Below are 143,825 nucleotides of genomic sequence, written 5' to 3' on the forward strand. Positions count from 1 at the left end.
GCATTCCAGCCTGAGTGACAGAGCAAGACTCTCTCAAAACAAACAAACAAGTTTATTCTCTCACAATTTTGGAGGCCAGAAGTCCAAAACAAGGTGTTGACAGGGTTGGTTTCTTCTGAGGTTCTGAAGGAGAATCCACTCCATGTTTTTCTCTTAGTTTCTGGTGGCTGCAAGCAATTCTTAGTGTTCCTTGCCTTATAGATATATCACTCCACATTGCCTTCTCATTTATGTCTATGTCTCCAATCTCCCTCTGTTTTTAAGGATACACTGATCATTAGATCTAGGATCCACCTTAAATCTAGGATGATCTTATCTCAAGATCTTTAATTTAATTATATCTGCAAAGACCCTCTTCCAAATAAGGTCACATTCAGAGCTTCCAGAGCTTAGGAGTTGGATATATCTTTTTTCGGTATCACTATTCAGCTCATTAAAGTAGTATTAGTGGTAATTTTTTTCCCCATGTCTGTGCTTGGCCAGGAAAAAAAAATGGTGGGGGTTGGGGTAGGTCAAAGAGAGTCATCTATTAGAGTTAAGATTTCAGAGAGGGGACAGGGTACGTGGTGGCTCATGCTTGTAATCCCAGCACATGGGAGGCTGAGGCAGGAGGATAGCTTGAGGCCAGGAGTTTCAGACCAGCCTGGGCAACATAGGGAGACCCTGTCTCTACAAAAAATAGAAGCAAAAAATTAGCCAGGTAGGGTGGTGTGCACCTGTGGTCCCAGCTACTCAGGATTCTGAGGCAGGAGGATTGCTTGAACCCAGGAAGTCAGGGCTGCAGTGGGCCATGATCACACCAGTGCATTCCAGCTTGGGTGACAGAGTGAGACACCGTTCCTCTCACCCCTCAAAAAAATTTCAGATGGGAAGTAGTTCATAGGTATGACCGATTTGTCTGGTTCTTGTTTGCAGGGTCCTGGGAAACTCAGCAGAAACGCTAACCACATGCCCCTGTGTCAGGGTAGGATACTGAGCTAGATTCCTCCATCGTCTTGGAAAAGAAGATATGATCCAAGTGGTATGTGTGAGTTGTATTTAGGGAACAAAGTCAGAAGTCAATGCTGCAAGAACCGAATCACGGAGGACTGTGAGGTTAATACTCAGCAGTTGAGGATGCCAGGAAGAAGCTGAGAAAGAGTGTAAGGCTGTTGAAGAGGAAAGACGAGGAGGTTAGATACTCTCTTGTCCTGATCTTACAGTCTCAGGGAGAGTTAGTCAGTTTAGAAGCACATGGGTAAGGCTGGACACAGTGGCATATGCCTGTAATCCCAGCAATTTGGTAGGCCGAGGTGGGTGAATCCCCTGAGGTCAGGAGTTCAAGACCAGCCTGGCCAACATGGTGAAACCCCGTCTCTACTAAAAATAGAAAAAATCAGCCGGGGGTGGTGGTGGGCACCTGTAATCCTAGCTTCTCAAGAGGCTGAGGCAGGAGAATTGCATGAACCAGGGAGGCAGAGGTTCCAGTGAGCCGAGATCATGCCATTGCACTCCAGCCTGGGCAGCAGGAGTGAAACTCTGTCTCAAAAAAAAGAAGCACATGGGTCAGCAAAACTGTTCTCATAAGTCTCCCTTAGTAGATGGCGGGTTCATAAAGGCAGAAATAGTGTCTTACTGAGTACTCAGCAAAAGATCTGACCCATGGGGCGGACTCAGTTGAATTAAACTGAAAGACCTTGTCATTTTGAGCTGTTCTTCCTGTTTACCATTAACATCTAATTAATCTACTTTAGGCACAATAATCATATTGCATATTTGGTATATGTGATGACCAATTATATTTTTTGTTTATTTGAAAATATATTGCTTTTGAACATATATCTCATGACATAATTTAGAATTTCACACACTGACATCAAAAGGGGAGAAATAAGGTCCCGAATGAAGTTTGGAGAATAGTAGTGATCTTCACTGAATGTCTCCTTTCCAAGAAGTGTAAGATGAGCAGAGTTGAAGGTAGTCTCTACCCCTGGAAGAAAATCACTGTAATTGTATCATTTTCAATCAAATGCTCAAAGCTGAGGACGCAAACGATCATGTTCATGCCTTCTACGTTCCATGTTTGTACTTTCTTACCCAAGTGGTGATCTTTAAACCCTAGAAGTCACACCATTTTCCCAGATTTCAAGAATGATGCCCCTGCAGAAGTGTTTGGGGAGGCTGCAGGACTTTGTTTTTGAGACAAGGTCTCACTCTGTGCCCAGGCTGGAAGCAGTGGCGCAATCTTGGCTCATTGCAGCCTTGACTTCCCGGGCTAAAGCGATCCTCTGGCCTCAGCCTCCCGAGTAGCTGGGACTACAGGAGCACACCACCATACCTAGCTGATTTTTAAATTTTTTTGTAGAGATGGGGATCTCCAGCTATTGTTCAGGCTGGTCTTGAACGGCTGAGCTCAAGCGATCCTCCTGCCTCAGCCTCCCAAAGTGTTAGGATTACGAGCGTGAGCCACCATGCCTGGTCTTTTAATCTTTTTAAACCCAAATTGTCCAATACGGGAACTGGATTGATACTGTCCTCTAACAATGAAATGTAAAAATAGTTTTTAGATTTGAGACCTGTGGAATTACAGGGCAATTATTGGACATTCCAGAAAGAAGGCATAAACTACAAGTTGCTCAAAAGTATTGAAATAATGACCACAGGAAGTGAGCATGCTTTAAAGCCCTATATGGTGTTATATTTCAGAAAAAAGCTGAGCTGGAAAATGAAACCAGTTTCTCTTCTAGCTGATGCATTTTCCTGAATTTCCTACAAACTGTTTGGAATTTTGCAAACAATTCACAGCTGATAAAATAAAAGGGCAGCGGAACTCAGTGTCTGTGGTGAGGACCCTAGGGGAAGCCAGCGGGAGGGAAAGGTCATTGTCTGCCCCTCTTGGTTCCTGTAGCCAAAAAACTGTACAAGTTTTTGGTTTTCTTTTTGTCCTTTTAAATAAACGGAAGTCAGCTGAAGACCTACAGAAAGGATTACTAGGATATTTTGAACTTAGACTCCCCAGGGCCTTCTTGGAGAGTTTACTTGCACTTTTGCCTATTCGCTTGAGGAATATTCATTGGCTACCTACTGTGTGCCAGGCCTTGGGCTGGGCATTGATGGTTAAAGGACCATGAGGAACCACTGTTGTCCAACATGAGGAACTCTAAGGAGTGATAGGAGAGAGAGGGAGACCTGGAAGCAAACACTTTGAACATGGTGTGCCAAGGGCTGCGCAGAGGCCAGCACAGGGGGCTGTGTGAGCACAATGTGTAAGATCAGATGCAGAGAAGTAGGAGTTTGCCACTTTTTAGTGGAATCAGCTTTCAACAAAGCTTTTTCAGGCTTAGAGTTAATCATGTGAATTGCAAAAACTTAGAAGGACCACACATTTAAAGCAGGTGCATGCAAGTTTGGAGCAGCCAAATGTTACCTCTTCCAGGAAGCTTCTACTCACCTGCACATGGTTAGAGATCATCACTGTCTTTGGGGCTCCCCCAACACTTTATCAAATTCTTGATTATAGCGCTTATCGTGCCTTTATTTATTCCTTTGTTGGTCCCTCCTCTATGAATTCTAGACTCAATGTAGGGACTCAGTCTTACTCACTTTTGTATCCTCAGTGTTTGGAAGCATCAACAAACATTTGCTAAGTGAACGAATGGGAGAGAAAGGCTGTGTGGTGCAGTGGGAAAGGCAATGAACTGGTAGTCAGGACATGGGGCTCTAATCCTGCCTCTGCTACTAGTGGCTGAATGACTTTGAACAAATCCCCTCATTGCTCTGGGTCTCAATTTCCTCATCTGTAAAATGAGAATAAAAATACAGCCTTCCACCCCAGGGTTATGGAGATTAAATGAGGTAACAGAGCTTCACCAGCTGCCTGCCCTGTTTGTGCCCTGTCCTCCTGAAACAGCCTGGACTATTGTTCCTGCCATTTGGATCTAATTTGTGCTCTCTCCCCTGGTGAGAACTGAGCTGAAATCTGTTGCCTTGTTGGAGGGGAAGTTTGCAGCAATGGCATACATATCATCCAGTTGGCCCTGTGTTACTAGAAGGGCAGACATCAAAAGTGAGGAGGATGTCAAGCTAGAGAGATTTGCTTTTTTTGTGACCCCTAAACCTAACAGAGGACCCAAAGCGGGAAGAGTGAGACAGAGCAGATCTACATCACATGCTGAGGTGTATAATTGAGGCCTCAAACATTGTCCCCAAAGCCCTGGAATTTAGCAGCATCTAGGGGAATGCCACTTTAATGAAGTCTACTCATTCATATAATGTCATAATTTCTCAGTGCCTTGGGTTAAATGATTAACTCTATCATGGGTATTCAAGTGCTAAGAAAGATGAGGAGAAGTAAAAAATTGCAAATGCCAAATACGACGAATAACATTTGGAAAAAATGGAAAATCACGATTTTAGACACAGATGTCTCAAGAGATGACTATCAATTTCCAGGTGAGATGTCTTTGTACATTATAGAGGCAAACTTTTCCATCAAAACTTGATATATCTTCTACTTACAAGTCATGTGTCTTGTAAATCTGTTGTGTCTGGGGAGGCCCTAAAATCTGCAACTGATAATTTGTAGTGCTTTCTGGGAGTCACATTTGTTAAGCGAGTTTCTTTAATTGCATGGACTGGGCCTTATCGCAAGACAACTGGTCAAAGGAAGATGGTGAGAGAAGAAAAAGAAGGTATTGAGGCCAGTAGAATCTCTACCCAAAGGCTAAAGTCAGTTCTGGTGCTAATGCTAGTGACCTTAAAAAAAAAAAAAAAAAGGTACATTTCCATTTTGCAAGGCTTTTTTCTTTGTTTGTTGTTGAGACTGAGTCTTGCCCTGTCGCCCAGGCTGGAGTGCAATGGTGCGATCTCGGCTCACTGCAACCTCTGCCTCCCGTGTTCAAACGATCGTCCTGCCTCAGCCTCCCGAGTAGCTGGGATTACAAGCGCCTGCCAACACGCCCAGCTAATTTTTGTATTTTTACTAAAGACAGAGTTTCACCATGTTGGCCAGGCTGGTCTCGAACTCCTGACCTCATGATCTGCCCACCTCAGCCTCCCAAACTGCTGGGATTACAGGCGTGAGCCACAGTGCCCGGCCCCATTTTGCAAGGCTTTTAAAAAAATATTGTGTGCTCAGATGGCACCTTTAATCATGAAGAACTTTTGGCTGAGTTCCAGACTGATTCTGCTGGCACAGAGAACTCTGAGATCATACCCTATATTCAGAGCACAGAAGAAATATTTCATCCATCTCTGAAATAAAGAGGAAGAAACGAAGCATATTTGAACAGTTGCAGAACAAAACCATACCAGGGTGAAAAGTGAAGGGCATCCTAGACATTTGGAGTTACAGAAAAGTACTATTAATTCTAAATACTTAAGTGGCATATTTTTTCATTCTAAGTGTTTCACTATAAACTAAGCAGCTTGCATAAATCTATTTCATAGACACATAAATGAAGGCAGATTTCATGTTTTACCTAAGACTACTTTAAGGGAGAGGGCAAAGGAAAACAAGCAGCTCCCAAAGTAGCAGGTTGTGACCCAGGAGTTTGAGTGCTTAGAGCTGAATTTAATCCACACCCAGGCCAAATATAATTCTCCAACTTGGAAGCGGTCCAGGACACCCGAGCTAACATTTTTTACCTTTGCCAAAGAGCCTGGGGCAGTTTGGTGACAAGCAATCACAACCTCACTTCTATTTCTCAACTGAAAGAAAGACCAGAATCATCTGACAGGTGCTTTCCCCATGGCAGGGCACTGGTTTAAGCTCAAGAACTAAGAAAGTTTGCTTCCCCTTGATTCATCATTGCCTCTTGCATCACTTATTCTCTGGAGATCTATTCACAGGTCTATTTAAATTGGAGAGTTGGGTCATACAATTTTGGGTGGCAAGACTGAATCACAGCTTTACTCCATGTGTCAGTCTTGACCACTTGATTATATATTGTGCTTCGACTTCACTCCATCACTGAAAGCTTTAGCTATGGGAAAAGCCTGGGTGATTGCTCTGTGTATTAGAAACTGAAACCCCACCATTAAATGCTAAAAAGTGGTCCAAGCAAAAGGTGCTGTGGAAATCTGAAAGCCATTATCTTTTCTACACTTCCTCTCTCTTCACCCTCATTTTGTTTGGGAATGCATATGAACACCTGTGAACAAAAATAAACTAACCCACCCTTGACAGATTGTTCTGTCTTTTGAGTTATCAAACTTGAGCACTTCTGGCTCCCACATATACTGAAGTAAAGACTGCTGGGAAGGCAGCCACAAATTAGAGTTGATCTTCCAGCATCTTTTACCTGTAAGGAATGGTTCAGGAAATTATAATTAATTAGTCCTGCCCCAAAGTTGAAATCATATTTGGATTTCAGAAATAATAAGAAAGCATATAACAATCCTGGTGTGTTTTCTTAGCTCAACCATGTCCATCCATATTTTCTGGCCCTTTTTAACAAGTTACTCTATACCCAGTCCATATACATTTTGACTGTCTGCCCTCAGGAACTGTCTCAACTCAGGGTACTTTTAAGGAAGGCAGAACCACCTTAGGAGGTAGAGGGTGAAACGTGGCAACTCTTCCACAGGCCAATCAATATAGCAGACATGCTCAGGGTAGGAGGTTTTGCTAGGACTTAAATCAGGTTGTCAACTCAAACACAATGGGCTTTGTTATTTCTGTATAAAAAGGAAATGGAGCAGTTTTTGGCCTCCTCAGACTGTATTGTACGGTATACAGGATGGCAAATCCAGGCACAATATTCAGGAGACACAAATCTGCTTTTAGCTATTCAGTGTTCCCCAGCAAGTTAATTAGCTGTTTCTGAAATGCATGGAAATATTCAGCATTTTCATAGTGAAGCCAATCTCCCAGATTTAAGCTTTGGGGGTGGGAATGAGTAGGTGAGGAAGGGGGTCTGTCAGGGAAACAGAATAGAGCCCTTTTGGTGAGAGATCCCAACACCTGTGATTTATCTTAGAAATTACGCATGCACTGTAATTCCAATACTTTTTTAATTTTTTTTTTTTTTTTTTGCTTTGAGCACTCCAGCTGGAGGACTTGCTGACACCTCTCACTATTTTAGGCATGGGGAGTTGCCCCTGGGTTCAAAAGTCCTTGGGTGGCAAGCACAGAGGAACTGCGAAATGCCTCCCTCAGAAATGCCCAACTGCTTAAGGGGAGCAGCAGAGAGTGGGCTCAGGTAGCAGCCAGGAAGGTTGCAGGAGCCAGGGGCACATCCTATCACTGAGCGGTAAGGTTCCTGCAAGTGGGGTTTGGGGACCATTGCTGACAACTTGTCAAGGGTTCGGGGAGGGCTGTCCCAGCAAGGTGAAGGGGTCTGTAGGGAAGGTGTCTGCCCGGAGACCTCCTAAAGACCAGAAGAGCGCGCACCCCGCCAACTGACAGTACGCGCCCCTTCTGTGTCCGCTCCCCTCCCCCGCGGCCAGTCTCCGGGCAGAGGCGTCTCACGCCAGCAGGTCCTCCCTGGCTCCTCTCCTCACTAGTGCGAGCGGACCGAGCCTCAGCGGGAGCCCCGCCTGTCTCCAGGCAGCTTGAGGCCCCGAACGCTCGCCCAGCCTGTCAGTAACCGCCGTTTGCGTTTTCTTCCTTTCTTTCTTTCTTTTTTTTCTCTTCTTTTCTTTTCCCCTTCTGCCTTTGTCCCGCTTAGTAACTGGGCTCTGACCAATCGCCGCCTTACCGGCCGGCGCCGGCTCTGTCCTGATTGGCCCGCTTGGGGCGCGCAGCCGTCTCCCGCTCCTTCGCAGGAGCAAGGCAGACAAAGGACGCAGGCTCCAGGCTCCGGCAACCGGCCTCAGCCAATCACCACCCACCTTGCCTCTCTTCCCTCGCCCTGCTCCCTCCCCGCCTGGCTCGCGTGCTCCCGGCACTGACTCCTGGAGTGCGGCCAGCGCCCGGGCCGTACCATTCTGATTGAGGTTGGGGGAGAGCGCGGATGGCTGATTGGGGAGCCGAAGCCTAGAGAGCGGTGGGGAGACGTGAAAGTCGAGATGGAGGGCAGCTTTTTGAACGTGTTCTCAGGCACCTGACAGAATCGCGGTACTTCGAGGCGGGACAGCGTGGAAGGGGCGGTAGTGATGCCTGCTTTCCCCCCTCCCGGCGCGGTTGGGTGGCGCCTCAGCGGGTGGGCAGCGTGGGGCGGGGAGGGTGTCCCCTCCGCGCCGTTAAAATAAAACTCTAGTGGCTAGAGTCGGGGGAAAGCGTGAGGGCAGTCGGTGCAGGCGGGTTGCTTCTTATACCCCGGCGGGAGCGCCCAGAGAAGCCGAGCTGACTGGACTTTTCTGGCCGGCCCCATTCCCGAGGCTGGGGCAGCTTCGGTTCCGAGCCCGACCGGAGAGGAGCCCGAGTCCCGGCCCCTGGGGGATTCGCTCTCTGCAGACCAGTGGGACCCCGAAACTTGAACGCAATCTTCAGCCCCCTTTTTTGCCTTCCTTTGTCACTTTCCCGGCTTTCTCCCAACGTGTTCTTTTTTTCCTCTTCATTCTCCTCCCAAAGGACACAAAAGTGGCTTCCGCGGAAAGATTTGGAGGCGGTGAGAGCTTTTCTCTCCGGAGAGCGACTGTGTAGAAAGGATTTTTGGGAAGCCGGTTTTTAACACCTCTGCCCTCCGTCCCCAAAGCCTCTGTGTAACCCTCTGAGGAGAAAAGCCCAAAGCTTGAAAGTTCGGGGGCATTTTGTTGGGTTCTATAGGAGAGAGGGGGAGGACCCTGTTCTGGTAGTTTGGCTGAACTAGTCCTGGCCGTTGAAAACCCCGAAGTACATTTCCGTGTGGAACTTTTGCAGATATATATTTTTAGATTTTTAAATACCAGATAAAAAATATATGCCTTCTATATATCTCCTGACGACCTGCCCCTGACAGCGCGATGTACAATACAGTGTGGAGTATGGACCGCGATGACGCAGACTGGAGGGAGGTGATGATGCCCTATTCGACAGAACTGATATTTTATATTGAAATGGATCCTCCAGGTACTTGGGAGAAAAAAAAAAAAATCTCGTGATGGGTCTGATTTGTATTTACCAAGAGCTTGGTGATGTTTTCAGGGCAGAAGTATTGCTGGATGCGCTAGGTTCGAGATGAGGGGAAGATTTGCAGTTACAGCTGCGGTAAAACTGCTTCTGGTTTACACGTTTAAAGTTTGCAGTTAGGACCCTGAACCTATTGTCCTGCGAAGGTGGGGGTGGGGGCTGGAAGTAGGGGTGGGAGGAGAGACTCCTTTTTAAAATGATCATTATTTTTTTTACTTTGCCTTTTCGTGTCGTTCAGGTTTTTCTTGTGCCCGCCACTTTATTTTATTTTTTTCTTTTTCAATTAAAGACTCTTCTACCTGCAAAGGATGTTTTATATCCCGGGATTAAAACCAGTCTTTCACTTTGGGCGAATTCTTGAAAGCTTGTCCTTTCATACATTTGTCTAATTTGGTTCGTTGTGTTTTACCCCGGTTAACTTCTGAAACTGAGTTATGTGATTATTCACTGTAAGACTCCCTTTTTCTCTTGCAGAAACAAATGCTGGTTAGTGATTTTTTTTAGGGATTGGGCGTTCATATTCAGCCATGGTCTTAGTCTGAGGTTTTCCTTCTCAGAAGATAGTCGCTTAGAGAGATCTACGTGCAATAGTTTATTACTCTTTAATTTCATGATGATTTAATTTATGGGATAGGGTTTAATGTAACTTGAATTCCTAGAGTAAAAACAAAACAGAAAAAACCATAAACGAGGGAACCTTTCTCTTTCCTGTGAATATGTGACATGTACATATGTGTTCCTATACATGTAATGTAAAGTATACATATATAGTACTAAATTTTTATTTTAAAGCTCTGTCTGACTCTATTACAGACATTTTGTGTATTTGATAGGAAAGGAAAAGGAAGGCAAAATGGAAAAGTTGATTTTTTCTTTTAAAGTCTACCCCATTTTATGATAATTAGCTGTCAGATTTTATCAAACCCTGTTTGCAATTACAGATGGTGCTTTATGTAGTGATTCTGAATAAGTAGAGAGCCTTTGTGACTCCTTGTTTCTGTCGAGGATGAATTCTTTATGTATTTTAAAACGTGTAATGGCTAAGCCTACAGAATAAATGTGTGTCATTGGGGAACCTCGCTTATTATAATACTGTATTTTTGGAAACGTTTGAAAGGATTTGAGCCATGCAAGTGTGAAGAAGTGTAACTGTCTTATAGAAGGTATGTAGAAATTGTTTCCTGTGTCCTTGCAAACGGTGAATTATCCTGTTTTTTTTTTTTTTCAATTAGTCAGAGTGTTAAATGGTGCTGTAGTAAAAACTAATATTGAAATAAACCTTTTTCACTCTTGATGATCACTTAGGATTTTTTTCTCTTCCTTCATTTCAGAGCCTTCTTTATTTGCTTTTGTAATTGTGACTGCAATCCAGATGCAGCTTTTCAGTGTTTTGTAAAGTTTGTAAGATTTGCCACCCATCTATTGTGTCTTTTCCCCTTTGTTTCCCCCTAATGGTAAAGCATATTAGATACATTTGTCATACATATGAATAGAAATTTAGTACATCACTGGTACTTTTATTGTAAAAACTAAGGTTAATAATTCTAGATTCCTGTTGTAAGAATTATATATTCAAACTGCCTTAGAATTATACTGCATTACATAGTATCTTGCCTTGCAGACATACAAAGGGAATTTGTTGGGTGGGAGGTGAGTAGGGAGGAGGGGACAAAATGAATACATTTATGGTTGAAATATATTAGCCTAGTAGAAAACTACTGGCCAAGTTGAGTTGAGTTGTCCAAAAATAATTTTAAGAAAAGTTGACTATTATAACTATATGGAGACGTGGGTCTTACAAGGTTGTATAGAAATTTATGATCCAAACTTTATTTTCCATGGAAATAAACTTTTGAGCTTAAAATGTTCATCCTTGAATGAAATTGTGCATACTGAGATTCTTTTGAGAATACTGAAAGGATACATATGCTATTCTTTATTACCCCTTTTGTAGCTTTAATGTAGAATATGGTTAGTTATTCCTAACAGCTTTTTAAAAAGGAAGCACCCTTGAGTATGATGAAACATTGCCTATGAAGTGAATGGTTTTTCATGGAAATAGTGTGAATGTCAACCTTGTTTTATGTGATAAATTAAGTTTTCAAAATATTTAAAACTGTATCATTAGTGAAGCGGTTGTAGCATGTTTTGTAGGTTTTTCCTAGCTCCCATCCCACGTCAAGCTCTTAATTATTTGCTTCCTGGACTGCTGCCATAGTGTACTAACTGCTCTCCCATTTCTATCCTGTTCAAGCCACAGTAATGTTAAGAGAATCATCTGATGACTTATCTTACAATGATAAATCTTCCAATGGGTTTAAAAACTTCCCACTGGCTTCCCTTTGCCTACAAAAAAACAAAACAAAACGAAACAAAAAAACCAATAAAAAAAAAAAAAATCCCCAGATTGCTTACCCTGTCATATAAGTCCCTCTAATTTTTGCTTCCAACATAATTTTCTAGTTAATTCTCCTCCTGGAGTGCATCATAAATTCTATAGAAGCAATTTTGTGTTTGCTGTTCCTTGAATGTATGCTTTTTTCCCTCTTCCTGGGATGCCTTTCACTCGCAATAGTCACACGTTGAAATCTCATATGTATGTGTTTTTAGGACCCAGGTCAGACGCCTTCAGTGTCAGAATATGTTCTCTAAACCCTTCTGTTAAAAGTTATCCCTGCTTCCTCTTGCCTCCCTCTTCTAGCACTTCTTCTTCTTCTTCTTCTTCTTTTTTTTTTTTTTTCTGAGGCAGAGTCTCACTCTGTTGCCCAGGCTGGAGTGCAGTGGCACGATCTTGGCTTACTGCAACTTCTGCCTCCTGAGTTGAAGCGATTCTCCTGCCTCAGCCTCCCAAGTAGCTGGGATTATAGGCATGTACCACGACACCAGCTAATTTTTGTATTTTTAGTAGAGACAGGGTTTCACCAGGCTGGTCTCAAACTCCTGACCTCAAGTGATCTGCCTGCCTCAGCCTCCCAAGGTGCTGGGATTACAGGCGTGAGACACCGCGCCCGGCCTACTCTTCTAGCACTTCTCAGATGAAATTTTTTCCATTCTGTCTAGAGAAGCTACTGTACTATTTATGTGTACTTCTCCCTATGAAATTGGCTTCCCACCTCGTCATGAGCTTCTTAGCTTGCTCACGGTCTTGCAAGTAGTAGACAATTTAGTCAGTATATGTTGAATTAATAAATAAGGAGCATTGTTTCCTTCTAGTCTTTAGGTGCATTTCTACTTAAGGTCCTTGCCCAATTCATTGCTTGGCTATTGTAGTAGCCTAGGGCTAAATAACTTTAGAATTAGACATTTGTTGACTTAGGGCCCTTAACTGTAATGGTGCCAATATTTTTATATGTTTTTTTCATCTTTATTTTATTTTCAAGACAGAGTCTCGCTGTGTCGCTCAGTTTGGAGTGCAGTGGCGCCATCTCGGCTCACTGCAACCTCCGCATCCCGGGTTCAAAGGATTCTTGTGCCTTAGCTTACCGAGTAGCTGGGACTACACAGGCACATGCTACCATGCCTGGCTAATTTTTGTATTTTTAGTAGAAATGGGGTTTTCCGTGTTGGCCAGGCTAGTCCTGAACTCCTTGCCTCAAGTGATCTGCCCACCTCGGACTCCCAATGTGCTGGGATTATAGACGTGAGCCACCACGCCTAGCCTTTCATCTTAATTTTAGACTGAGCCATAAATGCAAAATTTTATCTATTATTGCTTCTAGTGGCCTCAAAAACTATTTTTCAAAGATGTTTCCCTCTAGCCTATCTTTTCAATAACTAACGTTATTATGCATCCTGAAGGTTCCTAATAACTGCGTGGATTGGTGTATCTACAGTCACAGTAATGTAAAAGTTGAATCCAAATGGGAGTTTAGTATCTTAATGTTTGTGTATTTCCTGGCAGCAGTAGATATACTGAACTGTTCAGATGAAACATAAAACTTTTTATTGTTGGCTAGGTGTGGTGGCTCATGCCTGTCGATCCCAGTGTGCTTTGGAAACCCAAAGCAGGAGGATCGTTTGAGGCCAGGAGGTCTAGATCAGAATAGCTTTGCAAAGATGCCATTTCTACAAAACAACAACAAAACTTTTGTGTAGAAATGTTAAGATTGTAGAACAGAGAATCGCCTGTAAGCATCCTGGTTAGTCTTGCTATGAATTCGGGAATTGGGATTATTCTGTAGCAAAGCTGGATAGAGGCCTCTCAAAGAGCCTCACCTTTGGTCTTTTGAGGATTTCCTATACACAACTGATTATAACTCACACACAAAGGTTGTAGCTAGTGGTCTGTTAGCTCAGCACTTTAATTTTGACATTGTTATTGTTTTCATTTTAGGAAAATGTAATAACTTCCTTTTTAAATTAATAGACAATTTTTAAAAAATTGTTGGCTTTTCTTTTTGTTCTTATCAAGACAAACTTCTGAAATTATCTTTTTTTTTTTTTTTTTTTTGGAAGACAGGGTCTCAGCTTTGTTGCTCAGGCTAGAGTACAGTGGTATGATCATGGCTCACTGCAGCCTCGACCTCCTGAGCTCAAATGATCCTTCCACCTCAGCCTCCCTAGTAGATGGGACTACAGGTGCTTGCCACCACACCCAGCTAAAGATTTAAAAATTATTTTTTGGTAGAGACAGGGTTTTGCCATGTTGCCTAGGCTGGCCTTGAACTCCTGGGCTCAAGTAATCTGTCTGCCTCAGCCTCCCGAAATGCTGGGATTACAGGCATAAGCCACCACGCCCAGCCTGAAATTATCTTTAGGGCAGCAACATCTCTTCCATAGATAATTAGAAAATGAAAAGTTTTGTATGGCAAAACATGAATATAGGAAAGTCTAGAAAAGTGGTTTTTAATTTTTTTTGGTCTCAGTACCCCTTTTAGACTTAAAAAATTAGAAGACCTCAAAAGCCTTCTCTTTAAGTGGATTATATCTATTGATATTTGTAGTATTAGAATAAAACTGAGAAATTAAAATATATTTAATTCATTAAAAAATAATAAAGCATTATACATGTGGCTTTTTTTTTTTTTTTTTTTTTTTGAGACAGGGTCTTGCTTTGTTGTTCAGGCTGGTCTTGAACTCCTGGGCTCAAGTGATCCTTCTGCCCCAGCATCCCTCTGCGCCACCATGCCTGGCAAACATATTTTAGCATAACTTTTCTTTTTTTTTTTTTTGAGACGGAGTCTCGCTCTGTCACCCAGGCTGAAGTGCTGTGGCCGGATCTCAGCTCACTGCAAGCTCCGCCTCCCGGGTTCACGCCATTCTCCTGCCTCAGCCTCCCGGGTAGCTGGGACTACAGGCACCGCCACCTCGCCCGGCTAGTTTTTTGTAGTTTTTAGTAGAGACGGGGTTTCACCGTGTTAGCCAGGATGGTCTCGATCTCCTGACCTCGTGATCCGCCCGTCTCGGCCTCCCAAAGTGCTGGGATTACAGGCTTGAGCCACCGCGCCCGGCCAGCATAACTTTTCTAAATGAAAAAATAACTATATTTTCTAAAAGCAAAAAGAATTAGTGGGAAGAATGGCATTGACATCTTTACTATCCAGCTTCATAGAAGACTTTTTTGGGTTTGTTTTTTTGAGACAGGGTCCTCACTCTTTGGCCCAGATTGGAGTGCAGTGGCGTGATCTCAGCTCACCGCAACCTCCATCTCCCAGGCTCACACAATTCTCCTGCCTCAGCCTCCTGAGTAGCTGGGATTATAGGCGCCCACCACCACGCCCAGCTAATTTTTGTATTTTTAGTAGAGACAGGGTTTTATCATGTTAGCCAGGCTGGTCTTGGAACTCCTGACCTCAAATGATCCACCTCCCAAAGTGCTGGGATTACAGGTGTGAGCCACCATGCCTGGCCAATAGAAGACATTTAAATTCCCATGTCTGCTCCTGCATTGAGTCTATTGAGATATTACAGGTTATAACCTCTGGAAAACTCCACTGTACAGTTGTAAGAGAATGAGAATGAAAATGGCAAATAATGTCTTAGTGATGCTATGAAAATAGTTCTGACCTCTTGGACCCTCTGAAGGGTCTTGGAAACTCTGGATCACATTTTGAGACCTACTAGTCTAGAAGTTAGACTACATAGTTTGGTGGACAACCTGGTGAAGTATCTTCTGACTTTGAAGCCAGACACAAAGGTTGTTTTGAAGAAGCTTATTTGCTTACCCTGACATACTTGGTATTTTCAACCTGGCACAATTTAGATTAAGTAACATTTTGGTGGAAAACTAGTACACTAGCCCTATGGTTGGGGAACATACCTGCTGAGAGCTACATTGAAGAAATAGGTCATCTGCCACTTCATGATCCTTACTATTAACAGGTTAAGCAGCCTTCTGTGGTTGAATTTTTATTTTTAACCCTGCACATTTGGATTCATCTTATATAAAGACTTCTTCTGTGTGTAGTAATATGTTTCTTTTATGATCTAGGTGTTAGTTTTTAATGATATTGTCGTTTGGGACAAATGCTTATATAATCAAATGATGTAAAAGCTATGCCAGTTTTTTGTCTTACTGAAAAGGATTAGTCATTGCTTTCATTTAATATAATGTATAGTGTATCCAACTATGTTTCATTAGAAGTATGGTGATTCTCTCATTTGATAATGCTTTTAAAATTTATTCTCGTTTTGATGCTGAATGCTTTTTTTTTTTTTTTGAGACGAAGTCTCGCTATTGTCCCCCATTCTGGAGTGCAATGATGCGATATCTGCTCACTGCAACCTCTGACTCCCAGGTTCAAGCAATTCTCTTGCCTCAGCCTCCCGAGTAGCTGGGATTACAGGTGCTTACCACCACGCCCAGCTAATTTTTTGTACTTTAAGTAGAGATGGGGTTTCACCATGTTGGCCAGGCTGGTCTCGAACTCCTGACCTCAGGTGATCCACCCATCTTGGCCTCCCAGAGTGCTGGGATTACAGGTGTGAGCCACTGTGCCCGGCTTTTTTTTTTTGAGACGAAGTTTCACCCTTGTTGTCCAGGCTGGAGTGCAATGGCGTGATCTCGGCTCACCACAACCTCTGCCTCCTGGGTTCCAGCGATTCTCTTGACTCAGGCTCCCGAGTAGCTGGGATTACAGGCACGTGCCACCACACCCAACTAATTTTGTATTTTTAGTAGAGATGGGGTTTCTCCATGTTGGTCAAGCTGGTCTCGAACTCCCGACCTCAGGTTTTCCGCGTGGGCCTTCCAAAGTGCTGGAATTACAGGTGTGAGCCACTGTGTCCAGCTGATGCTGAATACTTTTATATTTTTCTTAGAATGTACAAAAGATAGGACATGTTTATGATTGCCTTATTTAACAAGGTAGGTAGAAAAATATAAATGTATCTATGTGATATGATATAATTTTTTATTGGTATTAAAGAGGGAGACATCCTGAGTATAGTAGAAAGAAAACAGGCTTTGGAAATAGATGACATAGATTACAAAACCAGCCTTGCTTCTTATCCTGCCCAGTGTTATATGGGTACTACTTTAACCTCTCTGTGCAGCTATTTTCTGTAAAATTGAACTAATACCTACCTTTGCAGACTTGTGGGGATTAAATGTACCATATCAATATTTGGTACAGTATTTGACATATAGTGTGTGCCCAATAAGTGTAGTTTGTATTTAGAGCTTCTTATTGATAACATGTAATTATCCCATATCTACCTCTTTGGGTACTCTTGCAGTCAAAACCTTTGAGCTATTTTGCCCCATTCTTTTCTTCCTTCCCAGTGTTTACTGGGGCCACATTTTATCCATTTTGTTTTTTGGAAGTGTTCTCTAGGGTCTTTTCTGGTTATAACATTTCACGAGTCTATGGAAATATCAACCCAAGTCATCTTTTCCTTTTAGTTTCTATTGCCTCTTGTCCAGTTCCTCAATACCTCACCTTAGAAATGATTTGTAATGAAGGTAATAGTTGCTAACATTTGTTGAACAATTATTATAGTACAAGTACTATGTTAAATGATTTTATATGTATTCTTTTAGCCACACAACAACCTTATAAAATTGGCGCTATTATTATCCCACTCTACAGACAGGAAACTGAGACTTAGGTTTAGTAACTTACCAAGTAGCAGAGCAGGTCTGTCTGCCTAACTAAAGCCCGGGTTCTTAACCAGTACACCCTAACTGGTTGCTCTGTTTCTGATTTCTTCTTCCCCTCACTGTAAGTTTGTCCTGAATTCTTCAGCCAGGTTAGTTCTACTGAAATGTTATTTTCATTGTTTTACTGTTCTTCTCAAAAATAATCAGCAGCTCTTAATTTCTTTTAAGGAGAGATCATATTCTTAAACTTTAGTAATATGGCACCAACTTATATATTTATAACTTATTACTAATTTTCTATTCATACTTACAGTCGAGTTCCTTCTAACCCTATACCCTGATTGCTCATTCCTATCTCAAGCTTTTGCTTAACCTGCTTCCTATGTAGAATATGCCCCTCCCACCCCCATCTTTAAATCAAGATCCTGTCTGAGTCCCCCTTTCTTCTTAAAACTTTCTCCAAAAATTCTAGCACTGTACCCCTTTATATGTAGGGCTATCTCTGTTATTTTGACATGGAATCATGTGTTATATTATGATACTTAATTATTTCATAAATATAATTCACCTCCCTAACCAGATAAATTTCTTGAGGCCAGGCCGTTGTATTTCCATCATATCTTTTTTTCTTTTCTTTTTTTTTTTTTGAGACAGAGTCTCATTTTGTCACTGAGGGGTGCAGTGGCGCACTGCAGCCTAAACTCTTGGGCACAGGTGATCCTCCCACCTCAGCCTCCTGATTAACTGGGACTACAGGCATGTGCCATCATACCCAGCTTGTATCTTCTTTCCCTAAACATCCAGTGCCCAAGTATTTTGTTAAATTTTAGGCCCATGGATCCAACTAGCTTTATTTTGTGACTTAAGCTTTAAAATGTTAATATTATTTATTATCAGTATGTGACCTCTAAACTTATGAAGATAATTGGCTGGGCACTTAGTGTAAAAAAGGGAATAATGAAAAAAAATGCAATAGTTAATGTTATTAGCAAGATTTATATGGTTTTGAGTAAAAGTTGTTTTTGAAACTTTGAACAATTAGAAATGAACAGGCAGGACACGGTGGTCCACACCTGTAATCCCAGCACATTGAGGTGCTGAGGCGGGTGGATCACTTGAGGTCAGGAGTTCGAGGCCAGCCTGGCCAACATGGTGAAACCCGATCTCTACTAAAAAGAAAAAAATTAGCCAGGTGTGGTGGCGTGCGCCTGTAGTCCCAGCTACTCAGGAGGCTGAGGCAGGAGAATCACTGGAACCCTGGAGGCAGAGGTAGCAAGCTGAGATCGTGCCATTGCACTCCAGCCTGGGCGTCAGAGCGAGACTCTATCTCAAAAAAGAAATGAGTAATAAGTTTTTCACAGTGTGTTAGGTTAGTTTTACATAGCACAGGGCCAAATGGAGAGTTTTAAGTTATCCAGTGTGTTGTTATACCAATTAATTTTACCCTGTGTAAGACTTGACTTTTTTTTTTTTTTTGAGACGGAGTCTTGCTCTGTCACCCAGGCTGGAGTGCAGTGACCGGATCTCAGCTCACTGCAAGCTCTGCCTCCTGGGTTCACGCCATTCTCCTGCCTCAGCCTCCTGAGTAGCTGGGACTACAGGCACCCGCCACCACGCCCGGCTAGTTTTTTGTATTTTTTAGTAGAGATGGGGTTTCACCGTGTTAGCCAGGATGGTCTCGATCTCCTGACCTCATGATCCGCCCGTCTCGGCCTCCCAAAGTGCTGGGATTACAGGCTTGAGCCACCGCGCCCGGCCAAGACTTGACTTTTAACAAGGTAAAGTGAGCCATCAAGCCTTATTAAAGATCAGTTTCCACATTGCTTGCCCATATATGTTGTATGTATTGTTCCTTGTGCATATTTGTAAATTCACATAAAGTAAAAGGGTTATCTCATTGTTTTCTTTCTTTTTTTTTTTTTTTTTTTTGAGACAGGGTCTTGCTCTGTTGCCTAGGCTGGAGTGCAATGGCATGATGACAGCTTACAGCAGCCTTCCCACCTCAGCCTCCCAAGTATATGGGGCTACAGGCATGTACCACCACACCTGGCTGATAAAAGTTCATTATTTTAATAAAAGAGACAGTAGACTATGTCCAGCCTGCCAAATCATACCATTTTGCATGTCCCATATCAGTATGAAAACTGCCCTATGACTTGGTATTGATGAACCAACACAAAGCCAAAGTTAATACCATCTACCCTTATCCATACTTGGACTTCCTGTCTCATGTTCTGTTTGTGGGCCAGATTACCTGTCCTTACCTGAGGATATGCAACAACAGATCCAGCGCATGCAGCTGTGTAATCTTAAATATTGTGATAGTTTTTATTTATTAACTATTTATTTTTAAATATTTATTATTTTTTTAAATAGAGATAGAGTTTTTCCAGGTTGCCCAGGCTGGTTTTGAACTCCTGGGCTCAAGCAATCCTTCCACCTCAGCCTCCCAAAATGCTGGGATTACAGGTGTGAGCCACTGTGCCCAGCCAGTTTTTGTTTTTAAACTTAAGAAAAATTCAGTTATGAATCAAAATTAAAAATCTGAATGAAAATTGCTTTGAAAAAGGTCTTGCTGAAAGGAATTGTTGTGCTGGAAATATATTGCTTTAGATTCTGTTCTTTTTTTTTTTTTTTTGAGATGGAGTCTCGCTCTACTGCCCAGGCTGGAGTGCTGTGGCCGGATCTCAGCTCACTGCAAGCTCCGCCTCCTGGGTTCACGACATTCTCCTGCCTCAGCCTTCCGAGTAGCTGGGACTACAGGCGACCGCCACCTCGCCCGGCTAGTTTTTTTTTTTTTGTATTTTTTAGTAGAAACGGGATTTCACAGTGTTAGCCAGGATGGTCTCGATCTCCTGACGTCGTGATCCGCCCGTCTCGGCCTCCCAAAGTGCTGGGATTACAGGCTTGAGCCACCGCGCCCGGCCAGATTCTGTTCTTACATATGTATTAGGCTTTTCTTTTCCATGGAGGATAGAGTGACCTTTCTACAACAGGGTCACTCAATATGGTCTAATTTATGTTGAATTTCTAATAGACATTTATAGAATTAGCCACAACCTTTTTTCCTGATGTTCTGGGACGTATTTTATAAAATATTTAATTCATATTTTTTCAGCTGTAAACAACAGAACTAATTCAAAATGGCTTTAAAAATAATAAATTTTATCTTCTCATTTAATAGAGTTAGTTGATTTCAGGAGTTTAACAGTGTCAGTAAAAACACCATATTTTGCTTAGCCATATATTGCCCAATTCTGCCATCCCTGGGACTGGCTTCATCCTCAGGCTAGTAGCAAAATGGTTGCAGTGATTCCAGGCATCATATCCATAAACAACAACTTCTAAAAGAAGAGGAAAAATATCTCTTCCCGTGCCACTGTTTTGGATAGAGGAAACTTTCTTCGAAAACCTCTAGCAAACTTCTTTCCCATTTTTTTGGCCAGAATTGGGTCATAGGCTAGTTCCTGAACCAGTCACCAGTAAATACCCTTAGGTTAATCACGTTTCTCAATCTGGAATGGTGTTGGCTTCTACTGAGGTATATAGTTGTATTGGGGAGAGATTCTGTTAAAGAGGAAGAGGGAGAGAATTAATGCTAGGAAATTAATTTGGAAAACCATAACTCTCTTCAATGTTACTGTCTTTGTCAATAAACAGTATTAGCAAGTTATTTTTTACTTTTTCAGAGTTAAAATCTAGCTGTGGGAAATGCATTTTCGTTTTCTGTTTTTTTTGAGATGGAGTCTTGCTCTGTCACCAGGCTGGAATGCAGTGGCGCGATCTCAGCTCACTGCAACCTCCACCTTCCTGGTTCGAGCAATTCTCTTGCCTCAGCCTCCTGATTAGCTGGGATTACAGGCACCCACCACCATGCCTGGCTAATTTTTTTATTTTTAGTAGAGACGCGGTTTCACCATGTTGGTCAGGATGGTCTTGATCTCTTGACGTTGTAATCCACCCACCTTGACCTCCCAAAGTGCTGGGATTACAGGCGTGAACCACTGTGCCTAGCCACATTTTCATTTTCTAAGTTGGACTTCATATTAACTTCATTGAGTTAACATAAGGTAGACCTTTTTCTGTCTTGTTGGTTGCTTACTAGAAGATAAGGAAGCTAACATTTGTGGTTGACAGTTAACTAATTTGAGGAATATAGGCATTGGAATAGAGTGTTAGTATAGCAAGTAAATGGGTGTAAGAGAACATTTTGCAAAACTATACATTTAAAATTCTAAAGTTCAGTAAATTAAGTAAACCTGGGACCTATGGAATGATTTATGATAGAAAGCTAACCTGAAAAATTAGGAGCCGTCAAGCGTGGGTAGTAACATGGAGAAACCCCGTCTTTACAAAAAATACAAAAATTAACTGTGCATGGTAGTGCACTCTTAATAGTCCCAGCTACTTGGGAGGTTGAGGTAGGAGGATCACTTGAGCCCTGGAGGTCGAGGCTGCACTGAGCTGTGATTATACCACTGCCCTCCAGCCTGGGTGACAGGGCAAGACCCTGTCTCAAAAAAAAAAAAAAAAAAAAAAGGCCGGGCGCGGTGGCTCAAGCCTGTAATCCCAGCACTTTAGGAGGCCGAGACAGGCAGATCACGAGGTCAGGAGATCGAGACCATCCTGGCTAACACGGTGAAACCCCGTCTCTACTAAAAAAATACAAAAAACTAGCCGGGCGAGGTGGCGGGCGCCTGTAGTCCCAGCTACTCGGGAGGCTGAGGCAGGAGAATGGCGTAAACCCGGGAGACGGAGCTTGCAGTGAGCTGAGATCCGGCCACTGCACTCCAGCCTGGGCGACAGAGCGAGACTCCGTCTCAACAACAACAACAAAAATTAGGAGTTGGGTACAGTGGCATGTACCTATAGTCTCAGCTACTTGCAAGGCCAAGATGGGAGTTTTGCTTGAAACCGAGAGTTGAAGATCAACCTGGGCAACAGAGTGAGATTATCTCAAAAAACAAAACAAAAAAGCTTGGAATACGACTTTAAAGTAATCTATCGATTTTATCTTTCAATTAAAATGTATGGTGTGCCTAAGTATTGATTTTTCTCAGTTTGTTGGAAATCTAGAGGCAGTATAGTAGAGTAAAAAGAGAGGAGTCTCTGGAATCAGAATGCCTGAGTTCAGATTGTGCCTCTGCCACTTCTTAACATGTGTCCTTTGGCAATTTACTTATCTTTTCTGTGTTGTGGTTTCCTCACCCAAAAAGTAGGGTGATAATGATCATTCAATAGGGTTATGAGGATTTAGGAGATTAATAACTGTCAAGTACTTAGTGTGGTACTTGGAACATAGTAAACACCTGTAAATTTTTTTGTTTGTGTGTTAATTCATGTTTTTCAACAAATATTTGACTGCCAGGCACTATTCTAAGTGTAGTAGCGAACAAAACAGCAAAAATGCTTCATGGACTCTACATTTCTAAGGGAGTGAAGAGAGCAGAGAATAAACAAATTCATAAATAAAATACATAGTGATGGTGATAAATGCTGTGGAGAAAGAAACAGAGGATAAAAATAGAGTACAGGATGAGAGATCTGCTATTTTATTTTATTTTATTTTATTTTTTTGAGACAGAGTCTTGCTCTGCCGCCCAGGCTGGAGTGCAGTGGCCGGATCTCAGCCCACTGCAAGCTCCGCCTCCTGGGTTCACGCCATTCTCCTGCCTCAAGTCTCCAGCCTCCCAAGTAGCTGGGACTACAGGCGCTCGCTACCTTGCCCGGTTAGTTTTTTTGTATTTTTTTAGTAGAGACGGGGTTTCACCGTGTTAGCCAGGATGGTCTCGATCTCCTGACCTTGTGATCCGCCCGTCTCAGCCTCCCAAAGTGCTGGGATTACAGGCTTGAGCCACTGCGCCCGGCCGAGATCTGCTATTTTAAATAGGAGGCCAGGGAGGGCCTGACCTAAAGGGATGAGGGAGCAGGTCATACGGAAATAGCAGGTGTGAGGATGGGGGTTCCAGGTAGGGGATATCAGATGACCTACCCTGAGGCAGGAGCATCTCTGTGATATATTCAGGGATCATCTAGGAGGCCAGTGTGACTAGAATGGAATGAGGGGAAAGTAGTAAAAAAAGACAAGTGGCCAGGCTTGGTGGCTAATGCCTGTAATCCCGGCACTTTGAGAAGTTGAGGTGGGCAGATCACCTGAGGTCAGGAGTTTGAGACCAGCCTGGCCAACGTGACAAAACCCTGTATCTACTAATAATATAAAAATTAGCTGGGTGTGGTGGTGGGCACCCATAATCTCAGGTACTTGGGAGGCTGAGACAGGGAACCCGGGAGGCAGAGGTTGCAGTGAGCCGAGATTGTGCCACTGCATTCCAGCCTGGGTGGCAGAGCGAGACTCCATCTCAAAAAAAAAAAGTAATGGTGCCGGGAGCGGTGGCTCAAGCCTGTAATCCCAGCACTTTGGGAGGCCGAGACGGGCGGATCATGAGGTCAGGAGATCGAGACCATCCTGGCTAACACGGTGAAACCCCGTCTCTACTAAAAAATACAAAAAACTAGCCGGGTGACGTGGCGGGCGCCTGTAGTCCCAGCTACTCGGGAGGCTGAGGCAGGAGAATGGCGTGAACCTGGGAGGCGGAGCTTGCAGTGAGCTGAGATCCGGCCACTGCACTCCAGTCCGGGCGACAGAGCGAGACTCCGCCTCAAAAAAAAAAAAAAAAAAAAAAAAAGTAATGGTATGGGTGGTGAGGCTTTGCCACCATGTATGCCATTGTAAGCCATTGTAAGAATTTTGGCTTTTAAAACTTGTATGAGTTGAGAAGCCATCAAAGTATATTGAACAGTGATGTACTATGATTCTTGGCTTAAAGAATCATTCTGGCTGCTGGTGGAAAGAGGGAAAGGTGGAATTAGAGAAACTGGTTAGGAGGCTATTGCAACAATCAAGCTGAGGGATGATGGTAGCTTGGACAAGGGTAGAAGCTGTGAGGTTGTAAAAAGTGGCTTTGTTCCGAATGTTACTAGTTATATAGCTTGTCATTTCCAAACTGACTTAGTCACTTTATTTTCTAATTTCTTAGCTTCGTATTTCTCCATATGCTATATATGCTTTAATAATTAATAAGTTTAACTTTTAAAATAATGCCAAAGCTATTTATATATATTTTGATGTATATTTCTGTGTGGATTTTTTTTTATTTTTTATTTTTTGTGACTGGGTCTTGCTCTGTTGCCCAGGCTGGAGTGCAGTGGCACCAATAGCTAACTGTAGCCTTGACCTCCTGGGCTCAAGTGGCCTTCCCACCTTAGCCTTCTGAGTAGCTGGGACTGACTACAGGCGTGCACTACCACACCTGGCTAACTAAAACAAATATTTTTTTTGTAGAGACAGGATCTTGCTGTGTTGTCCAGACTGGCCTTGAACTCCTGGCCTCAGGCACTTCCCTTACTCTGGCCTCACAAGTCCTGGGGTTACAGGTCTGAGCCATTAAGCCTGGCCTATTTCTCTCTCTTTTTTTCTTTCTTTCTTTCTTTTCTTTCTTTCTTCTTCTCTTTCTCTCTGTCTCTCTCTCTCTCTCTATGTCTGTCTCTCTCTTTCTCTCCTTTCTTTTCTTTCTTTCTTCTTTCTCAGGTTTCGCTCTGTTGCCCAGGCTGGAGTGCAGTGGCATGATCTTGGTTCACTGCAGCCTCAACCTCCCAAGCTCAAGCAATCCTCCTACCTCAGCCTCCCGAGTAGCTGGGACTACAAGTGTGTGCCACCATGCCCAGCTAATTTTTCTCTTGAAGTGTTAAGTGATTCAGATCTCTGACATCCAGTTGCCAAGCAACAGTGTATGTGGCCTTGGTTGTTTGATGAAAACTTGCTCATGAGTTACTTTTTAAGTAAACAGTTGATAAATTTAGATAGTACTATAATTTACTTTTTTTTTTTGGAGACAGGATCTTGCTGTCACCTAGACTGGAGTGCAGTGGCACAAACATGACTCACTGTAGCCTTGACCTCCTGGGCTCAAGTGATCCTCCTACCCCAGCCTCCTGAGTAGCTAGGACTATAGGTGCGTGCCACCATACCTGGCTAATTTTTTCACTTTTTTGTTGGGATGAGGTCTTACTGTGTTGCCCATGCTGGTCTTGAACTCCTGAGCTCAAATGGTCCTCCTGCCTTGGCCTCCTGAAATGCTGGGATTATAGATGTGAGCCACCACACCCAGCCAATTTACTTTCAGAAGTAACTTTGGAAAAGAAAATTTCCTGATGTTCTTAGTTTTTTTTTTTTGAGACGAAGTCTCGCTCTGTCGCCCAGGCTGGAGTGGAGTGGCCGGATCTCGGCTCACTGCAAGCTCCGACTCCCGGGTTTACGCCATTCTCCTGCCTCAGCCTTCCAAGTAGCTGGGAATACAGGCGCCTGCCACCTCACCCGGCTAGTTTTTTGTATTTTTTAGTAGAGACGGGGTTTCACCGAGTTAGCCAGGATGGTCTCGATCTCCTGACCTCGTGATCCGCCCGTCTTGGCCTCCCAAAGTGCTGGGATTACAGGCTTGAGCCATCGAGCCCGGCCTGTTCTTAGTTTTTTTTGGTGCACTGTGAAGGGGAGAAGAAACTAAAGAGAACGAAGCCATGCCATACATGTTTCATTTTACTTTATGTGCTGAAGTTCTTGCTTTCTGAGAATAATTAATACAGATGTATGTTATTTTCTTTTTGGTGTAATGTTTAAGTGCTTGAGTATAGATAGATATTGATATAAAATCGGTAAAGTATCTGTGTTTAAGAGCTCCCGACTCAGGTTGTTGGGATTTCCTATTCTAGCCCTGCCTATTTCTAGTTTGTGACCTTGGACAGTTTTCTAATCTGTATAGCATAGAAAAGAATATTAATCCTACTGTAGGATTATTGTGAGAACTATATGAAATACTACACATAAGACACTTAGGGCAGGTATCTATTGTTCTTGTTATTTTATTTATTTAAAACAAAAATTGTTTTTTATTTTGAGGTGGAGCCTCGCTCTGTCACCCAGGCTGGAGTGCAGTGGTGTGATCTCTGCTCACTGCAACCTCTGCCTCCCGGGTTCAAGTGATTCTTCTGCGTCACCCTCCCCAGTAGCTGGGACTGCAAAAACATATTTTTAAAAAAGAGATAAGGTCTCCCAGGCTGGCATGCAGTGCCCTGATCATAGCTCACTGCAACCTTGAGCTGGGTTCAAGGAATCCTCCTCCCTCAGCCTCCCAAGTAGCTAAGACTACAAGTATGCACTACCACATCTGGCTACTGTTTTTTATTTTTAATTTTTGTAGAGACGGCATCTCACTATGTTTCCCCAGGATGGTCTCAAACTCCTGTCCTCAAGTGATCCTCCTGCCTCAGGCTCCCAAAGCAGTGGGATTATAGGCATGAGCCACTGTGCTTGGCCTGTTTTCATTATTATTAATAAAACTGGGATGCTTTGTGGCCCATCTCTGTAGTGTCCCATTCAGAGGAAGAACCAGCCTAACATTCAAATTAAATTGAAAAGTAATTTAAGTATTTATTCCATCTTCTCAAAAATGCCAAAGGGGTTTACATTCATAAAGCTGCAGTACTACTTAAAATCCTGTTTCTTCATGTTTGGGATGGTTAATCCCAAACTTTTCTTCTCTCTTAAAACTTACCAACTCATAACAACTTGAATGGTCTCATTTTTGTGTTTCTTTTGTAACCCTTCTCAAACCTATTAAGTTTTTATTCCATGGGTACCTGCCTCCTGTTAAACTCTCTCCTTTGCCTGTGGTGTTATTCTGATCTGTACAGTAAGGGCCAGAAACCAAGAGAGCAAACAAAAGAAGCTGTGAATACTCAAATATAGCAACATTTTCGTTTCTGTCACACTTACCTTTGTTAGAGGATATAACATGCTTTGGCTTTTGGAAAAAAGTCTGTTTAGTTTTAGAAGGACAATGAGGTGATTCAGACCTGTTGCAGGATATTAATTCGGGACTTGGAATTTAGTTTTTCTCCAGATAATCATAAACTATATAAGAGCTGCTATCATATCTGTCTAACTGGGACTGGTTCCTAGTGTTCAGCCCTTGAAATTTAGTATTGCCAGATAAAATATATGCAGTATGGACCATGCAGTATTATTCATTGTTTATTTGAAATTCAAATTTAACTGGGTGTCCTATATTTTTATTTGCTAAATCTAGCAACCTTAATTTAGAGAGAGGGTGCTGACTAGGCTGTATTTTCTGGTACATTCTCTATGGTGTTTAAGAATACATGTGTAACTTGATGTAGTGGATATGAGGATACTTTCAGTTTTGGTAACAGAAAATCCAACTCAAATTAGTTAAAACAAAGGGAATTTGAATTTGAATTACATAGGCTTATGTAATTGAAAAGACCAAAGGGAGTGAGGGCCCCTGGCATGGTTTGATCAAGGATACAGGCTTTGGCCCTGTTTTTCTATAATTCTCTTGGCTTTACCCTGTGTTAGCTTTTTTTTCTCATACGGGCTTCCCCAGTAGTACAAGATGGCTGCCTTTGTATGTTTCCTCATTCCTGGGAGAGAAAGAAGATGTTTCCTACAAATACAGTGCAAAAATCCTAAGCTTGAAACTAATTGAACCATCTCGTGCTCCAAAGGATCACTGTCTTAAAATCTGGGTAGCTTTCTGTGTCTAGACCAGTGGCTTTTAAACTTGAGTGTGCATTAGAACTACCTGGAGGACTTGTGAAATTACAGATTGCAGCCAGGCACTGTGGCTCATGCCAGTAATCCCAGCACTGTTGGAGGCCAACGCGGGAGGATTACGTGAGTCCAGGAATTCAAGATCAGCCTGGGCAACATGGTGAAACTCTGTCTCTACTCAAAAAAAAAAAAAAAAAAAAAAATTAATGAGGCCTAGTGGTGTATGCCTGTAGTCTGAGCTACTTGGGAGTCTGAGATGGGAGGATTGCTTGAGTCTGGGAGGTCAAGGCTACACTGAGCTGTGATTGTGCCGCTGCACTCCAGCCTGGATGACAGAGAAGATGCTATCTCAAAAAACAAAAACACAACACACAAATTGCTAGGTCCTACCCCTAAAATGTCTAGTTGAGTAGGTTAAGTAGACTTGGTTCCAAGAAGTTGTATTTGTAACATGTTCCCAGATGTTACTGATTTTGCTGGTCACAAACCACACTTTAAGAACCACTGTTATGTCAAATCAGGGCCTACTCCTGGAGCTGAGGAAGGGGTCAATCCCACTTAAACTTTTTACCAGTGAGGGGAGGGGGTAAGATGTTTGGAAGATAACAACAATGTCCACTGAAGAGAGGACTGCTGGTTTTTTTTGCATATCTAGTTTCTCTTCCCTCTTACTTAGGTAAGAACTTCCTGATTTTTCTCTTGGAACCACTCCTCCTTCATTTGGAATGATGTGGCTTGGGTGGTTGGCTTAACCCACTGGTTTAAGGGTGGGCATATGATCTAGGCCTGGTCAATGAGAGCACTTGTATAGTCACAGTGATCAGCCCAGGAGTGAATAGGGCAGTGATCTTTGTAGTTTAGTCAGTGTATGTTAGTATATGTTGCTATTTACTGTCCTGGCTAGGGATATGAAGATTACATAATCCCTGTCCTCAAGAAGCTCAGACTGTAGTTATGAAAGATGTACCTGTAAATATACCATGCAGCACTCCTCTTTATAATTCCCTCTCTTTCTCCTGGCTGTCATCTAAAATATATTTTTATTATATACTGTACTACCACCTTTATAATCTTTAACCATACTTATAATTGTTTAGTGTCTTTAGTCTTCATTAAATTATAAATTCCATCAGGATAAGGACTGAGTCCATAATTAGTTGCTGGATCTTCAATACCTAGCCCTGTCTCTGGCACATAGAAAGTACTCAGTAAATACTGATTGAATGAATGTTGAAGTATAGTAGTAGAAGAATATATAAATGAAATAGGGAATCATTGGTTTACTGGTGGGGTAGGAGAAGTAACAGCCTGAATAAATGCATAAAATTATTAAAACACCTTAAGTTTTGTTGAAGACAATGTATGAGATAGGACGTGGCCTGTGCATGGTGGCTCATGCCTGTAATTCTGGCGTTTTTGGAGGCTGTGGTGGGAAGATCACTTGAGCTCAGGAGTTCAATACCAGCCTGGGCAACATAGTGAGACCCCCATCTCTTTAAAAAAAATCTGGCTGGGTGTGGTGGCATATGACTGTAGTCCCAGCTACTCAGGAGGCTGAGGTGGGAGGATTCCTTGGGCCCAGGAGGCTGCAGCGAACTATGATTGGGCCCCTGCACTCCAGCTTGGGCAACAGAGCATAACCTTGTCTCAAAAAAAAAAAAAAAAAAAAAAAAAAAAATTGAGAGATAGGAAGTTGTATTACATGAATCTGTACATCTAGGTGGTGGGGTCCAGATCGTGAAAGTCCCTGAAGGCTACATTTAGGGGTTGAATTTTTTCCTGCTGACATTTGGGAAGCCATTGACTGATTGGTTTTAAGTAGGGAAGAGAGTACGTTGGCTATAAGGTGAAAAATAGATTGGAGGAGAATAAGATTAAAGAAGGAAAACTGGTTAGGAGACTATTTCAGTACAGAAGAAAGATGTTATGAAATCCTAAGGCTAAGATTGTAGCAGTGAGAATGAATAGTAGAGTTGTTTAAAAAGTAGGATTGGTGGGCCTTAGAGGCTATTCTGAGGAAAATGAAGTAATCTAGAATGACTTTTAGTTTTCTAGCTTGGTAGTTGGTGGTAGTATAAACCAAGAGAAGCAAGTTGAGGAAGAAGGACAGATTTGGATTATATGGCCTCTTACGTAAAAATGAGGGAATGGTGAAATGGCCCAGGTTTTCTCCTTTTGGTGGGATTCTTTTTCTCTTAGGTTTCACTTGGGCAGGAGAGGAGAGTGGCTTCTACTACTTCTAGGCATGTTTTGGGTCTCTGAGAATCTTTGTGTACATGCTGCCTTGAGAGGAAAAAGTATTGTTAGAAGACTGGTTTGAATTTGGTCTGCTTACCAACTATGTGACATTGAATGGTTGTCATATAGAATGGAAGTAATAATACTTAATTCACAGGGTTTTTAAATAAAAATTATAATTATGTACCCTTGTATATATATTCACATATATATGTAAAGAAGCAGATGATAGTAAATCAGATATTACTGAGTTCATAGGGTGGAGGAGAGATTATAGTGAGAACTGAATGCTTCCAGGTTTTAGTTGCTAAAGTAATTTTTAGTTTTCAGATATTTAAGCTGCCTCATCTTTTTTGAAAGCAAGTGTATAAATTATAAGAAAATCAACTCTTAAGATTCATGAATTAGCTTCACTATTGGTGGAGATGTGAATTGCTGCAGCTGTTTTGGAAAGTTTGTCAGTATATAGTAAAATAGCTCTTCTGGGAATCTGTTCTGTAGAAATAAAAGTGTCAACATATAAAGGTATATGTATGGATATTTTTATAATGTTTCCAATATTTGCTACTAAAAACAGCCTGAATATCCATCAGTAGTAGGTATGGAAGTGTAAATTGTCATGTACCTATGTTGTGGAATATTTTGCAACTCAGAGAATGTGTTATAAGTCTGTATGTATTTACTTGGAGGGATGTCTGTGATAGATTGTAGAGTAAGACAAACAAGTTATAAAGAAATGTGTTTAATAAGATCCCATTTTTATAAAAAATCAAAAACAATGTTTCACATTCTTTTTTAGGATTATAGGAACCTGAAGAAAGGTGTAAAGGTGTATTTCATTTCAGGTCCTCTTTCCATGTCTTATCGCAGTGAACAAAAGAAAGTCCTTATTTTATGTAGGAGGACATGTGACAATAAATAAGAAGTGAATATATAGTATGTTAGGTGGAGATAAATATTATAGAGAAAACAACTACTGGCTTAAGGGGAATGGAGGACAGAGATGGAATTGCTATTTTATTTTGGGTAGTCAGAGGAGGCCTCACTGATATGGTGACTTAACTTTCTTTTTGTGAAATACAATACTAAAAGGTGTAGGAAACATAAACATACAGTTTGTTGGCTTCATGTAAATTGAACAGCTACTTAACAACCACCTAGGTAAAGATTTTATAGATAGCCAGCTTCTCAGAGACCCAAAACATGCCCCCACCCTTTTTTTTTTTTTTTTGAGACAGAGTCTCGCTCTGTCACCCAGGCTGGAATGCAGTGGTGTGATCTCAGCTCACTGCAATTTCTGCCTCTGGGTTCAAGCAGTTCTCATGCCTCAGCCTCCTGAATAGCGGGGATTACAGGCATGCACAGCTACATGCGGCTAATTTTTGTATTTTTAGTAGAGATGGGGTTACAGCTACACGCGGCTAATTTTTGTATTTTTAGTAGAGATGGGGTTTTATCATGTTGGCCAGGCTGGTCTTGAATTCCTAGCCTCGAGTGATCTGCCCGCCTCAGTCTCCCAAAGTGCTGGAATTACAGGTGTGAGCACTGCACAGAGCCTAAAACATGCTCTTTTCTAATTATATTCCCTTTCTTACTACCAGAGGTAAGAAGGCGGTGGTGGGGCATGTTTTGGGTCTCTGAGAATCTTTGTGTACATGCTGCCTTGAGAGGAAAAAATATTGTTAGAAGACTGGTTTGAATTTGGTCTGCTTACCAACTATGTGACATTGAATGGTTGTCATATAGAATGGAAGTAATAATACTTAATTCACAGGGTTTTTAAATAAAAATTATAATTATGTACCCTTGTATATATATTCACATATATATGTAAAGAAATAACACCTAGTATCTGGCATATAGCAGGTACTCTACACATCTTTCGTGAAGGTCAGTGTTTTTGTGATATGGTAATAGGGAAATGTGTAGAGCTTGTGCTAGAGATTTTGTTAGAGGCAGCTACATATCTTACTTGCTAGAGGCTACTTTGGCTCTAAGATCAGGATGGGTAAAATCTTGGGATAAGAGAAGCAATGTAGCAAGTGTGAGTGACCATGTTTCTTTTCTTATGGGTCATTTTAACTTTTTCTATGGGAAAATTAAAAAAAAAAAAAACCTTTTTCTGTTCCCAGGCTGACCCTCCCCCCCTGCTTTTTTTCATTTTCTGTCTCAGTAAAATTCCGCTGCTGTTCAGCATAATTACTTCTTGGATCTTCACTTCCTCTCTATGGTAAGCCTAAATGCTGACCATCTCAAGCAGTAATTCAACAAATACTATTGATAATGGCTTCTATGTGTGAAACACTTGGCACTGGAGATACAAAGATAGGTAAGAAAATATGTGCCCTAAAGGAGCTCATAGTCTTTGAATACAGAGATAGGGTTCAATAACTAAACTGTCATCACTAAACTTTTTATTAGAAGGTTGAGAAGAGCTCTATAGAATCAAAGAAGAGGTATTACTTAATAAGGCCTGAGAATATGAGGGAAAGTTTCATGGGAAAAACATGCATAGTTTGAGTCTTAAAAAAAAAAAGTAGCTGGGCTGAGCGTGGTGGCTCAGGCTGAGCCCAGGGGCTCATGCCTGTAATCTCAGCACTTTGGGAGGCAAAGGTGGGCAGATCACTTGAGGTCAGGAGTTCAAGACCAGCCTGGCCAACATGGTGAAACCTCAACTCTACTAAAAAAAAAAAAAAAAAAAAAGCCAAGCATGGTGACACGTGCCTGTAGTCTCAGCTACTCGGGAGGCTGAGCCAGGAGAATCACCTGAACCTGTGAGGTAGAAGTTTCAGTGAGCTGAGATCGTGCCATTGCACTCCAGCTTGGGCAACAGAGTGAGAACCCATCTGAAAAAGAAAAAAAAAAAAAAAGTGGGTGAGGCAGTGTGGTAAAAGAGAGAGGGGATACAGGAATAGGGATGGGCATTTTATGAGATACAGGGTATGTGCAAAGGCATGAGAAAGAGTTGTGTGTTTGGATGAGCTGCAGGTATTGGCACATCTAGGGTGGAAAGGTGCCTGTGGGAAGTAATAGGAAAACGGTCTTGGAAGAGTAAGCAGAGACTGGACCATGTAGGGCCTTCTGTGCCATGCTGAAGAGTTTGAACTTTATCCTGTATGTGGTGTGGAACTCCTGAAACATAGTGTGCTAAACCATTATGGTTAGATTTGAAACTCAAAAGAAGCAGAGAAGGGTGGAAAAGAACCAGGAGATTGGTCGGGCATGGTAGCCTAGCTCACGCCTGTAATCCCAGAACTTTGGGAGGCTGAGGTGGGCAGATCACAGCGTCAGGAGTTCGAGACCAGTCTGGCCAGTATGGGGAAATCCCATCTCTACTAAAAATACAAAAAAACTAGGCGAGGGTGTTGGCAGGTGCCTGTAATCGCAACTACTAGGGAGGCTGAGGCAGGAGAATCACTTGAACCCAGGAGGTGGAGGTTGCAGTGAGCCAAGATTGCACCACTGCACTTCAGCCTGGGCAACGGGGAGATTCTGTCTCAAAAAAAAAACAAAAAACAAAAACAAACCCCAGGACAATGGTCTCTGGTAAGCCTCGGGAGAGATTTTTCAAGAAGGAAAAAATGGCTAACAGTGTACAGTCTAAAGTGATTAAGTGAAATAATGATACAAAAGCTTCTGGTGGGCTTTGCTATTGAGACAACCTTAACAAGATAAATATTTATTTAGTGATTGGGGTAGAAGTCAAATTCCAATAGACAGAAGAGTAACTGGGAGGTGAGAAAACAGACTGCAAATATAAACCATTCTTTTTCTTTTTTTTGAGATGGAGTCTTGCTCTGTGCCCCAGACTGGAGTGCAGTGGCGCGATCTCGGCTCACTGCAAGCTCTGCCTCCTCGGTTCACACCATTCTTCTGCCTCAGCCTCCCGAGTAGCTGGGACTACAGGTGCCTGCCACCATGCCCGGCTATTTTTTGTATTTTTAGTAGAGAAGGGGTTTCACCGTGTTAAGATGGTCTCAATCTCCTGACCTTGTTATCCACCTGCCTTGGCCTCCCAAAGTGCTGGGATTACAGGCATGAGCCACTGTGCCCTGCCAAATATAGACCATTCTTAGAAAACTTGCTGTGAAGCAAAACTAAGAGGTAGCTAGAGAAGTAGAGCTGAGAAACATAATTTTTTCGAAGATGGAAGAGTTAAGAATGTGTTAACGTTTTGGCAGAGTAGAATAGAGTCAAGACTGAATATTTAGGGCTGTGTGATTTTATGGAACAGGAAGGTGGTGGGTATGGAGGTGAGAAGGGATTACTGTACTAGCTCAGGGAAGGAGGAGATAAACCTTTGCCTAATACTTAGAATGAAGAATATGGGTATGAAGAAGAGTGTAGGCTGGAAAATTGGGTGAGGTCAGATTTATTTTTTCTGGTAAAGGGCAATTGTGAGAGAAGAGATGTATAGAGTGTTTGGTTTGAGATTTAGAGTACCCATTGATTACTGTCTGGGATGGAAAAGGTCATTGATCCAGAGGCATATGGATGAATTACCAACAGGATAATAATCTTAGTTAGGATTAGAAACTGTAAATCTGTAGTGGCATGAATTCCTAACCTGTTATGATTGTCTTCAGCAGGACTCAGTAGCTGTGGTATGGGAATATAGGAAGCAGGTGGTTGGATTGATTCCCCCTGGTTGAGAGATTTACTGGCTAGTGTGGCAAAAGGACAATAGGGAGCTGGAGAGATCCTGGCAAGAGAGTGGGTGATGTGCAACATTAAGGGAATAATTAAGTAAATGATGATACATTCATATAAAAAGCTGTGTTTCTGCTATTAAAATTTGTTTATGAAGAGTTTATAAAAGTACTTATTTGATAAGGTTTTTTTTTTTTTTTTTTGAGATGGAGTCTCGCTCTGTTGCCCAGGCTGGAGTGCAGTGGCGCGATCTCAGCTCACTGCAAGCTCCGCCTCCTGGGTTCACGCCATTCTCCTGCCTCAGGCTCCCGAGTAGCTGGGACTACAGGTGCCCGCCACCTCGCCTGGCTAGATTTTGTATTTTTTTTTTTGTATTTTTTAGTAGAGATGGGGTTTCACCGTGTTAGGATGGTCTCGATCTCCTGACCTGGTGATCTGCCCATCTTGGCCTCCCAAAGTGCTGGGATTACAGGCTTGAGCCACCGCGCCTGGCCTTTTATAATGTTAACGTAATAAAAGTGCTATATATTGTACAAAGAGTTAGTAATTACTGTAATATTCAAGAGATTGTTTTAGGCATAATAATGAAAAGATACAAAACCATTGTATTGGTTACACCTAGTCACATGTAGACAATTATTTGACAGGGATTATTAACTCTGCTTTATAGGTGAAGAAAATAAGATTTAGTATGGATGAATTGTTCAGGGTCACAAATTTGGTATATGGCAAAGATAACTGTTATAATTTATGGAATAGTTACTGTGTCAGGCATTGTTTTATCTGTGTAGTATTAATATTTTTCTCACATATTGCTCTAATTTTAATTTTTAGTTAAAAAAGCAGACTCACAGGAGAGTAACAATATAAGCAATAGATAACTAAGTATGAGTTATCTAAATAGTGGATTCCAACTAACTTTGCAAGTGTCAAAGAGTGATACCAAGTGCTAGAGAATTTCAAAAGAAAGATGTAGGCTAGAGTTGAAGAAAGACTTTGGAGATAATCATATTTGAACTTGGACTATGAAGGATAGGTAGGATGGTCTTTTTAAGTAAATGATGATACACTTGGCCGGGCGCGGTGGCTCAAGCCTGTAATCCCAGCACTCTGGGAGGCCGAGACGGGCGGATCACGAGGTCAGGAGATCGAGACCATCCTGGCTAACACGGTGAAACCCCATCTCTACTAAAAAATACAAAAAAACTAGCCGGGCGAGGTGGCGGGCGCCTGTAGTCCCAGCTACTCGGGAGGCTGAGGCAGGAGAATGGTGTAAACCCGGGAGGCGGAGCTTGCAGTGAGCTGAGATCCGGCCACTGCACTCCAGGCTGGGCTACAGAGCGAGACTCCGTCTCAAAAAAAAAAAAAAAAAAAAAAAGATGATACACTCATATAAAAAGCTGTGTTTCTGTTTCTGTTTTGTTTTGGTTTGGTTTTTTTTGAGACGGAGTCTCACTCTGTCACCCAGACTGGAGTGCAGTGGCGTGATCTTGGCTCACTGTAACCTCCGCTTCCTGGTCTCTGATTTATTCCCTTCCATATTAAAAAAATAATAGTACTCTGTAATAGTCTAGTATCTCATGTATGTGGAGCCTTTGCTTAGATAAAATAAAAATATTGGTCTTGCTTTTTTTTCTTTTTTTGAGACAGAGTCTCATTCTGTCACCCAGGCTGGAGTGCAGTGGCACGATCTCAATAGTGCAATCTAGGCTTACTGCAACCTCCCAGGTTCAAACAATTCTCATGCCTCAGCCTCCCAAGTAGCCGGGATTACAGGCACCTGTCACCATGCCTGGCTAATTCTTGTATTTTTAGTAGGGTTTCTCCATGTTGGCCAGGCTGTTGTGGAATTCCTGACCTCAAGTGATCCATCCGCCTTGGCCTCCCAAAGTGTTGAGATTACAGGCGTGAGCTGCTTATTTTTTATTACAAGACTAAGGCATCCAGGCGCGGTGGCTCACGCCTGTAATCCCAGCACTTTGGGAGGCTGAGGCAGGTGGATCATCTGAGGTCAGGAGTTTGAGACCAGCCTGACCAACATGGTGAAACCCCGTTTGTACTAAAAATACAAAATTAGCCAGGCGTAGTGGCGCATGCTTGTAATCGCAACTACTTGGGAGGCTGAGGCAGGAGAATTGCTTGAAACCAGGGGACAGAGGTTGCAGTGAGCTGAGATCACGCCATTGCACTCCATCCTGGGCAACAAGAGTGAAACTCTGTAAAAACAAACAAACAAACAAACAAAAAGGACTAAGGCAATCAATTTGTGGATATCATAAGGGACTCAACATTATTTGCTGATCCCTGGGGTATCATTTAAGACTGCTTTGGAAGGAATGGAAGAAATATGGCTTCCAACTAACTTTGCAAAGGAATGGAAGAAATATGGGTTCCAACTAACCTTCCAAGTTGAGTCATGAACTCCTTAATAGGCCTTCTAGAATATATTTAAAGTGTAAATATCAATGTATCTATCCATCCATTATCTAAAGTTATTTTTCTCCTAAGTCATTTATATTTGATTATTGTTTTTTACTATGGTTGGTGGAAGAAAAACAATTTGAAATCAACTACTAAAAATCATTGAAACCAAAGATTTAGATTTTTTGGGGGGCAGGGAGATAATCATCAAGAATACATCAGAAAGGATTTAATGGTTGAGGCTCTGTATGGTGGCTTATGCCTGTAATTCCAGAACTTTGGGAGGCCAAGGTGGGTCTAGCCACTTGAGCCCAGGATTTTGAGACCAGCCTGGGCAACGTAGTGAAAACTTGTCTCTACAAAAAAAAAAAAAAAAAAAAATTAACTGGCTGTGGTGGTATGTACCTGTAGTTCCAGCTACTAGAGAGGCTAAAGTGGGAAGATCACTTGAGCCTGGAAGGTCAAGGCTGCAGTGAGCCATAGTCATGCCATTGTACTCCATCCTGGGCAACAAAGCAAGACTGTGTTTCAATCAATAAATAAGTAAATAAATGATTGCACTGTACTCAAAGTTAAAATAGGGAATGCTGTATGTGGATTTATTATCATCAGCTTTTATATTTGAGATGCCTATAATTGCCATGTATAAATTAATTTCCACAAGAAGTAGTCATCATTGTAATTTTTTTTGAAGGTTTCAAATATACTTTATTTCTTCAGTGATGCCATATCTTAATGGATACACAGTGCTTTTACCTGGCATCAATTATGAGCTGTTTTTTATTTTATTGTATTTTATTTATTTATTTATTTATTTATTTATTTATTTATTTAAGGTGGAGTTTTGCTCTTTCGGCCAGGCTGGAGTGAAGTGGCGCAATCTCGGCTCACTGCAACTTCTGCCCCCACCTCCCCCTTCCACCCCAGCCCCGGGGTACAAGTGATTCTACTGCCTCAGCCTCCTGAGTAGCTGGGATTGTAGGTACCCGCCACCATGCCCAACTAATTTTTGTATCTTTAGTAGAGATGGGGTTTCGCTGTGTTGGCCAGGCTAGACTGGTCTTGAACTTCTAACCTCAGGTGATCCACCTGCCTTGGCCTCCCAAAGTGCTAGGATTGTAGGCGTGAGCCACTGTGTCCAGCTGATGAGCTGGTTTTTCTTTTGTTTTGTTTTGTTTTGAGACAGAATCTCGCTCTGTCGCCCAGGCTGGAGTGCAGTGGCGTGCTCACCATAATCTCCGCTTCCTGGGTTCAAGTGATTCTCCTGCCTCAGCCTCCCAAGTAGCTGGTATTACAGGCGCAAGCCACCATACTGGCTGATTTTTGTATTTTTAGTAGAGATGGGGTTTCTCCATGTTGGCCAAGTTGGTCTTGAACTCAACCTCATGATCTGCCCGACTCGGCCTCCTAAAGTGCTGGGATTACAGGTGTGAGCCACTGCGCCCAGCCGATGAGCTGTTTTTAAAACGATTCAGTATTATACTAGCTGGGATGATTACTGATCTCTCCATTCCTTTGGAGTGACTTTCCCAATAGGGGATAGGTTCAATTCTATTCCAATTTGTGTTGCTCCATATGTCCATACAGCAATACAGAAAGTGGCTCCATTAGCTAATACAACATTACCATATTTGTCGTGAAAATCAGATGTGTGTTTCTGGTGGCTCTGCCTTGCCATTGTTTGCTGAATGCTTTGAACTTGGAGATGACTTAGTGTGTTGTTTTTTTTTTGTTTTTTGTTTTTTGGATGGAGTCTCACTCTGTCACCCAGGCTGGAGTGCAGTGGTGCAATCTTGGCTCACTGCAACCTCCACATCCCGGGTTCAAGCTCCCTGCCTTAGCTTCCTGAGTAGCTGGGATTACAGGTGCTTGCCACCACGCCCAGCTAATTTTTTGGTAATTTTTAGTGGAGACAGGGTTTCTCCATGTTGGTCAGGCTGGTGTCGAACTCCTGACCTCAAATGATCCGCCCACCTCGGCCTTCCAAAGTGGTGGGATTACAGGTGTGCGCCACTGTGCCCGGCCATTAGTGCATTTTTGACTAAGGGAAACATTGTGAAGGTTAAGATAGAACTGTGGCAATGTTGGCTGGGCGCGGTGGCTCAAGCCTGTAATCCCAGCACTTTGGGAGGCTGAGGCGGGTGGATCACGAGGTCAGGAGATCGAGACCATGCTGGCTAACACAGTGAAACCCCATCTCTACTAAAAAAAATACAAAAAACTAGCCGGGTGTGGTGGCGGGCGCCTGTAGTCCCAGCTACTCGGGAGGCTGAGGCAGGAGAATGGCGTAAACCCGGGAGGCAGAGCTTGCAGTGAGCCGAGATCCAGCCACTGCACTCCTGGGCGACAGAGCAAGACTCCGTCTCAAAAAAAAAAAAAAAAAAAAAAGAACTGCGGCAATGCAGCTGCTGCTTTGGTGCAAATTCCCATCATTGTAATCTCTCGTTTGTAGATGTTTCATTTAATGGATTATGGTTTCAAATGGGTACTTGATACTTTCTGATAGGATTTACCTGGTAACTACACAGAATTAAATAGACAATTTTGTGAGCTGTGAAAATATAGCTTTAATAGGGAAAGCACTTTTTAAAAATAACTAAGAAAATCTTACCAAAACTGACTTGAAAAGAAATTGAAAATCTTTATAATTTTGTAACCATAAAAGAAATTTAATTAGTAATTTAAAAGATCTACCAAAACAATTCTAGGCCTATATGATTTCCTTTTTTTAAAAATCATTGTAATTTTTAAAAACTTCATGTCCAGGTGTGGTGTCTCACGCCTGTAATCCCAGCACTTTGGAAGTCCGAGGCGGGTGGATCACCTGAGGTCAGGTGTTCGAGACCAACCTGGCCAACATAGTGAAACTCTGCCTCTACTAAAAATACAAAAAAACTAGCTAGGCGTGATAGTGCATCCTGTAATCCCAGCTACGCAGGAGGCTGAGGCAGGAGAATTGCTTGAATCCGGGGAACAGAGGTTGCAGTGAGCCGAGATCGTGCCACTTCACTCCAGCTTGGGCAAAAGAGAGACTCCGTCTCAAAAAAACAACAAAAAAAAGACCTTCACGTAATATAAAATATACCATCAGGGCTGGGCGCGGTGGCTCACGCCTGTAATCCCAGCACTTTGGGAGGTCGAGGCAGGTGGATCACGAGGTCAGGAGTTTGAAACCAGCCTGGCCAACATGGTGAAACCTCGTCTCTACTAAAAACACAAAAAATTAGCCAGGCATGGTGGCAGGCACCTGTAATCTCAGCTACTTGGGAGGCTGAGGCAGGAGAATCACTTCAACCCAGGAGGTGGAGGTTGCAGTGAGCCGAGATCGTGCCATTGCACTCCAGCCTGGACAAAAGTGCGAGACTCTGTCTCTAAATAATAAATAAATAAATAAATAAATAATACCATGATAAACTTTTTTTCTTTTTTGAGGCAGTCTCATTCTTGTTGCCCAGGCTGGAGTGCAATGGAGCGATCTCGGCTCACTGCAGTCTCCACCTCCCGAGTTCAAGCAATTCTCCTGCCTCAGCCTCCCAAGTAGCTGGGATAACAGGCATCAGCCACCACGCCTGGGTAATGCTTTGTATTTTTAGTAGAGATGAGGCTTCATCATGTTGGCCGGGCTGGTCTCGAGCTTCTGATCTCAGGTGAGCCACCTGCCTCAGCTTCCCAAAGTGCTGGGATTACAAGCGTGATCCACCGCGCCTGGCTTTGCTGTTTTTTTTTTTTTTTTAGACAGAGACTTTTACTTTGTTGCCCAGGCTGGAGGGCAGTGGCACAGTCTTGGCTCATGCAACCTCTACCTCCTGGGTTCAAGCAATTCTTGTGCCTCAGCCTCCTGAGTAGCTGGGATTATAGGCGCCTGCCACCACACCCGGCTAATTTTTTGTATTTTAGTAAAGACGGGGTTTCACCATGTTTCCCAGGCTGGTCTCGAACTCCGGAGCTCAGGCAATCTGCCTTCCCAAAATGCCCTAGGATTACAGGCATGAGCCATCACACCTGGCCCTTCATAACCACTTTCAAGTGTACTGTTGAGTGGTATTAAGCATATTAACATTGTTTTGAAGCAGATCTCCAGATCTCATCTTGCAAATCTGAAACTCTGTACCCATTAAACAGTGACCAGTCTTTTCCCCTATTGCCCAACCCCTGGTAACCAACCTTTACTTTGCTTCTATGATTTTGTCTACTTTAGATACCTTGTATAAATAAGTGGGATCATGTAATATTTGTCTTTGGCTTATTTCACTCAGTATAATATCTTCAGGGTTCAGTTGTAGCATATGAAGGGATTTTATTCCTTTTTAAGGCTGAATAATATTCCATTTATGTATATACCACATTTTGTTTATCCATTAATCTGTTGATAGACTTTGCATTGCTTCCACCTCTTAGCTATTGTGAATAGTGCTACTGTGAACATGGGTCTGCTAGTATAATGTCTCTTTGAGACTCTGCTTTCAGTTTGTTTTTTTTTTTTAAAGATATATACCCAGAATAAGAAGGATTGCTGTATCATATGGTATTTTTAAAAACATTTTTTGGGGTACCTCCATACCATTTTTCATAGCAGTTGCACCATTTTACAATCTCACCAACAGTGCTCAAGGGTTCCAGTTACTCCACTTCCTTGCCAACACTTTTTCTCTTCTTTTCTTTTTTCTTTTAGTAGCCATCTTAATCAGGCCCATATAGATTTATAAATGAGTTCTACCGAATATTTATAGACACTCATAACTTTAGATAAATTCTTCCTGAATCAAGAAAAAGAAGAAACATTGTCATTCTCACTTAAGTATTTAATGGGTTATTCCAAGATGAATACTGCTTAAAAAGCAAAAGATAATTTGCTGATATATATGAAATAAGGTTGTTGGATCCAAGACCACTATACAGTTGGATTCCATTTTACAAGTAGCAGATAACAAATGTAATTTTAAAAAAGCTTTATTGAGATATAATTCACATACCGTACAAATCACCAGTTTTAAGTATACAATTCAATGTTTTGGTGCATTACATTGTTAATTTTTTTAAATTATAAAATATATATGACAAAATTTTTCATTTTAACTGTTTTAAGTGTACAATTCAGTGGCAATAATTACATTTACAATGTTGTGCAACTATATTCATCTTCCCTATAGAAACTCTATAACTGTTAAGCAATGACTTACTCATTCTCCCTTCACTCTCAGCTCCTGGTAAATTCTATTCAACTTACTTTCTCTATGAATTTGCCTATTCTAGATTTTTCGGATAAATGGAATCATACAATATTTGTCCTTTTGTGTCTTCATATTTCATTTAGCATAATGTTGGTGTTCATATTGCAGCATGTATCAGAACATTACTCATTTTTATGACTGAATAATACTGCATTGTACATACAGACCACATTTTGTTTATTCAGTCATCTGTTGATGGACACTTGGGTTTTTTTTCTTGTTGTTTGTTTGCTTTTTTGAAACAGAGTCTCGCTCTGTTGCCAGGCTGGATCTTGGCATGATCTCGGCTCACTGCAGTGGCATGATCTTGGCTCACTGCAACCTCCGTCTCCAGGTTCAAGTGATTCTTCTGCCTCAGCCTCCCTCAGCCTCCTGAGTAGCTGGGGCTACAGGTGTATGCCGCCATACCCAGTTACTTTTTTTGTATTTTTAGTAGAGATGGGGTGTCACCATGTTTGGCCAGGATGGTCTCCATCTCTTGACCTCGTGATCCACCCACCTCAGCCTCCCAAAGTGCTGGGATTACAGGCGTGAGCCACTGCACCCAGCCCACTTGGGATGTTCTCACAAAATTTTTTTTTTTTGGAGATGGAGTTTCACTCTGTTGCCCAGGCTAGAGGGCAGTGGTGCGATCTCAGCTTGCTGCAACCTCTGCCTTCTGGGTTCAAGCTATTCTTCATGCCTCAGCCACCCGAGTAGCTGGGATTACAGATGTGCCACCACACCCAGCTAATTTTTGTATTTTTAGTAGAGACAGTGTTTCACCACGTTGACTAGGCTAGTCTTAAATTCCTAGCCCCAAGTGTTCTTCCTACCTCAGCCTCCCAAAGTGCTAGGATTATGTGCATGAGCCACAATTCCTGGCCTACAAAATATATTTTAAAAAAGATATTCATTATAGCAGTAATAGCTACAAGGACAACAATTGAAAAGTACCAGTGAACAAAATCAACAAAAGATGCACATGACCTTTTATGGTGAGAATTATACGATTTCCATTAAAAGACATGAGAAGAGATCTAATTAGGATACCATATTAACTGATAGGAAGACCCAGTGACATAAACATGTTAATTCTTTCCAAATTAATTTATAAGTTCAATGCACTTCTGTTTAATATAATGACAGGGTATTTCATGTAACTTGACAAGCTCTAAAATTTATAAAGAAGAGTAAACTGCCAAGAAAAATTAAGAAGGTGCACTTGGTCTTTCACACAGCATTATTTATAAAGCCATATTGTTAATATTTAAGGCAATGTGGTATTGACACAGGATAGACCAACCTCTGTGAAGAATAAAGAGCCCAGAAACAGAACCCCTGAATATAAAGAAACTTAATACATGACAGGGAGTGTTGAAGATGAGTAAGGAGATGATGGACTGACTAAACAGTGAATGATAATGGAATAATTGGTTATTTATATGGAAAATAAAATAAGATTTCTACTTACCATATTAAAAAATGTACCTGATAATTAAAGATGTTAATGTGAAAAGTAAAACTTTTAGAAAAAAGTGGGAGAATGTTTTTATGATATTAGGGTGGGGAAGGTAGAAAGGATTTCTTAATAAGACTTGAAATTTGAACTGTAAAAGAAAAAGATTGATAAATTTGTCTAGATTAAAATAAAAAATGTACGGTTATTGAAATTCAGCATGAGATAGAAAGATACCGTATCATCTGGGAGAAAATATTTGCAGAAAAAATAACTAAAAAGGATTAATAATCAGGATATATGAAGAATATTTTACCAACCAATAATAATAAGACAATAGATTGGAAATTCATAGAAGACGAAATACAAATGTCCTGCAGACATGAAAAGGTGTTCAACCTCTTTAGTAGCCATGGAAATGCAAATTAAAACTTCAGTGGAATGATATTTTACACTCACCATTTTGGTGAGGATGTAGAATAAGGAAGACTCTCATATACTTATGTGGACAGTGGAATATCAACTAGAACCTCACTGTAGAGAGGAACTTAGCAATATCTAGTAAAGTATATACCCTAGGGAAACTGTAGAAGATGAACAGGAGTTTGTACCTGGGATAAGTACCATTAAGTTCATAGCAACATTGTTCGTAAAAACAGAAAACTAGAAACAGCTCAAATGTCCATCATTAAGAGAATGAAGAAATTATAGAGTATTCATGTAATGGTAGAGAACGGTGAGAAAATAAAAATACCTACTTGTATCAACATAAATTAATCTGAAAATGTAATGCAGAACGAAATGCTCTGGAAAGATTCCTCCTGTATAAAGTTCATAAAGATATGAAATATGTTAGGAGATGGAACCCCTGGGGAAAAATAAGGGAATTTGGGAGGGGTAAAAAGCAGTGGTGGAGGAAGAAAAGCCTGAGGGAAAATCAACCTTGCATTCCAAGGAGTCTAAAAAGGAGCAGCCAGAGATTTAGAACCAGGTAGTTTTTCTGTCATGTAAAAAATTGTACTAGGTTGAAAGTAAGTCCTGAATTGAAACATCTAATTCCCTCTGTGATTGGTCTTTGTGTATGTACTTTTGTGTTTTATTACAACTTAAAAAGGTCTGATAAAATTCTGTTTTAAATTAGGTAGAATTTTGAAAGTACCTTTGTTTGACTACTTTTTCTGTTATGATATAATTCACATGCCATATATCCACCTTTTACAAGTGTTTTTAACCGCATCAGTGGTTTTTAGTATTGTCATACAGTTGTGCAACTATTACAACTGTCTTATTCCAGAACGTTCTTATCACCCCAAAAGAAGTCCTGTAACCATTAAGAGTCACTCTAGGCTGGGTGGAGTGGCTCATGCCCATAATCCCAGCTTTGGGAGACTGAGGTGGGAGGATCAGTTGGGGCCAGGAGTTCAAGACCAGCTTGGGCAGTATAGCGAGACCCTGTCTCTACAAAAATTAAAAAAAAAATTAGCTAAGCATGGTGTCGTGCGTCTGTAGTCCCAGCTACTTGGAAGGCCAATGTGGGAGGATCGCTTGAATTCAGTAGTTTGAGGTTGTCAGCTGTGATAGTGCCACTGCACTCCAGCCTGGGTGGGTGAGCAAGATCCTGTCTCAAAAAAAGTCACTCCCCATTCTTCTTAGCCCCAGTCTGTGGCAACTGTTAATCTACTTTCTCTCTCCATAAGTTTGCCTGTTCTGCACATTTCATGGAAATGAAATGACATGGTATGTGGCCTTTTGTGTTTGACTTCTTTCACTTAGCATAATGTTTTCAAGGTTTATTCAATTGTGGTATGTATCAGTACTTCATTCCTTTTTATGGCTAAACAGTATTCCACTCTGCATATTTGTTTATCCATTCACCAGTTAATGGATATTTGGGTTGTTCCCACCTTTTGCTATTTTGAATAATGCTGCCATGAACGTTCATTGCAAGTTTTTATGTGAACTTAGTTTTCAGTTCTGTTGCGTATACACCTAGGAGTAGAATTACTGGGTCATATTTACTTTCCTGATAGCAGTGTATTATGGTTTCACTTTTTCCACATCATCACCAAGACTTGTTATGTATCTTTTTGATTATAGCTATCCTATTGGGTGTGAGGTGGTATGTCACTGTGGTTTTGATTTGCATTTTCCTAATGACTGATGATGCTGAGTATCTTTTTTATGTGCTTGTTGGAATGGAATTGTTTTTTAAATTTCATTTTTGGATTGTTCATTGCTAGTGTGTAGAAATATTCTTGATTTTTGCATATTCATCTTGTATTCTGCAACCTTGTTGAACTCTTTTATTAGCTTTAGTAGTTTTTTGAGTATTTCTTATGATTGAGTATGCAAATAGAGATCGTCATTTTCCTTTTCTCTCTCTGGATGCCTTTTATTTATTTTACTTCCCTAATAGCCCTGGCTAGAATCTTTTTTAAAATTTTTTTTGAGATGGAGTTTTGCTCTTGTTGTCCTGGCTGGAGTGCAATGGTGTGATCTCGGCTCACTGCAGCCTCCACCTCCTGGGTTCAAGTGATTCTTCTGCCTCAGCCTCTTGAGTAGCTGGGATTACAAGTGCCTGCCACCATGCCCAGCTCATTTTTGTATTTTTAGTAGACACAGCATTTCACCATGTTGGCCAGGATGGTCTTGAACTCCTGACCTCAGGTGATCCACCTGCCTCGGCCTCCCAAAGTGCTAGGATTACAGGTATGAGCCACCATACCCAGCCCCTGGCTAGAATCTTACAGTGTTGAATAGACGTGGTAAGAGCAGACATCCTTGTGCTGTTTTTGATTGTAGGGGAAAACATTCAGTTTGTCACCATGAATTATGATGCTAGCTGTGGGTTTTCTGTAGATACTCTTTATCAGGTGAGGAATTCCCTTTAATCCTAGTTTTTCAGTATTTTTGTCATAAGTAGGTGTTTAATTTTTGAATTATATTTTTTTGTGGCGGCAGGGTCTCACAATGTTGACCAGGCTGGTCTTGAACCCTTGGCCTCAGGGTATCCTCTCGCCGTGACCTCCCAAAGTACTAGGATTATAGATGTGGGCTACTGCACCTGGTAGGGTATTTAATTTTGTCATATGATTTTTCTGCATCTGTTGAGATCATTATGCTGGTCTTTGTCCTTTATTCTATTAATATGGTGTGTTACCTTGATTGATTTTTGTTTGTTGAGCCAATCTTGCATTCCTGGAAACAAATCTCGCTTGGTCATGATATATAATCCTGTTTATATGTTGCTGGAGTTGGTTTGCTGGTATTTTGTTGAGGATTTTTGTGTCTGTGTTCATAAGGGATATTGGCCTGTAGGTTTTTCCTTTTGTTTTGTTTTTTGATTTTTTCTTTTTCTGGTTTTGGTATCAGGGGAATACTGGCCTCACAGAATGAGTTGAGAAGTTCCCTGAATGCTTATCTGATCCTAGTTTTCTTCAGTTTTGTTATTGACTTCTTCTTCTTCTTCTTCTTCTTTTTTAAAGACACAGTCTCACTCTGTTGCCCAGGATGGAGTGCAGTGACGTGATCTGCGCTCACTGCAACCTTCGCCTCCCAGGTTCAAGCGATCTTCCCACCTCAGCCTTCCAAGTAGCTAGGATTACACCATGTCGGCCAGGCTGCTCTCTGACTGTTGACCTCAAGTGATCTGCCTGCCGGTCTCCCTAAGTGATTACAGACGTGAGCCACTGCACCTGGCCAGTTTTATTACTGCCTTCTAAAAATATATTAATGCTATTTTTTTGTTCTGGCTATTCTTTTTAAGAACACATAGAAATACTTTGTTAGATTCTAATTTAATGTAGCTTACCAGTGAGGAATGACTTATGGCACCCAGCAGAATATTAATGAAATTTCTGGTATTTCAGTGAAATCTGCCTAGTATACTGTCTTCCAGATGACTGAATATAAAAGTCCATAAAAATTAGAGATGAGAGAGACTATGGTGATATAATCAACCATTTTACAGATAAATAGAACAGATTGTTCAAAGTTACACTGCTAGGTTACCTGACAGCCAGGAGATTTTACTTTGGTAGTTTTTACTCACCAATGATTAGTAGTGTGTGAAAAGGATAGGTTTTTTTTAAAAAAAAAGGTTTAATTTCATCTGCGTGTTTGTGAGCAATGCTAAGAAATAAATATAGTATTTATTTGAATGAAATAAGTGTAAAACGTATGCATGCCCACTCATTCTGTACTCCAGCTGGAGAAGCCCTAGAACATATATTTAATCCATTGTGTTGGGTGCAGTGGCTCACGCCTGCAATCCCAGTGCTTTGGGAGGCCGAGGCAGGAGGATCATTTGAGTCCAGGAGTTTAAGACCATCCTGGGTAACATAGCAAGACCTTGTCTCCATAAAAATAAAAATAAACATATAATTCGTTGCTATCAGGAGGAAATTTATTATTATTATCAACAGCATTTGGGGAAGTCTTCAAAGCAATTAACTTTAACTGAAGAAACTACTTACCCAAATTATATCATATGAGTGGGTGGTATCAAAATGAAATCTTGAAGAAACTGTCTCCAACTTGGAAAGAGGTATAGAGGGAGAATCACATTAATGTATCAACCTAATATATCAACCTAAATGTGTCAGCCTTTAACTTTTAGTTACTTGTTTTCCCTTCTAATTGTTTTTTTTACTTCTACTTTTAAGTTCAGGAGTACGTGTGCAGGATGTGCATGTTTGTTACATAGGTAAACATGTGCCAGGGTGATTTGCTACACAGATCATCCCATCACCTAGGTATTAAGCCCAGCATCCATTAGCTATTCCGCCTGATGCTCTCTCTCCCCCAACCACCCCCCGACAGGCCCCAGTTTGTGGTGTTCCCTGCCATGTGTCCATGTGTTCTCATCATGTAGTTCCCACTTATAAGTGAGGATATACAGTGTTTGGTTTTCTGTTCCTGCAGTCCTCCTGCCTCGGCCTCTCACAGTTAGTTTGCTGAGGATAATGGCTTCTAACTCCATCCATGTCCCTGCAAAGGACATTATCTTGTTCCTTTTTATGGCTGCATAGTATTCCATGCTGTATATATACCACATTTTCTTTATCCAGTCTATCATGAATGGGCATTTAGGTTGATTTTGTGCCTTTGCTATTATGAATAGTGCTGCATTGAACATACATATGCGTGTATCTTAATAATAGTATGATTTATATTCTTTTTGGTGTATACCCAGTAATGAGATTACTGGGTCAAATAGTATTTCTGCCTTTAGGTCTTTGAGGAATCGCCACCCTCTAGTTGTTGAAGTAATTGTTTATTTTGATTGTGAAACAGTTTTTTAAAATGTATTTTCAGAGAGAAATAATGAGTAGTATAATTTTATGAAAATATCATATGTGTCTCGAAAGATAAAATCATCCTTCAATTTTGCTGAGCCAAGAAACTCCACTAAAACTACCTGCTGGAAATGGTACAGTTTTCTGTCTCAGCGTCAGTAATATACAATCCAAATTCTATGTTGTGATTGACTGTTGTACCGTTTTCATTCAGAGATTAGTTTTGCCAACAATGTCTGATTTGGGATTGGGATTTAGCTCACAAAGCAGTTGGTTATTGGGGCATAGGAAGGGGTTAGTGTTACTAATGAGCACACTACAGAGAAATCATTCCACTGGGGAAAAATAGCATTTGTCCATGCATGAGCAAAGTTGTTCTGTAATTCAATGCTGGATGCCAAATAGTCAGTGAAGTTTGGATTTGGATGTGGCAACTCACGGATGCTGGGGGGAAATTTTGTATAATCATTGTCTTTTAAAATGAACTTGGTAAAAGCTGTCAGTTTTTTTCCTTTAGAAAGATGAAATGTTTTTTGTCTTTTTTCTCTCCTCCTATTTCCATAATTTTATTTTTAGGCTTTCAAAAAGTTGAAGATTTAATTAAAATAAATGTTTTCCCCTTGGTTAGCTTAACTAGTCTTTTTTTTCTAAGCATTATTCTGCACCTAAGATTATACCCTAATATCCAAGATAGTTCTAATTCTCTTCATCTTTTGTTCCTCTAAAATGAAATAGATTTGTGAATTTTAGTAAGTATGTATTATGAAATTATTTTGTTTTATTTTGTATTTTGAACCTTTTATAATATCTAGTTATCACGAATAGATATCTTTGGGATTTTTTTCTTGTTTCTTGGTTCTTTAACAGATAGTCAGAATTTATTATCTGATGGAATATTTTAGGTTTGTTTTGTGTCTTTGATAACATCGTTCACCTTCGACACTCTTTTTGTTTTTTTTGAGACAGGGTCTCACTCTGTTGCCCAGGTTGGAGTGCAGTGGTACAATCTTGGCTCACTGCAGCCTTGACTTCCTGGGCTCAGGTGATCCTCTCACCTCAGCCTCCCAAACAGCTGGGACTACAGGCACACACCACCATACCCGGCTGACTGCTGTATTTTTTTGTAGAGACAGTTTCTCCATGTGTTGCCCAGGGTGGTCTTTTTTTTTTTTTTTGAGACGGAGTCTCTGTCACCCAGACTGGAGTGCAGTGGCACGATCTTGGCTCACTGCAAACTCTGCCTCTGGGTTGAAGCGATTCTCCTGCCTCAGCCTCCCAAGTAGCTGGGATTACAGGCACCTGCCACCATGCCTGGCTAATTTGCCTAGGCTGGTCTTAAACTCCTGGAGTCAAGTGATCTGCCCACCTCAGCCTCCCAAAGTGCTAGGATTACATGCATGAGCCACCACACCTGGCTGACAACATTTAACAGAATAATTTATGTTCTTAGTATTTAAATGCCCTCAATACTATATAGCAAAGATTTATGTGACTGAACCATTTTTCTTAAACTGAGCATTTTCACGTCAAAGATATGTGTAGGAGATCGCATTTACTATTTGGAAGGTAAATATTAAGAATTTTTTGGAAAGCAAATGTGAGAAGTTGACAGAGAAGGGGATATTAGGGGGCATTGCAAATCCCTTACAGTATTTCTTTTCAGCTGATTGACCAAAATATAGCTTAAATGAGTTAACTGCAAAACAGAAACATAAATTAGTAATAGTATCTAGTTCTTCCTAATGAAACTTAAAGGCAAATTCTGATCTGCTGGCTTATGATCTCTAGTTATACTAAACTACCAGTACCAGCTAATTAAGCTGGGAGTACTGGGGACTTTTTCCTAACACAAGAATAATACTTTTATGTTTGCCGTTTTTGGTTCTACATATGTTATTTAGGGCTGGTTCGGGGAGGTAGAATATGATGTTTGAAATAGCTTGTAGTGAAGAATGGGAGGGGAGGTAAATTTAGGGTAAGATTTTTGGATTGTTTTGAGGGTCCACTTATGGTTGGAGACCATTATTAGTGAAACCAATTGAAGATGATGTAACTTTTTTCCTCTTTATTAGCCTAGAGAGAGAGCAGAAAAAGCATGAAAACAGATTGAGCTATGGTCAGGGTCTTGCCAGACAGGTACAGTGGGAGGATAAGAGAGCAGAAGAGATGATAGTATTAGTTGAGAGAGAGGGAGAATGAAAACCAGTATGGGATAGAAAGAAAGTACTAAGTTTGAGGAATTAGAGGTCTTACTGAGGTGAAAGAACAGTGGTAGCATTGCTGTAAATTGGAGGTCTCATTGAGGTGAAAGAACTGGGATTACTGGAGTAAGTGGTAAAGATATAGAGAGAGGGCCAAGCATGGTGGCTTACTCCTGTAATCTCAGCACTTTGAGAGGGCAAGGCGGGCGGATCACGAGTTCAGAAGATTGAGACCAGCCTGTCTAACACGGTGAAATCCCGTCTCTACTAAAAATACAAAAAATTAGCTGGGTGTGGTGGCCTGTGCCTGTAGTACCAGCTAACGCGGGAGGCTGAGGCAAAATCGCTTGAACCTGGGAGGCGGAGGTTGCAGTGAGTCGAGATAGCAAGCACTACTGCACTCCAGCCTGGGCGACAGAGCGAGACTCTGTCTCAAAAAAAAAAAAAAAAGGTAGAGAAGTCAAGGAGTACCTTCGTGGGGTTGGGAATGTGGTTCTCATTCTAGTTTTATATCAGAATTACCAATTGCCTTTTTTAAAAAAACGTAGTTGCCCTGGTCTCATTCTGGATCAATGAAATCAGAATCTGTAGAGCATTGGGCTAAGGCATCTTCATTTAAGATGTTATACAGCTGATTAAAAAAAACTTTAAAATTTACATACAGTAAAGTTTATACTCTTTGGTGTACAGTTCTTTGAGTTTTGACAAATGCATAGTGGTGCCCTTTATCAGGATAGGGTGGATAGCAACAGGTGAGGAAATGCGGTGGGCCCTCCCTATTCACAGATTCTGCATTCTCGAATTGAAATAACCAACAACTGTGGATTCTGGGTGTGTGTGAAAAAACCAATAAAAATAACAATATAACAACAAAAATAATACAAATAAAAATACAGTATAGCAATTCTTTACATAGCATTTACATTGTATTAGATACAAGTAATCTAGAGATGACTTAAAGTATATGGGAGGATGTGCATAAGCTGTATGCAAATACTACATCATTTTATAAAATGGACTTGAGTATCCTTGGATTTTGGTATCTACAGGGATCCTGGAACCAATCCTATGAGGATACTGAGGTATGATTGTATGTATTTGGTTTTGAGTACCCTCAAATTTGCTTATTGTACTAAAGCTGCAGCCATAGAATTCAGAAGAATGGAGATTATTACAATGAATTAATATTTTCTCTATCATTTCCTTAAGTCGAGATCTGGAATTGACATATTTTTTCTGCAAAGAGCCATATAGTAAATACGTTAGGCTTTGCAGGCCACAAATGATCTCTTTCATATTCTCTGTGTGTGTGTGTGTGTGTGTGTGTGTGTGTTTATAACCATTTAAAAATGTAAAAACGGGCCAGGCGTGGTGGCTCATATGTGTAATCCCAGCACTTTGGGAGGCCAAGGCAGGTGGATCACCTTAGGTCAGGAGTTCAAGACCAGCCTGGCCAACATGGGGAAACCCTGTCTCTACTACAAATACAAAAATTAGCTGGGCGTGATAGCCCGTGCCTGTGGTCCCAGCTGCTCGGGAGGCTGAGGCAGAATTGCTTGAATCTGGGAGGTGGAGGTTGCAGTAAGCCGAGATTGTACCACTGCACTCCAGTCTGGGTAACAGAGTGAGACTCTGTCTCAAAAAAAAAAAAAAGTAAAAACGCTGGTCACAGTGGTGCACGCCTTTAGTTCCATAGCTACTCAGGAGGGTGAGGCAAGAAGATGACTTGAACCCAGGAGTTTGAGACCAGCCTGGGCAACATAGTGAGACCCTCATCTCAAAATAATAAAAAAAGTAAAAACTATTTTTTGCACCTTGGAAAGCAGGCAGAGGGCCATAGTTTGCTAACCCCAGGCAAATCATCAATACCACAATAAATCAAGTTCTCTGATTTGTAGTATTTGCTGATTTCCAAAGTATAAATACTCCCACTGTGGCTGATTTCCATCTACTAGTGTGACTGACATACCGAATGCAGAATTTGAAAGAAATCCTCAGTAGCACACAGTATTTCCATTATATAAATACAATAGATGTTTCTTAAAAGCATAAATACAGTGTTAATGAAGTAATGAGGTTTGAGCATTTTTAACTTTATTTTTAATATAATTTAATTGTGAACTTACATGATTTAATATTTAATACTGACTGTGTAGAGGCTGGGCACGGTTGCTCACACCTGTAATCCCAACACTTTGGGAGGCCAAGGCAGGCGGATCATGAGGTCAGGAGTTCGAGACCAGCCTGGCCAATATGGTGAAACCCCGTCTTTACTAAAAATACAAAAAAAACTAGCCAGGCATGGTGGCACGCACCTGTAGTTCCAGCTACCCGGGAGGCTGAGGGAGGAGAATCGCCTGAACCTAGGAGGTGGAGGTTGCAGTGAGCTGAGATTGCACCACTGCACTCCATCCTAGGCAATAGAGGGAGACTCCATCTCAAAAAAAAAAAAAGATATATAGAATAGCAGCTTGCAAAATTCCTGAAAATACAACAATCAGCTCTCACTAGCCTGTACAGGTTGGATTCAACATAGCATGGAACTTAAGGCTCACAGAGGTGAGATAATTTACCAAGTCTAGTTTAAGTGGTGGAATCAGAATAAACGCTAGGTTTCTTTTGATTTTTATCTTAAAGCAATATGGGTTTATAGTTTAAAAAGTCAAAAAGTACTACAAGGTTTATAGTACAAAATCATCAGTTGCCTGTCCTACCCTCTCTTCTGCCACTTTCTAGCCCCAGGGGCAACACTTAACTCTTCTGACCTTTTCTTCTGGTGTTTACCTCCCTGTTTTTCGTAATATGGTAATACTGCTATTTATAATTTTTCACTTTTTGATGTCATTTATTCCTTCTAAGAAAGATAATGATTTACTTCTCTTATTCTCTTATGCCATACACTCTTTCCTTCTATGCATTTTCCAGTGTATTTATATCACAATTATAACTTTCTTAAATTATCTTGCAATATTTACACTATTATTACATGCAGTGTTCACAGCTAAGCCATTAGTATATTATGATTGCATACTTTCTTTTTTTTTTTTTTTGAGACAGAGTCTCACTCTGTTGCCTAGGCTGGAGTGCAGTGGCGTGATCTTGGTTCAGTGCAACCTCCATCTCCTGGATTCAAGTGATTCTCCTGCCTCAGCCTCCCGAGTAGCTGGGACTACAGGTGCATGCCACTATATTTGGCTAAATTTTTTTTTTTTTTTTTTTTTTTTTTGAGATGGAGTCTCGCTCTGTCGCCCAGGCTGGAGTGCAGTGGCCGGATCTCGGCTTACTGCAAGCTCCGCCTCCCGGGTTTACACCATTCTCCTGCCTCAGCCTCCCGAGTAGCTGGGACTACAGGTGCCCGCCACCTCGCCCGGCTAGTTTTTTTGTATTTTTTTAGTAGAAACGGGGTTTCACCGTGTTAGCCAGGATGGTCTCGATCTCCTGACCTCGTGATCCACCCGTCTCGGCCTCCCAAAGTGCTGGGATTACGGGCTTGAGCCACCTCGCCCGGCCTATTTGGCTAATTTTTTATACATTTTTAGTAGAGATGGGGTTTCACCATATTGGCCAGGCTGGTCTCGAACTCCTGACCTCGTGATCTACCCGCCTCAGCCTCTCAAAGTGCTGGGATTACAGGTGTGAGCCACCACACCTGGCCACATTTCCTTTTTTATATATATATAAATTTAAAGACAAAATTTTATGATTCTGACAGAACTGTATGACAGAACCATAAAATTCATCACAGTATGGTTAAACATCAGATAATTTACCATTTCCATTCTTTTCTTAAACATACCCTCTAAACTGCCCTTCATCTTCCTGTTTGAATTCTAACTGTTTTCAGCTGTCATCCTGGTACTGCATTCAGCATTATGCTGGGCATTGCCATTGCTTCTCTCCGGTGTTGGCATCCATTTTCCTGCATTTTATACCACCTGCTTTCCTAGTTTATTTCTTTATTTTGGTGGAGCACATCATTCAGTAGCTTCCTAAGAAAGATTGCTGAGAGATGAATTGGTTGAGATCTTGTATATCTGAAAATATCTATTCTACCATCATGTGTAATTGATAATTTGGCAGGATATATCATTCTAGCTTGAAAAAATCATTTTCCCTCAGATTTGGAAGGTTTATCTTCAGTGTTGCTAGTCTCCAGTGTTGTTGAGCAACCCAAAGACATTCTTTAGTCCTTTGTGACTTCTTTTTTTTTTTTTTTGTCCTTGTGATAGATTTTAGGACTTTCTCTTTTCCCCCCAGGGTTGTGAAATTCCACAGGGGTGTAGCTTGATGTGGATCTTTTTCATTCATTGTGTAGCATACTCTGTGGGCATTTTTATTCAGGAAATGTGTGTCCTTCAGTTCTTAAAATTTTTTCTTATTTTAAAGGTTTCTCTTCCTGCTTTCTGGAACTTCTGTTAGTTTGATGCTGGATCTTCTGAGTTGATCCTCAGATTCTCTTATCTTTCCCCTATTTTTTCTTTTTTTTTTTTGAGATGGAGTCTTGCTCTGCTGCCCAGGCTGGAGTGCAGTGGCCGGATCTCGGCTCACTGCAAGCTCCGCCTCCCGGGTTCACGCCATTCTCCTGTCTCAGCCTCCCGAGTAGCTGGGACTACAGGCGCCCGCCTTGTCGCCCGGCTAGTTTTTTGTATTTTCTATTAGAGACGGGGTTTCACCGTATTAGCCAGGATGGTCTCAATCTCCTGACCTCGTGATCCGCCCGTCTCGGCCTCCCAAAGTGCTGGGATTACAGGCTTGAGCCACCGCGCCCGGCCTTCCCCTATTTTTTCATTACTTTCTCTTTTTATTCCACTTCCTGGGAGATTTCAGCTTTACCTGCCAGATTGTGAACTGACTTAAAAAATTTTCTATAATAATATTATTTTAATATATAAAGGCTTTTATTCTTTGAATGTTACTTTAGTATAGATCTTGTTTGTCTTTCATAGATGCAGTCTTTCCTTTTATATATCTGAGATATGCTGTTTTTGTGTGTCTGTGAAGTTTTTTTTCCCTTGAATTCTCTGGTTACTCCCAAGTTTCTTCTTGTTTTGGTCTCCTTTAATGTAATGGCTTTCCTCAAATGTCTGGTGTTTTTTTTATTTTAAGTTGTGGTAAATATATGTAACATGTAATTTATCATTTTAGCCATTTGATCTGTTTCTTTTAAAGTATTTATTTATTTACTTTAGAGATGGGATCTTGCTCTGTTGCCCAGGCTGGTCTCGAACTCTTGGGATCAAGCAATACACCTGCCTTGGCCTCCCAGAATGCTGAGACTATAGGCGTGAGCCATCACACTCAGCTATTTTTAACCATTTTAAAATGTTTAAATTCTGTGGCTTTAAGTACATTCATACTGTTGTGCAACCATCACCACCATCCACCTCCAGAACTTTTTCATCTTCCTCAGCTGAAACTCTGTACCCATTAAATACTAACTTCCATTCCATCCTCCCCTCAGCCCTTGGCCAATAGCATTCTACTTTCTGTCTCTACGGATTTGACACTTTAGTAGCCTCATGTAAGAAGAATCATAATACTTGTCTTTTTGTGACTTGCTTATTTCACTTAGCGTAATATTTTCAATGTTCATCCATGTTGAAGCTCCATGTGAGTGGGCAGGAACTTGTTAACTGGAGGCCTTCACTGAGAAGTGACAAGATGATGAATACCTGCTAGGTGCAGTGGCTCACACCTGTACTCCCAGCAGTTTGGGAGGCCAAGACAGGAAGATCGTTTGAGCCCAGGAATTCGAGACCACCCTTGGCAATAGTGAGACCCCGTCTCTACCTATTCTCAGCTGAGCTTGGTGTTCCCTGAGTCCAGAGCCTTTCTTTTTTTTTTTTTTTTTTTTTAACATTCTAAAACACAGCACTGAGCATGCTGTATCTTTCATTTTTATTATTATTATACTTTAAGTTCTAGGGTACATGTGCATGTGCAGGTTTGTTACATATGTATACATGTGCCATGTTGGTGTGCTGCACCCATCAACTTGTCATTAACATTAGGTATATCTCCTAATGCTATCCCTCCCCTATCCCCCCACCCCACAACAGGCCCCGGTGTATGATGTTCCCCACCCTGTGTCCAAGTGTTCTCATTGTTCAGTTCCCACCTATGAGTGAGAACATGTGGTGTTTGGTTTTCTGTTCTTGCGATAGTTTGCTCAGAATGATGGTTTATGTCCTTTGTAGGGACATGGATGAAGAGTCCAGAGCCTTTCTAATTGTTTCTCTGGACTGGTGAGTTGACAGGCAACCTTTGTCTAGGGTGGAGGAGGGGTAGTTGTCTGGCTGCTTGGGCAGGTGGGGAAGAGAATTGAGGACTTAACTGCTCTTTCTATAGATTGTCAGCCAACTCTTCTGTTTCCGGCCACATGACTCAATCCTCCCTTCAGAGATGTATTGTACTTCCAACTCCTGGCCTTTCCAGAGTACAGTGGTGTGAATCAAGTTGCTTTTTTTTTTTTTTTTTTAAAGACAGAGTCTCACTTTGTTGCCTAGGCTGGAGTGTAATGGCATGATCTTGGCTCACTGTAACCTCTGCCTCCCGGGGTCAAGCGATTCTCCTGCCTCAGCCTCCCGAGTAGCTGGGATTACAGGTGCCCGCCACCACGCTCAGCTAATTTTTGTATTTTTAGTAGAGACAGGGTTTCACCATGTTGGCCAGGCTGGTCTCGAACTCCTGACCTCAGGTGATCCACCTGCCTCAACCTCCCAAAGTGTAGGGATTATGAGTTGGCATGCATTGGCTATTTACGTGTGTCATCATAGCACACTGTGGGTTTGAACTGGCTTCAAGCAATCCTCCCATCTCAGCCTCCCAAGTAGCTGGGACTATAGGTGCACACCACTGCACCTGGCACTATTTTTTGTTGTTAAAGCATATAAAACATACACAATATACATACATACATACATACATACAGTGTTCTCTGCTGTTCCCGGTCCCTATTATATTCACTATTAACAGTTTGTGTGTTCTTCATATGTTTCTGTGCATATATATCCATATGCACACATACACACACACTTAAAACACCTATATGTCTATATGTTTCTTCATATAGCTACATATTAATTAAAACTGAATTGAAAATGTCTTTCTGCATTGCTAATATTTAAAAACTTGTAATATAGGCCAGGCATGAGTGGCCCATGCCTATAATCCCAGCACTTTGGGAGGCCAAGGCGGAAGGATTACTTGAGGCCAGGAGATCGAGACCAGCTTGGGTAACATAATGAGACCCTGTCTCACAATTAAAAAAAAAAAAAACCCAAACTTGTAACATAGTTTCTAAAAATGGAAAGATAAATATTTTTCATTGTCTGCTAAATAGAAATAGAAGTGCTATATATTTTATGGATACTCATTTCAGAAGGTATTTGCTTAGGTGCACTTATCACTCAGCATTGCAGTGCTCACCTCATGCAAGAACTACTTTGTCAAGGAGTTGAAAAGATGATTAGTGTATCCTAATCAGTTTTTCCCTCAAGATAGTCCTTTTGAACTACTTAAAGGCTTAATGATTTGGAATTATTTTACCTTTATTTATAATATCACAAGATAGATATAAATCTGCTTATCTTAATGCAATTAGGAGGTTATTAGGAGATAAATTTTTATTCACATTTGCCCAGTATATTCTACAATCTACATGGGAGGGTGGGGAACAACTCTCAGAGAAGGCAAAACATTTAGACTGAAGATTCAGTTGAGTTTGATAGAACTACATTTGAGTGTACTCACAATTTTAGGAACAATGAATTACCTTGAAATTTATCCTTTGGATTATAAAGTCCCTATGTATGGAGACTATATATGTCTAATCTAGTTCATTGCTATGTTCACAGCTTCTGGAACATAGGAGATGTTCAGTACATACTTGCCTATGTCTGTGTGGAGTGATGATACATAGTAGGAATGTAGAAATAGGCCAGTATTGCATTCAGTTCAGACCTTATGATTGTGTTCTTTTAGCAACCTCATGTAGCAACTGCCTTTATAAAAATTTCATTCTTCTTACATTTCTGTAGTTCAGAACAGCAAGATACAAGAAGGCAGCCCTCTGTAATAGATGTGAAATGGTCATTATATGTTTGTTGGTGGTAGAGCTATCTGTGAACTATCATTATCCATAAATAGCAGCTTCCTCATGCAGTCTGGTCAACTCAACTCATCTCAATATACAGCTCCTCCAGTAAAGGGATGTAGAAAAGTCTCCGTAACTCTATTTGAAGGTGATTAGAGTGTAACCCACCTGTTGATATAATGAAGCACATTGGTTCTTGGGCTCTGTTGATCATGTACTCAAATCACTAAGGACTAGATTTGAGAAGCTTAGTGTTTGACCTTAAAGTTTCCCTAGAGGGGATCAATTACCCCTTTTGCTGGGTTTCCATTACAATGTACTTTTTACCGCATTCTGATGAGTATTATAGTTAGGTGTTTCTGTGTGTCATTCTCTCTGGATTTGTTCTTTTGAGTGCAGGGAACACCTTATCTTTGTACCTTTTCATACTATAGTGCAGTGCTTTGTATAGCACAAGTTTACACTGTTAATCCTTGTGTTACGTAAGTAGAAGAATTATAAGTTTTGCTAAGTTATAGTTCAAACTGTAGCTACTTTTATAATTCACATAAAATCCTTTTCAAACAAGATGGTTATTTAGCTACTTTGAAAAAAAGTATGGATTATAGCAAATCCACCCCCATCTAGTAATTTCAGAAGTCTGATATTTATTTATTTTAAAACAGCTTTATTGATATATAATTCACATGCTAGGCAGTTTACCCACATTGTATAATTCAGTGATTTTTTAGTATCTTCACAAAGTTGTACAACCATCATGATAGTCAATTTTGGAATATTTTCATTACCCTGAAAGAAATCCTTCATATAGCAGTCACTCCCTATTTCCCCCTTTACTCCCCAGCCCTAGCCAACCATTGATCTACTTTCCGTCTCTATAGATTTGCCTATTCTGGACAATGGGATTGTATAATATTTGGCCTTTCATGACAGGCTTCTTTCACTCAGCAAAATGTTTTCAGATTCGTCCATGTTGTAGTATATCAGTACCTCATTCCTTTCTATTTCTGAGTAATCTGTTGTATGGACATATACCTCATTTTATTTATCTATTCATCTGTTGATAGATATTTGGGTTGTTTTCCATTTTTGGGCCATTATAAATAACACTACTATGAACATTCCTGTGCAAGTTCTTGTGTAGATATACGTTTCTTTTTTCTTGGGTATATGTAAGAGTGAAATTGCTGGGCAACTCTGCATTTAGCCTTTTGAGGAAGCCAGACTGTTTTCCAAGCAGCTGCATCATTTTACATTCCCACCAGCAGTCTATGAGTATTCCAGTTTCTCCACATCCTCACCAACACTTGTTATTATCTGTCTTTTTGATTATAGTCATTCTAGTGGGTGTGAAGTGGTATTTCACTGTGGTTTTGATATGCGTTTCTCTGTTGGCTGATTATGTTCAGTACCTTTTCATGTGCTTATTGGCTACTTGTTTGTCTTTTGGAGAAATACTAATTCAGATCCTTTGCCCATATTTAATTGGGTCGTTTGTCTTTTATTGAATTAAAAGAGGTCTTTTATGTATTCTAGATACAAGTACAAAAATATATTTACAGATACAATTACAAATATTTACAAAAATATATTTTATCAGTTCTACTTACAAAAACATTCTCCCATCCTGTAGATTGTCTCTTCACTTTCTTGATGATGTCCTTTGAAGTACAGAAGTTTTTAATTTTGATGCAGTTGATCTATTTTTTTTCTTGTTTGTTATTTTCAGTGTCATATTTAAGAAACCGTTACCTAATATAAGGTCACAAATATTTAAGCCTATTTTTTCTTGTAAGAATTTTATAGTTTTAGGTCTTGACATTTAGGTCTTTGATCCATTTTTAGTTAATTTTGGTGTGAGGCAGGGATCCAACTTCATTCTTTTTGCGTGTGGATATCCACTTGTTCCAGAACAATTTGTTAAGAAGACTGTTCTTTCCCTCATTGAATTATCTTGACACCTATGTTGAAAATCAGTTGACTAAGGGACTTTATTTATTTATTTTTGAGACAAAGTTTCACTCTGTCTCCCAGGCTGCAGTGCAGTGGTGCAATCTCGGCTCACTGAAACCTCTGCCTCTGGGGTTGTAGCAATTCTCCTGCTTTAGCCTCCCGAGTAGCTGGGATTACAGGTGTGCACCACCATGCCCAGCTAATATTTGTATTTTTAGTAGAGATGGGGTTTCATCATGTTGGTCAGACTGGTCTCGAACTCCTGACCTCAGTTGATGTGCCTGCCTCTGCCTCTGAAAGTGCTTGGATTACAGGTGTGAGCCACCACACCCGGCCAACTAAGGGACTTCTGTTTGGGGGAAAATATTCACATTGTTCTCCTTCCCCCCAAGATAGCTTACAGTTTTTTGATTAAATTAAGAAAAAAGAAACAATCTCAAAAAAGTTACAAGTACAATTCAAAGAACATAATTTTTTTGAATCATTTGAGAGTAAGTTGTCAGCATGATGCCATATGATGACCATGTTTGTGTGTATTTCCCACAAACAAGAACATTTTCCTACAGAAACACAATATAACCATCAAAATCAGAAAACTAACATTGCTGTATTACTACTATGGTCATACCCAGATCCCATTCAAGTTTTGCCCATTGTCCCAGTGTTGTCCTTAATAGCAAAAAAGATCCAGTCCAGAATTACACATTGCATTTAATTGTCAGGATTCTTTAGTTGTCTTCTTCAATCTGAAACATTTCCTCAGTCTTTCCTTGACCCTCATGACCTGTACATTGTTGAAGATTACAGGTCAGTTATTTTGTAGAATGCCCCTCAGTCATGGTTTGTCTGATGTTTCTTTATGATTAGATTCATATTAGTTTATGTGTATTTGGCAGGGATGTCACAGAAGTGATGTTATATCCTTCTTAGTGCATTGTATTGGGGTCCACAGTTTCGCCATTATTTCTAATATTAACCCTGATTCTTGACTAAGGTGGAATTTGCCAGGCTTTTTCACTATTGTTGTTTTTCCTTTTGTAATTAGGATTTTGTAGGACAGTATATTGAGATAATAGTAATCTTGGTCCTCATCGATCTTTGTTTATTTATTTATTTATTTATTTATTTATTTATTTATTTATATCTGCATGGACACATATATTCCTATTTTGTTTAATGAGTTATATTTCTTTACTATTATTATTTGTATTGATAGGTCAGCTGTTCCAGATTTGGTCAGTGAGAGCCCCTTCAAGCTCACCCTTTTGTTCTTTTAACATAGCCTCTCCCATTCTTTGAGCACTTCCTTCCTTTTTGGCACAAGATGATGTTCAGGCTCATTTGGTATTTGCTCTATTCTGTCCCTGGAATCAGCCATTTCTTCAAAGAGCCCTGGTTCCTTTTAGTAGAGAATGGTATTAGAAAGCAAGGTCTAGGTGCTCAGTGTACATATTGGGGTGTTGTTGTCCCCAGGACCACTCAGGGCAGCATTCCCCGACCTTTTTGGCACCAGGGACCGGTTTCATTGCTGGGGTGGGGTTGGGGTGGGGGTATTGGTTTCAGGATGAAACTGTACCACCTCAGATCATCAGGCATTAGTTCGATTTTCAAAAGGAGCACACAACCTCGCATTAGTTCGATTTTCAAAAGGAGCACACAACCTCGATCCTCGCATGTGCAGTTCGCAGTAGGGTTTGTGCTTCTATGAGAATCTAATGCTGAAGCTCAGGCAGTAATGCTCGCTCGCCCACTGCTCACTTCCTGATGTGTGGCCCTTTTCCTAATAGGCCATGGACCAGTGCCAGTCCGCGGCCCGGGGGTTAGGGAATCTCTGTCTCAGGGAACAGAGCTATGGAATATATGTATTCTGTGTACAGACATTTACATATTTATGTTTATATACATTGAAATTCATAAGTTGATATCAGTAGCTGTAATTCCAGTCCAAAACAAGAGGCTTCATTCTATTACAGTTGAGCAAATTATTAATAACATACCCATCATTTCATAGTTACCCTTTTTTGTTTTTGGTAGTAAGAATACCTAAAATTTACTCACTTGGCAGATTACCAGTATATAATACAATATTATTAACTATAGTTCTCATGTTGTACGTTGGTCACTTAGTGGCTTTTGGACTGAGTTGTTTGGAAAGGGGTTGCATGTTGTCTTTTGAGAGATGATGAAGTTTTACAGACTTAGAAGTCGGTGTTTCATGAGAAGGAAAAAACCGAATATCTTGACATTTTCACTTTTTAGGCAATCAAAAGGATTCCTTCTGTTGCTAACATTTAACATAAAATAATACTCAATTTGATTGATAATTATTAGAATCTTAACATACCTTGGTTAATGAGCTGCTCCAGAGGAAATTAGAAAACAAAAAATAATTTACATCTACAGAGTAATATTCATTTCTCTTCTAGCTCTTCCACCAAAGCCACCTAAGCCAATGACTTCAGCAGTTACAAATGGAATGAAGGACAGTTCTGTTTCTCTTCAGGATGCAGAATGGTACTGGGGGGATATTTCAAGGTAACTAGAATGCTACTGTAATTGAATGCAGTTTTTTAAAAAGTTATTTTTGAGAATTAGTAGGTAAAGTAAACCATTTTAAGCCAGGCATGGTGGCTTATGCCTATAATCCCAGCAACTCAGGAGGCTGAGGCTGAAGAAGCACGTAATACCAGGAGTTCGAGGCTGTAAAGAGCACTCTGTTGCACTCTAGCCTGGGCAACAGAGTAAGACCCCCCAAATCTTTTTTTTTTTTTTTTTTTTTTGTTTGAGACGGAGTCTCGCTCTGTCACCCAGGCTGGAGTGCAGTGGCACGATCTCTGCTCACGGCAAGCTCGGCCACCTCCCGGGTTCACACCATTCTCCTGCCTCAGCCTCCCTGGAAGCTGGGACTACAGGCACCTGCCACCACGCCCGGCTAATTTTTTTGTATTTTTAGTAAAGATGGGGTTTCACCACGTTCGCCAGGATGGTCTCGATCTCCTGACCTCGTGATCCGCCCACCTCGGCCTCCCAAAGTGCTGGGATTACAGGCATGAGCCACTGTGCCCAGCCCCGACCCCCCCCATCTTAAAAAAAAAAAAAAAAAAAAAAGCATTGTAGTGCCCTACTAATTTTTATTTAAAGATTACCATTTTAGGCCAGGCACGGTGGCTCACACCTATAATCCTAGCACTTTGGGAGGCTGAGGCGGTGGATTGCCTGAGCTCAGGAGTTTGAGACCAGCTTGGGCAACATGGTGAAAACCTGTCTCTACTAAAATACAAAAAATTAGCCGAGCGTGTTGGCACGCGCCTGTAATCCCAGCTATTTGGGAGGTTGAGGCAGGAGAATTGCTAGAACCTGGGAGGTGGAGGTTGCAGTGAGCTGAGATAGTACCACTGCACTCCAGCCTTGGCGACAGAGTGAGACGCTGTCTCGAAAAAAAAAAGAAAAAATGCCCATGTAAAAAATTTTGTGTGGGAACATTTCATAAGTGTCTTAATACTTTTCTTCCCATGAAAAAATGACAAGAAAATCTTCGTTATTTATTTATTTTGAGACGGAGTCTCGCTCTGTTGCCCAGGCTGGAGTGCAGTGGCACGATCTCAGCTTACTGCAACCTCCGCCTGCTGGGTTCAAGCGATTCTCCTGCCTCAGCCTCCCAAGTAGCTGGGATTACAGTCATGTGTCACTATGCCCTGCTAATTTTTGTGTTTTTAGTAGAGACAGGGATTCACCCTGTTGGCCAGGCTGGTCTCAAACTCCTGACCTATGGTGATCCACCTGCCTTGGCCTCACAAAGTGCTGGGATTACAGGTGTCAGCCACTGTCCCTGGCTGAAAATCTTTAAATTATGAGTGTGATTATTACTTCTAATACTGAGGATGGATTTCTAAATAAGTGACACTTAGACATTTAGGATAGTTACATGTGTTTTAGAATTAAAAATATTTGTGGGTACTTACATTTCTGTACTTTTCTTTCTCTAAGCCAGTGATTCCAAAGTCTTTGCATGAACAAAAATCAATTGAGGCGGAGCCCAGGAATCTGCATTTAACAGCTTCCCTGGGTGAATTTGATGCAGTCTCTTTACACACCCCAATTTGATAAACAGGACTCTAGGACAGATATGTTTTCTGGGTAAAGTGTGGTTTTAGATAATTTTGAACCCAAAGAGGGAATTATATACATTTAATTTGAATATTGTATTTTCTTATTAATTTTTTTTTCTTGTTAAACTTTGCTTTAATGGGTCTCAGATGTATTTTCCTTTTAAAGCCCTATCCATTCTGTCAAATCAGTTTCCAGGTTGATGCTGTATTCCTCAACACGCTTATCTATCCCTTTCTCTTCTCTGTTCTCTTCCTCTACCAAAATGGTATTTCTTTAATTTTTTTTTACTCTTACGGTTTCAACTGTTTTTTTTTGAGACGGAGTCTTGCTCTGTCGCCCAGGCTGGAGTGCAGTGGCTGGATCTCAGCTCCCTGCAAGCTCCGCCTCCCAGGTTTATGCCATTCTCCTGCCTCAGCCTCCCGAGTAGCTGGGACTACAGGCACCCACCACCTCGCCCGGCTAGTTTTTTGTATTTTTTTTAGTAGAGATGGGGTTTCACCGAGTTAGCCAGGATGGTCTCGATCTCTGGACCTCGTGATCTGCCCGCCTCGGCCTCCCAAAGTGCTGGGATTACAGGCTTGAGCTACCGCGCCCGGCCTCAACTGTTTTAAGAGTATATTTGCATTGTTGTGCAGCCATCATCACCATCCATCTCCAGAACTTTTTTATTTTCCCTAACTGAAATTCTGTGCCCATTAAACAGTAACCTTCCATTCTCCCCTCCTTCTGCTCGTGGCAACCACCATTCTGCTTTCTGTCATATGAATTCAATTCTAGGTACTTTGCGTAAGTGTAATCATATAATAATTATCCTTTTGTGACTGGCTTATTTCACTTTCTTCATGCGTCTTCAAGGTTCATTCATGTTGTAGCATGTGTCAGAATTTCATTCCTTCTTAAGGCTAATATCTTATTATATGTGTGTGCTATATATTGTTTTAATCCATTCTGTCCTTTTAATCCAATCTGGACATTTGGATTGTTTCTAACTTACGGCTGTTATAAATAATGCTGCAGTTAATATTGGTGCACACATATCTGAGTACTTGCTTTCAGTTATTTTGGGTATATACCCAGTAGTGGAATGGAATTGCCAGGTCATATGGTAGGTAATTCTGTGTTTAATTTTTTGAAGAGAACTTAATACATTTCATTTAAAAAAAAAAAAAAAATTTTTTTTTTCTTTTTTTTTTTTTTTTTTGAGATAGAGTCTCATTCAGTCTCCCAGGCTGGAGTGCAGTGGTGCAATCTCAGCCCACTGCAACCTCTGCCTCCCGGGTTCAAGTGATTCTCCTGTCTCAGCCTCCCAAGTAGCTGGGATTATAGGCGCTTGCCCCGCCACCACGTCTGGCTAATTTTGTATTTTTAGTAGAGACAGGGTTTCATCAGGTTGGCCAGGCTGGTCTCGAACTCATGACCTCAAGTGACCTCTCTGCTTCAGCCTCCTAAAGTGCTGGGATTATAGGCGTGAGCCACTGCAGCTAGCCATTTTATTTTAAAATTGATTAGAATATATCTATTTTAATATTGTACAATAAAATAGTCTATTATTTTTTATTTTAAGATCACATGGTTCTAATATGATTCAAGGGTCTTTTATGCCCCACCATTTCCTTTAAGTGTTCTAGTGTTGTGTCTTAAAGTCCTAAACCAACTATACAGAAGGAATTTGTTATCGGGACAAATTTAAACTGGGAGAAAATCCTATTGAAAGGTTATGAACTTAGTGAATTTTCCCCCTTCTGTTCAGAAACAGCTGCCACTGTTGCTTAAATATAACCTTCTAAATAGCCGCTGTTTTTTTCCTGAAACTTTACAAGTTCAGACCTGCCTAAGGAAGCCCTAAAGGTTTGATGGAAACAGTATCTCTTATACACATTTGAAATCTGGAAGAGTTTAAAAATCAAATAGCTCTTCTGTAGATTGCATACCACCAAAAATCAAAACAGAAAGAGCATATTTAATGCAGGGAAGAACTAAATGACCTCTAAAGGGCTCCATTATTCTATAACCTACTGCCGAAGCAGCCTTAGCAGTAACATGTAAAGACAACCAGTGTTGACATTTTTTCATTTTTCTTATAATTCTGTTCTTCAGGGAGGAGGTAAATGACAAATTGCGGGATATGCCAGATGGGACCTTCTTGGTCCGAGATGCCTCAACAAAAATGCAGGGAGATTATACTTTGACTTTGCGGTAAGTACTTTTCAGTCTTTTGGCTAGTGCTGTACTGATGTTATTTTTATTCTGGGTATACAGATATTTCTGTATTTAAATCTTTATACAATTTTTCATATTTTCATTTATGTACATAATTTCCAGTCTGGCTAATTTTTTTTCTATACATTAAGTATTTAAACATTTTGTATAAAAATGGCAACTTAAAAAAATGTAGAAAGTAAATGAAAAGGCTAAAATCCCAATATGTAAGGGAGTAAGAAGCATACAGTTGACCTTATAAAGTACATAGATGTCATGGGCATATGGGCATATTCTTTTTTTTTTTTTTTTTTGAGGCGGAGTCTTGCTCTGTTTCCCAGGCTAGAGTGCAGTGGCATGATCTCCGCTCACTGCAAACTCTGCCTCCCGAGTTCACACCTTTCTCTTGCTTCAGCCTCCCCAGCAGCTGGGACTACAGGCGCATGCCACCACGCCCGGCTGATTTTTTTGCATTTTTTTTTAGTAGTGACGGGGTTTCACCGTGTTAGCCAGGATGGTCTCGTTCTCCTGACCTTGTGATCCGCCCGCCTGGGCCTCCCAAAGTGCTGGGATTACAGGTGTGAGCCACCGCATCCGGCCGTCATGGGCGTATTCTAAGGGTAAAAATGAATCTATCATTCGAATAACCCTTTTATCTTCCTTAATGCAGACTTTAGAAAGCAGAACTCAACATAATTTTGGTTGATGAGGATATGTTGAAGATAAAGCAGTTCCCAGCCTGTATCATGCTTTCCATATGGGCATATTAGAGTCCTTTAAGTGATGGATGTATGACTTTTTATATTTGCATGTATTTTTTTTTTTTTTTTTTTTTGAGACGGAGTCTCGCTTTGTTGCCCAGGCTGGAGTGCAGTGGCGCAATCTCGGCCCACTGCAAGCTCCACCACCCGGGTTCACACCATTCTCCTGCCTCAGCCTCCTGAGTAGCTGGGACTACAGGCGCCCGCCACTACGCCTGGCTAATTTTTTGTATTTTTAGTAGAGACGGGGTCTCACCGTGTTAGCCAGGACGGTCTCGATCTCCTGACCTCACGATCCACCCGCCTGGGCCTCCCAAAGTGCTGAGATTACAGGCGTGAGCCACCGCGCCCAGCCTATATTTGCACATATTTTTAAAAGGTTAAGAAAACTACGTGAGAAATTTCCACATTTAATTTTAATAAAGTAGCCCAATTACAATAAAGCCTTATGATTTTTTTAAAAAGGAACTATTTAACAAAAAGAAAATAACAGTAACAGTAACAATTACTAACTTTCTTGTACTAAGCCCTTTACATGCATTACATCATTTATTCTTCACAACAACCTTATGAGGTAGTTATTACTACTATTCCCATTTTATAGATGAGGTAACTAAGGGTTAACATGGTTAAGGAACTTGCCTAAAGTCTCATAGTTAGAAAGTGGTAGAGGAAGAGTTTAAATCCAGATTCATCTGGCTGTTTGCTGCCTTTCCAGCCTAATATCTTTAGAAAAAATAATGCTATATTTTATGCAAATACGGCATAAATTTGGAGGCACTATTTTAGTTTCTGGTAAACAGCTAAAGAAATTAATACCTTTGCACTTGAATTGTGCTGACTAATCAGTGTTCTACAGTAATTCATTGAACACAAATTTTCCTCTACTCCAGTCAGGCTTCCGTCTCTACCACTCCATGGAGACTCCTAAACCAGTGGCCACTTTTCTCTTCTTACCTTACTTGACCTCTTAGCAGCATTAGTCATAGACACTTCTTCTTAGAAGCAGTTTATTGTTTTGGCTGTTAAGACATCACACTTTCCTCATTTTCTTCCTAACTTTAAGCTGTTTTGCTCAATATCTAAATGTTAAGTGTTCCAGGGCTCAGACTTGGGCCTCCTTTTCTTCTCTGTATTCATTCTCTTAAGGTGAGCTTGTCTGTCCCATCGCCTTAATATATGTGATGATTAATTTTAGGTGTCAATTTGGCTGGATTAAGGAATACCTAGAGAACTGGTAAAGCATTATTTTGGATGTGTCTATGAGGGTATTTCCAGAGCAGATTAGCATTTGAGTCAGTGGACTGAGTAAGGAAAATCACCCCTCAATGTGAGTAAGCACCATCCAATTGGCTGAGGATAGAACAAAAAGAAAGGAAAAAGAATTTTACCTCTCTCTGTCTTGGAGCTGGAGCACACTCTTATTCTGTCCTTGGAAATCAGAACTCCAGCCTTTGGACTCCAGGATTTATACCAATACTCCCCACCCGCTATGGCCTTCAATCTTGGACTGAAAGTTACACCATTGGTTTCCTGGGTTCTGAGGCTTTAGGACTTGGACTGAGCCACACTACTGGCATCCCAGATTGCAGATGGCCTGTAATGGGACTTCTCAGCCTCCATAATCATGTGAGCCAATTCCCCTGATAAATCCCCTCATATTTATCTTTTTCTTTCTCCTACTGGTTCTGTTTCTCTGAAGAACTCTGATTAACACAGATTTGGTACCAGGAATGATTCTAGTTTTTTTTTTTTTTTGAGACAGGTTCTTGCTCTGTCTCCCTGGCTGGAGTGCAGTAGCATGATCATGGCTCACTGCAGCCTTAACCTCCCAGGCCTAAGTGATCCTCCTACCTCAGCCTCCTGAGTAGCTAGGACCAAAGGCGCATGCCACCACACCCAGCTAATTTTTGTGTTTTTTATTTTTTGTAGAATGGAGTCTCCCTGTGTTGCCCAGGCTGGTCTCAAAACTCCTGGGCTCAAACAGTCCTCCTGCCTCAACCTTCCAGTGCTGGGATTACAGGCGTGAGCCACTGCGCCCAGCCTGAAGAAGATAATTTTAAGGATGAGTTTCGTTAATTAGTTTTGGGGTTCCCGGAATTGGCTCTCTAATTTGATGAGACTTAAAAATGCTAAGGAACCTACTTCTAATAGTACAGAGAGCACTGATAGTCCATAGTGTGAACTGTTTATATAGAGATATGCAGAAAATCTACATTTGATACTTCTAATTTACCACCTGTAAGAGGCAAGGAACTTGGCAACCCTGTATTTGATACTGTCAAAAATGTTGCCAGACAAAGTGATGAAAGAAAAGGGTGAGCTCAGGGTTTTGATTTCCTGACCCCAGCTCTGCCATAAATAGCCCAAGAGCTTCTTAGTATGCCCTAAGTCAGAGTCTTCTCTTCTGTTTCCACAGGTCTGAAATTGCAAAAAATCAAACACATGCTCTCATCATGTGATTAGCTGAATTACAATCAAAGTTGAAATCTCAGCCTTGTAAGGTGTCTGCTGTTAAAATGAGAGCATTGGCTGGGAAAGAATGGAATTCTATACATTTGGATGGGGATGTGTGGGAAGACCCTGATGAGGTTGGGGACATTGAGCTCCTAAATTCTGATGAGTCTTGTTTGCCAGCAGAAATGGCCTCCCTCCCCCAGTAACAGCATCCCCCTTACACTGGCCTTTCCACCTTTGTCTGAGGGGATTGACTCTGCATTGCCTGAGGAAACCGTAATGGCCTTCCTGGAGGCAACTGCTAAGCAAGAGGATGCTGAGTCTTCTCAGGACCCACGCCCACCACCCCTCTTTGGTTCTAGACCTATAGCTAGACTTGAGTCCCAGCAGCCCCTAAAGATGAGGTACAAAGTTTTACCCATGAGGAGACGTGCTACGTGCTAAAAAAGCTACTTGAGTTTTCTAATTTATACAAGCAGAAATCTGGAAAACAGGTATGGGAATAGATATTTAGGGTATGAGATAATGATGGAAGGAACATAAACTTGAGTCAGGCTGAATTTATTGTTTTTTTTTTTTTTTTTTTTTTTTTTTGAGATGGAGTCTCGCTCTGTCGCCCAGGCTGGAGTGCAGTGGCGCAATCTTGGCTCACTGCAAGCTCCGCCTCCTGGGTTCCCGCCATTCTCCTGCCTCAGCCTCCCGAGTAGTTGGTACTACAGGCACCCGCCACTACGCCTGGCTAATTTTTTATATTTTTAGTAGAGACGGGGTTTCACCTGTGTTAGCCAGGATGCTGTTGATCTCCTGACCTTGTGATCCACCTGCCTCGGCCTCCCAAAGTGTTGGGATTACAGGCATGAGCCACCACACCTGGCTGAATTTATTGTTACTGGCCCACCAAACACATTCTGCATTTAATATTGCAGCTCAGGGGGTTAGAAAAGGCAACAGTTGGCCAGGCATGGTGGCTCACGCCTATAATTCCAGCACTTTGGGAGGCCAAAGTGGGCAGATCACGAGGTCAGGAGTTCAAGACCAGCCTGGCCAAAATGTGGTGAACCCTGTCTGTACTAAAAATACTGGAAAAAAAAAATTAGCTGAATGTGGTGAAATGTGCCTGTAGTCCCAGCTACTCGGGAGGCTGAGGCAGAGAAATCACTTGAACCCAGGAGGTGGCGGTTGCAGTGAGCCAAGATCACGCCACTGCACTCTGGCCTAGGTGACAGAGCGAGACTCTGTCTCAAAAAAAAGAAAAGGCAACAGTTTATTTGGTTAGTTGGCTGAAACATGGATGAAAAGATGGCCTACTGTGAGCCAGCTGGAGGTGTCTGATCTACCTTGGTTAACACAGAGGAAGAGATTCAAAGGCTTAGAGAGAAGACTGGGTTGCTAGAGTGGATTTGTCATTTAAAATCTACTTACTCACACTGGTTGGGTCCAGACCACATACTTTTCAGCAGTACTCTGAGAAACAGATTTGTGAGGAGAACTCCATCATCCCTAAACGCCATGATTGCCCTTCTCTGTAGGCCGGACCTTAAAATGGGAACTGCAGTCGGTCAACGGAAAAATTTAAATGCGTGGGAATAATTGGATCCCAGGGTAGCAGAGGCCAAGTGAAGGGACTCAGTTGACAAAGGCAAGGTGGACATGGTTATCATAATGGACAGCAGAAGCAAGGCAACAGTCAGAATACTCTGACTCATGTAGGCCTATGGCATTGACTAATTTCGCTGTGTGGGCAGCTCACTGTCTGTTTTCTTCTCCCTTCTCACCTAGTCTGTCTTGGCCTACTACAATTTAAATTCCTTGAGGTTAGGGATTTTGTTTTATCATTGTTATATCTCCAATGTCTAGATTAGTGCCTGATAATGGGTAAGCATTAGAGAATGGATGTCTAATAAGTGTGTGTGTGTGTATATATATACACACATGTGTGTGTATATATATATATTTATATTTGTATTTTTTAGACAGGGTCTCTCTCTGTCATCCAGGCTAGAGTACAGTGATGTGATCATAGCTCACTGAAGGCTTGAACTCCTGAGCTCGAGTCATCCTCCTGCCTCAGCCTCCTGAGTAGCTAAGACTACAGGGGTGTGCCACCATGCCTGGCAGCTAATTTTGTAAAAATTTCTTTGTAGAGATGAGGTCACACTATGTTGCCCAGGCTGGTCTCACACTATGGGTCTCAAGTGATCCTCCCACCTTGGCCTCCCCAGTCCTGAGATTACAAGTATGAGCCACCATGCCCAGCCTATAAATACTTTTTTAATAGAAGAATATGCTGCTTATTTTTCTGGAAAATGGTTTTAATCCCACACTAAGTTGTAGAATTTCATTCCTTTTAAGGTTGAATAATAGTCTGCTGTATGTATATACTACATTTTGTTTATCCGTTCATCACTTGATAGCATTAGCAAGAATGTTTGAAAGTTTTCATGTATCTATCACAAGGTCTGACATACAGTAGGTGTTTGGTAGGTGTTATGTAAATGTTTGAATGAAAGAATTAGAGAAAGACAAAGTTTCTCACAGAAAATGACAGTTGAGCTAGGCCTTGATAGATTTTTGCAAGGCAGAAGAGTGATGATCTTAAGTCAATTTAATAAATACAACTGAGTGCTAATTACTCTGCAGGGTATTTAACAATGAGTTAAAACTTTTGTCTCAGGGAATATATAATCTAGTGAGAACAAAGGGAATGAGAAAATGGCTTTGAGTGAAAGTTTAATAGCAGGAGAGGTTCAAACAATATGCTTTGGAGGCTGAAAGGGAGAAAAGAGATATCTTTGTTAAAAGAATGTCGAAAACTGACCTTCATGGAAGAGATTGCATTTGCAGAATATCTTGAAGAAGGGGATAGGTTTGGACATGTAGAAAGTGGGAGGGGAGTAGCAGCAATAGATAACAATAGGGGCAGATATACGGAGGTGAGATTTTATAGCTGCTTTCTGTGAGATGTAGTCCTGTTTGGCTAAAAGATAAAAGTTTGTAAAGAAGAAGTGGCAGGGGATAGGAGGTTGGAAAGGGGTCATGTTTAAGAGGGCCTTGAATTCCAGAACTTGGGAGTTTGTATTTAATGTTGTAGGTAGGTGGGGAGAACCACTGCATTTTTTCGGCAGGGAAATTGTGATCAGGCTATATATATATATATATTCGTTTTGAGACAGAGTCTTGTTCTGTTGCCCAGGCTAGAGTGTAACGGTGTGATGTCGGCTCATTGCAACCTCTGCCTCCCAGGTTCAAGTGATTCTCCTGCCTCAGCCTCCTGAGTAGCTGGGATTACAGTCGTGTGCCACTACCCCCAGCTAATTTTTGTATTTTTGGTAGAGGCAGGATTTCACCATGTTGGCCAGGCTGGTCTTGAACTCCTGACCTCAGGTGATCCACCCGCCTCTGCCTCCCAAAGTGCTGGGATTACAGGCATGAGCCACCGTGGGGATAAATGTTGACTTCTAGCTGCTCCAGAACTGCAAGGTAGAAATGTATCTAGGATATAGCTAGAAATGTAGTTTAATGCTTAGGAGAGAGTATAGGGCCAGAGAAAGAGTCAAGCTACCATATGCATAGAGTAAATGGGATTTTTTATGGAAAAAATATATAAAATTTAAAAAGGTGGAGGCTGAAGGCAAAATTTTTTTTTAGGGAATAACTGGGGTCAGGGAGGAGACAGAAAGAGTGGTTTGAGAGGTTGAAAGAAAATAATAATTTCATCAAAGTTATGGAAGGATGAAATAAAGAAGGCAGAGAGTGAGGGAGAAGGAAGACCTGGGATAAAGGAAGGATACAGAGTCTGAATTTGTTTAGTCATTGGTGACTCTCAAATGAGAGGAATGAGAGTGAAACCAGAATACAGAGAGTAGTAGGTAGTGAGGAAATAGAGATTTTTCAGTTCAATAACTCTTATTTTTTAAATTGGTAAATAGTATTTGTTGTAGAAAATCTGGATACTTAACAAATCTTTAAGAATCTGCTATCTGCCAGACATTGGACTAGGTGCTGAGATGCAAGGAGGACTAGCATGATAAAGGCATGACCTTCAATTCCTTCATTCCTTCTCTCATCTCTGCTTAGAGTCCATAGTACATTATTATTAAAATTACCCATGTGAATATATTCTTAAACTTGCTCCTCTTCCTCCATTGTAGTCACGAGACTAAATTCCAACACGTGAATTCAGTTCTCCACCTAGTCCTTGCCTATACTTGAGCTGCTGAATGTGGAGAAAGGGATGTGACCACATGGACTGGTCTCACATTAATTATGACCACTAACCTTAAGTGACCTTTACAACTGCCCAGCTTAACTTCTGCATTTCCACAATGCATTCATCCCGCTTCCCCGTCACTTTCCTAAATGACAATTTCACATGTTCTTTTTTTCTCTTTTAAAGAACAACCCTTCTTCCCACTTTTAACTAAAGAACTTGCTTTTAATTTCACTGATAATGTGGACACAGTCAGACGAGAACTCCTTCATGCTCCTATTACCACAGCTGTCAACATATTTACACATTAATGTGAATAGTCTGCCGCTTTTCTGTTCCAGTGGATGACTGTTCATGTCCTTGTCCAGGGTCTGCTTCTCTGTTTGTGGACTGGATCCCATCCCATCCCTCTAATCTACTCAAGGACATCACTCTAGAAACTATCTTGTCCTCTTTTTTGGATCAACAATTTTTGTCTCTCTATTGAGTCTTTCCCATCAGCATATAAATATACTCTATTATCTCCCATTTAAGAATAGTAAATAATTGACCCAATATCTCTTTCTAGCTACTTCCCTATTTCTCTGCCCTTATTTACAGCAATATTCCTCGAGACACTTGCCTATGGGCATGTCTTCTTTGTCTTCTTTCATTTTCTTGAATCCATTCCAGTCAGGGTTCTATCCTTACCATTTAACTGAAACCATTTAGTCAGTTCATTTAGTGATAACCTGCTTTGCCAAACCTAATTATCATTGGACTTGGTTGATAATTTTCTCTTTGTTGAAATGCTTTTGTACGTGTTGTTTTTTAGGATATCACACTCTTAGTTCTCCTCTTACTTCATTAATTGCCCCCTTTTGGTTTCCTTTGCTGGTTCTTCCTTCCATGTCTCTGACCACTAAACATTGGCATACCCCAGTTCTTAGTCCTTGGACGTCTTCTTCTGTCCAGCTATACTCACCTTCAAATAACATCTATTGGCTGGCAACTCCTGAATTTCTGTCTTTAGCCCAGACCTTTCTCCTGAACTTTAGATTCTTTAAGTAGGCTGCTGGATCATCTGCTTTTGAATGTTTAGTAGGCATCTCAAACTTAAAGTGTCTAAAACCAAACTTTTTCCACCTTTAAACATATTCTTTTTTTTTTTTTTTTTTTTGAGATGACGTCTTACTCTGTAACCTTGGCTGGAGTGCAGTGGCATGATCTCAGCTCACTGCAACCTCGGCCTCCTTGGTTCAAGTGATTCTTCTGCCTCAGGCTCCTGAATAGCTGGGATTCCAGGTGTCCTCTACTACGCCAGGCTAATTTTTGTATTTTAGTAGAGATGGGGTTTCACTGTGTTGGTCAGGCTGGTCTCGAACTCTTGACCTCAAGTGATCTGCCCGCCTCGGCCTCCCAAAGTGCTGGGATTACAGGTGTGAGCCACTGTGCCTGGTCTAAACCCATTCTTTTTAAATAGCCTTCTTCATGTCAATAAATGACAATTCCATCTTCTGATTGCTTATGACATAAACCTTGAAATCATCTTTATCTTGTCTCTCTGTCATATTCGTATCCAAGCCATCAGCAAATCCTGTCAGCTCTGTCTTCAAAATATATTAAGAATCTCACTATTTCTCATGACCTGTACTGCTGTTACCCTCATCCAAGACACCATCATGCCTTGCCTAGATTATTATAAAAGTTTCACAGGTGATATTTCCACTTATACCGCTGCCCCCTTTGAACAGTCTTTTCTCAACCCAGCAGCTAGAGTGAGCCTTTTAAACAGCAAGATAGATTACATGATTCTACTGAAACCCCTTTTATGCCTCCATCTCACTCAGTAAAAGCTCAAGCCCTTACAGTAATCTACAGACTGTTATTACATAATCTAAGCTCCTTTTACATCTCTTACCTAGTCTCCTATTACTCTCCCTTTTGCTCGTTCAGGCCCAGCATCACTGTTCCTTGAGCTGTTCCTTGAGCGTGCCAAGCATGCCCTTACCGCACCTCTCTCTAGGACACTTCCCATACATGTCTGCTGTACTAGCTCCCTCACTTCACTTAGAACTCTGTTCAGATACCAGCTGAACACAGAGATTTTCCTTGAGCAATACAATCCTCCACCACAAGAACTCCTTTCCCTTTACTCTGCTTTATTTTTTTTCCCAATAGACTTACTACCATTTGGTATATTTAGTTGTTTATTTTTGTGTTCTCCCTTGAGAAATTTGTTATCTTCCTTAATAAACTGAAAGACAGAGATATGTTCCTTATGCTGTTAAACTGGAAGCTCCACGAGAGCATGGACTGCATCTGGCTTGTTTATCATATATCTGTAGTGCATTATGTAATTCCTGGCACATAGATATTCAGCACATCATTTTAAATGAATGAATGCCCTTTAACTTTAACAGAGAGGCCAGCTTGCAATTATTGTATGTGTGAGTGTACACATTTGTAGTAACTGTATATGATTAGATGGTCTTTCTCATGTACATTTAATAGAAATAATTTATCATTCATCTAAAAACTGACCTAAACATTGTTTAAATCAGCTTATAGGGTCAATCTTATTGCGTTTGACCTTTTACAAATCCCAGTGCCTCATTTATTATATAAAATGGCATGGCATAAAGAGAGATAGGGGCATAAATCTGCATGCTGCTGTAAGAAGAATTGAATGGGAATAGTACAGCATTTTGCTATGAATCAGCCTGCTGCGCTTTTAGATTATGCCTTATGGGACTTGCAAAACATTGCTATTTTAAACTTTAGTTATAAAGTATCTTTTAAGGGACCATTTAGATATGACTCAGTAAACAAAGGTGGCCTGAACTGTCCAAGCATGAAATTACATTCATCTAATATACATAGCTCTTCAAAAGCTATACTTTGTAAAATGGTTGAATGACTTGAATCATTTACATGTTGTGATAGCCTAAACAGTCATTTCTGAGAATTATAAGCAAGTGTAAAAGACAAAATAGTATAAGGTTCTAGAGTAATTATGCAGCTATAAATCATAGATTAAGGAGCTCAATTATGTTTGTGCATTAACAACAAAACCTTGAGTGTGTTGGTGATTGTGTGACAAATATTTATCATTCCTTTCATATAGAGATGGCTTCTGCTCCCTCCACAGAGACATACAACCACATATCTTTGGGTCCTTAGGAGATTTTTTTCTGTTCTTCCTGATTAAAAATATTGATAGAATTTAAATTTGAAAATTCATTGAGAATATAAACAAAAATAGAATTTATTTCTGTTTTATTTTTCTTAAGTGATTTTTTTGTTACATTTGTTCATACTGAATTCTGTGTAGATATGTTGACCTTTAATAACCAAGGTATTTTATGGACAAAACAATGCAAAAGTAATTATATATATATATGTATGTTCACACACACAATAACATGTCTTTTCACTCCTTCCAGCAACATTAACATAGTAAAACTTGTTTATTATGTGACACCAAGCTTTCACATCTCCATATGAAAACAGTAGTTCAGTTGAATTTGGGGGAAAAAAATCCACAGTTGTTGTCTTGTTGTTCACAGGAAGGGAGGCAATAATAAGTTAATAAAGATCTATCACCGGGATGGTAAATATGGCTTTTCTGATCCTCTGACATTTAATTCCGTGGTGGAGCTCATTAACCACTATCACCATGAATCTCTTGCTCAGTACAATCCCAAGCTTGATGTGAAGCTGATGTACCCAGTGTCCAGATACCAACAGGTAAGATTATGGAAGTCCTTGCTAGCTATTGAGCAAGTCATTATTTAACAACCTTATTTGATTTTATTTACGAGTGTTATCAGTTTAAAAGAACTAGCCATTTTATTATTTATTTATTTATTTACTTGATTTATTTACTGTTGCCCAGGCTGGAGTGCAGTGGCATGAATATGGCTCACTGCAGTCTTGACCTTCTGGGCTCAAGTGGTCCTCCTGCCTCAGCCTCCCCAGTAGCTGGGATCACAGGTGCATACCACAACTTCAGGGTCTTGCCATGTTGCCCAGGCTAATCTTGAACTCCTGGGCTCAAGCAGTCTTCTCACTTTGGCCACCGAAAGTGCTGGGATTATAGGCATGAGTCATTGTGCCTAGTGCCTATTTAAGATTTTAGATATTTTTGGAACTTATTTTGTGGCTACCCTTCTATAATATCTTATTGCATATACTTGTTACCTTTATATAAAAATACTTATGTTTATGTTTCCCACTTATACTTCATTTCTTAATTTTTAAAGTATTAATCATTTTGATGTGATTTAAAGGCTGATCTTAATATTATCAAAGGATTTGGTACATTTGTGTGCTTGATATTAATACAGTGACTTAAACTTGTACAGTTGAAATACAGTTTAAAAATAATAGATGGTTGAGGTGATATTTTCCTTTAAAAAATAGATATGGAAAAAGTCACATGTCAGAATTGTTAACATTCTTTATTTTTTTCTTTACCTGTATAGGATCAGTTGGTAAAAGAAGATAATATTGATGCAGTAGGTAAAAAACTGCAAGAATACCACTCTCAGTATCAAGAGAAGAGTAAAGAGTATGATAGGCTCTATGAAGAATATACAAGAACATCCCAGGTTGGTATATTTATGGTGTTTTGACTAGTATGTGTGCAATGTTTTAGTTACATCAAATTTTCTATCATTCACTTGATGATCTTTAGCTGTTTTAATGTCTTAAAGGCTTAAACAGCCTTTTTGAAACTTTGATGATATAAATTCCCCTCCCTTCTTAATTGGTTAAGGATATAATTTGTATCAGTTAATATTAACTGGTCACAAGTGACAAAAAAAAGAACAAAGGCTTCAGATAGAAATTTAGTTTTCTTTCATGTGTATATAGGAACTACAGGGGTGTTAGGGTAACTCCACTGTCCTCAGAACTTACAGGCATTTTCTGTCTTGATGCTTGGCTATCTGTGGAAGAGGGCTTACTCTAATACTGGCTGTCACAACCATATTCTAGTAAACAGGAAGGAAGAATAGGAAGGAGAAAGGAAGGTTCTCTATCTTTAAGACAACTTCCTAGAAGGAGCACACACTGCTTTCACTTTTATCCCACTGGCTAGAACTAAGTCGCATGGTCATACCTAGCTACAGGTCACAGCTAGCTGTAGGGGAGGCTGAGAAATCTAGTTTTTTTTGGTCAGGTGTGCTCAACTAACGTGGGGATTTACTGAGGAAGAAGGAGCTGATGGATGGAAATTGTGGGCTTACTAGTAGACTTAACTACACAGTTTTTAGATCATTAACTTTAATAACCAGTAATACTTACTTTTCATATTTATGATGTAGAGCAAAATTCTATAGAATAATCTAGTTTCTTTCCTTGGACTTCTTATGCCTGACTACTTTGATTCTTTTTTAGCTAGACTTGGTTTGATTTGCCCTAAGTTGTCACATAGTTTGTCAAAAGTGTTTGGAAATTTGATGAAGCTGGGTATCTTCAGAGAAGTTTACTTTTTATAATATTTGGGTAGGAAGTGGCTTAGGAAAATATATTTAACTGTATTTCTCATGTACATTCTCTTGGAATACAAGTTATTACTTTGAATATCAAATGATTTATAGAAGCGTTAGTCCATGTTGATTCTACTTAATTCCTAGTGAATTCTTAGTGCAACAGTAGCTTACCCTGGGCTCTTTCTAGTAGATAACAATAATGGATTTTTTTAGTGTTTACTTTCTATTTCATGAATTTCTGCTCTTTTAAATTTTTTTCTGCCTTTTTTCAGTTTAATTTTCTCTTTTCCTACTTCTTAAGGTGGAAATTTTGTTCATTCGTTTTAAAACTATCTTTTCTGGCCAGGCGCGGTGGCTCAAGCCTGTAATCCCAGCACTTTGGGAGGCCGAGACGGGCAGATCACGAGGTCAGGAGATCGAGACCATCCTGGTTAACACGGTGAAACCCTGTCTCTACTAAAACATACAAAAAATTAGCCGGGCGTGGTGCCAGGCGCCTGTAGTCCCAGCTACTCTGGAGGCTGAGGCAGGAGAATGGCGTGAACCCGAGAGGCGGAGCTTGCAGTGAGCTGAGATCCGGCCACTGCACTCCAGCCTGGGTGACAGAGTGAGACTCCGTCTCAAAAAAACAAAAAACAAAAAACTTTCTTTTCTAAAATAAGCACTGAAAGCAATACATTTTCCTCTAAGCACTGCATATATGCATCTCACAAATTTTGTCATACTCTGTTTTCCTTATTATTCAGTTTTTAATATTTTCTTTTTTTGTGATTTCTTCTTTTGCCCCTTGTGTTTTTAATTTCTAAATATTTGTGACTTTCAAATATATTATTTATTTCTAATTTAAATTAATTTTGTTGTTAGTAAATATATTCATTAAAGTTATATTCTTTTGACATTTATTGACCTAGATTTTATTTTATTATTGATATTTTTATGAGACAGAATCTTGCCCTGTCCCCCAGGCTGGAGTGAAGTGGCACCATCTCAGCTCACTGCAACCTCTGCCTCCCGGGTTCAAGCAATTCTCCTGCCTCAACCTCCCGAAGAGCTGTGATTACAGGTGCCCACCACCATGCCTGGCAAATTTTTGTATTTTTAGTAGAGACAGGTTTTCACCATGTTGGCCAGGCTGGTATCAAACTCCTGACCTCAGGTGATTCGCTCATCTCAGCCTCCCAAAGTGCTGGGATTACAGGCGTGAGCCACTTTGCCCGGCCAGCTCTTTTTTTATTTTTATTTTTTATTTTACTTACTTATTTTTTAAGTAGAGATGGGGTTTTGCCATGTTGGTTAGGCTGGTCTTGAACCCCTGACCTCAAGTGATCGACCTGACTCAGCCTCCCAAAGTGCTGGGATTACAGGCATGAGCCACCGTGCCCAGCCACAAACAAAGCCATAAACAACTCTTTAAGAAGCTTATCTGTGATTTGAAGAGAATTTTGGAATAAGAGTGCTTTTTTTTCAAAGTGTTGTTACCAGAGCTTGCTTATATGCTGCTAAGAAGGAATCATTAGACTGGGAGAGTTACTAATGTAAAAGGGGCTAGCTGATATGATGGAGTGAAGGACCCAGAAAGGAAAGGGAGCTGAGACCCAGAGCACATGTGAATAAAGGGAGGGGAAGGGAGAGAAGAGGTGAACAGGTAGGTTTATAGTTTCGGTGGCAGGTGTAGTGGTATAGTGGCATTGTTTATGGGGGACATGCTGACTTAGTAGTGATATCAGATACTTTTCCCTTTGCTGTTCTACTTACCGATATATATATACCAGTGTTAATAAAATCTAAATTATTAGTGTTTTCTTTGAAGATCCAGGGCCAGAACTTTATAGGTAATTTCTAACCTTGCAAGGGAGCTAAGGCTATCCACTATAATTTAAGAGTTGTAGAATTAGTACCAAGATATTTGGCATATGGGCATTCTAGTTAGTTTTTAATATTAAGATACATATGATGTAATCTCAACTGTATGGACTATCACAAGGTTCCAGCCTCCCTCATCTGCTAATCCTCTAATGTTCTAGCCCTACTAGGCAATTACTATTCCTTGAACATGCCTTGTTATTTTATGTATACATTATACCATGCCTCCTTTGTGCAGTGCTGCATTTTCTTCCTCTATGTCAGTTCTTTAAGACCTAGCTTAAGTGTCACCTCCTCTGTGAAGTCTCTGTAAAGCAATAAATAACTAGTTAATATCACTTGGTTGCCTCTTCCATGACATGAAACCAAACCTTATTAGAGTTCAGAAATCTATTCCACCTGTATATTCTGAGTCTTAGAGGGCAGGCTTCATGTTTCACAAATCTCTATCACCAGATGGTAATTTCTTTGTAGTGGATTCTCAATAATCAATTGTTGAAAATGACAAATGCTTAAACTGGGTGTGTGGTGCCCTCCTAAAGTCTCAACTAGTTGGGAAGCTGAGGTGGAATGATCCCTTATTTTAAGCCCAGGATTTCAAGTCCAGCTTAGGCAACAGTTTTAAAAAAACTAACCCACCCGCCCACCCACCAGCAAAACCAAAACCAAAACCCACCCCAGCCTAATAAGTGCCAGATAATGTAGGAATTATCCTGTAAGCATCAGAACTTCTAGAATTATAAACATTCAGGTAACAGTTTTTCTAGACCCTTAGGCATATTTATTGCCTTTCTAAAAAGCAAACTGAACAAAATTTAACCTTCTGAAGATTTTCGGGGAATTGTGATTCAGGTGTTTTTTTTGTTTTTGTTTTTGTTTTTTTTTTGAGACAAAGTCTCGCTCTGTCGCCCAGGCTGGAATGTAGTGGCACAATCTTGGCTCACTGCAACTGCTGCCTCCCAGGTTCAAACGATTCTCTTGCCTCAGCCTCCTGAGTAGCTGGGATTACAGGCGTATGCCACCACGCCTGGCTAATTTTTGTATTTTTAGTAGAGACGGGGTTTCACCATGTTGGTCAGGCTGGTCTCGAACTCCTGACCTCGTGATCTGCCCGCCTTGGCCTCCCAAAGTGCTGGGATTACAGGCGTGATCATCTTATTATTCTTAAGTGCATTGGACTTTAGCAGCTATTTTTCCCCTTTTCATTTTCTTCTAATCGGATTAATCTACTGATGAATCTGTTTGGAAAACTAAGCACATACTTTAGAAATGAGAGTAAGAATAAATAGACTTTATAAGACTCTTCTGGGAGTAAGTCTTTGTGCTTTGGTGCATGGACTCTTTAGCTCTATCCATTCACTCTTTCAGCACCTTTTGGGGAATAGCACTATAATAGGTGCAAAATCAGAATTTGGTCCTTGTCTTCAAGGTGTTCAGGGTTAATCTCTCTTGGCAGCTCAGAGACCTTTCTGTGGTTCTTAGCGATATATTTCACATAATGGTTCTTTTTCATTTATTTATAGTTTTTAAAAATTTTTAAATTTCTTATTTTTTACATGGAATCTTGTTCTGTCACCCGGGTTGGAGTGCAGTGGCGTGATCTTGGCTCACTGCAACCTCTGCCTCCTGGGTTCAAGCGATTCTCCTGCCTCGGCCTCCTGAGTAGCTGGGATTACAGGCACACACCACCACACGCCTGGCTAATTTTTGTACTTTAAGTAGAGACAGGGTTTTGCCATGTTGGCCAGGCTGTCTTGAACTCCTGACCTCAAGTGATCTGCCTGCCTCAGCTTCCCAAAGTGCTGGGATCACAGGTGTAAGCCACCACGCCTGGCCTGTTTTATAGTTTAAATGATGTATTTTACATATAGGTAATAGAGTAGAGATTGAATAAAAGCTCTTGTTTTAGTCCTCCTAAACAAGGGGAAAGACTTTTGAAAGACTAGGTGTTATATGGGATTACATTAATAACTAGAATTGTAAAATTTAAGACCAAGGTTAGAAGAAAATAATAAAGATAATGAAGCCTGTGTTTTTTCTTTGTCTCTTCTGTAGGAAATACAGATGAAGAGGACTGCAATAGAAGCTTTTAATGAAACAATTAAAATATTTGAAGAGCAGTGTCACACACAAGAACAACATAGCAAAGAGTATATTGAGCGATTTCGCAGAGAGGGGAATGAAAAGGAGATTGAACGGTAAGTACTTAGTACCTCCAAGGGCATCAGTGAGACAGGATTTCTTTTCTTCCCCAATAATTTCTGTCTTGTTTGCTTTTGCCCCTCAAACTGCACAGCCCTACTATTGGAACCATTTGCTGTTTCCACTAATGGCACCAAATTGAACTTCCTCTCTCCTCTGCTCTTTCTTCATTCTCCCAAATTAACTCCTGCTTATCCATTAGGACTTCAGGTTAGATACCATCTTTTCTAGAAATTGTTCCCTGATTCCAGAGACCAATTTAGGGGCTGTATTTTGGGTCCCTACAGTGTCTGGTCCTGATCCCTAGTGTAACATTTACTGAATGCCATGCCCACTCAACTGTAAACTCATCGAGAGTAGGCATTGGTGGCTTATTTTCCCTGGTAGCCCTAGTACCTACTTATGTATGGGAGTACATAATGGGTGCTCATTTAATATTTTTTTGAAATGGAATCAACTTTGGCAGCAGTCTGAGAATAAATTGTAGTAGAACAAGACTAGGCAGGAACACCAGCCTGGCTTGCACATGACTGCAGTGGTTGTGGTCATCAGGTTAAACGATAATGAGGGCCTGGACTAGAGAAGTAGCAGAAAAGAAGTGGGAGGTCATGGGAATGCTAGGGACTTTATGCCTGACTAGATATGGTAGGTGTGGGAGAAGTCAAAGATTATTCCTAGATTTCTGGTGTGAGAGACTGGAAGATGGTGTTTTTCACCCAAATAAGAAGTACATGAGGAGAGTCTAGGGTTGGAACCAGTGAGTTCGAGGTTTCTGTGAGAACACAAATGGAGCTCACTGGGGAGTGGGCAGCTGATTATTTGGATTTAGAACTTGGTATAGAAAGGATTTGGAAGGCATAGGTGTGTAGCTGATGGTAGATGCTAAGAATGAAATTACACAGAAAGAATGAGTAGCAGGAGAAGTAATGGATTTGATAACTAAAAGGATATTGAAAGCCTGTCAAAGCAAATTTAGCGGAGTATTGGAAGACTAAGCTAGATTGTAGTGGGTTGAGGAGTGCTAAAATGGGTAATAAATATAAGTAATTAATATGCAATGGAAAAGCAAAATTATTTCTCATATTAGGACCACAGTATTAGTGTATTATTTTCTGTGTGCCTGAGTTTAGAGCTAAGTGCTGTGAGGCAGTGTAGCTTAATGGCATGAGTTTAGAGCTAAGTGCTGTGAGGCAGTGTAGCTTAAATGATTAAAACTATGGGCTTGAATTCTGAATTGGCCGTTTTATTAGCTGTATAACCTTAGGTGAATTAACTTAACTTTTTTCAGTCTGTTTTCTCTTCCATAAACTGAATAATATCTTGTTGGAATGCTAGAGAATTAAGTAATATATATCTTGGCACATGATGGGCTTTCAGTAAATGATAATTATTTATTTATTTGAGATGGAGTCTCTCTGTGTTACCCAGGCTGGAGTGCAGTGGTGCCATCTTGGCTCACTGCAACCTCTGTCTCCTGGGTTCAAGTGATTCTTGTGCCTCAGCCTCCTGAGTCACTGGGATTATAGGCGCCCACCACCATGCCTGGCTACTTTTTTTGTATTTTTTAGTAGAGACGGGGTTTTACCAAATTGACCAGACTGGCCTTGAACTGCTGACCTCAGGTAATCCACCCGCCTTGGCCTCCCAAAGTGCTGGGATTACAGGCTTGAGCCACTGCGCCTGGCCTAATGATAATTATTATTAACGATAAAGAAACAGAAAAGGATTTGTAGTTTTGTTGCAGAGGGAAGTAAAGTAGCATGATACGTTTTGTTTTATTTTATTTATTTATTTATTTATTTTTTGAGACAGAGTCTTGCTCTGTTGCCCATACTAGAGTGCAGTGGTGCGATCTCGGCTCACTGCACCCTCTGCCTCCGGGATTCAAGTGATTCTCCTGCCCCAGCCTCCCAAGTAGCTGGGTTTACAGGTGCGTGCCACCACACCTGGCTGATTTTTGTATTTTTAGTAGAGATAGAGTTTCATCAAGTTGGCCAGGCTGGTCCTGAGCTCCTGATCTCAGGTGATCCACCCACCTTGGCCTCCCAAAGTGCTGCAATTACAGTCATGAGCCACTGCGCCCAGCCTATTTAATTTTTTTATTATTTTTTGAGGTAGGATCTTGCTCTGTTGCCCAGGCTGGAATGAAGTAGCATGATCATGGCTCACTGCTGCCTCAACCTCCTGGGCTCAAGGGATCCACTTGCCTCAGCCTCCCGAGTTGCTAGAAGTACAGGCAAGCGCCACTGCTCTGGCTAATTTTTAAAAATCTTTTTGTAGAGATGGGGTCTTGAACTCCTGGGTTCAAGCAATCCTCTGCCCTCAGCTTCCCAAAGTGCTGGGATTACAGGTGTGTGTCCAGTCTGTGAGGTTTTAATAGTAATATAAAGCCACATACTGAGTGACAAGGGAATAATGTAGACAGTTGTTACCATAAGGGTTCAGAGCATAGCAAAACTTTGTGTGTTGGAAAAGCTTATAGCCATCATCTGTTGAGTGCTTACCAAGATAATGTCAGGAAATGTTCTTGTCTTTTACATCTATTGTCACTTTTAATTAACAGAAAATCCCAGTGAAGTAAGTACTGTTGTAGGTACCCATTTGTATTAGTCCATTTTCATGCTGCTGATAAAGACATACCTGAGACTGGGGCAGTTTACAAAAGGAAGAGGTTTAATTGGACTTACAGTTCCAGGTGGCTAGGGAAACATCACTCACAATCACAGTGGAAGGGAAGGAAGAGCAAGTCACATCTTACGTGGATGGCAGCAGGCAAAGAGAATGAGGAAGATGCAAAAGCAGAAATCCCTGATAAAACCATCAGATCTCGTGAAACTTATTCACTACCATGACAACAGTATGGGGGAAACTGCCTCCATGATTCAGTTGTTTCACTTGGTCCCTCCCACAACATGTGGGAATTATGGGAGTATAATTCAAGAGGAGATTTGGGTGGAGACACAGCCAAACCACATTATTCTGCCCTGGCCCCTCCCAAATCTTGTATCTTTACATTTCAAAACCAATCATGCATTCCTAACAGTCCCCCAAAGTCTTAACTCATTTTAGCATTAACTCAAAAGTCCACAGTCCAAAGTCTCATCTGAGACAAGGCAAGTCCTATGAGCCTGTAAAATCAAAAGCAAGCTAGTTATTTCCTAGATACAATGAGGGTACAGACATTGGGTAAATACAGCTGTTCTAAATGGAAGAAATTGGCCAGAACAAAGGGGCTATAGGGTCCATGCAAGTCTGAAATCCAGCAGGGCAGTCAAATCTTAAAGCTCCAAAATGGTCTCCTTTGACTCCATGTCTCACATCCAGGACATGCTGATGTAAGAGATGGGTTCCCATAGTCTTGGGTAGCTCTGCCCCTGTGGCTTTGCAGGGTACAGCCTCCCTCCTGGCTGCTTTCACAGGGTGACCTTGAGTGTCTGCAACTTTTCCAGGCACACAGTGTAAGGTGTCAATGGATCTATCATTCTGGGGTCTGGAGGACAGTGGCCCTTTTCTCACAATGCCACTAGGTGGTGCCCCAGTAGGAACTCTGTGTGGGGGCTTCGATCCAGCGTTTCCCTTCCACACTGCCCTAGCAGAGGTTCTCCATGAGGGCTCTGCCCCTGCAGCAAACTTCTGCCTGGGCATCCAGGTGTTTCCACACATCTGAAATCTAGGTGGAGGTTCCCAATTCTTGACTTATGTGCACCTGCAGGCTCAACACGACATGGAAGCTGCCAAGGCTTGGGGCTTGTACCATCTGAAGCCATGGCCTGAGCCCTATGTTGACCCCTTTCAGCCATGGCTGGAGTGGTTAGGATGCCGGGCATCAAGTCTCTAGGCCGCACACAGCTCAGGGACCCTGGGCCCAGCCAACTAAACTCCTTTTTCCTCTAGGCCTCCAGGCCTTGATGGGAGGGCTGCCTTGAAGACTTCTGACATGCCCTGGAGACATTTTCCCCATTGTCTTGAGGATTAACATTTGGCTTCTTGTTACTTATGCAAATTTCTGCAGCTGGCTTGAATTTCTCCTCAGAAAATGGAATTTCATTTTCTATTGCATTGTCAGGCTGCAAATTTTTCAAACTTTTATGCTCTGTTTCCCTTTTAAAACTGAATGCTTTTAAGAGCACCCAAGTAACCTCTTGAATGCTTTGCTGCTTAGAAATTTCTTCTGCCAGATACCCTAAATCATCTCCCTCAAGTTCAAAGTTCCACAAATCTCTAGGGCAGGGGCAAAATGCCATCAATCTCTTTGCTAAAACCTAACAAGAGTCACCTTTGCTCCAGTTCACAACAAGTTCCTCATCTCCATCTCAGACCACCTCAGCCTGGACCTTATTGTCCATATGACTGTCAGCATTTTGGGCAAAGCCATTCAACAAATCTCTAGGAAGTTCCAGACTTTCCCACATTTTCCTGTCTTCTTCTGAGCCCTTCAAACTGTTCCAACTTCTGCCTGTTACCCAGTTTTAAGGTTGCTTCCACATTTTCAGGTATCTTTTTAGCAATGCCTCACTCTGCTAGTACTAATTTACTAAATTAGTCCATTTTCATGCTGCTGATAAGGACATACCCAAGACTGGGCAATTTAAAAAAGGAAGAGGCTTAATTAGGCTTACAGTTCCACGTGGCTGGGGAAGCCTCACAGTCATGGTGAAAGGCAAGGAGGGGCAAGTCCCGTCTTACATGGATGGCAGCAGGCAAAGAGAGAATGAGGAAGATGCAAAAGCAGAAACCCCTGATAAAACCGTCAGATCTTGTGAGACCTGTTCACTACCACGAGACCAGTATGGGGGAAACACCCCCATGATTCAATTATCTCTTCCCGGGTCCTTCCTGCAACCTGCGGGAATTACGGGAGTACAATTCAAGATGAGATTTGGGTGAGGGCACAGTGAAACCATATCACCATTTTAAACAGATGAGGAAATGAAGGCACTGAGATGTTAAATAACTTGCCCATGGCCCCACAGCAAGTGACAGCAGAGATTCAGACGTAGGTAGGCTAATTGCAAAACCATAGTTCTTAACTGTTGTGTTGTGCTACCTCTTGAATATCAAACATATAGCTTTACTTGTTCAGTCATTGCTGGATTCAGGGCCCAAACAAGGTTATTGAGATTCTCTCTCACATTGTATTTTAGCTCAGTTTTTCTCTGGGTTGATTTTATTCTCAGGCAGGCTTTGCCAGTGAAGTGACAGTATAGCTGCTGGGTTGAGAACTGCATATTCATAATTTAGCAATTCGTGTGGAAAGAGATAATTTATTTTAACAATACAGTTCTAGCAAATGTTCTAGAATTGACTCCCATTGGATCAGTTTGAGTCTTATTCCTATTCCTGAACCAGTCACTGTGGCCTGAGGGTAGGGGTGGGATAGAGTGGAATATTCTTATTGGCCAGTCTGGGCCATGTGTATTTACATCCCTGGATCTGAGATGGGGGAATGAATCCTTACCTCCAGGGAACATCAGGGTGCTAATACCAGAAACGGGAATGGATATGGGCCAGGCAAAAACAAATCTTCACCCTGCATAAGATATTAGGACCTCACTGGGTACAATGGCTCACGCCTGTAATCCCAGTACTTTGGGAGGCTGAGGCAGGCAGATAGTTTGAGACCAGCCTGGTCAACATGGCAAAACCCCGTCTCTGCTAAAAATACAAAAATTAGCCAGGTGTGGTAACTCGTGCCTGTAATCCCAGCTACTGGGGAGGTTGAAGCAGGAGAGTTGCTTGAACCCGGGAGGCAGAGGTTGCAGTGAGCTGAGATCATGCCACTACACTCCAGCCTGGGGTGACAGAGCGAGACTCAATCTCAAGAAAAAAAAAAAAGAAAAAGGATATTAGGACCATGCTCACTCAGTAGGATCTGTCTGCTTGATTTCTATTTTAGCCTTAACATGTCACATATTTTTACAGAATTATGATGAATTATGATAAATTGAAATCACGTCTGGGAGAGATTCATGATAGCAAAATGCGTCTAGAGCAGGATTTGAAGAAACAAGCTTTGGACAACCGAGAAATAGATAAGAAAATGAATAGTATCAAACCTGACCTGATCCAGCTGCGAAAGATCCGAGATCAACACCTTGTGTAAGTAGTCTGGGAGTGTATGGGGAGGGAGACACTAGTGCCAGGTTACTACCAGCACTAGAGACGTTAGAGGTGGGAGAAGAGATTTGTAATTGAGAATTGGCCGGTAAGATGGTAAGAATTTAGGAAAATGGCCTTGGTAGTTGTAGGGGGTACCAGAGTTAATCTGAAGTTAATATGTGGAGCAAACCAGAATATAGGATTCTTGATTCATAGAAATGCCTTGGAAATCTCAGAGGCTGGCTGTGGCATGAGTAAAATGCTATAACTTAAGAAGAACAGATTAATGTTTGGCTAAAACATAAAAATCAGAATCTTTGTTTACATAGTAGAACTGAGTGGGGAATTTCTATTTCCTCTGAGGGGAAATAGGTTCTAGGCTGGGCACAGTGGCTTACGCCTGTAACCCCAGCACTTTGGGAGGCTGAGGTAGGCAGATCATCTGAGGTCATGAGTTCTAGACACCAGCCTGGCCAACATAGTGAAACTCCGTTTCTACTAAAAATACAAAAATTTGCTGGGCATGGTGGCACATGCCTGTAATCCCAGCTACTTGGGAGGCTGAGGCAGGAGAATCACTTGAACCCTGGAGGCAGAGGTTGCGGTGAGCCGAGATCACACCACTGCACTCCAGCCTGGGTGACAGAGTGAGACTCCATCTCAAAAAAAAAAAAAGAAAAAAAGATGGTGAAACCCAGTCTGTACTAAAAATACAAAAAATTAGCTGGGCATAGTGGTGGGTGCCTGCAGTCCCAGCTACTTGGGAGGCTGAGGCAGGAGAATCGCTTAAACCTGGGAGGCAGAGGTTGCAGTGAGCCAAGATCGTGCCACTGCACTCCAGCCTGGACAAGAGTCTCAAAAACAACAACAACAAAAACAAAATGACGTTCTTTATTTAAATAACAGAAATGTGTCTATAGAAGGCACTTGAGGTAATTTGAGTAGTGAAACCTAATTCTTTAGGATTAGGGAAAACTATATAATTTAGCCAAATATAGGCATAATAGAGATAATATCCAAATATAAATGGAAAGATAGTATCAGAATAAAATGTGTGAATTATATTTTTAGAAACATAAGTAACTGCTTCGTAGGACAGAATGCATGAGAAAGGAAGATACTGGATATTCGGCTTAGTTCTAGGTAACAAATAGGCTGTTCTGAAATACATTTATGGGTGACCTTGATGCATGTAACACCACTCAATTCAAACTACTAGCAGGAGAAGACAGAGCAGAGACCTCTGAATCTGGGTTTTCCATAGAAACCTTGGGTTCTTTGTGTGAGAAAGAGGGAGAAGATGAAATATACACCCAGATTGGAACTGTGGCAGAAGAGTTTCAGTAGAGGAAGATTTAAGATGATTTTTTTTTTTTTCTGAGACAGAGTCTCACTGTGTCACCCAGGCTGGAGTGCAATGGCATGATCTCAGCTCACTGCAACCTCCACCTCCTGGGTTCAAGTGATTCTCATACCTCAGTCTTCTGAGTAGCTGGGAATACAGGCATGCACCACCATGCCCAGCTAATTTTTGTATTTTTAGTAGAGACGGGGTTTCACCATATTGACCAAGCTGGTCTCAAGCTCCAGACCTTAGGTGATCTACCCACCTTGGCCTCCTAAAGTACTGGGATTACAGGCATGAGCCACTGTTCCCGGCCTAAGGTGACATTTTTTGGGGTAAACAATTACAACTATACCATGCTGAGTAGTTTTTAATAACAGCCCTCTCAAGAGATCATTTTAGTTTGCTATTGTGGCCAAAAGTCAAGCCGAGGGTATATAGCATACTGAAGAGCTTTGTAAAGAAGGCAAGGAGGTGCTGTCATCTGTAAGAAGGGTGTGTCTGCTCTTGGAATGCTCACGTGGTTCTGGTCACATCATGAAGCTGAAGAAAGGCCCAAGAAGGCTGTGCTTTACACCAAAATCATGAATGGAAGTCCGTCTTTGCCCTGAAAAGCAATAAGAAATACAAGGAATATATCCCCCAAGGGGCATGAATAAGTGTAGTGTCTTAGTCTGTTCAGGCTGCTATAACAAAATACCATAAATTGGGTAGCTTGTAAACACCATGAATTTCTCTTCTAGAGACTAGGAAGTCCAAACTCAAGGCACTGGCAGATTTGGTGTCTGGTGAGGGGTGAGGATCTGCTTTCTGGTTCATAGATGGTGCCTTCTACCTATGTCCTGGTAGAAGGAGCTAGGGGTCTCTATCAGGCCTCTTTTATAAGGGCACTAATCCCATTCCTGAGGGCTCTGCCTTTATGACCTAATCACCTCCCAAAGTCCTCACCTTCTAATACCATCACCTTGAGGGTTAGATTTTCCACCTATGAATTTTGGGAAGATACTAACATTCAGACTATAGCATGTGACAAACCAGACCTTGGAAGTTTCTTTAATGGGTTTTATAAACTAAATACAGAAGAAAGAAAGAAAACAACAACAACAAAAATACAACAAAAAAAACCATACACACCGAAAAAACCAGAAAAAACAAAACAGTAACACAACAACAACAACAAATATAAAAGAGTTTAGATAACATCATGGATGACAAATTCATGACCTACAAGTAAGGACAACTCAAGTGCAGGGAGACACAGACAGCCATTACCTCCTTTGGAAGGGCTGCTTCCAGGAGAATAGTTCAGTGTCCCATAGTCCATGCTTTGATGTTTCTAACAGAGAATTATCTCTGGGCTTGGTGGACTCGATCTATTCTAATACTGGAATTTGTGTTGTCGGTACTGAAGGAGACTGTAGTAAAATATGTGTCTCGTATTAGCGTTGCTGCATGATGCTGAGTATGATCTCTCTCTGGTCCTGTTTTAAAGGAATAGGTTGGGATTCTGTGATACCTATCTCAAGATTGTCATTAGTTCTTTAAGCCCTCTTTGGATGTGGTCATTTCCCTGACTGGCCACTGCATAGCCCACAAGGATTCTATGTGATTGTCTGCTGAGATCTTGGTGTTCTACTAGTAGGATATTCTTGAGTGTTTAAATACAGAATTTAAATATAGAAAAAATATTCTATGATATAATTCCATTTACTGGAAGCTCAAGAATAGGTAAAACCTATCTATGGTGATAGAATTAAAAATAGTGATTATTTATGGTGAGGATTTTGATGGGAAAATGGGATGAGGAACCTTTAACGGTTCTAGAAACGTTCTGAATCTTGAATCGAGTGGGGTTCCATGGGTTTATACGTAGGTTAAAATTTATCATCAGTACACTTAAGATTAATGTGCTTTATGTGTATTATAACTCAGTAAATACATTAAACATTTCTTAGGTATCAGTTTTTTAAAAAATTCCCTTTCAAAAAAAGGAATTTTGTTGTTAATATGCAATTCTTTTTCCTCATGAGTTTAAGGCTAGCTTTCATGATTACCATTTACTTTTTTTGGTACTGTAGTCCCCCTTGGTCCATGGCTTTGCTTACTGTGGTTTTGCTTTCCATGTGTTCAGGTATCCCCAGTCAGCCACAGTCTGGATAGGTGAATACAGCACAATAACACATTTTGAGAGAGACCACATTCACATCACTTTTATTCCAGCATATTGTTATATTGTTCTATTTTATTATTAGTTATTGTTAATCCCTTACTGTGCTTAATTTATAAATTAAACGATCACAGGTATAGGGAAAAACAGGGTTTAGTACTTTCTGTGGTTTCAGGCATCTATTTGGTTGTCTTAGAACTATTCCCCATGGATAAGCAGGGACTGCAGTATTCATAAATCAAAATTCATAAATTTAAAATAAAGAATAACGGCCATAACAATATAGGTACATAATGATGAGGGTTTTTTAAATGCATATTCTGCTTAGGGAATTGATGAGTTTTGAGTAATATATGTACTAGGGGAGTTTGCAGATAAAGGAGTTCTATGTGGCCGGGTGCAGTGACTCACACCTGTAATCCCAGCACTTTGGGAGGCCGAGGCAGGTGGATCACGTGAGGTCAGGAGTTCGAGACCAGCCTGGCCAAGATAGTGAAACCCTGTCTCTACTAAAAATACAAAAATTAGTCAGGTGTGGTGGCACATGCCTGTAATCCCAGCTAGTCAGAAGCCTGAGGCAGGAGAATTGCTTGAACCCGGGAATTGGAGGTTGCAGTGATCTGAGATCACCCCACTGCACTCTAGCGTGGGCAACAGAATGAGACTCTGTATTAAAAAAAAAAAAGAAAAAACCACAATGAGATACCATCTCATACCAGTTAGAATGGCAATCATTAAAAAATCAGGAAACAACAGGTGCTGGAGAGGATGTGGAGAAATAGGAACATTTTTTACACTGTTGGTGGGACTGTAAACTAGTTCAGCCATTGTGGAAAACAGTGTGGCGATTCCTCAAGGATCTAGAACTAGAAATACCATTTGACCCAGCCATCCCATTACTGGGTATATACCCAAAGGATTATAAGTCATACTGCTATAAAGACACATGCACATGTATGTTTATTGCAGCACTATTCACAATAGCAAAGACTTGGAATCAACCCAAATGTCTATCAGTGACAGACTGGATTAAGAAAAGGTGGCACATATACACCATGGAATACTATGCAGCCATAAAAAAGGATGAGTTCGTGTCCTTTGTAGGGTCATGGATGAAGCTGGAAACCATCATTCTCAGCAAACTATCGCAAGAACAGAAAACCAAACACCGCATTTTCTCTCATAGGTGGGAACTGAACAGTGAGATCACTTGGACGCAGGAAGGGGAACATCACACACTGGGGCCTATTGTGGGGAGAGGGGAGGGAGGAGGGATAGCATTAGGAGATATACCTAATGTAAATGACGAGTTAATGGGTGCAGCACACCAACATGTCACATTTATACATATGTAACAAACCTGCATGTTGTGCACATGTACCCTAGAACTTAAAGTATAATAATAAAAAATAAATAAATAAATAAATAAATAAATAGAAAAAAAAGGAGTTCTGTGGGGGGGTGGTGTGTTCTGGTTTTGTTTTTTGTTTTTACAACTTTATTGAGATACAGTTTACATCCTATACAGTTCACCCATTTAAAGTGTATTATTCAATGCTTTTAGGATGTTCACAGGTATTTACAGTCATCACCACATATTTTAGAACATTTTCATCATCTTAAAAAAAAACCCTGCACCCTTTACTTATCATCCCTATTACCCCTTGCATCTAGCCCTAAACAACTGCTAATCTACTTTCTGTCTCTATGGATTTGTCTGTTCTGGACATTTCATATGAATGAAAATAATGTAAAATGTATTCTTTCGTGACTGGCTTCTTTCACTTAGCATGACGTTTTCAAAGTTTGTCTGCATTGTAGCATATATCAGTATTTCATTCCTTTTTATGGCCAAATAATAGTCTGTTGTATAGTTATACCACATTTTGTTTAATCAGCACCAGTTGGTGGACATTTGGATTGTTTCTGTCTTTTTGGCTATTTCAGTAATGCTGCTGTGAACATTTATGTACAGGTTTTTGAATGGATATGTATTTTCATTTCTCATGGGTATATGCTGAGGAGTGAAATTCCTGAATCATATGGTAATTATCTGTGTTTCACTGAACAACTGCCCAGACTGTTTTGCGTAGTGGTTGCACTATTTTACATTCACACCAGTAGTGATAATTTGGGTTTCTTAAAGTAATGAATCATTCTTTATTTCTTTTTTTTTTTTTGAGATGGATTTTTGCTCTTGTTGCAAAAGTGCATGCAATGGAGTGCAATGGTGCGATCTTGGCTCACTGCAACCTCTGCCTTCTGGGTTCAAGCAATTCTCCTGCCTCAGCCTCCTGAGTAGCTGGGATTATAGGCGTGCACCACCACCTCCAACTAATTTTTGTACTTTTAGTAGAGATGGGGTTTCACCATGTTGGCCAGGCTGGTCTCAAACTCCTGACCTCAGGTGATCCACCTGCCTCAGCCTCCCAAAGTGCTGGGATTACAGGCATGGAGCCACCGCACCTGACCTCATTCTTCAATATATTTCTGATAACTAAATTTTTATAAGTGATTTTTCTTTTTAAAGTATTGTATACATTATTCCACTTTGTTTTTATGTAGAGAATATGTCTGTCCATAAAATTTGGTGGAAGACAAGTTTCATTCCTTTTTTTTTTTTTTTTGGAGACAGAGTTTCACTCTTGTTACCCAGGCTGGATCCAGTGCAATGGTGCGATCTCGGCTCACTGCAACTTCTGCCTTCCAGGTTCAAGTGGTTCTCCTGCATCAGCCTCCCAAGTAGCTGGGATTACAAGCGTGCCCCACCACGCCTGGCTAATTTTTTGTATTTTTAATAGGAACAGGGTTTCACCGTGTTAGCCAGCCTGGTCTCGAACTCCTGATCTCAGGTGATCCACCTCCCTCGGCCTCCCAAAGTGCTGGGATTACAGGCATGAACCACTGTGCCCAGCCACATTCCTCATTTAAAATAAATAAATAAATAAATAAATGTATTCCAAGCTCCCACTGGCCTGGTTACGTTAAAAATATTTAATCTCTGTTATCATTCCTACCTCCTACACAGACTGACACTTGGATCATATAAGAATGTCATCCTGAAGTAAGTGCCAGAAAATTAGAGGAGCACAAGGTCTTTTGTGCCTCCCTCTTGACTGCTGAAAATTCCAAGGTGTCCTTCACAGTAATCTCATCACTGGCCACCAACAGATGCTGCATCATAAAACCTCATTCTCCATCCAGGATACCCTGTGCATGAGGCACTGTTTTCTGACTGAAACACAAGCTCTCTTCCTCTTAAAGTGTGGTAGTTGGGCTGTAAAACCAATTAGATCTTTAGAAAGGACACTATATAATACATATTTTTTCCCTTACTTGCTGGGGTAGGGCTAGGAAAAGATATGCTAACACCAGCTATTTTTTCTGTCTTGTATTTCTTAAGATAACTTTGATGTAATCTATGGAAGTAGTGTTTTCCCTTCTTTTTTTTTTTTTTTAAAGAAGAAATAGCTGCGCCAAAGAGAGATGGGTCCAAGACCATGCCAAAAAATATGTATATATAGTATTCTTTCTAAAAATCTAATTGGTTTTACAACCCAGTTACCACACTAACAGAATCAGAACTGGATGTTAGGTCTTTGAATATTTTGCCTTAGATTTTTCCTGTAGAATTTATTGCATTATTTGTAATCAGTGCCTTATTCAATAACATTAAATGTGAATTAACATATTTACTAAAGTTATTAGAGGTTTTTGAAAATGGTTTTTAAAATCTAATCAGCTCCTGGCATTGTTAATAGGTTCGTAAGGGCTCAGAACTAGATAAGTCTTTGAAATGGACTTTTGGGAGATTGGAAAAGCTGCCTAAGTCAGAAGGTAGGCACCATCATAAATGGAGGGTGGAGCAAAAGCAATTTTTCTTTTTCTTTTTTTTTCTTTTTCATTAGGAAAGTGCTAGGAAATGGGTTCCTAACACTGTGTGTGACAGAAAGAGAGGCTCAGTTTAAAGAGGTTGGTGGGTAAAAGAAAATGGGGATTCAAGAGAAAATGTGGTACATTAATTCAATTCACGCCTTTTTTCCCCAGTGTGCTTATTTCTTTGATAAAGAGAAGGTCAGTTTCTTTGAGGATAGAAAACTTTGGGTGATAAGAATGCTTAGAGGAGAGGGCATCTGGATATTTTGATGACAAGATATGGTGTAGGGGAGGGCGTTTGTTACTAAATCAGTTGTATCAAGATCACATATTATCTATTTTCCAGTCTCCCTAAGCATAAAAAATGAAATCCAAGTTAACTAAAGGGCAAGTCTTACTGAGAAAAACTGTGAAATCTGTCTAATAGAACTTTAAAATTAGGTGTGATGCCAAGTTATCTTGTGTACTTGGGGTCAGAGAGAGATAGAGGATGATCCTGGAGTTGTGAAGATTTTTTTTTTTTTTTTTTTGAGACGGAGTCTCGCTCTGTGCCCCAGGCTGGAGTGCAGTGGCGCAATCTCGGCTCACTGCAAGCTCCGCCTCCCAGGTTTACGCCATTCTCCCGCCTCAGCCTCCTGAGTAGCTGGACTACAGGCGCCTGCCACCGCGCCCGGCTGATTTTTTGTATTTTTAATAGAGACGGGGTTTCACCGTGTTAGCCAGGATGGTCTTGATCTCCTGACCTCGTGATCCGCCCGTCTCGGCCTCCCAAAGTGCTGGGATTACAGGCGTGAGCCACCACGCCCGGCGAAGATTTTGTTAAAAGCAGCCCACCAGCAAATATTTACTGACAGTTGAATATCTATGTGCATGTGCTGTTTTGATAATTGGTAACATAGCCACAAACAGGACAGACCCCTTTGATTACAGCAGCTTACATTTTATTGGGGAGATAGACATAAACAAATACAAATATAAAATAGGCCTGGCATAGTGGCTCACGCCTGTAGTCCCAGCACTTTGGGAGGCCAAGGTGGGCAGATCACCTGAGGTCAGGAGTTCGAGACCAACCTGACCAACATGGTGAAACCCTGTCTCTACTAAAAATACGAAAATTAGCTGGGCGTGGTGGCGCATGCCTGTAGTCCCAGCTACAGAGGCAGAGGTGAGAGAATTGCTTGAATCCTGGAGATGGAGGCTGCAGTGAGCCGAGATCGTGCCATTGCATTCCAGCCTAGGTAACAGGGCGAGACTCCGTCTCAAAAAAAAAAAAAAAACAAAAACCGAAACCAACCAACTAAACAAAAATATAAAATAATGGATTTTAACTAAGTGCTATGAAGATGATAAAACAAGGTAAAGTGTAGAGAGTGACTGGGGACTGCCTTAGTTGGGACAGTTAGGGTCGTCCTCCCTGAGGGGATGGTGTTTATGATAAAACCTGAATGATAGGAGCCTTGCTTAGTGGGTAATGATGAATGAAGGTGCTTTCCACTCATCCACCCTAGTTTTAGACTGTTGGCCATCTGAAAGGAACAAAATGTGCTGGCTTACCTCATTTTACATCTAAAATACTGGTACATTTTAAGAGATACTATGATTTTCTTTTCTTTCTTTTTTTTTTTTGAGATCGAGTCTCGCTCTGTCACCCACGCTGGAGGGCAGTGGTGCAATCTCAGCTCATTACAGCCTCCGCCCCCTGGTTTCAAGCTTAATTCTCCTGCCTCAGCCTCCTAGTAGCTGGGATTGCAGGCATGCACTACCACACCTGGCTAATTTTTGTATTTTTAGTAGTAATGGGGTTTGATTATGTTGGCCAGGCTGGTCTTGAACTCCTGACCTCAGGTGATCCACCTGCCTTGGCCTCCCAAAGTGCTGGGATTACAGGCATGAACCACTGAGCCCAGCCTGGATACTATGATTTTCTTGGTAATGAAGTTCACTCATTAATTACTCAGATTGCCACCCTGAATTTCTTGTGGCCTGCTTAAATGCAAAAATAGATCTTGAAGTTTTTAGTTGAAATATTAAACTTAATTCAGTAGATCACACGGAAAGTGGGTTCTCAGGCTTAGTGGAGATTGCAAATGTGACACCATGCTCACCTAACTAATGTTTTCAGAAACAAACGTCCCACTGCGAGTGCGAGTATGTATGTGCTTGTGGTGGCACATCTTCCAGCAAAGAAAAATGAAAAGTGAAGGGCCTAATTTAAAGTAGCCCTTTATGTTTCTGCCTTTTTCCAGAAAAGATTAGTTCCTCTTGGTAGTAGTTGAAAGAAAAGTAATGAGAGACTAATTTTGGGAAATCTTTGCCCACTCTTTGTGGGATTAGGAAAAACAAGAGGTGTCTAGACTCTAGAAGTTTAGTCGGCTCAGACATACCTACTTTGTCCAGTCAGAGTTTGCATAGATACTGACACTGATGTCTTTCCTCTGGCAGATGGCTCAATCACAAAGGGGTGAGACAGAAACGCCTGAATGCCTGGCTGGGAATTAAGAATGAGGATGCTGATGAGTAAGTTCTCGCTAGACTTTCGGTCAGAGGGCTTTGTTATCAATATAAGACATGCGCCTTGTTTATACATAGTAAATATTGGTTGTCATTGTCACTTGAGGACATTGAATCTAGAACTTTGACTCTCTTTTGAATTGAATTGAATTGCCTGAAAGCACCCTATAGGCACTGGAGTTCAGAGACCTGCTTCTGAACTCAAAATCTGGATGTATAAGCTACTTTGAGTATAGCTACTCAAAATCTGGATGTAAAAGCACTGTTATTCAGATGTTCATATTTCAGCTTATTGGATGAAACATGAATTCTGTGCTTTATGCACCATAGCAAGTAATGAAGCTAACACCCAACTAATTGCAATTTTGCTTTGTCATTTGTGGTTTAAAGATTTAGAACAGTGTTTTATTTATGAATTTGCTTTTAGATAGAAGTAACTTGTTAGAATAACAATTAACATTTAATTTTTAGGAACTATTTTATCAATGAGGAAGATGAAAACCTGCCCCACTATGATGAGAAAACCTGGTTTGTTGAGGATATCAATCGAGTACAAGCAGAGGACTTGCTTTTTGGGAAACCTGATGGTGCATTCTTAATTCGTGAGAGTAGCAAGAAAGGATGCTATGCTTGCTCTGTGGTGTAAGTCTTCTCTGGGGATATAGCCTTTTGAAATCTTTTGCACTAATTAATATGAAATCAACCCCTCGTAAAATTCAGATGAAATTAGTTAATGTACAGTAACGAGGACCCATGGCTTGGATCATAACTATTAGTACAAAAAAACCCAGCTTTATGAGAAATGATATCTGAAATTATCCTGGAGTTTTAATTTACATGGTAAGTAGATTAGGCCCTGCAGTATTGCTGTTGGATTTCAGGTATCTGCGAAAGGTAATGTGAGATCTTAAATTGAAAAAAAAAAATCACTTAATTCTTTAGTAGTATCCTATACGCCTAGTATGGTCTCCAGTGTCAGATTAGGAAAGGCTTGATTAAACAGACCTGTTTTTACTTCAGAAGGAAAACTCTATCTAAAAATTTAAATTATATGTTATTCTGTTGATGTAGTGATAGGAAATGTGGACGTGTTTTCCATTAAGATAATCATGTGACTCTTTTGAGAAAAGCCTATTTTCCTTGTAATGGAAAGTGAAATTTTGGGGATAACTAACTGTGCCTCGGTCAGATTTTTGCCTGAGTGTAGAATATATTCCTTAAGAAGGCAAACATCTTAATTGACAGAAGCCACACTTAGAAAAGAGTTACGATGGTTTCAGATATACTGGGTTCAGCCTCTGGCTCTACTGCTTACTAGCTGGGTAACCTTGGGTAAATTACTTAGTCTTTGCCCAGTTTCCTTATCTGTAAAATAAGGATAATACCTACTTTAGGGTTTTTGTGAGGATTAAATGAGCTAATCTGTGTCATACAATATGCTTTTAACATAAGAAGTAAATGTCACCTACTAATATGATGATGATGATGCTACTGATGGATGTGGCAGAAGGCAAACAAAGTGACAAAGTGATTGTGCCCTTAGAGGGCAAGGTGGAGAAGATAGAGGAAAGACATTCATATTAACAGATTGCTCAGTGCTTTATGTGATCGTCTTGTTTGTAGCGCTCTACTTCTGTCATGGAGTCAGAGTTTGAATCCAAGTTTACATGGTTTCAAAACCCACATTTTTCTATTGCACCAGGCTTTTTTCATTTCACCAAATATCCAAGATGAATAGAACCACTGTGAAATAAGGATCATTAGTAGGCTGTACACATATGGAAGGGTTAATTCTAGTGGAGAAAGAGCAGATTGGGAGGTTTTGTGGAAAAGACATCTGAGATGGACCTCAAAAAGATGAATGGGATGTCTTAACGGTTGGAAAATGGGGGAGGAGTTGAAAAGTGCATTGGATTACTGTTATCCAAAGATAGAACTACTTGCAACATTTCATTTCTCCTTGACTTGGGCTATTCAAGTTATCTGAGTGGAAATATAGGTGAGGATGGTTCTTATAAGACTTTGGGTCTTCTAAGAATAATAAGGAAGGCAGGAAGCCCAGTTGCTCACTCTCACTCAGGTTATTGGGTGGCAGCCTGTAGGTTCAGGACTTGGTTGGAGTCCTTACATAAACAGATTAATCAAAAACTACCCTTGGCTGGGCGCAGCGGCTCATACCTGTAATCCCAGGATTTTAGTAGGCTAAGGCAGGAGGATTCCTTGAGCCCAGGAGTTCACGACCTGCCTGGGCAACATAGCAAGACCCCATTTTTTCTAAAAATAAAAAAGCTGGGCATGTGGCTCACACCTGTAGTCCCGGCTACTTGGGAAGCTGTGGTGGGAGGATCACTTGAGCCCAGGAGTTTGAGGCTACAGTGAGCTGTGATCAAGCCACTGTACCCTAGCCTTGGTGATAGAGCGAGACCCTGTCTAAAAAAAAAAAGGAAAGGAAACATTTACATTTATGGTTGTTTTAACACCTGTATCTGTAGCCAAGTCTGTAAGGAATGGGGATGCAATTTTACAAGCTTTGCCTGGTTAACAAAAAACACTTATCTGCGTAACAGTTGCTCTCAGACTTCTGGCCATTTAGCGTCCCTTTATTTATCGTTACTTACCATTTCTTCTGTGGTGTGTCATTGCAGGGCTGATGGGGAAGTGAAGCACTGTGTGATCTACAGCACTGCTCGGGGCTATGGCTTTGCAGAGCCCTACAACCTGTACAGCTCTCTGAAGGAGCTAGTGCTCCATTACCAGCAGACATCCTTGGTTCAGCACAACGACTCCCTCAATGTCAGGCTTGCCTACCCTGTTCATGCACAGATGCCCTCGCTGTGCAGATAAAGAGGAAGTGGGAAGAGAGGTGGTTCTCTGGCATTTTTTTCTACAGTTTTTATTAGACTACAATGAGGGCATTCTTTCTACATAGACTGCTTGTTTTGCACAAGAAGTGATTCTGTGAATGTGAAGTGGAGAGGCCGAGCAGCAGCCGGCCAGGATGGAGGCATTAGAGGCCTGAGGTTCTCTAGGACTCAGCCATGCCGCTGCACTGACATACTAAGCTGGAAGCAGATGTTTTTTTGAAAGTCTGTTTCATTGGGGTTTTTGTTTTGTTTAGCCAGGCACCCTCAACAGAATATTAGGCTTGATGGTTATAGTGGGTGGGGTTGTATTTGGAAGCCTCTGAAGAGGCCATGTCTTTTTTAAATCTTTAACTCTTGAGAGTGCAGCAGGGGCATGGCTCTGCTGGGAGTTCTGTTTTGCTTTGTCAGTTTCTCTTCCCCTCACGAAGGAGGCTGTTTTGGTTTTGTGATAGAATGGGATTTGATGAAAAAGACAACCAAAGGAAAATGGGGAGGCTTGGGATTTCATTTAAACAATCTAAGCCAAGATGATAAAAAAAAAAACTTCAACTGAAGGTACTTTATTTCTTACCAACATAATTTAGGCTTCAGCATCTCATCAGCCCCTCCCTCTAAAGAAGTATTATGTTCAGAAGCCAACAAAACAATGTTTGTTGCCAGACCAATGTTTGATGGAAAAATGTAGCACTCATAGATGAATGTATACTTCTGTACCAAAACTTGAACATAAAAAGACTAGAAATTGTGAGTTTTAGCAAACACTAAAATTGGTCAGTGTAACCCCTTCTGTCCTGCCTATTTCTCTGAGATGAGGAATAGCGTTCTTTTTGTGGGGATGGTGAGTTTTGAATCATAAAATGAAGTTGGTGCTTGTATGGTGTTTCCTTAGCCTAAAGAATGATCTGTTGTTTGAAATCTTTGTAACTTGTTTGTATGAGTCAAGAAAAGGTGCAATTCAGTGCTTTTAGATGGCTTGATATACCAAATAACAATATAGAACAACATTATTATATGTGCTTCCCCAAGTTTAAAGGCCCTACAGAAATAGTAAACATGATTTAATTTCCCTTCATCTCCCCCTCCTTTGCTGGATGGGGTTTTGGGAGCTATAGGTTGCTAAGGAGGGGAGTCAGATTGTGGTCAGGGGCCTCAGTAAATCACAGACCCAGGGGCGCTGTGGTCCGGGTGAGAGTCATACCACATTACACATGTGCTTCCATACAGTGGTTTCTGAAGCTTTTGCAAGGAGAGAAGCTGGCTTAGTGTTCAGATGGTTAGTAGAAGCCATCTGGAAGCTTTTCTCTTTGCCTTTTTTTGTGATCCTGCCATTAAGGCTATGTGCAGTCTGCCCTCATGCTCCAGTGGCCTTGATTTTAGGCCAGGAATCTTCTGCTCCATGTGGCTTAAGCCTTCCAGCTGAGTGAAGCTAGGCAAATGGAGTGGGGGCAGGCATCTATTCCTGCCCCCATCATGCCCCACACCCATCAATCAGTCAACACTCATTTGACAAACAGAGTCCAGCTGCCTCTGAGCCAATCCTGGAACCATAACAGGCTCAGAGTGAGTCAGCTGTTTGAACCCAAAGCTGTGCAGTCAGGCATCCTGGCTGAGCTAGAGAAGCCAGTACCTGCCTCTTGATTTATAAGGTTACAGCTAGGAAAGCTCTAGTTTTGGGGGTGAAAGAAAAATATAACTTTACCTGAGCACTTATTTCCGTGACAGCGTCTAAAATATGGACCATGCTGTAGACATAGATTTATAAATTTGGAGAAACTTCCAGTTACTAGCGATGAGGATAGGAAGGGAAGTGCTTATCTTCGGCTTTTTCTTGGTTACATTGCAGTTTCAGGATTGGGTGAGACAGAGACAAATGTACCCCCTCTAAAGTCATTTAACTAATAGCCAGCACATCCCTTCCCCAAACTGTGGATTGAAATCTTACTGAAAGTTTTACTGAATAATACCAAGCTAATTCCTGCTGGGCACACCTGCATGGCTTTGCACCTGGTGTTGAACCTGCTGAAGCAGGTGGATGCTCAAGATTACGTGCAAGGAATCCCTCCCGTCTGGTACTAACATTTCAGTGTGTTCTGAGTGTCTTTTAAACCAAAATGGAAATACAGATGCATGCCTGTAGTATTCAATGTGTCTGCTCCTTTTTGGGCAGACACTGAGGGTGTGCAGGGAGAGACCAAGTACCATCTTTATCTACACTTGGGCTGGCTTGTGGAGAACGGCTGCTTTTTTTCAGTACTACATTCCTTCATTTTTTTCTTTTGTTTTTTGTTCTTGAATTCATTGTTTTGTGGGATCTAAGACCCAGGGGTCATTTGAGAGGTTTCACAGTATCTTTTCTGACCAGTTGCCACATGACTTGCTTGACCCTGAGCCAGTGGAAATGGCATAGTGACCAGTCTACTACCCACTGAGCCTGGTGTGTAGAGGGGGATAGGGTAGCAAGGTGCGTCTTTACGCCCATGACTTGAGAGGAGATCTTGGCCTCTTTCATGAGAATCTAGTGCTGTTTCCTGTCCCATGATCTGGACCCTGGGACTATCTGTCTTGGCATCTTAACTGCAGTTTCAATGAGGCAGACGGCAAAGAGAGACCAAGATCAGAGGGGCTCATTATACCCCTGGCTAGAGAACCCAGCTGCTGACATGAAAGCAGCTTGGGGCTGGCTGGACACAGGTACTAGGCCCATCGTTTCCAGGTAAAGCTTTCATCACAGAACAGTGCTATCTCCACCTGGCCATAGATGCCATGCCATGATTCAGGCCTGGATAGGCTGCCTGTGTCCTTACCACTGATCTGGCCAAGAATGAGGACCTTCCAACACTTTCACTCCCTCTCCAAGCCTTGATGGGACCTCCACTTACTTTAGGCCTCATGTGCTGTGAAGAAGCTTTGAGAGCCAATGTGGTGTCTTCCATAGGTCTCCTCTTTTTGCTGCAAGGAATCAGCCCCATGTATTCTCCGAAACTGAGAATTGCACCTGGGCAATTCCTGTTTTCTAAGGTGGTCTCTGCTGCTAGTTAAGAACCCAGAGTAGGCCTCTGTGAGGCTTCAGTGGCCTCAGAAACCAGAGGGTCCAGATAGGGGGCCTGCTTGGGCCCTCTGTGGCCAATTGCTCAACCCTGCTTTAGCTCCAGCCACTTGTGGCAAACAACCTCGTTTCCTTACAAATTCCAGCATGTGACTTTGGTGCCCTGTTACTTGTGAAAAATCTATTCTGTTGTCTTCGATGTAGTCCAAAAAAAATTCATGTAGTTTTTACGTAAAAATATCTGACTCCCAAGAAAGCCAACTGTATGTCTTGTGATGGGACAGTTCATATGTAGTTCCTAGACCACTTTGCAAATTGTTCTTGTCACCAGATGTGTTCAGACATTGCTGTGCAATTGTGGGGGAGGGTAGGGGGAAAGGCGAGAGGAGTTACTTATTGGTCTTTTTGTTTTATACCTTCCCCAAGAGGGGACAGTCTGGCCAACTTGCTCCAGTAATGCAATAAATACATTGCAATAAAGCAATTTTTTGTCTTCATGCTATGAAGGGGTGGGCTGGGGGCAGAGTGGGGGTCAAGAGAGACAAGCACTCAGGTGTTGAACAGCCCTTGAAACTTCCAAACCTTCTCTCCAGTAAGCGCCAAAAGACTAGTACTTGGGCTGAACTGGGGCAACCAAAGGCTCTCTTCTTCCTAGGTAGGGGAGGACATCCACTCCAACTAGGCATGATGCCAGAGTCCTGTCCACCGAACACAGACACAGGGAGTCTCAGATATTGACTCAGAAAATTAAAACTGAATGCCATTTCCTCCACACCTCACTGCCCACTCCTAATAAGCTGTTTATTGGTTCTCATATTTCTACCCAGAATGAAAAGTGTTTCCACATTCTACTCTGGGGGAGGGGGAAATGGACCCAGCTTTATATATAGTCTATCCTCTTGTTGCCCTAGGCCCTTGTCATCTCCTGCCAAGGCACACTGTTGAGCTTCCTGTATTCTGGGAATGTAATGAGCAAACATGCGATGACCTCTTGTTGCATAGGATATTGCAGCGCTCATCCATGTCTCAGGCCCCACCCATGTGTAGTCAATTACAAATAAGTCAGATTGGGCAGGGAATAGCCTGTTCTAAGTGACCTTGTTTATGTCTTTTCTCCCCACTACACTTCAGCTACACAGCATCCCAAGACCACTGCTAGGAACTATAGATTTCTCCTGATCCCAGAGTTGTTCATACTTCTGTGTTTAGGATGCTCAGATTTCTATCTCCTTCCCAGTTTTTTCTTCTGAACCCTACCTGCTGGCTGGATGTTTCCACTGGGCTCCTGGGTGGGTGTCTCACCGACACTTCAAACTTGTTTACTTGGGGCTGGGTGTGGTGGCTCACACCTGTAATCCCCGCACTTTGGGAGGCCTAGGCGGGCGGATCACCTGAGGTCAGGAGTTCGAGAACAGCCTGGCCAACATGGTGAAACCCTGTCTCAAGTACAAACATTAGCTAGGCGTGGTAGCATGCACCTGTAATCCCAGCTACTCAGGAGGCTGAGGCATAAGGATTGCCTGAACCCTGGATGCAGGGGTTACAGTGGGCCAAGGCCGCACCATTGTACTCCAGCCTGGGCAACAGGGCAGGACTCCATCTCAAAAAAACAAAAAAAAACTACTTGGCAGAAAAAGTATGATTGGCTATGAATTCCCTTACCTTCCTACCACCAAACCTACAACCTCATCTATATATAACTATTCTCCCTCCCACCTGTTAAATTACAATAGTTGCCTCCAGCTAAAGCCAGCCCTCCACATGTATTTTGGAATCTATTTTCTTCCACCTTAGGAATCTCCCAAGATTAAAATCAATTCTTTCTCTACTTCAACTGGATCATCTCCATTGATATTTAAACATGGTTGGTTGGTTCTCATTCTACTTCCCCAGTCCCTACTCAATCATCCCATACATCTTTATTTCTTTTCTCCTCTTCAAAGCCAAGCCTTTGGAAAGAGCTGTCTTAAATATCCTTATTTCCTCTCATCTCAAGTATTTCAGTACTGGTTCCACCACTGTTTGAAACTGCTTTTCTTGATGCCTTCAATAACCATCACTGTTAACTATCCTCTCTATGGAAAACTCCTTCATGGACTCTTATTACAACTCATTAAATATTCTTCTGACATCTGACTGTTCTTTTACATCTCCTGGATTCCTTCAGTTCTCACTTAACACCATTTTACCTGGCAGTTTTATCCACAGTCATGAATCCACCCACCATCTCTAGGCCAATTACATCTGTTTATTTCACTTGCCCAGACCTCTATTGGAAGCTACTTCATATTTAGCACATGGAATGCAGCACTGAACTACCTAGCCCTGGTTCTCTCCCTTGTTTCTTATTTCGGTGAATGGAAATAAAATTCATCTGGTTATATAAGTCAGAAATGTAGTCAGTCATCATCCCTGATAGCCCTCTGCTTCATATCTAAAGTCCTTCACCAAGTATCAATCAAAATAGCACTTCTAACTTCACTGCTTCACTACCACCTACACCCTTCATCCTGGAAGGCCCCCCTTCTTCCATGCTTGTCCCCCTCAAATCCATTCTGATTGTAGCAACCAGGCATCTTTTCAAAATACAAATCTGAACCTGTGGCAAACAATAACTAAGTCTCCGTTGATCTTAGGGTGAATTACAAAATTAGATGGTCTGGCTTCTCCGATTTGGGATCTCATTCCCCACCTTCAACTTCTTTTCACTGGCTCTACCCCCTCAGCTAGTGCCAGTATCTCAGGACTTCTTCCTCATCCTGCGTGTGTTCCCTGGACAGTCCTCATCTCTTGTGGCTTTCATTGCCTTCTACTGCCTAATGGCTCCCAAATCTAGATGTCCAGCTTCCTACCCTTTCCTTCCTTACCTCCTCACTGTTGCTGTTCTAGTTCACACCGCACTACCTCATCCTCTGTGGTACCCTCACTCCACTCCAGCCTCTCTATACTGCAGCCAGAGTGATCTTCCTAAAACAAAAGATAATACCACTTCCCTGAAGTTACCTTTCAGGAACTCTTCACTACCCCCACCAGTTTCTCAAAGGGAACACTACTGACACTTGGGGCAATTGCCCGATGTGGTATAGGATGTTTAGCATCTCTGTGCTTCCTCCTCCCATCCCCATTTCCAACCCTCTAGGAGGGCAGTTCCCAACATCCTTTACACCTGTGGTGTGGTGCTCCTGACCAGATCCCTACATGCACAGGGCACTTGCTCCCTCAGCCATGCCCCTGCCATCCTCCAGCTCACAACCTGTAATCTGTCTGCCCAGGCCCCAGTACATTAGCCCAGAGACTGCTGTGAATGAACGAAGAAGCGAAGAGAGGACTAGGAGGCTGAGGGGCCAAATATCTGCACAAATGGGCTCTGCCACTGTGGATACAGTGCGCCCTCTGGTGGCCAGCGCCTTCCCAGGCAATGGCCCAGACATTTTCATCTCCAGGCCTCCTAACACTTCTTCAGACCTAGGCACTGGATTGTGAGACGATCAGTGCAACCAGTGCAAGACAGTTTCTCAAGTCTTCCACCACTATGGACACAAAGCCTTGGTACTCTGCCAAGCCCCACTGCCTGCCCTGTGATGCCACCTCCTGACTCTCCTGGCTCTGGTCCCGCTTATTTCCTCCCCCTTCCTCCCACACTACCCATCAAATGAAGTTCTACTCTATGAGGGCTGCACACACAATGTCCATCCACCTGCAGTGCTGAGGCCTCCACCTGCAACAGCCCAGGAAGAGCTCACTGGCTACAATCATGAAGGGCTTCTTACTAAATATGACCGGCGGCTTTGTTTTCATCTCACCCTCACCTCGGCATTTATCAAGTAACTTCTCCGTCCATTTTAAAAACTCTTTCCTCCCGTGGACTTTATGACTCTTCTGGCTGTTCTATCTTCTATCTCAAACACACCCAAAGTTAAACTGCCTCCTCTCACTTCTTCCCCTCCTCATTTCCTGGCTGAGGCAATCCAAGTTAGGAGACACATGTGAGTTCTGGAGTCCAAGGGAAACTCCTAGGTTCTAATCCCAGTTCTACCCAAGCTGTATTACCATGGGCATCAAAGCCTGAGTGCCCTTATCTATAAAGAAGGAATTTTAGTTGCTACATGGTATTTTCTGGTTCCCCATCACCTTCACAAAGTCATCTCCTGGAAGACCATTAGACATGGCTCTTGCCTCACTTGCCAGACCCATTTCTACTTTGAATTATCTTTGGTTCCTTGAATATACCAGGTATACTGTATGTGCTAAAGGTTGCCTGGACAGCCTTTCTTAAACCAGCCTCCACCCTTGCCACACCCAGCAAACTACTACGTATCATCTGTTCTTCATGTTTGAGCTCAAATGTCACAGCCTCTGGGAAGTCAAGCTGGGTTAGGTGGCCCTCCCCTGATTGTGGAAACTGTTTTATTCCCAGCAGCAACACAGGACCAAGTTACATGTGGGTTGACCAAAGGAAAACAAGCAAGCAAAAGACATAACGATGGTTTCCAGGAGTATATATTACACGGGTCTGAGTGCAAGAAACGGCAAACAACTGCTACGTTTGCTTTAAAAGCTCATCTGGAACCAATGCCAAATCCCGATGCTTTTGATGGCCCCCTGGTTCTTGGCCCCTCCAGAGGAGGCTAGACTCAGACTCCTGGGTGAGGGGGCAGCCTTGGCATGGAACGTCCTGCCTTCTGTCACCTGAGGCATCAGGCACTTGGGTGATGCTCAGGGCTGGATCCTCTTTCACTGCTTGTGCACACTCAGACTCCCATAGCCAGCCCTGGCTGGGATCCTCACAAGGTGGATGGGCACTGGGTGGCCATGTCTTCCCCTGCTCCCTGGGAGACAGGTTCTTAGGGTGGGCTGGAGTTGTGGTTTCCAAATCCTGGAGGTTGACTAGCCCACCTGCCATGGCTGCCTTTCTGCTTGGGGATGCCCTGTCTGGGCCCTCAACGTGGAATTTCCAGGACCACATGCCCAGCCTCCCAGAGGTGGAACTGGGAGGAGAGCAACTGCTGGTGGGGGCGAGTCCTGAAGTGCTGGGAGAAAGTGCTGCTAGTGCCTGGGTGTGGAGGTGCTGAGCCTTCCAGCAACCTTCAGAAGGGATGCAGTCTGTGGCTCCAGACCTACCCAGGTTGGGGCCTGGTGAGGAGGAGCTGGCAGCCTCCTCAACGGCTTGTGGGCTCCCGAGCCTCCTGTGGGGACCACTGGGACTTTCCATTCTGGGAGGCCCCAGTGTGATCCCCGTCAATAGGCTTGGGACCACTGGGCCCGGGCTCCTCGGGTCTCTGGACGGGAAAGTTTCCTCTTCCCCACTCCCCCCTGCTCCTTTGGGGGCCACACTCTGGCTCACTTCTGGGTGAGGTGCCAGGCGCAGCTCCTGCGCACCCTGGCTGTTCTCAGGCCCCTCCTCGGTGTCGTCCTCTGAGGAGTCCACCTCACGAATGGCTTCTTGCTTCTGCAGTGACTCCCGTCGTTCAGCTCGGTCCTGACGGAGGGTGCCTAGGGCCCGTGAGGGAGCAGGCTGCAGCACCCCCTTCCCTGGCAGGGCCCCCTTGCCGGACAGCACACCCCTGGCTCCAGCTACCTCCAGAGGGCTCACTTCCCTGGGCGGTAGTTCCTTCTTTAGCTCAGAGTGGGGCAGGTCAAGGCTGTGCTTGCGAGAAGTGGCTAGCTTCTTCTCAGAAGCGGCAAGTGCTGCTGCCAGTTTCTCAGCTGACTGCACCCTCTTGAGTAGTGGTGAACGGGGTGGCTCCGCACTCTTGGGCCTTGAGAGTTGTCTGCCCAGGGGAGGTGACAAGTGAAGCTTTGTGGGAAAGGCCTGGGCTACATGGCCAGACAGGGGTGATGGGGACCGCTGAGGTGAAGCTGCTGGGGGTGGGGGAGAGGGGGTGTGGGCCAGTGGTGACAGTGGGATGCTGCCTGCTGACTTGCGCCGTGGAGAGCGGTACTGGCGTTGGAGCTTGGGTGCCAGACCGTGGAGGGAGCTGGGCCGTGTGTGCCCAGAGCCGGCTGGGGAACTGGGCACGCTAGAGCTGGGGGAGCTGCTCTGTGATGAATTCCCTCCCACTTTGTACAGAGACAGACAGACAGACAGACAGACAAAAGCAGAGCAGTGTTAGCTGTTAGAAGTGACTAAAGGGCAAAACAGGGCTTAGCCCTGTTATGTCCCAGAAACCAAGCTACCCCCTTCCCCATCGATTAATTCCTCCCCAAGACTACAGGATCTTCCAGGGGGCGGCTGAATGAGATTCAGAGTGGGTCTGTGACAAGCACACAGGGTCTAGGAACTCTCCTATTTCCCAAGGGTTGTCTCTGACAGTTTTCTGTCAGGGAGCCCTTCGTACCTGAATGCACAGCATCGGGGGTCACCCGGTAGCCTTGAGTGGGAGATCGGGGGGAAAGGCTGTGGCTGTGTGTGGGAGAGCCTGGCCCACTCTCCCCTGATGACAAGGAGCGGTTAAGGGAAGAAAGGCTGCGGCTGGTGTGGAGCAGGGATACTTGCTTAGTGATCTTGCGGAACAGGGAGCTCCTTTTTCTGCTGCGGGGATAAGGGTCAAAGGCTGAGTCGATGCAGAGAGCACAGCACACCCTGGGCCCAGGGCCAAGGCACCTGGCACATACCAGCACTCATGTGACTCAGAGAAAACCCTCTGGACTGCGCCTGGCTCACCTTTCTTGCCCATCCTTGCCGCGGCCCCTCTTGCTCCTTCGGGCCATCTTGGCCTTGTAGCTGCCCTTCCGCGCTGGCCCCACTTTAATGGATGTGTTCTCCAGGGGAGTTGTTGAAATGGCCACCTTGTTTCCACTCTGGGGAGCAGAGCATGAGGCCTAGGCTAAGCTGGAGCCGTATCCTTCCCTCCTGGCATGGCTATACCACAGCATCAGCTTTTGCCCCTGCAACACATCTGAACCACGGGCCTGTATTATTTTGTCTTCACAGATCAGGAAATGTCTCCCATTGGAGCCCCAGAGTAGTCTGGGGTAAGAAGGTAGAGAACAGGCTAACCCGTCCCATTCTGCAGCCCTACCCACAGCTCAGAAGGATCCCCGGGCCTTAGTCAGGGAGGGTGCCGCCTTGTGGAGAAAACTCTCTGTTGTGCCACATTCAAATTCTGTGTGTACCTACATCTTTTTTTTTTTTTTTTTTTTTAAAGACAGAGTCTCACTCTGTCACACAGACTGGAGTGCAGTGGTGCAATCTCAGCTCACTGCAACCTCTGCCTCCTGGGTTCAAGCACTTCTCCTGCCTCAGCCTCCTAAGCAGCTGGGATTACAGGCATGTGCCACCACACTCGGCTAATTTTTTTTTTTGAAGAGCTCACCGTGTCTCCCAAGCTGGAGTACAGTGGTGCGATCTCAGCACAATGCAACCTCTGCCTCCTGGGTTCAAGCGATTCTCCTGCCTCAGCCTCCCGAGTAGCTGGGATGACAAGTGCCTACCGCCACACTTGGCTAATTTTTGTATTTTTTAGTTGGGCAGGCTGGTCTCAAACTCCTGACCACAGGTGATCTACCCGCCTCAGCCTCAGTATAGGCAGGGTTTCATCACGTTGGCCAGGCTGGTCTCGAACTCCTGGTCTCAAGTGATCCACCTGCCTCAGCCTCCCAAAGTGTTGGGATCACAGGCAGGAGCCACTGCGCCCGGGCTGTGTGTACCTACATCCATACTCGGTGTCGATGTGTGTGCACCCAACTCACCCACTCCCCTAACTGCCATCACAGACTCACAGGCCGAGGTCATTCAGGGACCATGCGGGCAGCACGCCCTGCACTAACCTTTAGGATCAGCTCCACCACCTCCGTGTGCACCAGCCCATGCACAGGTTCCCCATTGACATGGGTGATGAGGTCGCCTTGACGAAGCCCTGCCTCGCTGGCTGGACCTCCGTCCTCCACGTGCTGCCCCAGGGAGAGAATAGTACTGAGACTGGAGCCTGAACACCAAGTATGGGGCTTGGTTCTGCACATTAAGCTGTGAGCCCCTTCACCACCACCCTTTGACCCCCGAGCAGGGACAGATGGGCTCCACAAAGGGGAAGCCGGAGGGATAATGAAGCTGGGAGACAGCAGGTCTGGATGGTCAGACATACCCACACCATGTGGTGCACGGTGTAGACATCGGAGTCACCCATGTAGACGCGAATGGCCCGCAGGGTGAAGCCATACTTCTTGCCAGCTCGGTGGATGATGATGGGAGGCCTCACGCTGCCAAGGGCTGGTAAGAAGTCCCTGCTTGGAGAAGAGTCCCGGGATGATGGGTTGGACGACTGAGAATGCGGGGACATGGGGCTGGCCAGCGGGGAGCAGGTGTGGTGTTCTAGAGAAGGAGAAGCCAGGACTTAGTGGGTCAGAGGGCCTTGGTCTGGCCCACGGTCCAGTCTGTTGATTTCAGCACAACTCTAGTCACAGAGCCTGAGCCCAGGTCCATTTTCTCCACAGCCCCTGACCTGTGAAGCCCTCTCCTGTGTCCAGACCCCAAGAGACAGTGGTGGTGATGAGAAATGGCAGCTAGCATTTATGTGTGTATCAGGGACTATGTAAGCTTGTCATACATATTTAAAAGTCACAATTAACCGATGAGCTGGCCACTATTATATCCACATTTTCGGATGAGAAACTTGAGGCTTAGAGGAGTTAAGCAACTTGCTCAAGGTCAAGAGCCTGTTAGTGATGGAACCAGGATTTGAGTGTGAGCTCTCTGCCCCAAAGCCTGCACTTGTGACATGGTGCTGTCCTGCCTTCTGGCACATGTATACACAACCCCAGACACCAATACACACCTTCAGAGACCACAGTCTCTCAGGTCCCTGCTTAACACACATACACCTGCCATGTGCAGAACCTTGCCAAGGCCTAGAGATTCTAAGGCCCTTCCTGTGAGTTTTATCCCAGCTCCCCAGGGGCCTCACCCGAAGGAATGAGGAGTGAGAGGGCTGTGGCTGAGGCGGACTTGATCACTTTGTTGACAGGACGAGTGGTGCGCTTCTCTGTAGAGTCCCCAGAGAGCAGCCGGTGGCGGGCCCGACGCACAGCCAGGTCACTGATGGCCTTGGCTGTGGCTCCCTCAGCCAGCTGCGGGGTCCCACGGCCTCTGGTCTCCATAGCTGTAGGCCCAAGGGAGCAGTGAGACCGCGATGCTGCTGAGCCTCCCCGCCCTGCAGTATCCTCCAGCTTAGGTCCTTTGGCCGCCCACTGGGCCATACCTGGACTGGAACCACTGCTTCGGCCAACAGCTTCCTCATCCAGCTTTGGCCGCTGCTCCCCTGAGCGTTCAGCAACAGGCCCAGAGGCCCCCTCTCCAGAGGGGGGAGTCAGGACCCATATCCCCTCCTGGGGTTGCCTCCTGAGGGCGCTGCTGGCCTCCTCAGGGCCCTCGGGGAACCGAGGCGCATCCAGGAGGCCTGAGCAGCGGCGTCGCACTGTCATGGGAGGGCTTGAGTCACTCTCTGTGTGGGACGACTCAGACACCGACAGCCGCTTCCGTAATCTATGAGACACAAGGCCTGGGGTGAGATGGCCCAGGTGGTCCCCCTCCTCCTGCCAGGTCTCCTCAGGGGCACACAAGGGTTATAGTAACAGAATTTTCCTCCGCAGACATTCCTCTAGGAGTCACCCTCGTGAATGCCCCTCCCTGCCACCTGCGCTCCTCCGCGGCATCGGAATCTCTCCCATGATCTGTGACCATGCAGGGATAGCTGTGTCGCCCACCCTGGCTGAACTCTGGGGTGCTCACATCTCAGGGGAGCCAATCACCCAGCTCCGGTCTCGGCCTTTGAGCCCTGCCAGGCCATCTGAGCGGTCCTCCTTCTCCTCACTCAGGCTGCGCTTGGTGGGGGGTGGCGTCCGGCGCTCCTCGAGCAGTGAGAGCCGCTCCATGCTGCTGTACACCTGTGGGTACAGGGGATGCGCTGGGGACGGGCTCTGGCAGCCGTATCTCCCAAGTGGCATAAAGCATAGGAAACCTAGGAATTTGAACCAGTCGGCTCCTTCCCTCCTCCACACACCCCTGAATGTTTGGGGAAGCGGTTATTCCACGGATCTGACCTGGCCTCTCATGTCAGGGACTACTGTGGTTCTAGAAGCACCTATATATATCTGTATGTAGCCCCAGCTCTCAGCTCCTCTTTCTCTAGAGGTGGCCCCAACTCCCACTCCCTGAGCCTGCCCCAGGTGTGCCCTTTGACAGGCCCTCTTCTTCTGATCCTCCAGCCTGTTCTGCCCATCCTGGGCCTCCTCAGTCACCTTGCTGAACCTTGGAGAGCAGGAAGAGAACTGGCGGATCTCAAGGCAGCCATCCTCACTCGCTTCTTCCTCATCCTCCGAGTCCATGTGGTGGTACCGCTCTGAGCGGGCTGGGCCGGACATAACGGACACTTTCCTTCAGAGCCCTGCTGGTGGCCTCCTTGTGACCCCATTAGATTTCAGCAGAGCCCTGAGAAGTTGCTCCCAATGCCAAGTTCAGTGTGCACAGGTGTTTCTAGGCAAATAGGTAGGACCCATACTCCACCCCACCCATGGGCAGCCTTACTGTCAAAATAGCTAGTATCGTCCTCTGACTCCAGCTGAGGAATAAATTCAGCCTTCTGGCGGAGAAGTCCCGTCCAGTCCAGACCAGTGAAGAATGGGTGCTGCTTCACCTCATAGGCACTGCCTGTGGAAAGGGAGGGCATGGGCAAGGGGGAAGGATGGGCCGCATGGAGTCCAGGTTAGCAAACCTAGTAAGAAGCCAGACCTTGAGAAGCTATACTCAGGGGGTCAGCTCAAGCATCTTCCCTTCTCTGCCTACAGGGAGCAGGGCAGAGTTTCAAGATCCAGAGGGGCTGCCCGTAACTGAAGCCTGAACCTCCAGGGTACATGGACTCAGCCTCCCTTACCCCTTTTCTAAGTAGTGAGAAAAGTTAGCGGGGCCTGCCTTACCTGTGCCCAGTCTCTCCAGAGGGTTCTGGTGGAGCAGTTTGGAGGTGAGGTCCTGGGCGTCTGGGGGCAGTGCATCATCACCCTCAGGCCACACAATCTCATCTGAAGTCATCAGGGGTGAGAGGGAGAGGAGAAATTGTGGGTAGAGTGGAGAGATATAGAAGAGGGTCCCAGGACAATGTAAGGTAAGGAGTCAAAAAGGACCCAGCCCGGAGTCCCTGAATGCCTTGCCTGGGACCCCAGTCTTTAATTTTTTTAGGTTCCTAGACCATGGCTTGATCTTTGATCCATGGCGGGCACTGCAAAGCTCTAACTCACTCTGCTTTTATACTCCACAAAACATACAGACATACCCCTCACACTTATGGGATGCGCACATACACAGACAGGAACACCCAGGTATATATGGGAGACACGTGAGGCCCTAGGGGACACAGTGTGCACATATATGTACATGCAGAAACACAGAGACACCCACCTCCAAAGCAGCAGACATCACAAACACATGGTGAGTTCAGAACAAGAGCTCACAGGCCCCATGAGCTGCCTGCACACATCATAGTTGTGAATCCAGACTGTATCCCCACTGGGCCAGCGGGATGGTACCTACCACTGATCACTTGCCCGAAGAGCTCCTCCGGAGTGTCTCCAAAAAAGGGGACGCAGCCCACCAGGAACTCATACAGGATAATGCCCATGGCCCACCAGTCCACCGGCTTCCCATAGCCCTGGCGCAGGATCACCTCAGGTGCAATGTATTCTGGGGTCCCGCATACCTGGGCACAGAAAAGCCAGGCTGGCTCAGCCTCCTGAGGCTGCTCACTGGCATGACTGGGAGACGCGGGATGCTCCCACCTTGAACAGAAGACTCTCTGAATGAAGACTCAACCCACCTTAGTTAATGAACAAGATCAACAGAAGCCCCAGGGAACAAGAGTTGGAACTGTCAGTAGGTATTTCCTAATTAACAAAATTGTCTCATTCTAGCCCAGAACTACCATCCCTTAAGCCCTCAACACCCACCTCTGGCATCGGATCCCACAATTGGCCTCTGCACTCCAGCCTCTAACAGAATAGACCCTACCAGTTACGTAACTACTACAGGGACTGGTGAACAGTCACAACCTGAAATGTCAAACCAGGAACATCCAGAGGCTGCCTCTCAGGACACTGGGCCACAGCCCAGTGGAAATTCAAACCTGTGGTCCAAGAACCTCAGGCTCCAGGAGAGCCTTGTCCTTGACTCAGGCTGGGAGATTCGGGACTGACTCATATGAAACTCTGTGCTAACAGTTACATGACCTATTTTCTCCAAACCCTGAGGAGGAAGATGACTTTGGATTTTACATCCATATGATTCTCATGGCTCATCCTGTTTTCCAAATGTGCTACCTGTCTCAATGCTTCTCTGGAACCCAAAGGTAGAAAAGATAGGGGTTCCCAATCTTACCATCTGGCTACAAGGTAGGCATATGGCCCCAAGGCCTTATTCAAGGGCCTGGAATCTATGTATGTATATACAGATGTAGAGATGGGATCTCACTATGTTGCTCAGGCTGGTCTTGAACTCCTGGCCTGAAGTGATCCTCCTGCCTCAGCCTCCCAAAGGGTTGGAATTATGGGCATGAGCCACTGCGCCAGGACAAGGGCCTAGAATCTAACCTCCAATGTATCAACTATCCTTCCTTACCTGCTTGTCCAGGAATTCCCGGGCATCCTTTTCAATGTGACCCTCATATAAGTTCGTTGTCAGACTCATGAGACCAATTTTGGACAGTCCAAAGTCCGTGAGCTTGATGTGCCCCATTGATGTAATTAGGAGGCTGGGAGACCGGAGAAATAAAATTATGAAGTAATTCCTGGTTTTCTGAGAGTACTGGTTTTAGTATATGCCCAATTTCCCCACTCAGGCTTCCATGGGGGTACTGTGAGACATAAGCTGGGTAGCTTCAGCAGGGGGGACAGGCAGGTGTGGACACGTAAATTGCTCTGGCTGTGTGAGTGCTGCATTCTGCACAAGCAACGAACCTGCCTTTTGCCCATTCCCACAACTCCGTTTCTGTTCACGGCCCTAACTGTATTCTATATTGGGGGCAGGAGTCATTCAGTTGAACAACAGAGTTTCTTCTACAGAGCTGAGATCAGCCTCATCCTAAGGCACCTGCTGGAGCCATTCCTAGTCCCCTCTCCCGATCTGAGTGGCCCATAATACTTCTGTTTCAGGGAGAGGGGCAGGGGGCACATAATTTTATTCCATGTCCGTGGCTGGTCTTGGGAGGAGGGTTAGTTGGGAGAAACTAGAACTAAGATCCCTTTATATATTCTGCCTGAGTCACTCATTTTGTGCTGAAGGCTTTACCCTGCCACCCTTTTATTCTAATGATTCCCCAAATAGTACCTCTGGCTGTGACTTCCTTTTTGAGCTCCAGGCCCACCCAACTGCCCATATGTCTTACAGGCACCACAAACTCAATCTGTCTAAAACAAAGTCATGCCTCCCAACTGGTTCTCCTCCTCAGTGAAAAACTATAATTTCGGTTATCTATTGAGCTCTGTGCTAAGTGCTTTAAAAATATTCTGGCCCCTGAAAGGTTTTCTAGAGTAACACAGCAAAGGTAGGTGTCATTACTCCCTATTTTAGAAAGGAGGTACGTGAGGGTCAGGGAAATTTTAATTAATAGACTCAAACTCAGACTTCATAAGCAGAAGAGTGGCCATTTGAATTCAGGTCTGTCTTATGTCAAAGCCACTTTCTCCCACAGAGGCTTATCACCCTGCCCCAGTTCCAAGCTGGAAATCCGGAACACACCCCAGCCTCTTCTGTTCCCTTGCTTCCCTTCCTGCCTCACCCCAGCCTGGTCCTCTTTCCTGTTTCCCCATGCTGCCCCTCTTCTTTCTACCCTGACCCCCTGCTCTGCTGCCGGCATTGCTGGCTTTGGTCTCAGTGTCTCTTTTCATCGGCAGAGCGAGCTTTCTAAACCTAAACCACAATCTGGGCATGCCACTCTGTCATATCCTTGGTTAGCAGACCCTTCCAAGACTCTCTAGGCCCCTTTAAAATAAAACCCAAATGTAACAAAAGGGCCCCTGATGAACTAGTTCCTGCCTCTCTCTCCAGCCTTTTCTGTTACTACTCTCTCACCATCTAAGCTGTCACCACATTGTACTATTTGTAGTTCCTGAACAAGTGCTGTTCTCTCGCACCTGTGTGCCTCTGCACATTCTGCTCTCTGGCTTTAGAAAGCAGGTCTTCCTTTTTCCACTTGACTAATACCCTCTGAGAAGAAACTCATATATATATATTTCTGTCTCGCACTGTAGACTTAAGTTCTACATGCCAGGGACTATATTTAAAACCCAGAATATAGTGCTTGGCACAGAGTAGATGTCAGTAAATGTCAGTAAACGTGTTTAACCATCTACTAGATGTGCTTATTCTTTTGTTCTTGCTTGGTTTCTTCAGTGGGGCTCCTCAATGACTCTTTCTTTCTGTTTTTTTTTTGGAGACGGAGTCTCACTCTGTCACCCAGGCTGGAGTATAGAGGTGTGATCTTGGCTCACTGCAAGCTCCACCTCCCGGGTTCACGCCACTCTCTGGCCCCAGCCTCCCCGGTAGCTGGGACTACAGGCACCTGCCACCACGCCTGGCTAATTTTTTTTTTGTATTTTTTGTAGAGACGGGGTTTTACCATGTTAGCCAGGATGGTCTCGATCTCCTGACTTCATGATTCACCTGCCTCAGCCTCCCAAAGTGCTGGGATTACAGGTGTGAGCCACTGTGCCTGGCCTCTCAATGACTCTTTCATGTCACCAAAGCCTTATAATATTCCAGCCAGACCTTGAGGCAATGATCTGCATCTGGAATGGTCGGGGGGCTAGAGAACTAGGCCTAGATGGACACACAGAGGAGCATGTTTTCCCAGTAGCCATCTGGATAGACTTAGAGCTACTGTGCTTGCCAACATTTTATCTAGAGACCCAAGAGGGAGACCCTGGACAAGGGACACAGATTGTGGACATACTTGTCAGGCTTGAGGTCACGGTGCACGATGCCATAGTTGTGTAAGTACTCCAGGGCCAGCACAGTTTCCGCAAAGTATAGACGCACCATGTCCACAGGCAGGGCCCCAATATTCTTCAGCAGAGTGGCACAGTCTCCCCCTGCAACAAGCCCAGGCTACTATGAGGAAAGGATCCAGTTCTCTGCTCTAGCCAGCTCCCATCTGGCAGTTTCTGAGGTCCCAGAGGAGACAGCTTCATGGAATATCCTGGTGCTGGAGACTCTGATTCTAGCCCCTTTGCTGCTGGCATGGGTGGGAGACACGGTGATATGGTTTGGCTGTGTCCCCACCCACAGCTCATCTTGAATTGTAGCTCCCATAATTCCCATGTGTTGTGGGAAGGGATCTGGAGGGAGATAACTGAATCATGGGAGTGGGTCTTTTCCATGCTATTCTCGTGATAGTGAATAAGTCTCAAGAGATCTGATGGTTATTTTTATTTATTTATTTTTTTGAGGCAGAGTCTCGCTCTGTCGCCCAGGCTGGAGTGCAGTGGTGTGATCTCAGCTCACTGCAACCTCCACCTCCCAGGTTCAAGCAATTCTCCTGCCTCAGCCTCCCGAGTAGCTGGGATCACAGGTGTGCGCCACCACACCCAGCTAATTTTTGCATTTTTTTGTAGAGATGGGGTTTTGCCATGTTGGTCAGGTTGGTCTTGAATTCCTGACCTCAGGTGATCTGCCTGGCTGAGCCTCCCAAAGTGCTGAGATTACAGGCATGAGCCACCATGCCTGGCCGAGCTGATGGTTTTATAAAGGGGAGTTTCCCTGCACAAGCTCTCTCTTGTCTGGCGCCATGTGAGACATGCCTTTCACCTTCTGCCATGATTGTGAGGCCTCCTCAACCACATGGAACTACAAGTCCATTAAACCTCTTTCTTTTGTAAATTGCGCAGTCTCTGGTATGCCTTTATTAGCAGCATGAAAATGGACTAACACACAGGGTATGGACTGGGGCGCAAAGTAAAGTAAATCTGCTGATAGCTGTCATAGACATTTTTCAGGCCAGAGAGGGAAGGAACCCAGATTTTTATTCAAAATAATGGCAAAAATGCCATTATTTTTGTACCAGCCTAATATTTTAGGACAGGAATACTGCATAGTGTAAACACATCTGGCTGAGACATTAACATTTGTTCATGTTACTTCCTTCTTACTGGCTTTTAGTTTCTGAGTAAAGTAACACTGTGAACTCCCAGCATGTACCTAGTAAACACTAAAGGACAGTTTTTTTCAGCTTCAGCTTCAGGACTAGGCACAATATCTTCGGAGGCTGTACACACAGTGAGAAGGTGAGAGGGAAGGCCACTGGTAAAGCTGCTGCCTCTCTCCAGAACTATGCCCCATGTTGCTCTTCCGTTCTACTCACAGAGCATTTTGCATGGTTTTAAGGGTTTTAAATTACCCCTTTGCAAGCCAGTCAGGGTAATTAATGGCTTTCCTTTCTTCTGAGGGTCCAGATGCAATCCTCCGAGCACCCAATCTTGGGCTTTTGCAGCTCTGCTGCCTCCTCTGTTGCTGTCTGATACCAGCAGTAGAGAGAGTGCAGGCTTTGGGGTGCAGGATTCTATAGCTGCTGGCCTGCGACCTCCTATCCCAGAGTGCCTCTCTTGGCAGAGGCAGGGAGCTCTGTGCCCACCGTGGCCAAATGGTCTCTGTGATCCTGAGGCAGAAACCAATGCCAAAGGTGGACTACAAAGCTGGGCCCCGAAACTTCACCTCTGTAAAAAAGCTGCTGGTCCCTGTTTAAGGCTCAGATTGTGCCTTGGCCTCCATGCCAGGCCACCTTTGCCTCAGTACCTTCAACATACTCCATCACCATGCACAAGTGGCGCTTGGTCTCAAAGGAGCAGAACATGCTGACCACAAAGGGGTTCTCAGCGAAAGTCAGTATGTCACGCTCCACGAAGGCCTGCTGGATCTGGTTCCGTAGGATCAGGTTCTGCTTGTTGATCTTCTTCATGGCAAAGCGCTGCCGGGTGGACTTGTGCCGCACCAGGAATACAGCCCTGGGAAACACAGTCCAGCCCATCCCCCATGGACCCTCAGCACCAGAGCTGTGCTCTCTGCCACCCAAACTGCCTTCTCTCACACCTTAATTAATGCACAGAACAAAGGGGCAGGGGCATGCATACCAATGAGAAGGCTCTGGGACCCCCTGGCCCACAGAACTCTTAAACTTTCTGACAGACCATGTCCTGATGACATGGCTCAATGCTTCCCCAGAGCTCAGGGAGAGGAGGATGCGTGGTAATAAGAGGTGTGGGAATCTTGTCTAGGAAAGGAACAATGATCGATGTCAGAGGAATCTGAACTCCTGCCCACCCAGGAGGCTTCTGGGAGTGAGAGGGTCCACCCCGCGGCATCTGCCCAGAGGACTGGGCAGCATACACTCTCACATGGAAGAGATCAAAGGCTGACCTGGCTTCAGTCCTGGCCACACCCTGACCCCTGCCCTTTACCCATAGGCGCCATTGCTGATGAGCTTAATGGTCTCAAAGTCCTCTTCAGAGGGTGTCTTTTTAGATGGCAGAGATGCCCCACGGCCCTGGAAGACAAGGGAAAAGGCAGGAGACAGGCATGCTTCTCAGAGCCCATATCCTTGCAGAAGCTGTGGCTCTAGCGTTCTCAGCTCTTAGCTCTAGCGCAGTCCCCTGCCCGTTCTTCTGGAAGTAGAATGACTTCTCAGTGTTTGCTGTCACCAATTCCCCCATCCCTTCTTCAGATATTCTCTTAAAGAGAACTCATAGCTCTTTGCTTCGTAGGGCCCAGGCTCCAGGAATGGGGCAGGAGCTCAGGCTTTTTACCTCAATAGAATCATCTGTCTCTGGAGTGTCAGGACTGTCACAGCTGCTCAACTGGGCCATTTCTGAAACAAAACAAAGACACAAGAGAAGAGTGCGTGGCAATGTCAGGTATCTCAGCAGTATCCTCAGATCACACAACAGGTGCATGTAGGGTAGGCATTAATGCTTTTTGCATCAGCCTAGGATGTAAATTCAGTCCCATGGCACTATACCCAATGTAGTCCCAGCTTTTGGATCAGGAAACAAGCCAAATCCTACTGCTACTCCCATTTCCAGAAGTCCATTGCCATTCACAGGGCCTGGCAATTTCTATAAACTTTGGGACATTTCCTGGAAAACAGGATCTGAAACTGGGTTACTAGTTCCCATCCTGCTGGCCAAGACTGCTTCACTGGATGGGGCTGGGAAGCATAGAAGGCAGAAGCAGGATACCTACAGACCAGGGACTTGGAAGCCCATGGTTGCTGCAGGGGTCCAGCAGGAAGCCCAGAAGAATGGCGGTATCCTCTGAAGCCCTGTGTTGGACCACCCTAAAGACACAGGAAGACCTGTAAGGTGGCCAAGAGGAGAGGCAAGAGAGTTGCAGAGGAGGTGACCATTTTTGCAAATGTGATTGTGGCTCTCTGTTGTTGACCTCTTTGGAACTGAGGTTCTAAATGCAACTCAGCCGGGCCAATGCAATCCAGGCTGGGATCTACCAGGCAGATGTGAACAGCAGTTCCAAAGGAAAGACTGTTTTGTCACAGAGAGCACAGTGTACATCCTAAATTCCTGAGGCCCCCGGGGCCATGTTGTGTCCATGTCCAAGCTAAGTCTCTTCTCCAAGCAGCTTCCCTGCTGTCAGAGCTTGCCAGCAGCGGTGGGGCCTCTTTGCAGCCACCAGGCAGTATGCTCACCCTCTAGCGGGTCCCGTGTGAGGCCCAGCTGGCTAACGATGTAGCGGGGAATGTCACATTTCATCCCTTGTCCCTCTTTGGCGTGGCCCTCAGCTGCTTCTAATAGGTGGTAGAATTCTTCAGGGTCAAACTCCTGTACCAAGGGAGAGAGGTAGTCAGTGGTGACAGATAGAAGCGAAAGCTGCTGGCCTCTTTGGTTTTAGAGCATATAGTAGACTGAGATGAACAAGACTTTTTCTGTGACAGGACACTTCCACCCCTCAATATTCAGAAATAACATGATTCAGGGATCACAGGAATGGGGACGAAGATGTCTTACAGGTTACCTCCAGATTGGACATACTCAGCATATGCTATCTTCCTGGCAATAAGAACTAGAGGTTTTACTCTAAAGAGAGCCTATTGATCTGGTCCCATGCCTTACATCAGCCAGTTGGCACTGTCTGGTGTATTCAGATGCCCAGTCCACAGCAGTCCTGGCACACACTCAATTATGACTCATAAGAGCTTTGGCACAGCCCTACTGGTGCATGCATACCTTCAAATATTTACTGGGCACCTCCTGTGTGCTAGAGGCTAGAGATCCATTGAAAAGCACAGTCTTTGTCTGCACATAATAACTGAGTGCCTACTAAGTGCCACACACTGGGTTAAACCTTCTAGCAACTCTTTGACCTCACTGAGGAAATCAAGGCTTGCAGGGATGCACTGATTTGTCCATAATCACAGAGGTAGGAAGGAACAGAAAACCAGCATTCAGCCCAGGTCTGACTCCAAGCCCCTGCTTAGCCAAGGACTTCGTGTTCTTGAGGGAGAGGCTTTCTGCTCTATCACAGCACTAGCCTCTGCTCTGAACTCTGTTCTCATTCCCTGTGGTCTCACTGTTTTGGAGAACTGTACCTATCTGGATATAACCTAAGCCAGACCTGGAAGCCCTTTTAACTTCTTATTCTTCCTTAGCTCCTATTTGGTCAGAATGTCTCTCTCATAAATACCCCTCTAATCCACCTCTTTCTCTCTGTTATCCTACCATTCACTGTCTGAGTTCTGGCCACCCCATCTCACATGAATTGCTTTGAGTACCTCTGCCCTGATGTCCCTGGCTCATCCTGCCCTCTCTTCCAATTCACTATCCATGTTGCAGCCAAAGTAATCTTTCTTAGGACTAAATCTGATATAATATTTACACAGAAATAAATAGGAACCAATTACTGATAATGCAACATGTATGAATTTCTACAAACATGCTGAGTGAAAGAAGTCAGAACATACTACAGAAACCACATAGAAACATGGTTTCATTTCTAGGAAACTGTACAAAAGGCAAACCCATCCCTAGTGAAACAAAGCAGGTAAGTTATTGCCTGGGAGCAGGAGGAAGAGGGGACTGACTCCAAAGGGGCACAAGGGAACTTAAATGATAGAAATATTCTCTATGTCAGCTGTGGCCATGATTCTACAAGTGTATGTTGTTAAATCTCAATGAACTGTACCATCAAAGGGATATATTTTATTGTATGAAAATTATACCTTAATAATACTGTTTAAGAAAAAAGTAAATGTGGCCATGTCACATTCTTACCTAAACTTCCTGGTGCCTCCAAGTGGCCGTAAGGGTAATGCAAACTCCAGAGCCGAGAACCCGACACCCTCCGTGACCCTGTCACAGCCCTACCTTCCAGGCTTACCCCTCAGCACTTCTTCAAACCCACCCTGTGCTGCACTGAATGCCCCTTCCCATGCTCTCTATCTGGGAAACAGACTCATCCTTCAGTTTGCTGAATAAGCCTCATATCCCCCAGGGGAGCATTCACTGACTGTTCCTTCCAGGAAGACTAAAGCACTTCCTTTTCCAGGTTCCCGTTGCATTGCGTACTGACCTCAACTGTAACACTTCTTGCAGTACTGTAATTACTATTTACATGTCCTCATGCCTATGCTTCCCAACTCCACTGTAGAGGAAACATCCCAAGATCAGAGACTGTGCTTCATTCATGTCTGTATCTCCAGTGTCTAGCACGAAGTAGGTACCCAGTCAAGTTTGCTGAAAATTAAATGAAGGACTCAACTTGTGCAAACTAAACTGGGCTATGTTCCTGACGCTCCTCAACCCCAAGGCCCCCACTGAGGTGAGCCCTGATCATGTGAGGGTGGGCTAGACTAATACTTCTCCTTGCCACATCCCCTCAGGACCATACATTTGTCCTCACAAAAATCTGTTTAGTCTCCCACTGGTGGCAAATTATATTTAAATAAGGACCTAAGCGACAGAAATGGCAGTGGTTACCACCACGGTTCTGCTGTCACCAGGATACTTTCTCCATAGCCCTCCTCCAAATCTGCCCACCCGACTTTCCTAGAGTCCACTCACCAGGCATTCCAGGAGACGTGCTGGGCGGGCAATGACAATCATCAGCTTTTTCACCAGCTGCATCACAAAAGCCACTTCTGAGCTCTCTGAGCGCTCATGAGCCTATAGAGAAAAGAAGGGTTGCTTAAGCAATCTATTGGCCCAGTGTGGCTGGGCTAAGCAGGACCAGACTGGGCAGAGCTGAATCCAGGGAGAAACAATTCGGTAGCACAGAGAGCTCCGCCAAGCAAGGAACTCAGAGAAGGCTGGCTGGCTGGCTGTGAGAGGGAGCGAGTTGCTCATAGGGAACCATTTGAGCTTTAGAACACTACATGACACCAAGAAATGCCACACAGACATACAGCTGTACCTGCTCCTCCATCCAACAAGCCTCACTTACCCTGCAGACCCCAGCTCAAGGGGCAACTCTCAATGGCGCCTTCACTGATGTTCACTTTCCACTCTAGACTGTAAGGAGTAGAAAGACCTCAAAGCTGAGGGTGATATGACCAGAAAGGTACTTCAGAAGGATCACTCTGGCTGCAGTGTAGAGGGTACACTAAAGAGGGCAAGCCTAAATGCAGGAAAACCCATTAGCAGGCAACTCTAATAATTCAGATGAAAAAGACATAGGTCGGCTGGGTGCGGTGGCTCACGCCTGTAATCCCAACACTTTGGGAGGCTAAGGCAGGAGGATCACGAAGTCAGGAGATAAAGACCATCCTGGCGAACACAGTGAAACCCCGTGTCTACTAAAAATACAAAAAGATTAGCCAGGCGTGGTGGCGGGCGCCTGTAGTCCCAGCTACTTGGGAGGCTGAGGCAGGAGAATGGCGTGAACCTGGGGGACGGAGCTTGCAGTGAGTCGAGATGGTGCCCCTGCACTCCAGCCTGGGCAACAGAGCAAGATTCTGTCTCAAAAATAAATAAATAAATAAATAAATAAATAAATAAATAGAAAAAGGCGTGGGTCAAGACAGAAGAATGCAGACAAAGGGACAGGCGTGGGCTACTACCAAGGCAGATAAGGGTGAAAGCAGCACAAACAGAAGGCAACTCCAACTTCAATTTTAGGAAAATTTCAATGAATACGTGAAATAGTAACTATAAGAAGCCATTTAGGTGATAGGTAAAGAATGTACTGCATTTGGTTTTAGAGAAAGAACAGCTAGGCAGAAAAGATAAGCTCAGTTCTGGGCGTGTAGAGTTTCAGGCACCTATATGAGAGAGTCTCTTGGGTATCTGCTTGGTCCAGAGGCCTTTCTCTTTTTCCCTGAGAATTGCTCTGGTTTCTAGGAGCCACATTTGTGCTGTGTGTCTGCACCTTCCCTCCCACCTCTAATAGCTGACCAGGGAGGATCACTTTCCTAAGAATTTAAAAAAGGATAGAAAGACAATTGTTAACATCAGTGTGGCAGAAACTGTTTGAGAACTGTGACAAGGGATGGCTGTACCTACCACGGAGATAGAGAAAAGATGCATACAGGAAAAGAAAGAATGAAGACTTCCTGAGCTTCCTGGAGCTTGTGGTTTCTAGTTCTGGTTCCTTCTTAAGGCCTGGTTATATCCCTCGCTTCAATTCTCTAAGACCTACCCTTTTTACTCTTATAATGTTTCCCTTTACTGTTTAAAACTATTCTGAGTCAGATTTCTATTACGTGTAACCAAAGAATAAGAACCAATACGGGGAAGTCAAAGTGGAGGAGTCCACCAGGCAGCTGGGTGCACTGATCTGAAGCTTAGGAGAACAGTAAGAGTGGCAGCCACATGTGGAAGTCCTCAGCATAGAGATGACAACTGAAGACACGGGAGCAGGTGGCAAGACATCAGAGAGAGAGTGGAGGAAGGGGAAAGGGGAGAACAGGCATGCAGGATGGTGCCCTGTGACACACCAGTATGAAGAGGTGGGCAGCAAAGGAACTTGTGAAGAGGCAGCACGACTGGCGAGAACGGTGAATTGACAACTGGGGAAGGGGGTTTAGGAAGTATCCACTGTGCTCCACAGAGAGGTGGCAGAAGATGGGAACTGAAAGCAGACACAGGATTTGGCAATTGGACAGTGAGTTTCTTGATGAATTTTGCCTGAACAGTTTTGGTAAGGTGGGAAGGGAAACCGGAAGGCAGAAGATTGAATAGTAAATAGGATACAAGGAAAGAAAAACAGTAAATGAGGACTTTTCTTTTTTTTAAGTATTGGTTATGAAATGAAGAGAAAGGATGAGCGTTTGGTGAAATCCCATTTATTCTTTTAAAACCTGTCTCCTGTTCCCAACACACATATACATACACATGTGAAGAAAAAGAAGTAATTGCTGTCTTTAACATGTTCTCCTGGCTGTTCGTGCATACCACATGGTACTGTCACGCTGTTTCATAACGAGCTGTCTGTCTCTACAGCTACACTGCTGGGCCTAGTGAGTAAAGAGGCTCTGTGTCTTTTTCTTTTTTCTTTTTTTTTTGAGACAGAGTTTCATTTTTATTGCCCAGGCTGGAGTGCAATGGCTCGATCTTGGCTCACCACAACCTCCGCCTCCGAGGTTCAAGCGATTCTCCTGCTTCAGCCTCCCGAGTAGCTGGGATTACAGGCATGTGTCACCATGCCCAGCTAATTTTGTATTTTTAGTAGAGATGGGGTTTCTCCATGTTGGTCAGGCTGGTCTGGAACTCCCAACCTCAAGTGATCTGCCTGCCTCAGTCTCCCAAAGTGCTGGGATTACAGGCGTGAGCCACCGCGACTGGCCCTTTTTCTTTCCTCAAATGCTAAGCCTAGCAGAGTGCCTCCTATACGGCAGATGTCAGTCAGTGTTTGTTGACTGTTTGAAAATGTATGATCTTAGGCTCTGGAATAAGCCAAACCTGGGACTGGGTCCTGGTTTTGCTACTTAAAAAAATAAGTTATCTTGAGCTAACTTAGTTTCCTCATCTGTAAATTTAGGAAATAATATTAAGTACCTTCCTTACAGGGTCGTGAAGATTTCATCAGATAAATTAAACGAGGTAATGTAGTGTCTAGCATGTATTAAATGCTCCATGAATGTTACTGATTTTTATTATTCTAAAATCGGATCAGGTCATTTTTCAGTTTGTCACACTGGATGATACCCACTGCCTTCATGATACAATCTAAGCTCCTCACAAGGTCCTTCAGCATCTGGCCCCCAGTCCAACTCTTCAAATTCATCTGCCAGCAGGTCAGGCGCAGTGGCTCACACCTGTAATCTCAGCACTTTGAGAGGCCGAGGCAGGGGGATCCCTTGAGATCAGGAGTTTGAGACCAGCCTGGCCAACATGGTGAAACCCTGTCTCTACTAAAAATACAAAAGTTAGCTGGGCGTGGTGGCAGGCACCTGTAATCTCATCTGCTAGGGAGGCTGAGGCAGGAGAATTGCTTGAACCTGGCAGGTGGAGGTTGCAATGAGCCAAGATAGCGCCACTGCACTATAGGCTGGGTGACAGAGTAATCCATCTCAAAAAAAAAAAAAAAAAAAAATCATCTGCCAGTTTTTCCCCTGTGGGTGTCTTTCTTTCTTTTCTTTCTTTTCTTTTCTTTCTTTCTTCTCTTTCTTTCTTCTCTCTCTTTCTCTCTCTCTCTCTCTCTCTTTCTTTCTTTCTGAGACGGAGTTTCGCTCTTGTTGCCCAGGCCAGAGTGCAATGGTGTTATCTTGGTTCACCACAACCTCCACCTCCGGGTTCAAGCAATTCTCCTGCCTCAGCCTCCCTAGTAGCTGGGATTACAGGCATATGCCACCATGCTCAGCTAATTTTGTATTTTTTGTAGAGCCAGGGTTTTCTCCATGTTGGTCAGGCTGGTCTTGAACTCCCGACCTCAGGTGATCCGCCTGCCTCGGCCTACCAAAGTGCTGGGATTACAGCATGGGCCACCATGCCCGGCTCCACAATGGGCATCTTTTACTGTAGTTATGCAAACTACTTCATCTGCAATTTCTGGAATGTACCAAGTTTCTTTACACCTTTGAGAGGTTACTTATTTATTTATTAAGAGACAGGGTCTCACCCTGTCATTCGGGCTGGAGTACAGTGGCACAATTACAGCTCACTGCAGCCTCGACCTCCAGGGCTCAGGCAATCCTCCCACCTCAGCCTCCTGAGTAGCTTGGATTACAGGTGCATGCCACCATGGCTGGCTAGTGTAGAAGGGGGGGGTCTCACTTTGTTGCCCAGGCTGGTCTCAAGCTCGTGGGCTCAAGTGATCCTCCCACCCTGGCCTCCCAAAGAGCTGGGATTACAGGCATGAGCCACTGTGCCCAAGCAAGAGGTTGTTTATGCTTTTTCCTAGCTTTAGTGAACTCCTACCTGTTTAAGATTTAGCCTTCCCTGAACTTTCCACAAAGAGTCAGCATATCCTTCTCTGTGCTCAGAACCTACTTACCTCTAGTGCTCATCAATCATATTGTACTGTAGTCAGTGGAAGTGAGAGAATTCATATAAAGTATTCAGTGTAGTAATAGCTGTTATTTTCATTAAGTACATGTTGATGGGTCTGTAACCCCACTGATGGCAAATTTCCTAAGGTAGAGCCTGCACTGAATTCTTTTCTGCATTCCAAAGGCCTTGCAAATTAGGGAACAGATGAACAAACTGGCTCCAAATTCAGTGCTCTTCTTATTGTATCAAACAACCTAACCACACAAGCAGTCAGTCTGGGAAAATGCCTAAAGGTTTTGAGCAAGGCTCTGACTTCAGCATTTTAGAAGATAAATCTTAAACGTACCAGGAAACTTGGAAGTTACTCTACATTAATCCTTTATCGAATGCAGTAATCCCTGATTCCTAAATGTCTCTGGGGTCCCCCTTTCCATTGCTGGAAAACTGTCAGAAAGCTTTTCTTGAACAGAAACAAATATCTACCAGTGATTTTCACGGGACTCTGGCTTTCTAAAGTTATACTTCTACAATGTTTGATTTTAAGTATTTCTTTTGAAATCAGAAAAAGATAGTTTTGTAGAAGGAAGTACTTTTTCACCTATTAAATCAAACTCTTTCTTCCTGTAACTCCTGCCCCCTGGACTAATTATGTCTTTTGGGGTACTGAGAACAATCTGCTCTTTTTTATATATTAGAAACTTTCCACTACTTGACAATAATCATTTCTCTAGATTGAACTGTTCCCTGAAAATGTGTTTAAACTCCGAGCTCCTCCTTATTTCTAGATGAACACACTGATGTCCTTTTGATCATCAGCCCGGGGCCCTCAGCTCAGTCGGTACTACTCCAGAGAGAGGTCCTGGTCTGGAGGTAATAAGGGGTTCTGGACTGGGAAATTCTCTAGTGACATGATGAGCTCTGGGGAGACAGGCACATTCTCTCTCCCCCAAACCGTATTAATGGATAACATGGAGCTGCTGTGGTCTGAGTGAGATGGCATCTGGCCACCTTAATCAAGAGGCTGATAGCAAAGGAAGCGCTAGTGCAGGAAGCAGTGCTTAAGCAGTGCTTAAGAACTCTCATGTGCTTTGGTCTTGGCCATCTCTATTACTTTACCTTTAGCCTCCCAGAGATTTTTTCACACCAGGGAGGATCAGGTCTCAAAACATGTAAGTCCTAACTAGAGAACTCTCCATGCAAATGGCTAAACCCATCATGCAAGCCTCATACCTGTTTTCCCTTGGCTGAGGATAAAACAGTCTGAAGGCTCTGCTTAAACCAGTATTTCCAGTAGAAGAAAGCCCATCACAGCCACTGGAGCCACTTTTTGGCTTTGGGTAGCAAACCTCCTAGTCAAATACTTATGAGTACTACCCATGGTGGAGCTTCGTGCAGAGTGATGCAACTTTGGATTTAGAAAAGGAACACAAGTGAGTTCCTTTGATACCAAGCAGGCTTCTCTCAGTATTGCAGGGGACTGAGGAGGAATCTAAGCCCCTCAACTCTGCCTTTGAGGGTGGCTAAGACGCAGTCTGTGAAGACTGAGAATACCACTAACGCCCTGATCCTAGCTTGGGATTATGAATCCAATACCAGGTAGAGGTTTTTTCAGTACCCCAGCACAAGGACACTCACATCTTGTACAAGTTTCTCCAAATTCTCTTGAAGTTCATAGAAGTATTGTGATGTAATGAGGCCACTCCGAGATTTATCCAGGCAGTCTCGGGCCATCTCAATCACCTGATGATGAATAAAGCTCAGGGCTCCATCCGCCAAGGGCAGCACGCCGTCTGGGGTGTTGGAGGAAATAAACTCTGCTAGTCGTTCTTCCATTTGTGCGGTGGCCTGGGAAGAAAAGCAAGAAACACACACTTCCCTTCTAGTCCCAGCTCAGTTGGAGCTAAGCCTGAAGGACCTGGAAATAGCAAAATAATGGGCTCCCTGTGATCCTGGTTTCCTTACACTGCATTTGGGAAACCTGATAACTGAAGACATTAATAGATCACCTTCAAGTAAAGTCAAGTCAAGATGCCTTAGCTTTATATTCAAAGCCCTCTTTCACCTGGCCTTGCCCATCTCCCCCAACTCCCTTCAGGGCAAGCTCTTTTGCTGTAAGGACATACAAGTGTTTGCTATCTTCCTCCTTTACTATGCTATTTCATGCCTGTCTGTTTATGCTGTTCTCTGTGTATGGCTTTTTCACCCTGCCTGGCAAACTAATTCTCCTTCTAATCTCAGTTCAAGTATCGTGTCTCCCCTGGGAAGTCTTTCATTTCCCCAGGCAAACAGGTTTCCATTCCTCTATTCTTCCACTGGACCTCCCAACTCTGTAAACTTAGTGTATGGACACTGCTGGTTTCTAAACTGGGAAGTTCTTTAAGTCAGAGAGAGTTTCATTTATCTCAGGATCCTCTTACTTAACCTTAGGACCCAAGGGAGTTAGGCAGGTGCTTGGAGAGCTGCTTAGTGAACCTGTCTGGTCACAGATGGCGAGTTGGAATGGGGGACTGTGGATAGGAACATAACCCTGGCCTGGATCCCCAGCAAAGGAGAATAGAGGGCTGACTCCAAACCTCTAGGGACCTAACTACACGGTCATGTCAAAACAACAAATACACATCTGTGAATGAGTTCTTAGCTGCCTATCTAAGACTCTGCCTTATTTCTTTTGCTACCAGGTGGTGATTTCTGATTTCCAGTGTGTGTTTAGGTGAATGTATACTTACATACATATATATGTGCTGTGTCTACGTGGAGAATGAAAGAGGAAGAGGTGAAAGAGTGGGAGTAGAGGAGAAAGAAGGAAGTGAAGGAATCTTAACACATTTTCTCCAACAATAGTTCATCCTATAGGAAGGAACTGGAAACATGCCTATAAACACAAACATCCAATGCTACAAAAACACCTAATATACAAGGAGGAGGACAAGCATGAGATACATTTCTCAACATTATATACTCCCAAACTTCATAAACACCAAGTACATCAAAATGAATTCCTAGCTATTTGTTCTGCCTCCTTCCTCACGCTTATTGTCTAGTGCCACTCCAAAGCTGGAAAGCAGACCACGGGGCACAGGTTCTGCAGTCCAGTATCACCTCTCAGTCAGGAACAGGGCCTATCTTCAGAAGGCCAGGTCAGAGTGTACAGGCATGTGGTGTTGAGAAAGACATGCAAATGGGGCCGGGTGCAGTGGCTCATGCCTGTAATCCCAGCACTTTGGGAGGCTGAGGCAGGTGGATCACCTGAGGTCAGGAGTTCGAGACCAGTCTGGCCAACATGGCAAAACCTGTCTCTACTAAAAATGCAAAAAAAATTAGCCAGGCATGGTGGTGCATGCCTGTAGTCCCGGCGTCTCAGGAGGCTGAGGCAGGAGAATTGTTTGAACCCCAGAGGCGGAGGTTACAGTGAGCCAAGATGGCGCCACTGCACTCCAGCCTGGGTGACAGAGCAAGACTCCATCTCTTAACAGAAAAAGAGACATGCAAATGGGAAACAAGATTCTAGTTCCATATACAAGGAGGTTCACAGCCAAGCAGCAGAGTTATGACTGCTACTTCTCAGCTATCTCAAGATACCAACCTACTTTCCTTCCTAAGCATTTTCCTGCTTGAAAATGAAAATTTAAATGGTACCAAGCAACTCTGAGATCTGTTTCCCACACCTACTGCTCCCTCTGGCCTTCTTGCCAGTGCAGCCTACTTCTCTCTGTGTACTCTCTGACACCTGGTAATGAGGTGCTGCTTAAGAAATATCTATCAAATGACGATGCCACCAGAGGGCAAATTCTGTAATGAGTGAACCCTGACTCATGGATCCTCATATGCACGGTGAGAAGTAAAGCCTCCAGTTCTTTCTTTCCTCTTTAATACATGGTGGGATACCTTTCTGACATTCCCCTCTGGATAACTCTACTTCTGGGTAGTGAAGAAACAAAGGCTCTGCAAATACAGTTTCCAAACTCATAGTTTCCTGCTGTCTCCTTCTCAAGCAGTCTGGAAGCCCTTGTTGCTGTGTCCACAGCCTCCTGGCTGACTTTCTGTCCTTCTTCTTGGTTATCTCTGGAGGGAGCGCTTCATTCCCTCACTCCAGAGTCTTCCCATTAGGGCTGGCTGTAGGCAGCCACCCTGGGGGGCATTGCTACTCTCCTTTTAAATGGATCCTTACCTTTGGGAATCTTTCTTTGTACACATGATTCATCATTATTATTTCACTGTCAAAGGAGACTGGGGATCGTCCAGGACTAAAAAAAGAAAAGAAATGATTGTGTTACTTTAGAGCTATGGAACTATCAAGGAGAAAGATGGCCATCCCCAGAGACCCTGCTCCTCCCACCATCTTCAGCGGCCTACATATTCCCACCTTAATGGGTACTGAGTTCTAGAGCTTTTCTTATTCCTGGAGTTTTCAGTGTACCTTGTTCAGTTCAAAATGGTACTATATGGAGCTAGGCTTGGTTTTCACAAAGACCTCTTCCAGGCTAGAAAGACCTAGAAAGGGACCTACTACTAAGCTCACTGGTGGCTTTCCCAGGATAACCTTCCCCAGAGTAGGATTCTGTGTCCTCTTAGTTTTGGCCAATAGGGTTGGGTGTGCCCCAGCATATTCTTGGGAACAAAGCAAATAAAAAAACTACCAAAGCAACCAAAGGAAGACGGTGCACACGTACATTTTTTTCCAAACTAGCTGCAGCCAGTGGACCTAACTTAGGGATGAATGAGGCCAGTCCAGACTGTTGTGAGTTATACATCTGGGTCATTTACTGAAGGGAGTCAATATGTTTTCTGCTTTAATTTATTATCTTCCCTGATAACCTAAATCTCCCCCTCTGGCTCATGTGTGGTTGTTATCTCCTTAAAAAATTTCAAAGTTGGAGCCACACAGTTGAACGGATATGTGGGTCTTGCCAAGTTTACTGCCCCTGACACATGATCCCAGATGTGCTAGGTCCACAACTGTCCCACTCTGTCTTTCTTCCCTGGAATGTGCCATGTTTTGCCTGCTGTACTGCTGCACATTACCAAGGACTTCAGAGTAATTACCAGGGATTTCTCTGAGCATCACTGTGGGCCTCTCAATCTCAACTGGCCTAAAAGGTACCCTTCTCTGTGCATGGGTTATTGAGACCACCAAGACTCAGATGTTCCTCTGTGAGACAGAGAAAGGCACTGGAGATTTACACCTGTTCGTTTGTATGCTTGATCCTTCGCATTGAAGCCCCAGATACCATCTTCATCAATCTCTGAACCTGAACCAGTCATCGTGGTCTGGCCCAGCTTCCCTGTCACTCCCGGTGCAGTGCCAGCATTACCTGAGGGGATTCTTTCTGGGAGGAACTGTTGCTCCTCTGGGATCCTGCCCTGAACATATTAGCCAATCAATTACTTCTTGGGGACCCTGCAATACTGAGCTCAGTCATTAAAGTCATGTTCATTTGAATCTCCATCATCTTCCTTAACCTAACATTCTGGCACTGATTTACCAGTTAACGCCAAGGAGAATCAAAAATTAATCAGCAGCTGTTAAGGTTTGTTTGGTTTGATGAAGATGTGCCCAGGTGATTCACAGAATAAGAATAAAGACAGATTCAAATGGACATTTAATTCTGCTTTTGAAATGGGCTTCTTCCCCACGCCAGCAACCTGTCTTCAGCAGCAACTTTTTTAGCTGGCCTAGATCATATACCCAGGGCCAATGGGTTCTGGAGCCAGATAACCATCAGAATTGATGATACCATTGTTCTCCTTTTATCGGATGTAATCTAAAGTATATTTCTGCTGCTAACTACCCTTAAACAGAACAAAAGAGGGATCACTTGACAGTATTGCTAAATACCTCCTGGGGTGATGGGTTGAGCTGTACCTGAAGCCAAAAAGAGCTTGGGCTTTGCTGAACTTGACTCACTCACGCTGACCAATGTATTATGCCAGGGGTAGCAAAATACAGCCTGCAGACCAACTATGGCCTAATACTTTTTTTTTTTTTGGTAAATAAAGTTTATATATTATTTGTGGATACTTACTACAACAGCAGAGTTGAGGAATGTGACAGAGATCTATGACCTATAAAGCCTAAAAATATTTACTGTCTTGGCCCTTTATAGCACAAGTGTGTCCACCCCTGTGCTATGCAAACAAGCTGAAATCCACATGCACCGGGACAGTGGGCAGACAGCACTCTCACCTGAGGCTCCGGGAGCGGGGCCGCATGGCTGGGGACTGCCGTCCCTCCTCATCTGGTACGCTCTCTGTGCTGAAATGCTTCGTCAAAAAGTGCAGCTCATCAGCTGTAGGCTGGAAAGGCAACTGATGCAGCTTTTCCTGTGAGGAGCATGATGACTAGAGGGGAAAACATCAAGAAGTGGCATTAAAGACATGTGCCAGAGCAGTCCACGAATGGGGAAGGACTGAAAATGGTCAGGGAACTTCCCAGTCACTATAAACCCAAAGCAGATCTTCTTTCCTCCACTCCCTTAGCCTTGTCTGTGCTTGATCCTGTTCTTCTCCAGCCCTTCAGAGCCCTCAGCCCTGAGGAACCCAATATACTGGAGTCCTTCAAAGGTTGTGCAGGGAGTTGGGCCCAGACCTTCATGGAATTTTAGAACTGCAAAAGTAGTTAATAAATCATGCTTCCTCACTTGGGACATGTTCTAGGTATGCCCAGCTGCAAATAACATCCTCTTACGTTCTCCCTTCCACAATCTTGAGAGAGCCACCCTGGGGGCAGCTCAGCAATGTTTCCTTTTGGCTGGTATCTGAAGAAGTGCCTTTTCTGGGGTTGTAAAGGCTGCACCCAGACTCAAGCTGGCCACTGTATTACGCCAGGGGTTAGCCAACTACAGCCTACAGACCAGCTATGGCCTGGTGTCCAGCAGGTAAGAAAATCCAGCAGGGAAGAAAATTACTTTTACATCTGGACCCGAAGATTAGGCTTGACCTGAAAACACTCATGAATTCTAAACATGGCTCAGTGACTGAGGACTCCTCACAACAGCACTGCCAGTCTCAACAGGCCATCTGAGGGAGGGTGCTCGGCTATCACAGGACTTCCTCAGGCACAGCTAATGCTGAAGCACCCATTCAGCCCCAGGACTGGGGAACTCCCCCCATTACCTGACAAGACTGACAAAGAGAACAGGCAAGTTAAACATTGTCAGCCCAAGTTCTACTTACCAAACTGATCACTGATCTGGGGTTTTTGTTTTTGTTTTTTGAGACAGAGTTTTGCTCTTGTTGCCCAGGCTGGACTGCAATGGCACGATCTTGGCTTACTGCAACCTCCGCCTCCCAGGTTCAAGCGACTCTCCTGCCTCAGTACTCCTGAGTAGTTGGGATTACAGGCATGCGCCACCATGCCTGGGTAATTTTGTATTTTTAATAAAGATGGGGTTTCTCCATGTTGGTCAGGCTGGTCTGGAACTGCCGACCTCAGGTGATCCGCCTGCCTTGGCCTCCCAAAGTGCTGGGATTACAGGTGTGAGCCACTACGCCCAGCCTGTTTGTTTTTTTTTTCAGAGACAGGATTTTGTTCTGTTGTCCTGGCTGGAGTGCAGTGGAGTGATCATAGCTCACTGCTGCCTCAAACTTCTGGGCTCAAGCGATTCTCATGCCTCAGCTTCCCAAGCAGCTGAAACTGCAGGTGCACGACACCATGTCCAGCTATTTTTTTTTTTTTAATAAAGTGACAGGATCTTGCTGTGTTGTCCAGGCTGGTCTTTTGGAACTCCTGCTCTGACCTCCCAAAGTGCTGAGATTATAGGCCTGAGCTACTGCTTCCAGAGCCAGGGTTTAAATATCTAAATCCATTTAAGAATCAAAGCTAGGCCGGACGCGGTGGCTCACGCTTGTAATCCTGGCACTTTAGGAGGCCGAGGTGGGCGGATCACGAGGTCAGCAGATCGAGACCATCCTGGCTAACACGGTGAAACCCCATCTCTACTAAAAATACAAAAAATTAGCCGGGCGTGGTGGCAGGCGCCTGTAGTCCCAGCTACTTGGGAGGCTGAGGCAGGAGAATGGCGTGAACCCAGGAGGCAGAGCTTGCAGTGAGCCAAGATCGCGCCACAGCACTCCAGCCTGGACGACAGAGTGAGACTCCGCCTCAAAAAAAAAAAAAAAAAAAAAAAAAAAGAATCAAAGCTAAAGCACCACACTGAGACAACTCTGTTGTCACAGGCTTAATAAACAAGTGAGAAATCAGCATTTCTTTTTGGCTAACAGTGCACATTTTCTCTCACAGAATGCTATAATACATGAAGTTATAAACAGCTAGTGAGATGTCTCCATAGGGTTATTTCTTGGCCACATTTTAATAAATGATTTGGATCAAAGTTGCAAAAAGTATTCTTACCAGCTATAGCTAACATGAAACTAGTGAGGCAATGTAAACTACAGTGGGCAAAACTGGTATTTTAAAGAATCCTAGTAAGCTGGAGCAATGAGTTAAGTCTATTAAAATTTGCAGAAAAGGAATATTTACACATAGATCAGACTTACCTTGGTTCTAAAAAAATCACTTGTTTGAGTAAAGAGTTATGGGAAGGGGGATTTTTTCTTTTTTTTTTTGAAATGGAGTCTTGCTCTGTTGCCCAGGCTGGAGTGCAGTGGCGTGATCTCGGCTTGCTGCAATCTCCACTCACTGCAATCTCCGCCTCCTGGTGGTTCAAACGATTATCCTGCTTCAGCCTCCCGAGACGCTGGGACTACAGGTGCCTGCCACCATGCCCAGCTAATTTTCTGTATTTTTAGTAGAGATGGGGTTTCACCAGGTTAGCCAGGATGGTCTCAATCTCCTGACCTTGTGATCTGCCCGCCTCAGCCTACAAAGTGCTGGGATTACAGGTATGAGCCACCGCACCCAGCCTGGAAAAGGGGATGTTTATTAGGGAAAGACCTTAAACTTAACAGCTGCCAAAGACCAGTGACATCTTTGGATTAATGTGATAGTAACGTCTAGGTTGGGAGAGGAAATGTACTCCTTTTCCCTGCTCGAGATTCAGGAATAAAGGCACAATGAGCAGGGAAGACCTGAAGAATGCTGCAAGCAATGGGGATGGGGTCAGCAGGTCTACGGCGTGCTTCTGTATGGCTTGCAAAGACTAAAACATTTACTCTACATTCGGCCCTTTACAGAAAAAGTTGGCCAAGCTTGTAACTGTGGTTTTAATAAAAAGTTGCTCGGCTGGGTGTGGTAGTTCATGCCTGTAATCCAAGCACTTTGGGAAGCCAAGGCAGATGGATGGCTTGAGCCGAGGAACTTGAGACCAGCCTGGGAAACATGATGAAACCCCGTCTCTACAAAAAATTAGCCTGCTACAGGGTGGGCATGCCCCTGCAGTCCCAGTCTACTCAGGAGGCTGAGGTGGGAGGATCATCTGAGCCTGGGGAGGCTGAAGCTGCAGTGAGCCGTGATTGAGCCACTGTACTCCAGCCTGGGCAACAGTGGCACTCTGTTTCAAAAAAAAAAAAAAAAAAAAAAAAGGTTGCTCAATGAGGGCTTACTTAAGGGTCAATTGTGCATAGCAGCAATTAGTACAGCTCTTGTGTTTTAGGCTAAAACATTCTCCATAAGAAACGTTTTAGAGGCAGGTCCAGCTTTTTACTTCATACACATCAAACTTGGATATCAAATAACAATCACTCTTCCCTTCTTTTTTGAAAGAAAAAGGCGAAAAAGAGAGGAGAGTCTACCAAGTGTTTCGGATATGAGAAAGGTGATCTATCTGCTCTTGGTTCCAGTTCTAGAAATCAGAATGGAGGAGTAGGAGAAGTGTGCTTAGGAGCCCCCATATCTGGTCTCACTGTCAAAGCAAAAGTTCATCCTCAAGCTCTCCTCTGCCTCCACTAGAAGTAACTGATTCCCAGAGAGGGCACTGGTCATCCTTTCTGAAGGCACTTATGGAGCTGGCTATGGTTGGGAAGGGACACCAGTCCTCTGTTGCACCCAGCATCATCTCTAAGCAACCTCTTTGAGTTTGACTTTGGAGAAAAAGTTGACAACCATTTTGTAACACTAGATAACCCAAAGGGAAGTACTTCCTCAGGGTGAAGGAAATACGGCCACAGATTTGGCTACTTACTGAGACAGTGGAGCTAGGAGTGTTAGTTCCATATCCTGAAGAGGGCAAAGAGGCCAAAGACCAGCGCCGCCCATCAGTCCTGTATGCAAGAAAAAAGTATTAGGCACTTTCTACAGGACTACACCCTGACCCACAACCTGCCTGTCTGTCCATCAGCATTTGGGGGCAGTTGATTCACTGTAGGGCTCCTCCTTAAGACATTACTGCTCAGTCCAGTACATGCTTTTATCTCTCTCTCCTACAGAGGGCTTATTGTTGTTTTCCCTGAAAAGACAGACATCTCTGACTATAAAATAGTCCATGACTTTGTATAACAGAAGAACATCTGTCATACAACACTGTGGTTTTGGAATAAACATTTTCATACTCTCAACTTACTTTCATAGAAACAATGACAGAGGATTCCAGCTACAGGCAACATCACAAGATAGAACTGCCACTGAAATGCAGCTATTTCCATTTGTGAAGGCTCCATGTTAAGGGCTCTTCGGTCTTCCCTAGGCCACTGGCTGACAACAGGAAGAAGTGGGCCACCACCTGGGTCTGAACTGAGCTAATCAATGGGAAATAGTTATAGGCTGCCTAGGGGCCATCAGGACTCATAAAACCGATCTTTGGGAATGTTTGTTGAAGAGTGACAGTAACTTTATGAAAGAGGAGAGAGGTGACATACCCTTAGCTGTATATGAGGCTTTGGGGGAGGCTTCCTGCTGCTCTCAAAAGGATGCTCCCCAAAGCTCTCATGAAAACAAACAACCCTCCCCCACACACACACAGTTATTTGCTTTACTGTAGAGGGGAAAGATCAAGCAAGGATCTAGTTTGAAACTTTTATAACATGAACGTGTGATTCTTTGCTTGGATTGTGGGATGTGGTGTATTCTCTTTTTGTAGGGCTTAAGGGTACAGCCTGCTCTGGTTGAAGTTAGATACTTTTTTTGCTGCTACTCACAGAACCTTAGACTATCAGCAATGGAGCATCTTTATAAGTTCATATTAAAATTTACAGAGAAAACACTAGGATCTTAAGATTTGGGTGGTTTGTTCAAGGCTTCATGGTTATGGCAGGGACAGGGAGAGGAAGAAGCAAAAAGGAATACATCTTGCTGGGGCTTCTCCCTTCGAAGCACTCCTCCCCACCCTCACCAATACCTAGCAGCTTTTCTACTCCATTCTGTAAGGGGTGAGTCGAAGGTTCCATGCCACATGCACAGGACTCAAACTTCATGCCACCCTGGCAGCAGCACATATAGGCTATAACTCTGCTGGAACCTAGTCTCTGAGGTTCAGACATGTCCAGGAAGGTAAGGTGCTCAGACATGATGTTCTCTCTGACCTCTTTGCTGGGTCCTGGGAGCACCACACAATAAAGCAAGTTGGTTCCAGGAAATAGCTCAGCAAAGATGAGACAAGTATAACTCATGGATGGATTTCCCAAACCCTTGTCAAATACACTTTTGCACATGTGAGTTTTCCTCCCCTTAGATAGAAATGAAAACCAGTTGCATGGCAGCTATTTCTCTGCATAATGAACGGCAGGGGCCACCAGAGTCAGGAAGAAATGCCACCACATGATGCCTCTATTTCCTCTGTCTGGTCACCGCAGTCACCTGACTGTGCAAAGTTGTGGGAATAAGGATGACTTGTCCCTAAGCTCAGAAGTTTGGAACTATTCGGCAATTCCTGCATCCAAGCACATGAGCTCTGAGCCTTGGTTCCAGCAGGTAGAGGGAGATCCCTTTGGGCCTCTTTGCAAGATATGAAAGGCCCAATGTTCATACCCAGTCAGAGAAGAATCATCACAACCAGTTTTCACCAACCACAACATCACAAACCATATTGTCTCGCCATGCATAGCAGTTTCCCAGCCCCTCTCCCCATTATACCCGCTATTACCTGTCAGCTCTGTGGCTATGGCTGTAGTAA

At 43.1% G+C, this 143,825-nt stretch overlaps 3 protein-coding genes across 8 annotated transcripts in view; 1 reads left to right on the forward strand and 2 right to left on the reverse strand.

Annotated features, from left to right (window-relative positions):
• Window positions 1-7,785: 7,785 nt before the first annotated feature.
• PIK3R3 (phosphoinositide-3-kinase regulatory subunit 3) lies at window positions 7,786-106,891 on the forward strand. 2 transcript variants are annotated; one of them, XM_023221488.1, is made up of 11 exons: window positions 7,786-8,038; window positions 8,862-8,971; window positions 63,650-63,758; window positions 67,431-67,529; window positions 78,509-78,689; window positions 79,427-79,552; window positions 84,356-84,498; window positions 90,425-90,601; window positions 100,432-100,506; window positions 100,972-101,142; window positions 103,146-106,891. In XM_023221488.1, exons 2-11 carry the CDS (start codon window positions 8,866-8,868, stop codon window positions 103,342-103,344), a joined length of 1,386 nt encoding a protein of 461 aa, XP_023077256.1. In that variant the 5' UTR covers window positions 7,786-8,038; window positions 8,862-8,865; the 3' UTR covers window positions 103,345-106,891. The 2 variants fall into 2 exon arrangements, with proteins under 2 accessions (XP_023077256.1, XP_023077255.1); XM_023221487.2 differs by lacking the exon at window positions 7,786-8,038 and having other exon boundaries at window positions 8,120-8,971.
• Window positions 38,504-39,062, reverse strand: LOC111548777 (cytochrome c oxidase subunit 7B, mitochondrial-like). Its single transcript, XM_023221490.1, has 2 exons — window positions 39,036-39,062; window positions 38,504-38,728 (listed from the first exon to the last, which is right to left on the reverse strand). The coding sequence occupies exons 1-2, from the start codon at window positions 39,060-39,062 to the stop codon at window positions 38,504-38,506; spliced, it is 252 nt and encodes an 83-aa protein (XP_023077258.1).
• Window positions 106,892-110,894: 4,003 nt separating the features above from the next.
• The window catches only part of MAST2 (microtubule associated serine/threonine kinase 2), a 253,329-nt gene continuing 220,398 nt past the window's right edge, over window positions 110,895-143,825 (reverse strand). For 3 of the 5 annotated variants that reach the window (XM_023221482.1, XM_023221481.1, XM_023221484.1), the window contains 23 exons: window positions 141,900-141,978; window positions 138,005-138,159; window positions 135,989-136,064; window positions 133,456-133,665; window positions 127,456-127,557; window positions 125,085-125,217; window positions 124,189-124,250; window positions 123,844-123,929; window positions 123,182-123,390; window positions 121,344-121,482; window positions 119,012-119,144; window positions 117,932-118,097; window positions 117,322-117,423; window positions 116,933-117,055; window positions 116,647-116,756; window positions 116,138-116,292; window positions 115,608-115,891; window positions 115,314-115,508; window positions 114,495-114,721; window positions 114,181-114,303; window positions 113,075-113,211; window positions 112,749-112,942; window positions 110,895-112,470 (listed from right to left, as the gene is read on the reverse strand). In XM_023221482.1, coding sequence (XP_023077250.1) covers window positions 110,951-112,470; window positions 112,749-112,942; window positions 113,075-113,211; window positions 114,181-114,303; window positions 114,495-114,721; window positions 115,314-115,508; window positions 115,608-115,891; window positions 116,138-116,292; window positions 116,647-116,756; window positions 116,933-117,055; window positions 117,322-117,423; window positions 117,932-118,097; window positions 119,012-119,144; window positions 121,344-121,482; window positions 123,182-123,390; window positions 123,844-123,929; window positions 124,189-124,250; window positions 125,085-125,217; window positions 127,456-127,557; window positions 133,456-133,665; window positions 135,989-136,064; window positions 138,005-138,159; window positions 141,900-141,978 — 4,720 coding nt within the window. In that variant the 3' untranslated portion in view covers window positions 110,895-110,950. Of the gene's footprint in view, window positions 112,471-112,748; window positions 112,943-113,074; window positions 113,310-114,180; window positions 114,304-114,494; window positions 114,722-115,313; window positions 115,509-115,607; window positions 115,892-116,137; window positions 116,293-116,646; window positions 116,757-116,932; window positions 117,056-117,321; window positions 117,424-117,931; window positions 118,098-119,011; window positions 119,145-121,343; window positions 121,483-123,181; window positions 123,391-123,843; window positions 123,930-124,188; window positions 124,251-125,084; window positions 125,218-127,455; window positions 127,558-133,455; window positions 133,666-135,988; window positions 136,065-138,004; window positions 138,160-141,899; window positions 141,979-143,825 lie in introns of those variants that run through there. The other 2 variants (XM_023221483.1, XM_023221485.1) reach the window with 2 other exon arrangements.

Source organism: Piliocolobus tephrosceles, chromosome 1, assembly GCF_002776525.5.
Source record: "Piliocolobus tephrosceles isolate RC106 chromosome 1, ASM277652v3, whole genome shotgun sequence".
Lineage (NCBI taxonomy): Eukaryota > Metazoa > Chordata > Mammalia > Primates > Cercopithecidae > Piliocolobus > Piliocolobus tephrosceles.

Coding starts and splice junctions, on each gene's coding strand:
- LOC111548777 (XM_023221490.1), bottom strand. CDS start 39,062: ATGTTTCCCTTAGTCAAAAATGCACTA. Junction 38,729..39,035: donor CCTTAGTCAAAAATGCACTA/ATGGCCGGGCAC, acceptor CAAAAAAAAAAC/AACACACTAAGTCATCTCCA.
- PIK3R3 (XM_023221488.1), top strand. CDS start 8,866: ATGTACAATACAGTGTGGAGTATGGACCGCGATGACGCAGACTGGAGG. Junction 79,553..84,355: donor AATATACAAGAACATCCCAG/GTTGGTATATTT, acceptor TCTCTTCTGTAG/GAAATACAGATGAAGAGGAC. Junction 84,499..90,424: donor AATGAAAAGGAGATTGAACG/GTAAGTACTTAG, acceptor ATATTTTTACAG/AATTATGATGAATTATGATA.